Source organism: Melospiza georgiana, chromosome 9 (assembly GCF_028018845.1).
Source record: "Melospiza georgiana isolate bMelGeo1 chromosome 9, bMelGeo1.pri, whole genome shotgun sequence".
NCBI classification, from domain to species: domain Eukaryota; kingdom Metazoa; phylum Chordata; class Aves; order Passeriformes; family Passerellidae; genus Melospiza; species Melospiza georgiana.
Genome location: NC_080438.1, coordinates 10653962 through 10778064, shown reverse-complemented (window position 1 = coordinate 10778064; position 124103 = coordinate 10653962). Strand labels below are relative to the sequence as shown.

General features: G+C 40.0%; 1 protein-coding gene and 1 long non-coding RNA gene across 2 annotated transcripts; one reads left to right on the top strand and one right to left on the bottom strand.

Moving 5' to 3' along the window:
* Positions 1-3723: 3723 nt before the first annotated feature.
* NR5A2 (nuclear receptor subfamily 5 group A member 2) lies at positions 3724-88040 on the bottom strand. Its single transcript, XM_058030346.1, has 8 exons — positions 87977-88040; positions 78107-78244; positions 75635-75753; positions 74284-74425; positions 70917-71563; positions 39309-39428; positions 28293-28440; positions 3724-3971 (listed from the first exon to the last, which is right to left on the bottom strand). Exons 1-8 carry the CDS (start codon positions 88038-88040, stop codon positions 3724-3726), a joined length of 1626 nt encoding a protein of 541 aa, XP_057886329.1.
* On the top strand, positions 33734-35598 carry LOC131086999 (uncharacterized). The gene is made up of 3 exons (XR_009114826.1): positions 33734-33807; positions 34489-34577; positions 35515-35598. It is a non-coding gene; the product is annotated as an uncharacterized LOC131086999 (long non-coding RNA).
* Positions 88041-124103: the final 36063 nt, after the last annotated feature.

Sequence of the window (124103 nt, the reverse complement as noted above, 5' to 3'; positions counted from 1 at the left end):
TATTGCTACACTAAACCAGCTTTGTTTCATTCAAGTGCAGGATTTGTAAATAACTAATTATAGCCCTGTTTTTTCCCTTGAAGCATTGACATTTGGCACCTGAGAGAACAGCCCTCTTTCAACTACCAGACAGTTCAGGAGAAGCACTGGACTGGGTCTCAGAACAGGAGGGTACAGCTGACAAGCTCTCTTGGACCACTTCACCTCCTGCTCTCAGAACAGCAGTCAAATGAGCCAGAGGGCAACTTTAGGAAAATATTTTCCTCTAGTAGCAGTAACATCTGTCTCCTTGGCAGCCTGCACTGGCAGTTATGTTGGAAGCTGTGGGTTTGCCCCTGGCCCTGCCACGTATTTACATTGCTGAGAGGTTATCCTGAGCCCTGCTGGATCCTGTTACCTGATTTTCTTTTGTTCTGTCATTTTCCCTCCCTGATGCTTTGGCTGCTTAACTCTTTGTGGGCACATGTAAAGTAGTATGAGATCAAAGGTGCTAATTTGAAAGTATTAAGCAGTAAATTTCTTTCTGGTTATAGATCCAGCTTTTCTAAACTGTTTTAGCTGTATTTACTTGGCTTCAGCCTAGGCAATGTCCCAGATGCTGCCTGAGCTTTTGAAGGTGCTGTTCTCTTCACTTGTGTCTTCCACTTGTATCAAATTCTCTTTGGTGTTCATATTTGTCCTGCATTTTACTCTTTTCTTCTCAGTAACTGATTTTTGACTGATTCTTCATTTCAGTGGAATGATGGTATTATAAAGACAATTATAAAGTAATCAGCACGGGCATATCAATATTTATTGAAATACTGAAAAAAATAATTCCATTGTTGATGAGAAACTCTTGGCAAGAACTGACATGACAATATGTATTTCACTGATACAGTAAGAGAACTTCAACTTCAACAAGTAACTCACTGCACATTCTAAGAGTTGCATGGATTTAAATCCAAGGCAGCTGCAGAACATCTGTAATACAAATAATCAGACTTTACAGATTGTCTGTTTACAAACACAGAACAACTATAATAAACCAGCCAAAGCTAAACCTTTTTGAATTTTAGTCTGCTTTTACTAATATATCCTGTAATCAATAAGGCAGTCAGAAGAAAATGCTTGGTTGCAAAGTAGTTAACAATTAACGTGAGCAGGTTCTTTTCGTGGTTTGTTTTTTGTTTTGTTTTGTTCGTGTACTTCGGACAATACGATGGGATTCTTGGAACCCTGCATGGGGGCAAATATATGTTCAATTATCTGAGAGCATTTTCATGAGCCTAAATTGTTCCTTTCTTCTACATTCTTATTTTAATTCTTCTGTCCTGTATATGGATAATGGTGCTATGAATATTTAGCAATATTTTTTCAGCTTTTTCCTTAATAGTCAGTGAAGTTCACTGTAGCATTTCAACAGGAAAAAAAAAGATAATGCAAACACTTGAATTAATGCTTTGCTTTTCTTTCTGAAAGGAAAGAATGACCACACTTATCTTGTTTGTGTATTTCACAGCCACATCAATCTTTACTATTCTGTTAATTTCGTTTGTTTGAGGGAGAGCACTGGTATTTAAATAGTGTTTCTGTCTGCCTTGGGGGATGCTGAGGGGCTGTGCTCGGTTTGCTCCAGGTCTGTAGGACAGTGTGTGTGTGCTGTGGTACAAGACAGGCATGTAGGAGTTGCAGACACTTGGCTTTGCTGTGTTGGTACCCTATGCATGGACAGAATATTAGAGCTGATTAATACAGGCAGTTAAATAGTGTGCTTCGTACTAATGCAGATGTAATAACTGATGTCTTTGGTATACAATGGATGAATGGTTGGACAAAAGTGAGAGAAATGCACCTTTTCAAGTTCACATGAAACAGAAAAAGTTACAACTCACATAATTTACAATAGATTTAAATAAACTACATTTAGGATTATGAAGATTTACAGACATTTAATCAAGTGAATGATTTTAATTTGTAAAGACCCTTCTGTGTCCCTGAACTATGTTCCACTAACTTGAAGACATGCTACAGTAAACACATATATTTGGCTTCTTCATTCTGGCTATATCTTATATAAAGATGAAACCAAAGAACAATAAATTAGCATCATAATTGTCTACAGTGAAAACTATCATATACAATATAAATAAACTATTCAAAAGCCAGCAATCTTCATGAAAAAAAATTAAAGTATTAGAATTTTATACAGTTTCTACAAGTGATTGTGCAGCCAATAATCTCAAAAATTAAAGCAAAAATGAAATACCCCTATTGATTTTAGTGTCTCACGACATACAGTAATTAAGTACTGGTAAAATAATTACCAATTTAAAAGAAATAATAAGGAAATCACTGCTCTGCAATTTTATCACAGTTTTTCCCCACAGGACCTAAAGAATGTAAACACTATGTTTTTGTTAATGCTAGAGATTAATACTTTATTTTGAAATGTATGTTGATCTACACCTGCGCAGTTACCTTTACGGGTAATGAAATAAGGCAAGACTTATAAATGTGGCACTACATGTTAATACTGATATCTTCATTTGGACAAAGAGAGAAGTGTTTGTTCTTTTCTAATATTTGTTCTGCAGCAGACTTTGGCCTACATAGACACAGCAGTATCACTCTTCTTTCCTTGCGTAAAATAGGTATATTACCTAACTTTGAAAACAGGAAGTTTCGTTAGATATTGGATGTTTGAGTTGAAATTTAGTTTCCAAATGACTGGCAATTTTAAAGATAATTTCTTAATAAGCTCCCTGGCATCATCCAGTTGTACAACTCACTTGTCACTTCTTTTATTACAAAATTCTTTTAAAAATTTATTTTTAGTTTTTTAACACCAGTATTTGGTGTTCTTATTTCTGTTTTCTTGTCAAAGAAAGTGTTGTTTGGGATGGCTGAAATATCTCTATTTTCTTTATTTGGAAACAACTATGAATATATAGTGGAGCCATCTTGAGTATGCAGTTGAATTGGCTAATTTATTTTGGAATATTTCCTTAGCTGCTTAACAGCTATCTGATAAGAGCAGTAGAAGAGGGATACTGCCTGGTAGAACGACATGAACACGTGACAAAACAAACTTCAGAGCACAGTTAAGAATGCCAATCTAACTGGATCCCAGACTCCTCCTAGGAGCGGTTTGCAGGCCCCACAGGCAGGCCCAGCCTCGGAGGGTTTGGTGGCCACAGCACGTGGCCTAGGCCAGCTCTCTTTTACAGCTTGTTCAATGGATGCCACATCATTTAGCACAGAAGAAGTAAGTGTTGGGTCCCTGTAAGGATGACAGAAGATGCTGTAAGATGCAGTTTTGCATCTGTTGTAACTGTTTTATGAGTCCTTCTATGCAGTGAAGGAATTTAGTGCACTCAAATTCCCCACCATCTTAGCTCAATAATACAGATCAGGTTTTTTTTCACCTAGGTTTCTTCATGTTGGCAATCAGTAGAGTTAAATATACAACGATCATTCTGTCCTTTTTCTTGTTGACATTGGTGATGGTATCCACTTGGTAAGTTCACTCCAGTATAAAGTCCTATATAGATTCCTTTGGGGATGTGTAGCATATGATTCACAGTTTGCAATACAAATACCCTGATACATCACTTATTTACTATTAGTATTTGATTATTACACCGTTTTGCAAAGTCTTAAAACCACATTTTAATTAGTGTTGCTTGGAGCAGTTCAGAATAATTTCTTTTCCTTGAAAGCAGAAGCTCTAATGGGTATAATTTATGCTCTCTTTGCATGCAGCATCTCAATGAGAAGGTTATTACACGGCACATCCCCGTTCAGGTGTTTGTAGTAGAGGTATTCTTCGGCCTGCATACTGATGGCTCGGATTTCTGGTAGTCGCAGGAGAAGCTGCCCAAATTTGTCTGTTTGCTGTGGATAGTTACACATGGTGTAGTCCAGCAGAGCAGCATTCACTTGTTCCTGAACACCTTCCACAAGCTGGAAGTTCTCGAGGTTTTTGACATCTGAATGATAATAAAAAAAAAGACAGAAAAAAACCCAGGTAACAATTCAGTTGCATTTTAATTCGTGTTTATGAAGTCAGTGTTTTACTAAATGGATGTATTTTTTTGCCTCCTGACAAAAGCATACTTTACAAGCTGCTGAATATTCAGTGAACTCTTTTGCCAACTTTCCTGGGAAAATGATCACAAAAGAGCTTTAGTGGAGTGTCTTGTTGAAATTCTGCATATACCTCAAATCAATTAGACACCAATGGAGTCTGAGCAAGGTCAGCTCTTTTCATAGCTAACAAAAAGAAAGGTTGAGGATTCCTAAAGTAGAAGACCATAATATATTGCTAGCAAATGAGTCCCAAGAGGAAGCCCTATCTTTAACCTACTATGTTACACAATTCATATAATTCTGTATTAATTTTTCTGACCCAAGGTGAAATCTGTGTCCAGGGTATGATGTAGTTAATTCTAATAAAAAGTGACAGTGCTCTTGTTTCTGTTCGACATTTTCAAAATGATTCTGAAAGCCTTTGACTTGTCTAGCCTATGTTAATGAACCATCTGGTACACTCCAGTGACTGCCAAAATAATATTCCCTACTAGAAACTCTCTAAAATATATATTTCACTGACTAATGATCTTTATAAAATGAAATCATTGTCCTTTGGGTAGAATACTAGATAAGAATGGTGCCCTTTAACCTGCATATGGTTTCTGAAATCCAACACTGATTTTTTTTTTTCTGGTATTGGACAACGGGGCATTTACATCAGCACGGCAGGTACAGTTTGTTCACTCTGCCTCTGTTTGATCATCTTCTGTTCCTATACAGCAAGTTCAAGCTCTGGAAATGCTGGTCAGAGATAAATGCCAGTATATTATCTCCTCATTGTTTGCTCCCCTGTGTAAAAACCACTCGGATGAAATTGTCTTTTAACATGTCTGATAAATGCAGAAGTTATTATAAAGCTTGCAAATTAGAGTGCTGCTCTAATGCAGGAAGAGGGAGCTGATTAGAGAGCACTTGCTGGGAGAGCTTGTTTTGGTTGTGTTTGATCATTTTTACCATCAGTAGAGTACTGCAGCACTTTCTTGTAAGGCTAGAGCATGGTGCTACTGGGCACAACTCTGCTGCTTATTCACTTTGTATAAAGACAAATCTGTTCATCTGGGGATATTTTTGGAGCCCGGGAGACGGAGAATTTTGCAGAATTTGGTTCATTGTAAATGCCAGCCTCTGATTGTGGGGAAATGAGTGTTTTCCTTTGCAAAACAGGAACACACATTGGTCACCTGCTCCATTGGGAGCCTGGGCGCCTGTGTAAATTGGGTTTCACTGCAGCTTTTCCTAGAAGTGCTTTAAAGAGAGTAAATACTGGTTTCTGCACATAACTTTGTGCTGGAACATGAGGGAAATGGTTGGAGGAGAAAAACATTGTCTTTAGAACAAGAGAATAGGAAAGATGCCAAGGGTCCCAGTGGCAGCCGGTGGCAGCACACAGAGCCTCCCGAGCAGAGTTCCAGGCTGTGAGCAGGAGCCCCTCTGGAATGTGCTGGCTGCCAGCTGCACACTGGATTCCCTCTTGCATGAACCGGGGCCAGTGCTTCCTGCTGGGCTTGTTATTGCCTGCCTCTTTCCTGTCCCAGTTTCACTGTGAAAATGAAGCCAGTGACTCCTGGATTTGTGCTGCTTGGTTGGGAACTGGGGACATAACATCCACCAGTTAGTTGACTTAAGGAACTTGCCAGTAATACTGAAATTGTGATGGCTGTCCAGCAAGAATCATCTGAACTTTACATTATCCCAAGTGAAGAGGACTGGAAACTTCAAAGCTGCTATGCCTGGTCCCTTAGCTATTCAAACTCATTTATCCAAAGTCTTTTTGCCAGTGTCTCTGGAGATCTTTGGATAATCATGTTTTCCTGTACTACACTGGACATTTTCTCATATAAAATATAGCTGTTTATTATTTTATGTACCCACAGAAAACTCCCAAGGTATTTTATAGCTAGTGTAACCTGGTTTAAAAATTGGGTGTTCTAAGCATATTTTTATAAAGCTAAAAAAGAAACAGTATCACCTATCACAATTAGCTTAAATAGGTTGTTTCAGATGCAAAATATAGTCATGAATGAATTGCTAGAACATAAAAACTCCCACAGAAAACAGGGACTATGCTAGAGATTGAACTGTTTACTGATTAAACTGAAACAGCAAGGTAAAATGTATGATGATTTCAGAACCAGTATTTAGAACTATTTTCCTCTGTAAAAATAACTTTAAAAAGTCAGGAAGTTTTACAAACCGTTATCTTATTCAACCCCCTTTAAATTCAAAGGGTATCTTTCTGTTACTCTCTGTCTATTTTGAGCCGTACTGTGTATGAGATTGTGCTGTTTTCTTGGAAAACCAGGTTCATTATTATTTTTACCCCCTGTTTAAATGTTATTGCGTGGATTATATATTTATTGAAAAATCACAAGATAAATTTTTACAGAGATAAAGAAGAAACAAAATCTGATAATTGCAAACTTTTAATATTTTTCTACAATGCAGCAAGTTTAATATGTGTTTTAGAGACACTTATTCTTCTGTTTTTAGCTGAATTGATGCTATACTCCAAGACAAGAGGAGGCACATTTTATGTATTATATATTACCCCCAAACCCAGGATCAGTGGCTTTTGGCAGTGGGTGCACGGGTGCAGTGTGAGGTGCTCCTGGACCCCTGTCAGCTCTGTGGCCTCAGGGAGTCCCATGAGCATTGCAGAACTGCAGGGGAAGGTCTGTGCTGGTCTTTTTCCTCATCTTGGGACAGTTCCTTCAATGTGGCAAAATAAGCACCGCAGCCAAGCTTTAGAAACAAGTCCAGTTTATAATAACAGTAAACAAAAGTAGTTCTGGGCTCCTGTGCCACATTCAGCCTGGAGAAATACTTTTAATGTCTTTCCTCTAAACAAGTTCTTGCGATTTGTGGTGAGGCTCAGTGCTTGTAAACAAGATGTTATTAGTTAACCAGGGGAAATGTGTAGATTTTCTTGAATTTCTATACTGAATCAGGGACAGTCCAAGTAATTACAATTTAGGACATCACTACATAATTCATTTGTGTGTAGATGTCTTTCAGGACTGCAATTACAATAGTAGGGACATAGGGGTAACCTGATTTGGGGTGGGTCTCTGTGAAGTTGTGAAGTGACCAAGATCTCTGCATATGACTTTTGATGTCTGTTTTTATCTCATATTCAAGTGAATGCTGCAATAAAGCAAATGAGACAATCTGAACAGAGAGAAGTCAAAGGATATGTGCTGAGAGCACTGTGTAAAACTCCACTGTCATCTCTCAAGCTCTCCTGGGATACTTATATGTTGTCAGAAATAGGTTGCTGAACCCATAATTGCAATAAAAATTATGTGTTTTTTTTAGAGAGAATCATAAACTGTTGCTCTGGTTAAGATGAGTAATAACAAAGGAAAGCATGTGAATATGAAGTTATTTCCAGTACCTACAAATTATGCAGGTAGAACAAGAAATGGTACTGTGTTCGCTGATGGTACTTAGTGTTGGTTGGCAGTGATACAAATAATAATGTTGGGGTTTAAGTAGATGGTTTTCCTGTGGTTTGAGTTTGGTTTTGTGCTTGGTGTTTATTATGGAACTCTGGCCAAACAGATTTGGTTTTACAAGTATTTCCTTAGACTGCTGAGGAGTTAACTTGGTGAGACACCAAGCAATGCTGGTGTAGCTGCTGAAGGCAGTCAGTACAATGAGCATGAAATCTGCTACTGATGTGTACAGCACGGCATCCCTTATCCTTTCGCATAATTCCTCATTCCTGTTATATTTTTTTTTTAAACTGGAATGTCTCTTACTGATCTTTACATCGGTTAGTAACAATTTAAAGTACACATGTTTAAGCTTAATGCAAGAAATCATTTTCTGAAGTTTAAATGCTTGTAAATTAAATGAGTAGGAGTAGGTCCCCCCCTCCCACCCACACACCCTTTAAATCCTAGCAGCTAGAAAAAGTGTTTTGTGTTGCTACAGTAAGTATCAGTCTCTTAGCTCTTCTACTTTATTCACTCAGGGACTAATTACCAACTTTTTACATGAAACAGCCTTACTGTGAGCTCACAGTGGGGCGCGCATCTTTTTCTATCCTTATTGAAAAGTAAACCCTTAGGTCTTCTGGAATATATTATATGTTTTACAAGAAATAGCAATTGCTTTTCTGTCAGACAAAGAATTTTTGTTCTCTATAGCTTACTTTTGACGATTAAGACAAAAACGGTATTATAGTGTGTCAGGATCTGCTCTGCAGTCACAGTGAAGATCTGCCAGTATTCCCAGATATCCCCCATTTTGATTATTTTCCATATCTCCCATAAAACCGTGTGTTAAGCTGAAACTGCACACAACATTCAGCCCAGGGAGAACACTTTTGCATATTTTCCCCCAAAATGGGTCTGGTCTTTAGAGGGGAAAAATATTTAGGTTTCAGAGAGATTTTCTCCCTCTCATATTCCAGACATGAAATACTGAAAATTTGGGGATGTACTAATCTATAGAGACTTTCCTTTGGTCTGGGAATTTTAAAAAGAAAAATGAAACAGAATGAGAGATTTAACTTTGAAAAATAGTAACTCCTTGGGAGCACTAAATATTTCCCAGAGAAAGCTGGTTAAATTTTACTGCTCATGTCTTTTATTCAATGCTGTTTCTACATGAAGCAATGAAGAGGTGTGAACACAGCTCATTTGCCTCTTTGCGTTTTGCACCATTGCAAGGACAAAATAAGATTTTGGGTTTCTCCATGGGAAAGAGGATTTTTCCCTTTCACAAGGCTGCTTCCAGTCTCATGGATACTGCGGGCACTAGGGCTTGTTACCAGCCCTGGCCTGAGCTTCCTCACCCGAGGGGGCTGATGAGCCCCATCATTAAAGGGCTTTATTGAAACCCGATGCCTCTAACACTTAGCAGCTCTTTGCAAGGAGTGTTTAGCTCATTGATAAACTGTTACATCTTCCAAACTCTGCTGAGGCTGCTTTTGGCCAGAATGGCCTTCAGGGTTAGCTTCTGAGAGGTTTGCCTGGTTCTTTGCAGCCGTGCTGCACGGCTTGAGAAGCAGCATTGCCTCTGCCTAGAAACATTCTGTTTTATCAGGGAAAGCGACACTGTACCTCCTCACGTGGCCGGGGCGCTCATCAGGGCCTTTTGGGTGAGGCCAATTCCCATGTGAGCTTGAGGATGGAATATGTTAGTTCTGATGAAGATTTTTACCCCAAAATAGTTCAAAGAAGGGGAGTTAACCAGGACTGAGGTGATGTTAACAAACTCCCTCTATTTGAACAGTTTTGTACTACTTTTTCCTACTTTCTGCTAGCCCTGCAAAATCTGTGCATTATAGGACTTAAAACACAGGTAGATTTTTGACATGTGGCAAACATTTTTTTGAAGACAAGTGTACTAATGGTTGATAAAGTGCCAATCTGTGAAAATTACCCACAATTCTCCTTCACTGAAACTAAGGGCAACAGCAGCAGTTCCATATAGCACATCGGTCATGAAGGCAGATGCATGCCATTCTATAGCTAAGCCTTCTTGACAGACAAAATGCTGTAATGAAGGAAGATTTATGGTAAAGATAAGCTCCTTACTACAAAATTCCCCTCAATTTTATTGCAGCAGGACTGTGCTGAATATTATTCACTTAGAAGTCATGGGAAACAATTCTTGATAGATGTATTTTTTTCAGTGATAAGCTGCATATATTTAGCACTTTCCAAACCTTGAAAAACCTCTACAGCGTAAAACAAAAAGCACTTTTCTTAAGACTCCCAAGTCCAAACTGAATGTGTAGAATCCTGTCTTTATGATTCTTTTTTGGCAGTGGCTAAGCTGTCTGTAACAGTGCAGCAGTCGATCTCTGACTATTTATTAGGGTCATAAAGTAATTTTCATTTTCAGTTGAACGTAACATCTGATAAAGGGCACATTGTTTTGAAAATCTTAATTAAATTCTTCTATAGCAGAATGTTTCATTCATGCCCAAGTATTGGGCAAGACTGTATATATTTTTAAAGTGAGAACAAGATACTTAGGAGAACAAGCTGCAATTCCTAGTCTGGATCCTATTTCACTCCCTCAGTTTTCAATCTTGATGGACTTCTGTTTTCTTTCAGAAGAACTCAGACTCAACTGAAACATTTTCATATTGCTTTATAGTGGTAGGCTTCTTTCTAATGCTATTTAAAATATTGACACCTATTCTTCTGTTCTAAAAAGATTGTAAAATGATGGATTCTTACTGAGAAGCTCCTGATGTCTGTTAAAAACCATGCTTATTGATTTTGTGAGTAATTTTATAATTGCTTTTGGCACTGTTAGCTCTGCAATGGGAAGAGAGACATGGGGCAAAAAAGGTGGATTCCTGTCCCTGTGCGAATGTGGAAGTAGGTTACTGCATTTCAGTTGTTTCTTTTCTTACAGTACCAGTAAAGACAAAGGGCAAAGCTTAATTTGATTTATTGAATCTTTATGACTGGTGTAATTACTGAGTCATCACTCAGGAAAATAAAACAGCTTGACTTTCAGCAGCTCAGGCTGCATGTACTCTCTTGGAAGTTAAACAAACAAAACCTCCACTCACTTCTTGTCCTGACACCCCAGGAACCAACATCCTTATTACTTGCACATGAAGCATACGTGATACTGTGGCCATTGAAACACAATAAAACAAGATCCTGCTAGGGCTCTGATGGAAGAGTTGCTCACAGATCCTGTCCCAAATTCCACAGCCAGCTACACCCTTAAATACAAAGTCCAGCATTTCTCACTGCAGCTTGGGAGGAAAAAATATATCCAGGTACAGCCACAAAGCCAGGGGTGGTAGATCCACAAGCCAGGGGTATGGGGAACCAGTGGGGATGAAACTGTGCCCCAGCCCAGGAGATGTGGGGACAGAACACAACACCAAACAGTGGTTCCACTGCTGGCATTTCAGCTTTGCCATGCTTAAACTCCACTACCACCTCACTTTCTTTCACTTTCCAAAGCTCCCACCCTGCCAGCAGTCCTACCCCTGCTGGAGTCCCAGCCTGGCTCCTGCCCTGTGGGCCAGCAGTGAAACGTTTCTTGTCTCTTGCTCATCTGGGACTGAGGGCAGCTCATCCATGGCCCAAAGGTTTATTCTGTAGGTATTTTAGTCCATGCTTCAGCATTCATAAATATTATGATAGGATTATGTTCCATATAAAAGAGTAGCTGCTGCTTTCTTTGAAGACATGACAGAAGAACAGGAGTTTGGAGAGCAGTTGCTATGTTGTGTCTTCAAGGAAATCCCCAAATAACTGGAGTCTCTCACCATGCCAATGGGTGATCTCTGGTATTGCTTGCTACAGGCTGTTCTCAGTGAAAGTGTGCTTCAGTCTTTAGGTTGAAGCTCTGCTGGTGCATTGGAAAAATTAACCCTATGTGATAAAACCCAAATTTCCTGCCTGCCTTTGTAGGCTGGTGGAAAGGGAACCTGCCTGGGCTGATGTGGCTTTCTGGATCCTGCTTCTAGACTTGTTTGTGTGTTTGATCTAGTGACTGCTTAAGGTAAATGACAGATCAATTCTAGAAAAAATGTCTCAATCTAAATCTCTCTTTTCTAGGAAAAAAAATCTGTAACCACTGTCTTGTGGAGGCATGGTCATATTTGTATGTCAGCACACATTGGTAAACTAGGGCAGAAATGATTTAGTGAAGGTCTCGCAGATAAACCAAGAAAGAAGGTGAGCCAAAACTCATTCTTTTTCTGAACTCCTTGCCTCATTCCAGGGCCATAATATATGTTTGGCAATAAATTTTTTTTCTTTGAATATTCAGTTAGAATGAGCATTGGTAACAAAGCTACTGTGCTAATTATCCTATCACCAAGCTTTACATATATATATATATATATATATATATATATATATATATATATATATATGTCTACATACAGGCAAATCTGCCAGAGAAGTAGTATCACAGTATAAAATTTCATAAAGGCAGAAATTAGGTTTCTGATGAGCTAAAAAATGAGACTAAGTAGGAAATTTATTGAACCAAAGAGTTTCCCCAGTTAATTTCTGCAACATCCTTTGAATCTTCAATAGCACACAGAGTTGTTGGTGTTTTAAGGGAATTATCTGTCAATGCCTGCAATTTGTAGGGTGTGAATAGTTTAAGAAGTCATAAATATTTATGAAGTTCCTGGGAATGGTGATAGGACATCATACAAAGTCCTTGAAGTTACAAACTGAGGCAAAAAGGGTGTTATATGCAAATTGCAATAATAGTGTGGTATAGTTTTAAGAAGACGAAAAACCAGTCTGTTATTTAGGTGAGAAGAAGTGGAATATTTAGAAAATAAGGAATGAAATTTTTTGAGGGATTTGCTTTTACCTAGAAAAATTTTTCTCTGCTTTTGCCTAGACATTTGTAACTTTTCTGAATGTTTGCCTTTATTGGTCTCATGAGAAGCTGGCACATTATCTGTCTTTTCCCTTTCTATCCCTCTCTTGCTACTCAAGTACTGTTTAAAATAGGAATAATGGAACAGATTAATCTTGGAGGTACTTATGCTGCTGCCACTGGAAGTTGACCAAGGGGTGATATAGTCCAAAAAGAAGAAATATAAATATTTTCTGGAAAAATATAGTATATAAATTTCTACTGAGGTTAAAACAGAGAAATGCAGCTGCCACTGAAACCCTTTTGAGTATCAGGCTCTATCCTTTTATAAAGCCCATCTGTCTCTGCAGATTATAAAAAATGCATGATCATAAAAAGCAGTACTCCTTAGGGGAAAAATCTCTCAGTACTAATCTTGTAGTCACTTCACAAAACAGTTTTTAATCCCAAATTTGCATTAGATTTTCAGTCAGGAACTTTTGTGGTTTTTGCAAAGTTTTCCTATTCCATTAGAATAAGATATGAGGTACAGTTTGTTCAGGTGGCAAGTCCAGACTATGAATAAACCAACGTTATCATATGAAAGAGAATTAAACAGGCAGATCCAAGTGGGGATATATTAAGCCAAATTTAAGCTCCAGTAGTTGAATTTAGCCTGTACTAGATGTCTGGTTTGCCTCAGGATATATTCAGCTTTCCAGCTAATCGACTGAGGAAAACTGCCTCAGGTATGATAAAATTTACAAGAGAGCTCAGTCGAATAGCTCTTGTTATAAATACTAGCTTAAAGGCATTCTTCTGGTCTTTGGGATCAGAACTGTATTTGCATTTAATTATTATATTTCAAACTTTTTCAACTTGGTTAAAAAATATTAGATCAGCCAGTTTGGATTATATCATTATAGTGATTTCCAGATAATGGTTGAACTTCATACCAGATTTTTATTACTGGGTGAATATTGTTTGGCTTTATTCTTTTGTTAAATCTAAATTCCCACAGGAGCAAAAATTATAATAATATATTCTCGTTGAGAGAAGGAGAATTAAGCAAAGGTGTTTTAGTGATGTGCCGATCTAAGAGGTACAGCACTCTGCTATGATTTTCTGTCAACATAACTGACCAAAAATTCAGAGTTTTAAGCCTCTTGCACTATTTTCAGACAAGGCTTAGTGTGAGAACTAATTGTCTTTTAGTCATCGATTTCAAAAACCTCTTTTTACCCTTTTCTGAGACTTTTCAAGACATGGTTTTACTAGTTCTGTGTGCCAATATTTGCTCTAACAGTTTGAGGTTTTTTTCACTGAACCAAGTTGCATCAGTGGAAGCTGATTCTAGTTTAGAAAGAACATGAAAAAGATAATCACCTCTGCCTGTGTAAGATACAGGAAGTGGAAATCAGTAACAGAACTATTTTCTTTTATAATTGTGCTGAGATAACATAAAATTAAATGCTTTTATTTATTTGATCAGTACTGAAAGCACTACAGTAGAAACAAATACACGATGCCTGTTATCCAAACACTTGAATTCTGCTATTATTGAGAAGTGGACTCTCTTTTAGACAGTTACAGTTATTTTCTATGTAAATGTAGCTGCAGACAGCTCACAAGACATTGATGGTACACTGAAGCTGGTGCTGTTTCAATCCCCTATCAAATTAGTGCTGACAAAAAACCACACTGGCTTAGATGAAAAGAACCAACAAGTTTAGTAATGTCATGTATGTACAGGAATGTACCAGTCACCAGATCACTGTCACACCTGACTGCAGCAGCCCATGAATTCGCTTAAATGTGCAAAGGAGTACTGCCAGTATTGCCTTTTGGACAATGAACCCTACCAGCAGAGAGAATTTTCTGCTGCACTATTTCAGAACACATTGCTTCTGACATTTGATCTGAGAGGGAGTTGCAAATTTCACTTTTTACTGTCCCAGATGTCTGAGCTTAGTTGTGGAAATGGTTTGGCAAATGGGACGACAGAAGCCTAAATAGGGACACCTCCAACTACACTGCAAGTGTCAGTGCTGCCTGTAGGAAACACTGGAGAGGCACCCAATGTGTGGTGATTATTTTTGCAAAGATTTAGATGTGCTCTTCATCCTTATTCCTTAAACTTTTAAACATACAGATATGAAAAGAAAAGCCCACTTGAAAGTCCCTCTGGCAGCATGGTTACTCATCAATCAAACAGGGTAGGGAAGTGAGGAATAGAGCAAATACTCTTACACCTGCATTTCAAACACGTAGCTCTTAAGGGAGAGTTTTACTTTTCAGCTGCCTCTGATTTCTTGACTGGAAGTCCTGGTCAGAAAGGACTGGACACTCTCAGTGAGGGACTGCCTCAGCACATTTTTAACATTTCAATCGCTCAGTAAGAAACAGCAGCAGGAAAACTGCAGATTTGTGCTCACTGCTCAGCTCAGACTGAAATATTTTGGTCAGATATGGATGAGATGTTTCCTTGGACAACACAGTCACAGGCTTAACAGGAGGAGCATGAATTATGGGGCTCCAGATCCACACTAGCCAAGAAAATGTGCTTTCCTGTAGCCTTGGAGCTATGGCAGACAGTGAGATAAGCATTTGGCAGGATACAATTGATGTGCATACACATGTGCATCCTCATGCTTTAGTTTTATGGAAATCCACAGGCTCTCAAATCTAAGGTACTGAGCATCAACCACTGCATTTACAGCTGTAAATCACCATAGTCTCACAATGCCAAAGTTACCACTAACTCCTGCAGCTGAGCTGCCCACCTGCCCTGCAGGGGCTCCTGCCCAGTTTCTGGGGAAATGACCTGAAACGTTGAATGGCTTGGGCTCCTTCAAGCAGTCCACTCACATGCTTATTGTTCTTGCCTCTCTTAATTTACATTTGCAAATTGGAAGTTAATTTGTTCCCAGAGGTGGGCAAGTATTTTTAAAACAAAAATCACCCTATTTTTTTGAAAACCTTGTGTTGAAAAGCAACTCAGTGCTCTTCCTAGGAGCACCTCTGAGTGTGTGGTAACACTGTGTTGCCTCTTTCAACTCTATGCTATTCGTGTTTAACACAGAGATTATTGGTCTGTTCACCAGTCAGCTTGCTTTGACTAATAAGACAGACTAGTTCAACAAAGATTAACACAATTCTTACTGCTTCTGTCCAACCAAGTTAAGCACAGCCTGGCAATTTATTTTGGTATTAATTTCATCTGTCAGTTATATTAAAAAATGCGCAGATAAGAGTACAGAAAGTACAGATCAAGCCTGACACTTCAGGAAAAAAAATCACGTACTGGAAAACTTGACATAGAATCCAGTGGTGTCAAAAATCTTAGATATTTGTTGTTTTCAATTCAGACATTCTTAATTTAGACCAAAATAACAGAATCCGCAGTGCACCTTACTGCTGGTGACTATTTAAGAAGTAGGTGCTCTCACAGCATGGTACTCTTTATGTGCACAGTAATGAAAGTTCACTATTGATTTTTCTGTAGCTGCTTGTAACTATTATAGTTGATACATCAATAGAAAAGGAAAGCACAATGTTTCACAGGAGGCAGAAAATCAGAGAATACATGATGCTGTGACAGTAAATCATGGCATAATCTCAAGAATTGATAGATGGCTACTGCTAACTTGAAACCCATGGCTTTGTCTGAAAAGACTAACCTATAATCGTCCAATATGTTCTAACAGACTGACTGCCCATAATAGTGGTAAAGGACACAACACAATGTTTCATTTCCAGAATTATGGTTTCCCCAAACCAGGTGGTTGCGGTGGAATTCATTTTGTGTGTTGCCACAAAGAAGGAGAAAGAGTGGTGGGACTGCCATTTACACTAATAGTTACAGGTTGTAGGAAAAAGACTTTTTTTTTCAGAAAAGAGCACAGAAGGGTTTTGTTTAAAAAATAAAAGAGGAAGAGAAGTTGTCATTAATTTTTAACTTGCAAAAGTCTGCAGTTAGTTGAAAAGGAAATGCAAAAGAGCTGATTATTCTTGAGATCAAAATATTGGAGGTGTTTTGTCAAGAAAGGCAAATGCAGAGAAAATACGTTTACTGTAGCTGTTTCCAGTTCCACAGTATCCTGACAGGGAGCCAAAGGCACGTAAGTAATGAAAGCTCTTTTAAGTGTCTGCTTCTCTCTGCTGCACTTTTGAGGGGCATAACAATCTCTGAATTTTACAGTGTGCCTAGTGAATTTTTAACAGGAAAGTTCTTAATTGCTTTGTTCCCTCTTTACTCCCTGGCTCATCTCTGTAGCTTCATCTATGGTTTTAATTAATCGTGAGGCTCTTTTTTCCTGTCTCAAAACAGAACGTGAGGAAGTGCCACCTGTAAGAGGTGGCCAGCTGGAGCACAGTGTGCAGTCTGGATGACACTGCTCCCACAGTCACCTCTCACAACGTTCCTCTCTGGAAGATATTTTCATTGTGCAGTATTGTTTTCCAGCACTTTTTTAGGGCATGTGAGTTTGATACCTGCCCTTTTCACCTTTGCTGGTGACTCCATTCTCTAAAGAAAAATGTGTCCCAAATTGGATGGTCCTAGACCAGAGGAAAGAACTTTCTCAAGCGGCCACCCATCCAACCTGCCTCAACCAGCCTTTAAGGACACCTGTCCTGCTTAGGCTGTAGGTTTTTCCCTGGTGAAAGACTGGACAGTGTTGTCTATCTTGTCCCAAGCAGTTTGCTGATCTCTGTTATAATTTTTGGCCTTGGGGAGGAAAGATGCTGTTGTAATCTCCTTCCCCACTCTGTTGTTGAAATCTTTCTCTTTGCTGAGATGAGACTTTCCTTCACCTGGCAAGCAGAGATGTTGTGTAATATATTTATAATACTCATCAAACCCTCCCAGTACTGAAGATGATTTAAATGTAGGATTTTCCTTAATAATTTTTGAATAAACCTATAAAGAAGACTCTTAAAATGTTCTTAGAATGATGTGTAAATTAAATTTTTTCATGCCACATGGACTGTTTTGAGGTTTACTCTTTCAGTTGGTCCCATGCTAAATGGCTCTGCACAGGACCAGGGCAATACTAGGAGCTCCTCCTCTAAAAGGTTCATCCAGTCTTGATAGCAGCATTGCCTGAACCTGAGGAATTGCAGTTTTCATTCCCCACCCCTTTCCTGCCAGCAGAAATCATCTGGGACAGACTCCAAGCCACAAGCTTGTGAAAGTGTTTCTGCACAGTCCCCTTCTGTCTCCCAATTCAACATTCCAGCTGTGTTCAAGGCTGGGCCATAAAGTTTGTTTCTCAATTTTCCTTCATTGTTTCATTCCTGTTTGCTTCTGTTTCCTCCCTTTCCACCTCTGACTTGGCTTTGATCACAGTTCTGTGGTTTCTCCTTCCTTCCTGGCCTTTTCCCCCTATTTTCATGACTCCTATCTCAAGCCCTCCAGTCTCTCTCTGTTCCTCTGGTCCGCATCGCTGCTGTCCCTTGTTTTCATCAATCACTCCTGGTTCCTGATCTGCCTAGATATCCTCTTCTCTTCCACTCTTCTTCCATCCCTCTTGCAGAACCTTTTTCTCACCTGTGATTTCTTTTCATTGTTGCTTTGCACAGCATTTCCCCTCTCTATTTTAATTCCCTTGTTTCTTTAGAGTATTTCACCTCTCTATTTTAATTCCCTCAGACATAGACTTTGCTTTTGTTTCTCATTCAGTGCTCAATCTTGCACAAGCAGCAAAGGGGCAAGACAAAGAGGGAAATTTGCTATAGTCTACAGTGCCTCTCCAGTAAATGGCCAACATTACCCATGTATAAACTCAGGTAAGAGCCTCTGCAATGTATTTTTTAAACTATAAATACACGAGGCAGTTTTCAGTCTATGTATTCTGGTTTTAAAAGTATTTAAAACCAGAATTTGTTTGTTGTCTGTTACTACTGCAAAGTTAATCTCATTCAGTGAAACATTTAAGCTTATGTTCAAATTAAGACTATAGGGTAGTATTACTGGCTCCAAGATTTAGGATATTCATTCACTTATCTGTATTTTAATATGTAACCATTTATTCCCATGTTATGCTAATTGCTTGACTAAGAAAAGTAGTCACTGATGTTAAGGATTTCTGCCAACAGCAGCTGAAAAGGTTCTATGTAAATACTGTATTTCCTTTGTTACCTATATAGTACATCTAAACTTGCAACTTAAATATCTAAAAATGGTAAGGAAGTGTAAAAGTATTCCAAAAGTAGAGACACCTATAAATGTGGGTTACATGCAGGTAATTTTCTTCCTTAGAGGAGGTGTTTAAAAGCCATCCTTACTATTATTCTATAAATGTAATGGGGAAAAATTGCAGAGCACACTGATTGGGCTATTCTGAAATCCCCACTGTCTCCACACAAAGGCAACCGTACAGAATACAAATATTGCTTGATACCCATGTTTCTAATTACTTGCAAGATTTGTATCTAACAAATATATGACCTAATTTTCTCTCAAGCATCTAATCCTATTGTTATTTCAAAACCTTGTTAAATATGCATTTTAGAAAAAAAGGACATGAAAAGAAAAAGTACTTGCGGAAGATGGTTAATCTTTTTTCCATGGCTTGCAGCTGTCAGACAAGCAGACAACATAACCAAGTAATGAACAGATTGAATCAAATTCATGCCTCAAATAATGCCATTGTACTCAACAGTTACATGAGGTATGAATTTGCAGCATTCATTGCATTTAATGAAATAAAATCAGGAACAAATCAACAGCAATTATTAACTTTCCTCTATAATTTAGTGCAGTTTATTCAAAAAGCTCAATCAGCCATGAAACAGAAGGCTTTCTCTGGGATTCCTGGAAGAATTTTATCATTCACTACTCCTACATGCAGGGCTGAGATGAATGATTAAAATTTTATTTATTAAAAAATATTGGTTTAATTTTTAATTGTTCCTCATAACTCCAGAATTTGTATTTTATTCCTTTTATATTACATGCTTTTTTTTCCCAAAACCATTGATTGTAGATTTCATTAAGACAGGCAGCTGGAAGATAGACACTGTCCTAATTTCTTTCATACTGCCTGCACTTGTGTGCAACCTGCATAGAAGGATGGACTAAAACCTGCCAGCTCACTGAAATAATGTTCTTAGGAGCAAAACATTGTTTGTCAAAGTCATCACTCTATATATCATTTAACATCTTAAAGAAATTTAGGGACTGATTTTTAATTGTTTGGCTTTGCTATGGGTTTTGACAGGTAAGAGAAATGAATATGTCATTCTTTTTGGTTTTTTCCATAAAGAAATAAAAGCCAGGGAAAATAAAAACCCAAAAAAAACCCCAAACCTCACAACACTTTTTCTTACATGTACTAAATACACTTCTAAAATAGGCCCTCAAAAGATGAATTGTCAAAGTTTTAGACCCTGAAAATGCAGTAAGGAACTACTTTCATGCTAAGTGATTTCTAAAGGAAAGGATCCAATTTTCTCAAAATTTCATCAAGATATTTTAAATCAGATTAATTTTAAAATGTTGTTTGTTATAAAATCTGTAGAGATTTCAAACTGTATTGTTCCAGTCTGCATCTAGTCTACCAAGTATCTTTAATACTCTGGATTTCACCACTGTTTACAAAGATAGATAACTATTGCTTTTGTTTACCAGATTGCATAGTTGAGATATTATTTTAGAGACTTCAAAGTAATGGAGTGAGGAGCAGAATTAAAGAGAAAAGGGTTGATTTCTCTGTTGAGCAATGCTGTATCCATGAAAGGAGAACATCCCTCATGAGATTATTCTGAAATGAGGTTTTGTCCATATTCATTTGCTTTACTTTCCCAGTGGGTTAAAGTAGAAAAGTGGAATAGCTCTTCTAGTGCCAGAGTGGAGTAGCCTGGCTGCTTTGCCTGAGATCCAGAGAAGAGTTAAATGTTCAGGAGCAGGCTGCCTGTTTAACTGTTCTGCTGGCCCTCATCGTCTCTAGCAAGAAACAGATCCCTGGTTTCCAAGGCAGTGTGGAGCACACAGCAGGGAGGGACCATGTAAGATTGCTGGCAACTGTTCACATTAAAAGCTACCAGATTTGAATTTTTCAAATGCAGAAATATTTGTAAAACCTGAAATTAGAAGGCATGATAAATTTCAACTGCTTGACTATTTAGGGACCCCTATAATCATCATTATTACCTCTTTCAATCTTCTGCTCACTGCAATGGTTGAGCATCAAGTCTGTAACTTTTGACTGAGCTCTGTCGTAATAATTTAGAGAAGCACCATCTTGACTTCAGATTTAAAGAAGCAGAGCTTTCCTATATCCAGAGATTATATCTTCCAAAAGACAGTGATCCTCACCTTGAAATTTGTGTATTACTAATTCAATTTATCCCAAACTGATATTACAGAGCTAATCCTTCAAATGTATTCTCACTGATTTCCGTGGGATGTGCACAGGGGACATTGTTTAGCTGATTAATTTTTTAACAGACACATGTTGCTTCAGCAGATCACATCTCAGTGCCCCAGCATTTCATCCTTTGGCAGTGGCAAACAGTGCTGCCAAGGCACCCTTCCTATCTCATTGCTTCCCTGTCTTGGCAACTTTCCTTTCCCTGCCACATTCACTTTGAAGGCCTTGTGGCTGTTCCTGCCTTACCTGTCATCAGTCATTCAGTGTCACAAGGTCACCTCCTGCCCTGGACTTGCCTGGAATGCCACCTCCATTTCCCACCCACCACCTTTCCAGACCAAGTCCTTTTCCACTTTCTCTTTTCTGCCTCTCAGGCTTAATATGCCAGATCTATTTATTCACCTTCTTCATTCTCTTTCAAAACTTTTTGTAGTGACATCTGAGGGAAGCCCGGGCTGGCTGTGCTGGGACTGTGCCTGTGATCCCTGCATTGTGTGCCAGTCAACACCTGTTCATCAGCACATATGGAGACTGTGTACTTTAAAGGAGCATTTAAAAATGTCACCTGCCATTAAGGATTCCTCATCATAAAATTAGGAAGTGTTCCTATTGCTAAGTTTGCCACAGTGAAAGGATCATCCTAGCAAGATGTCTCGTTCTCCATTTTTTGGGTTCACTCCCAGGCAGTCTGCGTGTAAGAGAATAATTTTAAAAAGTCTATTTGAAATGATGCAAAAAACCCAATCAGAATCCAAGGGAGCAATTTTTTTGTCAGAAATTGGTATGTGGGAAAAGGTACTTAAATAAAACTTGATTTTATCTATTAGTTAGTTGTCAGCTAATAATAAATTATGTTTAGTTCTTCCCTTGTTATAAATACATATTGATTAGCTTTAAACTCTGAAGTTCAGAATGAGTTATATCTGGTCATTTCTAAACTGCTTTCTTCACTAAGAAAAATACCCCCAACACCTATTATACTGCACTTAATTAAGACAAGCATCAGCTTTATGTACCTTTATTTGCTTCTGCCAAGTCTCTCTGGTATAAATATTGAGCAGGTGCAACTCTGGAATACTAATCGGTCCTTCCTGAATTCCAAATGATTCCATAAAGTTTAGGAAGTGTTTCTCTGCCAGTATTAGCCACCAGTACATACTCTGGGTGGACATGAGGGTTGAGACAGCCTGAATCAGACAGGTATGCAGTAAGTATTTTTCTAAATGCAGATGTAATGTGGGGAAGCCTGAAAGCTGTGCCAGAGTGCTCTCCAGACCCCCTCAACTGCTGGTTTCTTGGTATTTACCAGGCATTCTGTTTGGGTAGCAGAATGGGTGAATCTAAGAAAACTTCCAATGGTTAAAATAAAACCGCCTCATTATTACAGCCCAACTAAACACGAGTTTTATAAACAGCACATATATAACAAGACCTATGGAGGTCTAACAAGACCTAACTATTTAACTAAAAATAGTTGTGTATTTACAAACTCCCAAAGTAAAAAGAGCGAGAGTGACCACTTTGGAGAAGGCATTAAACCCTACTGTTTGTCCCTGTGAGAGAGGAGTCATCTGTAATGACAAGTCCATGCCTGGATAAGCTCTCCATTAGTGACTTGTACTGGCTTGCCAAGGAAGACTGTCATGTAATGCTTCCCACTTCAAATTCACAACACCTACTTCATCTTTAATTCAATCAATATCTAAATGCAAAATTTACCAGGTTATATCTTTATATCTGTAGCACACTTAGTTATCTATAATTCTGCATTAATTGATTCTTATCTAAGTTTTTGGTCTTCTTTCCTGTTTTCCTTTTGGTTTGATAAAACCCCTGTCTCACTAATTCCTTCATTTCATCCTCCTATTATATTTGTTTGTGTGTTCTTAACTATTGTAATTAGTAGAAAAATTTAGTCCATATTCCCTGTTATATTACCTCCAGCTGATGCTTATCCTCTTATTTTCCTGTCTGCATAAGTATGATATTAAACCTTCAGCAAGAGTTATGGAGTAAAAGTATTGACAACCTCATGTTTCATCTTAGTTTGCTGCTGTATTTTTTTAATCTTTTCTGTGTATTTAGACTGGAAGCTCCCTGAGGCAGAGATTCTGCTGGTCTGTAAATCTAATAGAACAATGACTAGAAAAATGATGTTACATAAAGTACATTAAAAAGTGCAACAGTTATTTTTTTCAGTTGCAGATTGCTGTGTAACTGCATTGATGTGAGTTGCTGCACCAGGTGGAATGGAGCACAGGCAGGCTTTGTGCTGCTGCTCCCCAAGTGTGTGTTTGAAGGGAGCACCCTCTAGACTTGTGAGTGCTGGGGGTAGAGTCTGCCTTGAATATGCTTCATTTCAGCCTTTTTCATCTGCATTAGGATCTTAACAGGCACATTTATTTTCCATATGTACAAATGTTGGGGCCTAGGACTTCAAATACCTCCTCCCATCTCAGCTCTGACACTTTACAGAGACTAAAAGCAAGGAAAGAGTCCTTTCCTAATATTCCTCTTAACTTGCTAATATTCCTCTCATTTAAACAGAAATGAGAACAGAGTGTTGCAGATCTAGATGAACTTCTGCTGAATTTTCTGACTAAGTAAGAGTGTGGTTTGTTAAAAAACTGAGTTCTTTTTTTGCTAGGTTTTTTTCTGTTGCTTAAGCAAGAGCCCATTGTTTGATGTCCACTACAATTAAATGTTTATCATTTGTACTGGACCCTCTTGTCTCATGTTAAGTGGGATGTAAGATCAATAGTGGCTCTGCAATTTGTCCATTGATAAAGCCTTCATTTCTCAAATGAAGTACATTTGTCTGTGTCCTGACAGTGATAAGGGAGCAGTACCAGTCAGCTGCTGCCTAGTCCAGCATTGAGCTCTACAACCAACAGGTGCCTAGACATGGGTCAAACTATGTCTGACTTTTTCTTACTGACATTTCACTTTACAAACTGCTCTGATGAGAGTTTGAAAAATCATCCTTGCTGAGTTCACATAATAAAAACTAGCAGGACAAATGGGAAGTTTTGCTAAAGAGAAAACAATTTTAGGTTAAATGACTAATCCATAAAGCTACTGGACGGTAGAATGAAGATGACGGAAAACATTCCATTTAAGGTACTAATTTGGTTCTTCAAGCATCATTTAAATTTAGTAATTTGACAAATTTAATTGATGAAAATTTCTTTTGAATATTTTTTTGTGATAGGAAGCAAATTTCGACTCCAATTAAAAAAGAGTGAAATTCTCTTGGCTTTAATAAGGTCAAAATTGCATCTTCCAGTGGAACATATGAATCTATTTCAGCCCCAGAATTAGGCAATTCAACAGCTCATGTGGGGTGATTTGTATGCTTTTTAAAATTTGTTTTATTTCTAATTCTGATTTATAACAAGGAAAGAAAGGCATTTCCCAACTAATGTCAAATTGGTAATGAAAATTCAAAGAGCTTGATAAACTGACACATTTGCTTTTGTTATCCATAATGTGTCTTGATTCAAGCCAGCAGTTATTAAAGACAAATAATTCGTATTTAGTTTGTCGTCTACTTATTGATAATGTGTACAGTGGGCTGTACTGGTTATATGCTATAGGAAAATTAGGTGTATTTTTACTCGGGATTAGGATAAACAATTCACATTATCCTCAGTTTAGCCAACTTTCAGAAAGCTAGAAATGTTTATTGTATTTGGTAGTAAATCTGATAAACAGAACTGTGTGATCAGCATCTTTCTCAGCTGTTTGTATTCCATGTGTTGGACATGACCTCATCAGGTAGTGTTAAAAGTAGATTTAACACTCAAGTCAGTCAAAGATTTCCTTATTTTTTCTGATTTTAGTAATTTCTTCCTGGCCACTAACTTCCTATCAATGGTGTGACTACAGTTGCTGCATTATCGTATCCATGTTGGTTCTTCTTCTTTGGAGGAAACCTGTCCAATGCAACTAAGAAGTCAAGAAATCCATACTTGTATATCTCTTGAGAGTTAAATTGTGGTTTAACATATTGATTACTTCACTACCTAAGGTGGAATTAAGGGGAGAATATATGTGAAATCACAGAGATGATGCCCCAGAAAACAGACTTTCTTTGGAGTTTGCAAATATAGTGTCAACATCATTCAAAGAAGTGTTGACAAGGGGAACTGCTATCAAAGACTTTTATGTACACAGAGGTAAGAACTAGCTACCTGTAAAGACATTTGCTTTTTACAGCTGAGAGAGGGAATTTAAAAATTATGTAGCTCTTCATATTTAACTGTTCTATAGCACTGAACTAAAGAGACATCACACTTAAGAGACTATTTACCAAACTATTCTGGCATATTGAATAATTGCTGAGTGAACTGTACCATTCTGTAGCTGGCAGTATTGCTCAGAGGGTCCCAGCCAGAGCAGGTGGCCCTGGAGGAGGGACCGGAGCTCCCGTGCCTGGGGTCCCACGCAGTGAGTTGGGGCTGTGACTGCAGGAGGAGTTGTGTGCTGCCAGCCACAACTGCTACATATCATAAGCATCTGGCTAAGCCTCAGCAGTGTCTTCTTTAATGCTGCTAAAAATCAGAAGGATTTTCCTGTATAAACCCATTGCAAATCCTTATGAGTAGATAACGAACAATTACCTCTTTAAAATCTTGCAAGCAAAACTGATATAGTTTAATTCTATTTTGAAAAATTATTCTAAGTACTTTGGGTTTTAAACATGGCTTTACTGTTAGTATGCTAAGATAATCACTTCTGAACTGTTAAGAAAAAAGGCAGAACCAAATTCTTTGCCCTAAAGGAGATGGCTGTCTTTTGGATAGACAGACAGGATGGTACAGCCACGAATAACAAACAGCTTTATAAGGCAGTCTCATATCTATACAGTTATAAAAAATGAAAGAACTTCTTCTCAATAAATTAATTCTGTGGATTATTGACTTCATATTGCCTTTGAGAGGCTTTATAGCAAACATTTATTTTCCAATCAAGCACTGGCCTAAAGAACAACAGTAAAAGGTTTCATTGGCTTGGTTAACACTCCTATGAACATTCTCAGAAATGTAAAAAGGCTATGTCTTGAAGCACTTTTATTCCATTAAACATTACAGGGCCAGATTTTCAACAGCTGAGGTTTTTGAATTTTTTTTTTATTAAGTGATACATTATTGGCATTAGGACCAGTTTTCTGTAGAGATGCCTAAGAGATGTAGATATGTGCTAAATGTACCTAGATACTTAGGTAAAATAATTGCTCCCAGTTATTTATGTAGAATTTGATGCTTAGGTACTTTTGACAGCCCTGCTGAATGCCTACCAGCATTTTTAGACTCTTCAATGTCTTCTAAACCTGACTTGCTCTTAGGCTGTGAGGTGTCTTTTTAATTTCAGCTACATGATTCATTTGTTCTTTTGGGCAGAAACTTAAGTGCTAAGCTGGAAAAGGTATCTGTGTTTTTCATTTCAATCCTGTCATCATTCTCGTTAAGTATTTGCCTCTGTCCTGTGGGTCGAGTGATAAAACCTTTACATTTTACTCTTTGCAGAGTAACATTTAGCTGTGACTATTAGCAAATGGAATTTGCAGTATGCTAAATAATGAACTAGTGGATTTCAAAGGTGTAACTAAGACCTGTCTTAGCTACATGACTTTTACATGCAAGTAATGTGAATACAAGATTCCTATTAGCAGCAAAATTAGCTTCTTTTATAGTAGCAGAAATGAGAGAAAAACTGGCTAACCTGGCTTGGTACAAATTTGCAGGGTATTCCTGCCCAAGTGCTTCAGAAGTGGAGCACAGTACCTGGCAGAAATAGAAGAGCTAGAGGTGTGAGAATGATTCCTAAATCAGTGAAAAGTAACAGAACAGCTGATGAAAATCATTAAATAAAAACACTCCTGAATGTGAGAATTTTCCAAATGCACTTCATTTATTCAGCTAATTTAAAATGTTTCTGAACTGACATGAATTCTCTAAATATTTTATAAGAAGAAAGCTACAGGCTTTATTTGGGCCACTGTATAATGACTGAAAAACCTACTTATGAGGAATTAGGAAATATGAATTCTTGTTATCCATCATATTAATTCATGAAACATAATTTCTGCAACAGATGGTTTGCTTTTGCTTCTCTGAATCTAAGATATTCAAGCAATGAAGCCCTGAGTACAAAATGTTAATAGTTACCCAGGAAATCCATCATCTCTTCCTAGGATTCAAAATGCACATACCTCAGAATGATCCATTCCTGTTAGCATCATTCTAATTTCATTATAATCTGTAAAATATTTTCCATCTTCTGCATGATCTGTCCCCTGTACCTCTGAAGGAACTGATCTTTTATCTTCCCTACATTTAAAGGGAACTTTATCTAAATTTTTTTCAAGCAGGTTCAAATTCTGTAACACCTAGGAGGGACATATTTCAGACTGTAATTGAGATCTACAGTGTGATCAAAAGTCCCTCTTTTAGTCTACTTGCAATTGTATCACAATAGTTTATTTTTAGAATTTGATTCATTTACAGAATTTTTTAAAAACTGAAAAATGAAAGGAAGGCATTATTAAATGTCATCACTGCTGATATCTTTCATTGTGTCCTTGGCTCACTTACTCTCTTTGTAGACAAAAACACCTTTTCAGTAAAACAGGAGGTTTTGCTATGGAGGAATGGCTGGGCCTGACCTTATTTATGTTTTTAAGTTTCTCCTTTCAACTCTCTGCCAGGAAAAAAGCCACTCACTTGGGCAAAGTTCATTCACACCAGCTTTACAACAAAGTGCAAACCTGAGACAGAGGACAGGCAGAAAAATCTCTTCCCATGAAGTCAATAGGAATCCATCTCCCTAAGATCTTTTTTATTCTTGGCACCAGTGATTTTTCTCAACTGATTTATTGGAGGGCACTGGTTTAACTAATTTGTCTTGCATAGGTATCTTTCCCATTCTGTCCTCTCCACTAGTACAAAACAATCTTCCCTTAAAGGTTATTTCCTAGCCAGATCTCTCCTAAAGCTATTATCATTAATTTGCACTTTAGGAGTTCCTTTCACTTTTAAAAAACTATGAGATACATTCCTGATTTATGGGTTACAGTGTGACAGCCATCATATGCAAAGAAGATTGTTTATACTTACCACAGACATCCTTGAATAAGAGGGAAATTTCAACCATATCCCCAGTCCATGTGCTTTACATAACTGTATTCAATATCATAGAAGAACATGGCAATCTGTATTTTCCATTGTTCTCTAGGATGTCTAATAGAATTTTATCCTTGTTCTGGAAAATTCAGTATTCAAATACCAAAATACAGAAGGTTTATAATACTCCACAAAATTCCATAGGTTTTAGGAGTAATTTCCATGGAAACACACTTTTAATCCTTATACATAATTTCCCTGCAACTGATAATTAAAAAATTATCCTCAGATTACTGTGAACCTCATTAAACATATTTCATAATCATGTGTTTCATGAAAAATTGAAGAAAAGCAAAACATTTTCAATGTTTTTTAGAAAAAACAGTAAGTATGAAGATTAGAGTGTACCTACCTAAACTAAACAGCACCAGGAATTTGAGACAGACAAATTCTCGTAGGTCAAACTGCAGAGAACGAAGCTTTGCTACCAGTTCTTGTGCATGGCTCATAAGATTGTTGAGGGTGGCTCCAGCTTGGGATGCTATTACAGAATAATCCACCTGTAAAAGAGAATTATATTCCTATCTGGTTGTCCTGCCCACACTTCAGGATGTTTCAAGCAATAATATGCAACCAGGATACTCCTGGACATAGAAATCACTCTTAATTTAATGATGTTACCAAATCAAGATGATTTTATATATAAACCAATTTTAACCCAATGGTATATATTGCAAATAACATTAAACCATATATCTTAATGGTACATGATATCACTGTGAGTACTGGTTTGCCTGTATTAGCTTTTTTAGAAGCTTTAAATACCTGCCTATGACACAGGTAGCTGTCCACATCTCAGTTTTGTTCCCTTGGTGTCTCCTGTTCTCATTGTAATAGTATGATCCTGCAGAGAACAACTGATGGAGTGAGCTTTGTGCCTACCCTGGCTGTATTGCTCCAGAGGGACACAATGATATTCATGGGAAACAGTCCTGTGTCCAAACTTGGCCAGAAACATCTATTCAGGCCCAGAAATGTCGGTGTATTCCCACAGGAAACAGGTATTGTGTGGGTGGTTGCTGTTCTCCCCAGCTACACAAAATCCCTGTATTTATTGGAATTGATTGGAACTCACTTGTTCTGGCAAGTGCTGCCCTGCAGGGGAAGGAGGGGTGGCAGGTGTGTGACAGCCCAGCTGCCCTCACACTGTCCCCAGCAGTGACCTCAGTGCATAGAGCTCCTTCCCCTGGGCTGGGGACACAAGTGGTGCTGGCCTCTGCTGCCCTGGTCATGCTGTCCCTTGTTCTCAGGGCAGGCTCAGCTGCCTGGGAGCTTTCATTGTATGCAGAGATCCAATGGAGGCCTGGAGTTAATACATTTATTCAAAAAGGGAAAATTCACAAGCACAAGATGCTTAAGGTCTCCCATTGCTGACTCAGCCTTGGGTGATCCTCGAACCTTGGGCAACCTCTCCAAGCCCAGCATGCTGAAACTGTTCTGGCTGATGCCAGTCCCATTGTGGGGATGTTTCCATGCAGAGACTGCCCTACCCCTGCCACTCTGAAGGTGTGCCTGCTTGTCACAGGATGGTGACCAGTGGGGAAGGGCACAGCCTCTGGGAATGGTGTGATGGGAAGGAGAAGGGAGGGGCTGGGTTGGGCTGGCTCCAGGACAGGGCAATGGTTGGTGTGGAGCAGGGTTTAACTGCTGTATCAGAACTGGGGTGACCTGAGCAGCAGCTTCAGCTTCAGAGCTCAGCTCACTTCTCATCAGAGTGCTCCACGTCCCCTGCAAGTGCCACTGTCCCATGGCCATGGCCTGCTGTGCTGCTGCTCCACACAGAATCACTCCTGGCCAACTGGCTGAGACCTAAACGGGTCAGTGGTACAATTCCAAAACACTCTAGTATTACCTTCACCTTTCTCTTGTAGGAGCCTCCAGAACAACAGGGAAATTGCTAATCATACTTCATCTAAGTGAAGTCTGGCTATAAATTACAACTAAGCACAATGGTAAGTGCTTGCTTTGGGTCAGTCATTTGTTTAATGGAATCAGTGCTCTCAACCCATCTCTAAGGTTTCCCATAATAAAGTAGTTAATAAAGAATGGAGCAGTATCACCACAAGAAACAAACCAATACTGCAAAATTTTGTTTTTCCAGGCTCTGATCCCTTAAAATCTGTTTTTTAAAAAAAACATGTTAAGCAACATGTATTTTGATTTTTTTATTTTTTAAAAAATTATTTTATTTTAAAACTGCTGAATTGATTTTGCTGAAGCATAAACAGCAGTAAAACTTGGAATACTCCTAGCCTGACAAAATTGCAGAATGGAACGATAAAAAGAAGACTGAAAGAAACTAAAATTAACTTTTCCTGGTAATGACCTTAATATAATCAATAAGTTATTGACTTTTAATAAGAGATTTCATTTATATACTCTTATTGCACTCTATAAACTGATTGGAGGTAACTGCACAAGAAAATGAGGTTACACTTCTTGAACGGAGGTTAAGAATAACAATACTTTGCAGTGTTAGAGCAGTTTGAGTTGAGTTCATGCTTCAATTAAATCAGCGGATTAGGCTGAAGAATCCTGTGAGGTAGGTTATTGCTCTCTTTTACACCTGGGAAAACTTGAAGTAGTGACAATAAATTGTTTACTCAGGGCCAAAGAAATCTGTGGCTGCACTACGATCTGATCTTTGGAAACCCTAGCCTATCCATCTTTCAAAAACTACTTGCTAGTTCATCTCTTACTTATCACTCTTTCTATAGATGCATTTGTACGTATTTCTTTATGTATATATACCTATATAAATAATAAGAAAATATTAAGTAAAATTCCTCAAATAATTTTTACTTAAAAATCAGTTTAATGTAGTGACTTGGTTCAACTACATTGTATTGAGAAACTGGTCACATATAAATATGAAATTTCATAACTTAATAGCTCTTTTGTAATTGTTAAGAGTGGGGGAAAAAAGCTTCAAATCCCTTACTGAGCTTCCAATTTGTGGCGAAAATATGCTGCTCACTTCATAAGAGGAAGTTAAGATGTCTGAATGTCAAGAATATCAGTGGCCTTAGTGCAGCGATTATGCCATAATGGAAAAACCCAGTAGATGCCTGGATCTCCCAGCATCCCTCTACTGGAGAGCTCTCAGGCAGCCTGCTCCTCTTTCAGGTGCATTTAATATTTGCAGCACCAGCAAATTTGTCTGGGAGGCAAGTCCTCATCTGCCACTCACCAGGAACAGGCTGTATTAAATTTTTATATTTATTGACATTTCATTACCATAATTGACTGCAGTTGGTTCTCTAGTAGAAGGCACAGGGCTGCCTCCTAAGCAGGAGAATTGGTCCCTTGAGTAGGATTTGCAATTAAAAACAACGCAGAATGGATTTTTTTTTTAATTGTGTAAATATGATGAGTTGAATTTTCAGCTTTAACTAGAGAATAGTAGGTGTGCAGAAGGCTTTTTTCAAGAGTGAGCAAAATTATGAGTCAGTGGAAAGACGACCCCCAAAGGTGTCAATCAGTTTATACAAAAGCAACTGTGCATGAAAAAGCCTCAGTTAATGTCTATTCTGAAAAAGTGGTCACATTAAAGACTACACTGTTCTGCTTGCTTGGTCCTTTATGCAGAAATTGATACGAAAATTTGTATTAATTCTTTTACCTTCCAACGTTATTAAAAGCATTTTTAAAAGACAAAGATTAAACCAGCTTGGATTTTGTGCAAAATGCTTAATTGCATAATGAAGTCAGAGCACTTACTTTGTATTGGGCATTGTACTTCATATTGTGCATTGATTTAATTTAGTAAAATCAAATCCATTACTAAAATATTCTTGCATCCCAATCAATACTACTACTTTTCACATTGCTTTTGATGTTGAGGATGTTATTTGGCATTTTTGAAAACAGCAGCTTTGTCAGAGCTTCCACATAGCCTAATTTGGAAGTACAACAATGAGCTGAAGTTATGGCTGCACAAACAGAAGTGTGAATTCCTCCTGTACCCTGTGCTAAAAAAATGCTGTGGCTGAAGGCCACAAATAAAGGGAACACCTGTTTGTGTTTTTTTTTTTTTTTGTTTTGCAAATGGTGTTTCATGGTAATTCAAAAGATTTTTGAAGAAAAATTACTGGGCTCAGATAGTAATTTTTCTGGTGGAATCAGGTGGTGGCTTCTGGTATCACCTTCTCTATGCCCACAAAACAGTCTAACACTTAATGGTGGAATTAAGTTCACTTTTTCTTCTAAAATTAAGGAGTGTTTGATTATTCTAGAGTATGAATGTGGTATCATGGGTAAATATTGTGTGGAACTGCACCATCCCTTTCAATGCTTCAGCAAGCTTGAAATTGTCTCCAGAATATGATTAGAGTGATTTTACTTGTTGATGGTGTTGCCAGGTGCTGACTGTCCCTGAATGCCATTCCTTTCATCCAGACAGGAATTGCACAAGTAATGAATAAAGCCCCTGCTGTAGCTCTGTTCAGTATAGTCTAGTAGACTAAGGCAGTCCAAATTAATAAAAGATTGATTTCATATTGGATTTAGTAAATTACACTACTGTGAGCTAGGGGTCTGAAGGCAGAGGCAGTGAGTGCCTGGGTGCAGCAAAGGGAGCATCGTGCTCCTCCTGCTCTATGGGGTGCAACCCTGGCCAGCACCTCTGGCTGCTGGGGGCTGCTCCCCAGCACCCCCTCCTAGGCTTCAAACAGCACTGAAAGCCTGGCTGGCCATCACTGACCTGCCCTGGGTCTCTGAGCCCTGACCCTGCTCGAGTGGATGCTCGGTGGGTGGATGAGCCTCATCTCAAAAGCATGCATTCAGTATAGAGCAAACAAGCTCATTTACTATTGCAACCTTTCCACTGTTTCCTGAGATACAGCTTTCACTGGAAACTGCAGTGGTTATTAAATTCATTTTGAGCTTTTAATATAATTCTTTTATTAAAAACAGTGCTTCTGTTACATTTCTAAGCAAATAAACATGGAAAACACTTTGAAGAGGCGCCTACATACAAAATTTGAGGAGGTTTCAGAATGGAAAAACCCCACAAATATCCTTGTATCTGCTGGTTATCAGGTTTGGATATATTAATTAAAATTTTGTTGACTTATGCAGCATAAGATGCTTGTCATTTTAATGTGAGACACAATAATAGAAGATAATGAATTAAGTTGCCAGTGGCCCTTTCCCCTAGGATGATATGGTGCTTGATAATTAACTATAATATGCAAATAGTAACACTCCAAAGTACTGCATAGTACAATAGAATCCATTTCTTTACGAAGTGCTATAATGTACTTCTGTTGTTTTTGTAATATTGAGATGAGATTATACAAAATCACTGCTGTGTTTGATATTCAGTAAAGCTGATCAGAAGACAGAGAGTCCCTGGAAAAAATGTTGTGAATGTCTGGGTAACATCTCACAAGGCTGCGTTAACTCAAACTGCTTCTTCAGGAGGTATGAACCATATAAGTTCATTCCACCTTAAGACCCTCTTATTTTAGCCAAATTTCTGCTCTACTGTTTAAATCCTTTCCCACAATGGGAAGTCAAGACTGGCTGTACTCACCTTGGATGCCATCACTATCACTACTCCAACAGGCAGTTGGGACAGACTCGCATGGTGCTTTCTTCAAACTGAGTTTCTGAACAACTTTGTTTTTCCTGCTGGGCAAGCTTAAAATCAGCTAAGGGATTTTTCCTGAGTTTGTGTTGACAGATTAGTTCACTAGCATGGGACTGGTTTGGAGAAATACTGCCAGACTCCAGGCAAATAACTTTTGTTTTCTTTCTTACACACAGGAGCCATGAGTAAGAACTACAAAAGAAATGTTTCCCATGAAGACAACACAGTCAGCATGTGGAAAATGAAAGTACTGGTGTTCAAGGATTCATGTCAGGTGCTCTCTCCATGAAACTTTACTGGTACAGGGATTTTAGACTTAAAAATGTAGTGCTATGATGGTTTAATGGCTACACAGCAAAGCACATGTGAATTAGGATCAGGTTGTTCATAGGTATGTCCATAGCTACATGAAAGGCTCAAAATATGTAACAAATATTTTAAAAACCTGAATTCAGGGCACTTCATGGTTATAACTGTATTTTGATGTGTTTTACCCAGTTTAACTGAGCACATTTAGTTCATCCCCAAGGAGCAGCCAGCATAATATTTTCATATCTTCATAAGGCCCTTTTAAGAACTACCACAACCTTACTTTCCTTTAGGCAGAAACCACTAGAGTAAGGAACTGTGCAAAAAAACTAATATGATACAGAATAGTGAAATAATGATTGCTTGACCTCATTTGTATCCTCCTTGAATCAAATCCTGTGTTTATTTGCTGATGTAAGGACTTCCAGATTTGGCCCTCAAATGCCAGTACTTCTTTTGTGCCCACCACAACTGTGAAGCCTCACTGACTATAACACAAATTGAATGAGAAAAATATACTTGCTAATTTCCAAAAACATTAGAAGTAAAAGGTTTCCACTAGATATCCCTGAGCTTTCTATACCTATGACTTGTGGGTGTCCTTTACAGCCACTCCTCTTAACATTCTTGTGCTTTTGTATTTCAGTGATACTTCTGCAAGGGTGGTCTTTCTCAACAACACCATCAAGATCTCATGCTCTTTCTCTGGTGCTTTGCTTTAGAATAGAAATCCAGGTATAAAGATGCATTTGCGTGGTGATTGCAACTAAATCAGTAGTTTCAACAATCTCAAAAAAATCTGAGATTTAGGCACATTTTTGGATGGCCTTTTTAATTGGAAAGGCTTTGCAGAGGGAATATTTGGAAGTAGAGTGAAGGTATGAATAAAAGGAGCAGATGAAGCTACAATTCACATGTTGTGCATTAACTGTTGCAGGAAAATGCACAAGTAACAATATTCTGTGCAGAGCTTTAGCATCTACCTTATATGTGCTGGGTCTTGGAAGCCGGCAGTGTATTGGTCTTGTAGAAGATACAAGAGGAAAGTGCTGAGGTTGGAGGAATTAAAATTCTATAATTAGAAATGGTCTGTTAAAATTACATGGCACATGGCAAGTCTACAAAACTCAGCTTGTGGAGAGCATATTGGCAATGATTTACAATTAACCACCACATTGCAAATCACTCCTTAGCTGTTTTCTATTATGAAATTTTGAGAGTTGTAAAATGCATTTGTGCTACTTTATTTCCTTTTGAAATGGTAATTGCTACTGCTGAGGGGCAGTACTTAGTGCAGAAAATGAAGTGTGCAGCACAGGGAGGAACTTGTTTCTGAGGAACTGCTGAGGAATTGTAATGATCTGAAAAAAGTGCTTTCTTGAAACACATACACACAAAAGAGTTTCATTTATGAAACCCCAAATAAATAACAAAATAAAATAAAACACAGTTCTTTTTATACAAGGGCCAGAGCTTACTAGTTTGTTGCTGACTGCACTTTTTCCCCATCAAAGTGGGAACAGTGGATTGACACTGAGTAAAACCCATAAGTCAGTGGCTTGAGGGAAATGCAGATATATGGAAATGTGATAGGAGTGCCCTAAAGTAATGGGTTTTGAGCCAGTGTGTTTGAAAATTATCAAGTGTTCTTCTAACTACTATCCCCTTTTAGATACCTAGTGCAGCACTGACAGTGGTACCGCCCTGGGGACCTGGATAAAGTTTGGCTTTTGTGTCTGAGGAACAGAGGCTGTGCACTCTAAGTGGAGTGAGCAGGTATGTTCTAATTAAGGATGCTAAGTTCCCCCCTTACAGCTTCCACCTTGATGGTGATTTCTAAAAAGGGCAGTGTTTATGAGTAGCTTTTATGGAGGGATATATTAAGGAAAGCGAGGAGTGAGGCTTCTCAGGTCCTAAATTTGCTAACTTGTGACAATAAGCTTGATCTCTCAGGGTAATAAAGTTGGCAGTCTAGCTCAGGTCCTCAGTTTAAAGTTATTATCTTTGAAAGCCAGATGATTGACTGTAATTTTGCTCATAGTGCTTTGTTGGTAGTAGAAATAAAAACATCTACAGCACTTTTCATCAGAAGTGTCAGAGTGCTTTCCACACCTTAATCAACTAATTTTTATGAAATGGTGGCATGGTTTTTCCCTGTCTCTTCTGTGGGAACTGAAAAGATCAGGACAGGAATCAGAAAGCATGCAGGAATGGTGCACTAGCAAAGACTCATAATGCCCAGGTCTAGAAGTGTGGCTTCCCAGAATTATTTTACAGTTTTTACAGAGGATACAGACACAGTTTAATTGTCCTTTCATAAATACATTTCAACAGATGTTGTGTCTAGGAGTGCAACAGCCTGAGTTAATGCTTCCAAGATGGTTTACCTTGACAGGTTGGAAAAGAGGCAGTTGTATTGGATCAACTTGTCTAAAAAAGTAACTCACTACTGAACAGGGATGTGCAAAAGCAGTGCACAGCAGCTGAAGCCAGGAGTGGCTCAGGATGGGTGATGCAGAAACACCATCCATGTCCATGTCCACTGCCATGGAGTGATAATGTTAAAAAAGGGTTCAGCTGTATTGAAACATGCAAGGGATGTTGAATTGCTAGTCTGGGATAAACCAGGAAGATGTGGGACTGCAGCTGGATTCAGATGGTGATTTTGTGGCAGCAAGCACAGACCAGGCTGAGGTTCTCAGTGCTACCTTTGCATCAGTCTGTCCTTACAAGATGTCCTGGGCTCTGTGCATTGCATCAGGGCTCAAGGAGGAGGAGAATTATGAGCACTAGGTGTAAGTTGGAAAAAAAAAAAAAAAAAGACTTCATAGGACAACCAAGGAAAAACTTTCTCCGCATGGAGATTGTCAGGCAGTGGTACTGGCTGCACACGAAGTTTTGCAGTTTTCATTCTTGGATGTATTCAAAGCCCAACTGGACAAAGCTCTGAGAAATCTGGTTTGAGCAGGGGTTTGGACAGGTCCTTAAAATTCTATCCTGTGATTTTAAGATTTGTAGCTCTGACAATTCTAGATATTTTAAAACTTCTGCTTAGCTCACCCAGCCTTGTCCATCTAAACAAAAGTGTTTCTTCCAAGAATTATTTTTACCCATGAAAATAGTTTGAAAAGATGCTGGTTCAAAGTAAATGCTTTTGATGCAGAAATTGCCTACAAGCCATGTAGTGGCACAGCACTGGCACTGCTGCAGCACCTCGACCAGCAGCAGCCTTAGTGAGAAACGTGTGCCGCGCACAGCCTGGCGGGGCAGGCACCTGCTCCTGGAAGCAATCTGGCTTTTCACTGAGGAGCCACTGGGGCCAGAGCTGAATGAAACTGGGACAAAGCAGAGGCAATAGGGGAGATTTCAGAAACAGCAGCCAGAGACTCTGTAGTTCAGGTCTAGTGTCTCCCTGTTTCTCAAAGAGAATCTGTGACACAGCCATGGGAGTATGTTTTGCAGCTATTAGGAACTGTGAAATGGGAAAAAGGACTGGCTGTAGAGTTCTTGTTGCTGATGTAGTGATATCGCTCCTGCTCTTAGCCTAAGTGCAAAGAGGAAAGTAAAGAAGGTGATGGAGACTCTAGGGGTGCTTGCACCGACTTCAAAATGACAAATTTTGACGTAGGAAAGGGAAATTGGACTTAAAGAAGGATGTATTAAAAACTACTTTACAAACATGGGCAAAAATGAATGCAGTCATTCCAACATAGCCAGGTTTTAACCTAGTTGGAGACTGCCTGCAAATGCACAGCTTCCCAGTCCAGCTGCTGATTTGCAAGCAGTACATTTAATAAGCATCCTTGCTACCTGTTGTCCAGCAGTGAAGAAAAGCTCTGCTTTGCCTTGAGATCATGTACAGCTGGCGTTTTTATTTTCAAGAAAAGATAAAAGTGGCTAATGAGGTAAGAATAACTACTGTGTGAAAATGGGGACAATGGCTAGAATTTAAGGGTAGTTAGATGCCTCTAATGATTTCAGTGGGACTTAGGTACTCAGTACCTTTAAAACAGTGCTAATCACATAACAAAGGAGACACTAATTTAGCAGTTCTCTCAGGAACAGAAACCTGTCAATGTACTTTTAGCTTGATAAACAAGCATCCTGTGTGGTAAATGAAATCGTTTCCAGTGAAATTGTCTATCTTGCAGAGCATGAAATGGAAAGGGAATCAGTCATTTTCTCAATTGCACCAATATAAATAAAGAGTAATGCAACTGAACTAACTTTTGCTAATGCAATTAGGGAGTAGAACGATATCTGAGAGGTTAGTGACTTTCCATGAACTGCAGGAGTCAGTTCTATGGATAGAATTTGAGTTTTCCCAATTCCTTTCTTGAACAAGTCAATAATTTCTCCTTTCTATTGTAGACCTCTTAATCATAAATGTAAACAGGAGAATCAGAATCCTTCTGATTCTTGCAAACATTTATTCTAAGTGTTAAGAAATGGCTGCATCTTTAAAATTACAGCTAAAGCTGTCAGCAGATTCCACAACTTGCAGACACAAATGGTGTAGCACAGGAAAAGGAGCTCTTTCCCATGTGTGTCTAAATTGAGGCAGTTCAATTCAGTTTGCAGCTACTTAAATACCAAAGAGCCATCATTTGTTTTCACTTCAAGACAGAAACATAATGTACAGGCACACCTTGCTTTTCTTTGATACTGTCTCTTTTTTTTTTTTTTTTTCATTCTGTTAAAAGCAGAATAACAATCTTAGGAATAAGGTTCTTGATTTACTGTCAAGATCGTTGTGCTTTGGAAAGCATAGTGGAGACAAAACTTTTTATTTCTTTTGTGTTTTCTCACAGTTTTCCTAATATTTACTACATTATAGCTCTTGCATTTTGGGAGATCCTTTTATCTGACACATGAAGAAAATTACCCCTGGATAGCCAGGCAGAAACTGCAGGGTGCATACCCTGAGACAGTTTCTGAGACACTATCTGCTTTTATAGCCTATGGACAGAATAATTTTCCTGTGATTAGATGTCTCAGCTGCCCAGTTTCTCACACATGTGCATATGTCTCTAAAAGCAAGGTATTTCTGAGGTAGTAAGCAGCAGGTTCTCTAGATTTCTGATCCAGCCACTGCTTCTTTTCAGTAAATCACAATTCTGAAGGGAAGAAAACTATACATGCTTAAACCTAAACATTAGGTTTGGGAGTGTTGTTGTTAGAAACCATTAAGCCCCAAGGAAATACTACTTCTTGACAAACAGTTCTCATCTGCTGCTTTTCAATTAATGAAGTATTTGAAAAGCAAAGTGCTTATGATTATATCTGCTTTTTTAGGTTTATCTGTAATCAGCAGACTAGAAACAGAGTGCACAAGTGATTTTACCTACACTACTTGTGAAGGACCTCTGAGAACACAGTGGTGCTTCTGACCTAGTTAAACTCCTGGTATTTTGAAAATTATTATAAAAACAAGAGATGACTCTTTCTCTCAGACCACATACTCACTTGTTGCCCAGTAACCAGAAGGATGGAGCCTTCTTTCCCATGTACCACTTGCCGGTAAATGTGATCCAGAATTAAGAGTTCGCTCCAGCAGTTCTGAAGCAACTTCATTTGGTCATCAACCTGTAAAGGAAACACAAACATTGGTGACATCACTCTGGGAGTAAGTCTGGCATCACACTAGGGAGGCAGCCCTCCTTCACACAGCTGGCTGACAGGAGAACAGAGGTGCTGTGTAGAAATATTCATGCCCAAAATTGCTGTTTGCAGTTGAATAAACAGAACACTGCTGCAGCCTTTATCTGTAAAATGTTCTCAATATTTACTCCTGATTAGATTCTAGGAAAGCAGAACTAGGAATTAGATTCTAAGAAAGCAGACCTTTGCACTGTTATGCTAAGTAGTAATAATTGTATATTTGTGGCAATGGGATTTTATTTTTACCCAAAACAAGAAGAGCAGGAAATTAAGCTGATGTGAACTTTCTCCTATTCCCCATCTTAAACCTTAGCTTCTGGAAATGAGAAGGAATCTGCAGATTCCACAAGCGTTATTGCTTCAACAGGCCCAAGTCAGATACAGGTCCCTTGCAAATTAAAAAGTGAAGAGATGTTAAAAAACTCTCTAAAAATGGCTGTGGTGCCATGAAAAGAGAACACTTCTTAATAAGCAGAAGGTGAGCAGCTTTGAGTATCACTGGTAGGGCAAGAAAGGGCAATGCACAAGTCAGTGGTGAGCAGTGAGACACATCCATGAGTGGATTGGAGAACAGAAGGAACATAATGGGCACCCAGAACAAGGAACCTACTTTAAGATTTTCTGAAGTTATTTGGGATCTATGTCTTAGAGGACAAAGAAATGTATCTGTAAAGTGACTGTAAATGCAACTAGATTGTATTCAGTCTTCTTCACTTAAAGACTGAAAAAAATTAGGATTTCCATGGAAATGGGGGAAAAATTATCACAAATTAGTGGAAGGTAGACTATGAAATTAAGTAATGGTAAGCATCAATATCCTCTGAACCTATTCTTACTGAGCTTCCTGATTTCTTTTTAAAATCAAAGTCTTTGACTTTAAATGGGTGCCCTGAAAGAATTGAGAGGTGCATAAATTAGTCTTGCTACAATTCAGGGTAGTAATAGCACCTATGTAATTGAAAGGACTCTTAAGAACCTGCATAGACAGCAATTGCTGAACAAATTAAAAATGCTATAAATGCTATAAATCTAGTTTCAATTGCTTTAGAACTAGATTTTGTAATACACAGGAAACCACACTACAAAGAGTAATCCTGCATGAGCTGAATTAGATAATGCAGTAGGTGTTTTCAAGCTTTATCAAATATGACCTAATGAATTTTAGAACTTTGTTCTTTCAGGCTTGCTTTCTAGTTGTGTAGTAGAGAAGGCAGTAACATTTCTTATGAGTAGATTTTTGTAATGTCACCTATGAAAGTTGCCTACTATTGCCTCTCTCTTTCCAATCACTTGCCACATAGCTCAGACTTCAACATCTGAAACAGTGAAATCTTTGCCTCTTCCATTTGTCTTAACTTCCTTTCAAAGGCACAAGAGGCTCTGTGCTGCTGTTCGTGTTTTCCCATACAGATACAGAGCAAGGCTGATTTGGTATTAAAAATCTCTTGCTCTGCCCACAACATGTATGTGACTACAAAACTGTTCTGTTTCAACCAATTGATTTGTTGGCTCAAGAGAGGACTGTAAATCACCACATTGATACACTTGGGCCAGGTTTAATTAATTATTTGAAAACGATATTTGAAATACACAGATTCTGTTACTCTTGTTTTTTACATGAAACTATTCTTTGATAATTTTTTCCTCTGAACAGAAAGGGGTTGAAAAAAATCACAAAAATCAGAGACATCATGTTAACAGGATAACGTGACCCGAATTTCACAAAAAGCTATCACAGCTTACATCCAAAGAAAACAAATTTTGAGAGAGTTAAACCTTCAGCATCCATGTCATAACACCTGTTACCTGAATAAGGTGTCAAGCATTTGACTGGACTATAAATGATTATATATTTCCAGTGTAAGCCAGCTGTCTCAGCCACAGGCTTTTGAAAACAAACCACACTTTAGAGGTCTGGCTTTCTGAAGATCCCGACAGCAGCTACTCCACAATCAAAGCTTACCTCCCAAGCTCTATCCTGTCATTACTGAGCCAGTGCTGTGAGAACAGTGCAAGATGGAAAAATCACAAAAAATGGTTCTGCACATAGTCTGTTCCTGCTGTTTTACAAGCCTGACAAAACTAGCACAGTGAACATCTGCTAGTGGTTCACAAAATCTACTCCTCTGTGTTCGCTCTAATTTAACTAGTGAAAGCCCATAAAATGGATAGCATAACCAGCTCTATACACATCCCAAACACTGTATTGCCTGCAGAAGATTATTAGATCCAGCTGCTTTTGCCATTTTAAGAAAGATGGTGGGGCAGCAGATGCCTCCAGTTTGCCCTAGGAAGGAAGAAAGAAACATGACTTTAATGAGGATTGTGTATTACTAAAAGGTAGCACAAATGACCAGTTCCAGCCTACTTCTGAAAGACATGTAGATGAGGAAAAGCATTTAGATCACATTGAACAAAACCAGTAGTGCACCACTTCTTATGTTAGGACAAGCTGGTAAAGTTTATGAAGTGTGTAAGTGCAGCAGAACACAAACACCATTGTGTTTCTGTGGCATGTCGATAAATGTGTTGCAGAAGCATGTTATCTGTCAAAATGACAAAATCAGCCTTTGACCAAAACAATTATGTGCCTTAAACTGAATGTGCCTGAAACTGATCCTGAAGGCAAAGAGACTCAAGTTTGCTTCTGAAGAGGAAGGTCCTCTGAAGGAAAATCCTCTTGTGGACTTCAGTCTTCTGACTCCAAAGCTGGAGAAGGCTGCTCTGCCATTAGCAGTGTAAGCAGGAGAAGAGGTAAGATTCTGTCTCCAAGACAGCTACATAGAGTGTTTCCAGGAGTGGAGGAAATGGATTCTCAGTTTGAAGAGGAAAGGTCTAACCCTGAGCACTTTGGTGACAACACTATCTCTTGGCAGGACAAGAAGATAGGAATGAGAGTGTCACATCTGCCTGCTAAACCCTGACCTCCCCTCAGCTGGGCCCTGAGCTTTTATATGGAATTCAGAGGAAGTTTGTAAGTCTCACTGAGACCTCTATTGACACTGAAATACACAATCACCCCTTATCAATTATAGTTAAAGGGAAGACTTATCTCAGAAATGCTGGTTACTCATCTGAAAAACTATTTGTGCTGATGTTATAGATGAGGAAGGCTAGTGTGACACAAGAGTAGTATTGTTGTAGAGTGTATGCTTCCCACAGCACAGAACGTTAATCATTATAAACTTTTGTTTTTTCTGAAGAACAACACTGAAATTGCCAAACAGTAAAATGAAGAATAATGTGTATGCTTTGCTGAAATTCACCTTAATCTTATCAAAACCACACTGTGTCTTTCTTTTAGGAAAGTATTTCACAATATTTTGTGCTGTAACCAACAACTGCAGATTTATTGCAATTTTTCTTCTGAAGAGGTATTTTCAGCCTGAAACTTGATGAATTACCTGTTAAAAATTTCAGGGTCATGGTTTTTTTTTTGTTGTTCTAAGTTAAATATTTTCCTTATAATTATTGCTGCAGATTCAGTTAAACAATGTGTTCACCTTTTACCCAGTTTACACCTACTTTTCTCAGAAGCTGGAGACTCCTTTTTCATCTCTGTTCATTTACATCAACTTGCCACAGTAGCTTTGGGCTTTTCTGCTACTAAAAATTTAAAAGGGTATCTAATGATTTAAAGAAAGCACAATAATTGAAATTTATGTGATAAGACTGTGTTGGATTCAGCTGAATTATTTTTACTTATGATTCTAATAGGAATGCAAATATGGAATAACATGAAGCATTCATCTCATAGTGCCACTTTTAAATTCTATGGCCATTGAATATCCATTTCCTAGTGAATATGAAGTGATTAAACATCTGTCTGAACTGCTCAGCCTGAAGCACATCGGTTCAAGGAATGGTTGAACTTTCTTTCAAATGCAGTTAGGAGATCACTCACAAGCCATTGCAGACATATAATTTGAGTTGTTACTCCATTTTCTTATGCTATAGTGGTGCAAATCACCCCAAATCAAAGTTTTATAAGACAAGTGCACTCCAGAGACTATTTTTGACTCCTGAATGCATGCATGGTTTCCAAATCATTATATAGGTAGGGAAGGATTTGGGCTCTCCAGATGGCTTGCTGCTAACAGGGGGAAACCTCCTGTGCAAGGCTGCTGTCAAAAGGCAGCACGTAACAGCCAATGTGATTTCAGAAGTGAATGCACATAACTTTCAGAATCAGTGAATGCCCTAATAAAATGTGATTACTACCTATAATCTCAGTAATAAAATGCTACAAAGTTCAAGAAGAAATGATTTAATATTAACTATGATTGTTCCAGCTCTTTACTAGAAACCTGTGGGTTATAAAAATTTCTAGGTGAAGGCAGGGAGTGATCTTTACAAGTCTGTGTTTGGTTAAATGACTGTCCTGTTTCCATCTAGCTCTACCATGAAGGGAGTATAAATCTTTTCAACTTTGGTAGTGCTTTACACTTATCTTGATTTAAAAATGAAAAGAAATAGAGAAATACTTCAGTGTGTGCCTTTTCCTGCTCCTTTGCAGACTGTACAGAGGCTTTTACACAAGCGCAGTTGTACTTGGAATGTGCCTCTGTGTGTAACTCTTTCTCTAGTAACTCCTGAATCCACCAGTCAGACCCAGAATATTTCCACAGGAAGTTTTTCTATCCAAGATAAGTTTCTATATGCTTTGTTTGAATCAGTGTCCACACAGAGGAAAGTAACTGCTGAATACCACGCTGAAAGAAAGGTTAATGTACTCATCCTTTATTCAACAGCAGGGAAGTAAGAAAGAGGAAGAGAGAAGGGCTAAAATGCTTCATTAGTTCCTTGCTTATGGAACCATTATTATTTGGAATATCAAATTACTTTGGAATTTTTTAAAGGACATACACAAAGAATTTATAGCACAAAATAACATTTGAAAAGTCCCACACTGTTTTACCCTTCCAAGCTGTGGAGGGGTGCATGTGTGGTGCCCATGCTCTGAAAGGTGTGCAGTGTTTCCTGCTTAGGAAATGTGGGCAGGGAGAGCAATGGCTTTGCCACAGCTTCTCCACTCACATGGCCCTGGACAGCTCCCTGTAAGATCACTGGGAAAGAGGGGACCAAAGCAGCACTGCCCAGACATTTCCCAGTTTCATTGCTGATCCTCCAGAGAGTCAAAATTCTTTAACAGAGCAGCCTTGAGCATCAGCTCACACTCATCCTGTTTTCTTGCAGGAGTGGAACACAAGGTGCCTGAGTCTGGGGGCCTCAGATTGCTGAAGGAGTAGGGGAGGGCAGCAGATGGTCATCCTACTAAAGAATAAGATCCCTCTTATGGATCTCTGGACTCCATTTAGAAAGTATTCCCATCTATTAAGGAGAAGGTAAATGACCAATCTCACTTCTACAAGCATCAGGTGAAAGGGCTGTTACAATAAGTTTTCTGTGTATATAAATCTATTATATAGGGCATCAAATGCAACGCATAGCACTCCTATTTCTTGTCCTTTTCCTCACATTTATCTCTGTGCAAACTGCATGAAAATGACTTGGTATTTCATAGTCAGCATTATTTCTGATGAATTATGAATGTGTTTTTCTTAGGTTCTTTTTTGGGTGGTTGTGGGTTTGTGTTTTTTATTTTATTTAACTGAAAATAAGAGAAGTATTTCTTTTTAGTCCCAACTGAAAATTTTGCTTACAATGCAGTGTTTCTTGCCTCTCAAAGTGAATAGAAAGATAAGGAAAAGGCAAAATTAATTATTTTTGCCATCTGTTTCACAGAGTAGATGTACCTTCTTTAGCACTGAACCAATAGAATTTACCTTCAGAATCTTACTCCTGTGGATATTTCTGCAGATGTTAGTGCAGCCTAAGCTTATGCATAGTTGGGTCTAGTATTTTATAAGAATTACATAAAGCTATGCAGTTTATGTAGCAATTTTGGTACTAGTGCTGTGTTGATCCCTTAAATTTCTCTGGAAATACACCTGTTTTTTTCTGATGTCAACAAACCAACTATAAAATTGTGTTGGACCCTATTCTTAACTTGCATGGATATCAGTTCATTGACTTGCAATAAAATCTAAATTAATCCCACCTGATGAATTATTAGCCTTGTGGGTCTGATCTGCTTTTTAGGCTGCACAGTGATTCCCTTGGGGAATCAGAAGACAAAACTGAGTCCAGTAAACTTTATGATGGTGAATGTATTCTTAATATATTCAGTCAGCAATTTCACTCTATTGTAGAGCAGCCTGTGATTAAAGTCTCTGTGGTCTTCTCCATGTCACATATATTTTAGCATTACCTCAGAGGATCTCTAATGTCTATATAGTGTTCCATGTCTAATTTCTATATAATGTTCCTTTCCTGTTTGGTGATTAATTGGTTAAATTATGTTTTCATTTTTCTTACTATTAGTGTATTGCTCCAGCTGAAACTTATTTTAAGAGTCTACAGGTAAACTCCAATATTAGCTCTCATTTTTAAATATTGTTTAGATATCAGCAACATCAAATTTTAACAGAGATCAATACAATATATGGGGTACATTATTAATGTTAAAAGACAAAGTTCTGGTAAGAACTAATATTTTTTTGGACAAAATAAATACTCTATTAAAACTCAATCAAGTAGGCATTGTATAGAAAATATTTTTAACTTGTGACAAAAGACACATGCTAATTTCAGAAAGCAATCTCTAATATGATAACAGGCAACCAGAGTAATTTCTCAACACACTTATGGTCCCATTCTTTCAAGTGTTGCATGCCTCAGAACACTGTTTTTTGCATGAGTTTTAAACAATAGTTACTTAAATCAGCTCTCATTTAAATTACACTATGTGGTTACTCTTCTGTTTAACAAGGTTAGTGTTTATTTCCAGTACAGCTGTTAAGTGGGTGTGGAGTATGGGAAAAAGGCAAGTCATAAGTGAAGAGTAATCTTACTCCCTTTTAACAGGTGACACCTACACTGTTGGTTTGTGTACACAGTGATGGACTGTATTTACGATCACACCAATGGGAATTGCAAATAATTTTCTGAAGTCATGACTAAAAAGAAATTAACTTTAGAGCACCATAAGTAAGAGAAGAACAATTTGCAGGGTGAGTATTAGTGACAGTCAGGGTTGGACACTGACAAACCACACAAAGAATCCAGTACATTTAATGTTTCATACCATTTGTAGTTATCAGCAAATCAGTAGTTTTTTATTTAAATGTTCTTATCTTTTGATTGAATAGCACTGTGATATTTTTCAGGAATTAAAATGTGTTAGTTTATATTTTACGTTTCATAGTCCTCTTAAAACTTTTGATGGACATCCAGCTATGGAAAGGCAAGTATTTCCTTCTGCCCATACTTGAACGAGGGAAACATAAGGATGTAGGGTATCCAGACTGAGGGCTGGACACAGAGTCACCTGTAATACACTTTGGCAGTAGAGGCTGGTGTTACTGTGGAACACTGCACTTGCCATACAAATGTATTCCACTGTGTTCTCCTCTGATTTGTAGTAGAACAGCCAGAAAAAGCCACAGCAAAAGCAGTAAGAAATCATGAGAAATGGTATTTTCATTCAAGATGTGAGAGGAGATGGTATACTGATGAAGAAAAAATACAGAAATGTTGTCTTACATCCTGAGGGCTGCAGCAGTAACAGTAAGTCACTGGGGCAGAGATTAAATGAGAAAGAAGACCCAATGCTAACGGAGAAAATGAAAGAAAAATCAGCCTTATGAATGGGTGTTGTCATGTATTAAACCAGTATCCATCTGACTAGATAGAAAAAATTGCTTAAAAACACGGAGGAAGCTGAAGTCATCCAAGAAGGTTGTGGAGGTGTAGTGATGCATGATCCAACAAGGTACACAGGAATGATCTGAAACACTTACTACCTCTCTTTTTATCTTAGAAGCATTGCAGGAGGCTCTCAGCACGCAGCTGCTACCATCTAGCTAAATCCTTTCAACTAGGAACATTGCCTTCAAAATATTGCCTCCTTACCCAACAGAGCCAAGTGTGAAAGAGCAGACAGAGCCATGTTATTAAAAATCACAGGAAGTCCTGATTGAATGAATGTTTAAGGAACAGGCAAGTGTGTATTAAAATATTGTTTTTTTCCATTCATCCTTTCATTTGGCTTTGTTTCATTTATTCCTACTTCCTGTTTCCTGTAGTCTAATTTGGAAATCTCTGAAGTATCATTAAAATACAATTGTCACAGCTCTGCTCAGGTCCCATATTGTCATTAGCTCTGCAATTAGGATTAATATTAATTTTTAAAAATATCTTTGAAGATACTGGTTTTACTTGGGTTGTTTGGTATGTTGATGAGAGGAACTTTTGCAGTACAGAGCACGGAAGGAGTAGGAACCTTATAAGCAAAAATGATAGTAGACTGTGACACAAATGAGTCAGCCTGACTTTCTCTGCTGTCACAGCCAGGCACAGGTATACAAACTGTGAGTCTCTAAATTGGGTTCCTACATGTCTGCATGCAATAGAAGATTAGCTGATTAGTGTGTTTGGAAAAATTGAGAGAGTATGTACATCTAACTTACTGGGTTTTTCTTAGCTTGTTTCTGAATGGCAGCAGGGATGATGAACAACAAAATGCGGCTGCTCTAATTACTTCCTCTTCTCCCATGAGTGCACTACACACCTCTGCTGCAGGAGTTAAGTTTCAGACTGGGAGAGGCTTGGCCAATGGGCAACAGCTTCCAATACAATGGAGACATTTTCTTCAAAAAATCTTTTTTTGCATTGCTTATGTGCAAGTATCTGACAATCTGCTATTAATCAATTAATTTGGTTTGTAATTAGGTTTAATATGAATTTTATTAGTGAAGGTTTGACATGACTAAAAGATTACCATAACACCCAAATGTAAGAAGTTTTGTTGTTTATTCCCAGGTTTAGCCCAATTTTACCAAAGTAGAGTGCATGATGACTCTGCCTCTAATAAGTTTTTCTGAGCTGTATTAGAACTTTTTAAAATATGGCTACTTAAACCTATATCAGGGCAATTTTCCTGGTACATGGAATAGCTTGAATGATTTAAAAGTATAAATGAATGCAAGATTATACAAATATTCAGCATTATGTCACTGACAGGTAATGGACTGAATTCTGTCTTTGGCTAATCTGCCTGAGGGTCTGTTTCTTTTAGAGTATAAGGTCTTTGGGGACGGGCTGCCTATTACTGTCTTTGGGCAGTATCTGTCTATGTTACCATAAATCAAATAGCAGAAAAGGGTTGCCTGACTGCATGGAACATACATGGACACTTCTCTGTAAATAAAATTATCAATCTTTCAATCTAAACTGCCAGCTTCCAAAACAAACACACAATGTCCAGTTATATAATGCAACAAGATATTATTAGTGAAACTCACTGACTCCTTACATAAATATGACCATCAGCTTAACAACACCCTGAGAATATTTTGCTCAGTAATTTTTGCACTGTGGCATAATCATATAACCTGACATCCTATCTAACCATGAAATACCAATAGTTGTGGCATTATACAGAATCCTGAGCGTGGATGATTCACAAGAAATTCTTACATTATGAACATCTTCAATATTGATTCTACAATTCATATGCAGACAGAAATACAAAAATGCCTGGGTTTCAACAAAGGGCTTCAAGGAGCCAGTCCTAACTTTTATTGCTTTGTATCTGTAAAGCCTTTGATAATGCACACATTTTTAAAGTACACCCTAACATAAGCCAACTTCTATGTTCAGCTTCATAAGACAGCTCCTTTTGTATTTCCTCTTGCATGAGCACACACCGCACCAAAATCCAATATACTGTATCAAATTTATGCATTTTGCAAATATATGACTATTTGATAAATGGAGTTGAAAATGGTTTTTTTTTGTTACTTTTAGCAAATGAAGAATGTGCACAGTTTAGTTTGTAGCTCACATGTTGCATTCAAATTGCCTCTTTCTACAGTGCAATGTGCATATGAAGTTCTCTGAGATGTCTGAACTAGATTCACTGTAAGTACTTATCCAGAATATGCGATTAAAATGTAATTAATTTCTAGATATCATCAATATTCTGTCATTGCATAAGGGGAATGGACTAGGTGACCCATGAAGTCTATTCCTACCCTCATATCTATTATGATTACTTTATATTAGTAAAATTACTTTTTAAGGTCACTTTTATGTCATGGTTCCCCTTACACAAATATTTGGTACGTTTGGCCATTTATGTGCATTTTTTCCTGTTCTGCTTAGCATGGATTCAGTACAGGCAGAGCACCAAATGAAGGAAAAACGTGATATTTTGTTGTAAATAATTCATAAAACAATGTTATGACCCTTATTCCCCATGAGGCACCCAGATAATGAGCCACCCAAATGAAGCAGCGAAAACATGCACTTCCCCTGCCATGGGTGTGCCCCTGACAGACTCCTCAGGGTCACAAACCCATCAATCTCTTTTCACACATGAGCTAATCAATTCAAAGAGGGAAGTGCCAATGAGCTATTAGATCAATATGGTGAAGTATGGAGATTGATCTTATCCCAGAGTGACTACATTAACAGACTCGTCAGTGTGACCTCTGCCCTGCAGCGCACATTATACAGGATTGCAAGTCTGAGATCTGAATGAAGACCTCAGGTCATTGCTTTTAATAATCTGCTTTGCTGAAAGAATTAAAAGTAAATCTGTAAAGGGATGACTAATGAAAATATGAAGTGCTTTCTGTTTCCCTAGTCTTGGTATGCTTGCAGAAATCACAGCAGCCGGCAGCATTGGCCGTGTCCCACAGGCACCTGCTCAGCCAGGCTGGGCTGTCGGCGTTTGGGAGAACAGTTCAGTACAGCCTCTGAGAGTGTGCTCTCCAGAAATCAAATACAACAGGATAACAAGTACTAGCTCTGTCAAAATCACTTAAAGTCTTGGCTGACCTGCCAGACTGAGAGGTGGACTGGAGTCCTGGTGGTCTGAATTATTTAGCTGGTGTAAGTGGGATGGCAGGAGCCGCCACTGCTGTGGAAGTTGCTCATAGTGCTGCTATGCACTGAGTGTTCCTTCACCAAGCAAAATGTTCCCTGTACTTGCATTAACTCGAGGTCCAGCCCTGGGAGTCAGTCTGCTTTCAGTAAGGCCAGAGGCCAGTGACTTTGGGGAGAATTGATCTGATCAGAGGAGCCTGGTTCACAAAATTCGTGAGCAATATGTGCATACATTCTATAATGCTCTGCTGTTCCCCAATCAACCTGTGCTGGTAAACATCAGCAGCTCTGCAGGAAGTCTGTACATGAAGTGATCACATGTAATACTATAAGCAACCATTTTGGGCATCTCATTTTAAAGACTCATTCTTTTCATATATAATTTCAGAGATCCTGAAAAAGAAGTACACTTCTTTTTCTCAGAGCATGATATTAATATTGTTAATATTTTTAAACTCTGAATAATTTCATTGCAATGAAACATTTATGTATATAACACACTTTTAATACTGTATTTTTATTATACCAAACATTTTTATTGTTCATTGTATAATTGAATCAATGAATTAGGAAAAGGTTACTAAAAAAGGATTAATGCATTTTTAATGAAACTAAATGATATAACTTCTGTTAGTCACTGAGAATAATGGCAGATCTATCAGGTTTATACAGATAAGAGCTTTGTGAGTTTATCTGAAAGCCCACATAATGGCCCTCATTTAGTGTAACCTAGAGAAACAGCCCTAGCAATCCTATTCAGGATTTTAATTCATTGTTTATGTATATGATCTCTCTTCCGCCTTGTGATCAGAACACCTGTCTAATGATGCAAATATGAATCTCTTTAGCAGACACATCTCTTTCCACTTGTAAAACACTTACTGAAAACAATGCTCTTTCAAAGTCTAAATGGAAGAACCAAGCAATGCAATACCACTGGGAAATGTTTCTGGACTCAGGCTAACAGATAGAGAAACCAATGAGAACTCTGCACATTAATAGTGAGAATGTGAACATTTCAATACTCGCATAGCTCAAATCCTTAATGAGCACACCAGCCTAAATTCTAAACACTTTTCAGGTAGAAACTACTATGCTTAAAGATATCTCAGTAGAAAATCCTCATATTGGTATAACACTGATTGAAATGTGAATGCTGTACAAATGTCATGTAGAAAACTGTATGGCAGTTGCAAACTTGGTTCTGAATCCCACAGAGGCACTAAATATGTGATCTTTGCAACGTAGCATTTATATTCTGATTATTTGGGAATGGATATAAAAATAGGTAACAGAAGGTTATATTAGTACAGGATATACTGGAGAGGAGGGACTTTATAATGGCGCCCTTAGAAACATATTTGCATTTTTTCAATTGGAGGTATGCTACCAAACTTCAACAGAATGATTCTGGTACTTTTCCTACCTTCCAGTAGTAACTGAGAGTATGCAGAACATGTGTGGTGCACAAGATGCTGCTCAAGAACTTGTCTGAATTCTGTGAGACCACATAATTCATAGTGGTGAGCCACAGTTACATAAATCTCACCACCAAAATGGGCATAATTTTTCCTACCACTAAATTGTGGTTTTTATATCATGTCCTTTCCAAACAAACTAAAAAGCTATTCTATAATAGAAGGGTTTTAGATCTAGAAGGAGTTTAAAGTCCTGATATTATATTTGTATCTTTCCACTTATAAAGCAAGGAAGCTAATACACACCCAACAGTACAAGTCTCAAAAGGACTTTGATGCAGGAAAGCTCTTGTCCTTTACTCACTGATGGAAAGCTGGTGATTAAATATTTTCACTAAAATGAAAGCAATTCTCCTGAGCAGGGCCAAGGGTAAGTAAGTTTATAGCATATACAGAACCAAAACACCTTTTCCAGAAATAATATTAACACTATCTTTTTAAGATTCAGTGCCTCACATTCAACAAGTGCTAGAAGTAAATGCTGCCTCCCAATGGAAACATAAAGTTTGTTTCCCAATAAAACAACTATGGAATTTCTAGTCCAATTGTTTTAACCTACCTCTCGTAAGAAAAGAACAATTTTCATTCTGGATTTCACAATCAAATATTTTGGTTTATGAATTTCATTCCAGTGGGCTCATAATGTACGTCTTGAGTAAGGCAGTTATCTTTTCCCATTAAAAACAACCACTTGAAAACTGGTCAGAAATACAAGGAAGCAAAACTGGAATAGTGCTAGAGTTCAAACAAGGTCGTGAAGTTAATGAGAAATACAATTTATCTTACGATTCTGCAATTTACCATACAATCTCACAACTCATAATTGCAATGTCACTGTCACACATGTGCTATCAACAGATGCATCTGCCTGGTCACAGAATCTGTGGCTGCATTAGGGGTATCTGCTAGTGGCATCTATTTAGGTGCTTGTTATGTATCTGAGTGCAAATAAGTAATACACATTATAGTCAGTAAGACATGTTACTAAGTTCTTTGTAACACAGGAATGGATTGAAAAAAATCCACTCCAATTTCCACTGCAAGCAAGAGCTTATATGCAGAGAACATTTCTGAAAACATTCAGAACAGAAAAATAATCTTCTGGGAAAGTTACAATAGATTCAAAATACATGTCTAGAATCTAAATGCTTCCTCAGCCTTGATAGAATAAATAATGCTTTCTAGGTAAGTACTGCAGGTCTTTTGATAACATATATATTAATAAATTAAAAATGCCTGTAGATTGACAAGTGCTTTGTGGGCTTATACTGGAAAGCCAATAGCTAATTATGAAAGCCTGACTTGACTAATCAATTATTCAGATGAACATTAGGTGCCTATTATATGCGTAAACATGGGAATTATATTTCCCCCAAGTAACTTTCTAAAATAACAAACCCAAAACATGTAAATTTGAAACAGACAGAAATGGCACTATTATGCCCTTATTGCACATGCAGAACTCCCACTGAATTATTCAGGGAACAGTGAATCGGGAGCCTCGATCTTCTGACTCTGAGCAGCACAGCAATAGCAGCACATGCCATGTAGTATTTGTTATGCATGTAATATTGATTTAGCTCGTTCTTGCTGGTCATGTTTCAAATTCATTTCATGTTTGGGAGATAGGGAAAAGGAGTAGTATCTCTGGATTGATATTTGCAATATATTTTTATGCCTGTTGAACACAAGATTATCTGATAAATTAGTAACACCGTGTCTTTTGATTGCAGGAGGAATAAGCCTTTGAAAATGAGCACCAGTGAGGTAATGAATTGTGTTTTGAAAAGGTTTGTACTTGCTACCCACCTCCTGTATGTAAAGCCTGGGAGAGCGCTGGTATTACAGAACGGATTCACTTATGTTTCTTTAAGGCACAGACCACAACAAAATAAGGCATAATTGTCCTTTGCATTTAAAAAAGACCACGCTCTTAAACAGCATACAGCAACAGGGAAACCAGAAATAGATGTGACCAGACACCTGCTGACAAACAGTGACAAATCCCAATGACACTGCAGTGACCCCCAGTTAGTCAAGATTTAATTAAGGAGTATAATTAAGTCAGTGGAACAGAACACTAATGAGTAGTGTTTTTTATATGGGTAATTACACATAAGAATACAAAGTGAGCCAGACCCCTACATATATCATTAAAATGAACAGTATAGAAGGACAACTAGGGCTTAAATATTTTTGTTTTTTCTCTGCAATAAGGCAGGTTGAAACACCCCATCTTGTCAAGCATATGTAACATGCTTACAAATGCCCCTGGCCCAGCCAAGCATGTGTCTAAGCATGTTGGTAACATGACCTTGGTGGCACAATGCACATCACCACAGCTATGCATGGATGGGGCTGCCAGGCTCTGTCTGTCACTGTGTTTGCCTGTGTTTGTACTGGGCAGGGGTCATTCAGGCTCCTTTTCTAACAAATGACATTCTGTTGCTATTCTCTTACAAGTAACACAGCCTCTGGATTTCATTTATCACAAGTGTTGATTACGAGGAAGACATAGGTTACAAATTGTTCCTATGATTATCTGCATGTTGGGCACAGTATACCTTTACAATCAAATGACAGAGATTTCTTACAGCACATCCAGATCCAGTTCTCTGGAATTTATTCTGGGAATCTTCGGGCAGTTGAATGAAATAGCTGAAATATTTCTGACTACGTGGTTTTTGCATATATTTGCTTGTAATTCCAACATAAAAGTATTGTAAGGTAGATTTACTAGACCAACATTTTAAACTAGGGTGGAAAACATCATAATGAATAATGATGACAATGGAAGAGGAAAAACAACTTTCCTATGGTCTTGAAGATTTAAAAGAATGCCTGTGTAGTTTGGGGCCAACCCTCTGTGGGATTACTCTATCTGCTCCCAGCTGGTAGCCTGCAGTTCATGACAGCCTTTTATCCGTTATCAAAGCAACAAGTGGAAAAGCAGATCCTCCTGCCTGCTAACACTCTGTTCTGTTCTCTCTGTAGAATTTCTGCTTCTAAATCTTTCCTTTTAACAAGTCCTCAGATTTCCTTCCTACGGCTGCAGGAGACACTAAATATCTCTCAAGTTTCTAGCTCACTTGTCTAACTTAAACTCTGCAGAACACTAAAGGAAGAAAGAATAATTGCACTGCACCAGCACATTTTCTACAGGAACTGACTGAAATGCAGAATGAGCCTTATCTTGCTCACACTGGAGTGCTGAGAGTTTAGCAACTGAGTTCAGCGACAGCAAAAGAAGAACCTAATTACTCAAACAACATGGTACCAATACAATGCTTTTACAAATTATGTAAGTACAAGTTTTACTGTTGCAAAAACAAAGCAAACAAACTGCATTGACACTTACATCATATATCCTGCATTTACTTTGCTTTTTTAGTAGCATAGGAAAAAATAAAACCAGGTAGAACTAGGAGATATTTAAGTATAATTAATGCAAATTATTTCAAGCAAATTCTGTCTACTGAAATGGAACAGTTATTTTTTATTAAAACAAATATTAATGAATATATTTTGTGTAGTAAAAGTATATATCCCAATTTTGCTACAATCGTGCTGTCATGGAGTAATAGGCCTTAGATACACAATCCTGTAACAGTAACAATCAGATAAAAATTAAGAGAATTTAACAAGTTTTTATATAGGCTATGTTAAACAAAAATATATGTTAAGATTTTGGGGATTTTTGTCAAGAACTTTGGTTTTTAAACAGATTTTCCACAATTTATGGCAGTCACACAATGACAGAAGATGCCATGGGAATGCCGTTGTGGCAGTGAATCTGGGACTTGCTCTCTCTCTGGATGCAGGCCTTTGCCACCAGGCTTCTCTGTGCATACCAAGGTGCCCCTCTGAGCTGGCCACAAGAGATGGGGCAGGGCCAGGTCCTGCCAGCACCGTGCCCTGCCCACAGCACAGTCCTGTCACACTGAGCACAACCACCTCTGGGGCCTCTGGTGTTCTGCTGAGACATGGGCAGTAGCATTGCATTTTCATGAGATGCCCGAGGTAAACATTCCAGAAAGGACACAAAAATTTCAAGATATGAAGTTTGTATCTTAATTTTTTCCCATAAGCTGCAGCACATGCAAAAACCCTAGCAGAACTTTAATGCAGTAAACCAAGGGAGGTCATAAAAATGATGCAAGTTATTTCCCCATTTTCATTTTTCTGCAGGCATGTGCCAGGATGAAATGCAGGGTTAGCAGGAGGGGCTTCTGCATGGGCTGCAGACACAGGAGTGCATTAGGGTCCCTGACGTCTTCTCCTGCCCCATGTTTGTCTCCGCGAGGCTGCCCCTGCCCGGCCGTGTATGAATGAACAGAAGTGCCTTTCATCCCCCACTTGCCTGGCGCTTCAAAAGGAATTACAAAAATAGCAGCCACAAAAATCCAGCTGCCTGCCAAAAGGCCCGCACACGTCCCATTCTCACAGGCATGCAAAAGGTTGGAGAGCTCAGCAGAATTTTTATGTACGGGAGCAGGCCCAAGGAAAACTCACACGCCATAACCAATTGTGGACAGAGGATCATCTATCAGCAGACAAATGCAGGAACTCCAGAATGTCTCTCCTCAAATGAAATAATATATCTTTGAAAGCCAATGCCCGTTTTAGGCCTGAGGCCCATATATCAAGCCTGAGAGGCTTGTGGATACGCTCCAGGGCCATTAACCTTCCACCTGTTTCCCCTTGTCCTTCAGGATGAGACCCTGCCCTTGATTTTACTCCCTTCCCCTGTTCATCTTCCGACAGAGTGTAAATGTAAAGCAGAGGGCCTGCGAAATAATTCAAAGGCAATGGACCAGGGACATGGTTACAAATCTCTGCCACTGGCACTGTGACTTATGCAGGCAGTTTGTCACACATGAGCCAGGTGACCTCTGTGACATAACAGAGAAAAATATCGCCCGAGATCAAAAGATGAGATTCAGAGCACTCTAAGTAACTCTGGTGTACACAGCCACGCTGTGCGGTGGCCAAGGGTTTCCTCTCCTCCCAGTGCTGCTCGCTCCCTCACTAGTGAGCGAGACACACTGCTGCTAATTTCAGTAATCTCTTTTTCTCTCATCTCTTTGGAAATCTTTCCTGTAACCTGAACATCAACATTTGTCTCCTTCTGAAGCCCCTCTTTTTCAAAAAAGATAGTTAAATTGACAAGGAGGGACAGCAAAGTGTCATTCAGCGGATAAAAATTAATGAAAAAAATGTGTCATAATTGAAAAGAGTGGATTAGTCACCTTTGTAAATAGGTCTGTTTTAATCAAGTAATTTTTGAAATTTTAAGTAGTACTGAAACTTTATATGAGCAATGATGTCCCTAGTATTGCAATAAAAAGTGTTCAAAGTTCAAACATTTATTGGGATTTGACTCTCATGACAGTAAAAATGAGAGTAGAGTTAGTATTTAAAATTATGTAATAGACCCAGATAGCACACTTCAGCACCTATTAATATTTTACAAAGAGATATACTACAGAATCAGAATAATAGTCACTTGAAATAAACCAAATCAGAGTAATTTAAAAAAAAAATCTTGAATTCATTTTTCAAGCTGTGTTCTACATAGGAAGTCTCCCAGCTGGTTTGTACATTCAGGACTCTGCTGGGTGCAGACAAAAGAGTAAGGCCTAATGCAGTGTTTCTCTTTCACTCCCTGAAACCTAATGGTATGTCTGGTATGGACATTTAATTTTGTCTATTTCATAAATTAAAGAAAACCCACAACTGTCACAGTATCCCTGGCATGATGATGAAATGAGAAATACAACTGTAACTAAATCAGCCTAAATCCCATTCTAATCCTAAATCACTTTGGCACTTGCCAACATCTACTTGATGAAAAACTCAGTTTAACCCGTGAATGTATATAAAAATATACAGACACACAGAGAAATTCAGTACATTGATTACAAGTGTGCCAAGTGTTACCTTATCAGCTATTTCATCCTGCTTCATCTCATGCCGACTTGGAAAATTTTGCAATGTTCACACTCTTTCTCAAAATCACCTTGCATTCCACTATTGAAATATATCTAAATTCACTACATCTAAAAGCATAGAAAAGTTGGACAATGGACAGGTTTTGAGGCTAAATCGTGCAGCAGTTACAAAGAAACACACAGCTGAAAATCATTTCACATTTCCCGTTGACTAAAACCTGATGTACAGCAGTAAACCACTCTGTGCAGAATGCTGCAACAGTAAACACAGTAAATGCAAAATTAGTATTACAAAAAGATTACTCTGAAGTGTTGCCACATGCATTTGTAAAAATAAGACAGCTGTTTGATTTTATAATGCTACAATCTTTTGCTCTGGTTCAGGCCATATGATTAAACACACATTTTCTTCTTTTTAATATCTCTAAAGAAAGTCTGTCAGAGACACAACAGTCAGCAATTACAGGTCAGTTTTGTCACCAGTTTCACTGAACTCCAAGTCAAATTCCAGATGTCTTCATTTTTGAAAATACCTAGTGTTACTTTTTGTGTAAAACAGAGGTGTTATAATTAAATTTTCTGGCAGTCAAATCTTTAGCTCTTTTACACTTCTACTGAATATATTAATTTTTATTTAATTTTGGTTTCACTTAGGCTTTCTGCATTTTTTAATATATTTGATGTATCCCTGAAAAAATTAATATTTCATTTCAAAAGCACCTAACCCAATCCATTTCCTTTTACAGTAAGTATGATCTAGTGCATCTGCTTTTGTAATATTCATGAAATCTGGAAATCAAGGCTAGGCATCATATACTACCATCATATGCTAATAGAGGGTTTTGCTCATTTGAGTGTTTGATCTGTTTTGAATGCCCAAATGGCCTATTAGAATTTCCAAGACATAAACTACTGTAAATGTTATTATATGTATAAAAATACTATTATATGGATATAGTAAATTTTAATTTTTATAGATACACACTCAGATTCACATGAAATAATTTGTCTCATTTACCTCCTGCCATGTGTTTTTTGTGTAAATAGCTGCTGAGCTATTTTATAAAACTGAAGGTTAAATTATGCTGATTCTGAAGAAGAGAATTTGAGTCTTGGTTATAATATAACAGAATATCTTGTCTTGAGGAAAAAAGCCTTAAAATAATTGGTTTACATAGTACATGCATGCTAGCAGCCCAGTTAATTGTATTTTTGAGTGGCTATGCCTCTCTGATTCAGGCATTTGAAACAAAGTAAAGCAAGAAGTATTTAACATTAACAGTAATATAAATAATAATAATTTGGGGCATGAATCATTCCTTACATTCCTTTCCAGCTAGAGGCAATTTCTGTTGGGAAAAGTGCCATATAGTATCGACAGTGACAACAAATTGTATTGTGCGCTGAACATCTGTTTCCGACTCCCACACTGATATTGCAGGTTGGCTACTTCTGATTTAGTCTTCACAGGCTGCCCAACCACAGAGGAACTGGAAATTGCTGGTACGTTCAACTTTTATTATTGGAACACAGGAAAACTTTATCATCATGCTGGGAAGGTCTGTGTCTTTTGAAATATTGGAAGGAGGATTATGTGAGCGCAGAAAGCCACATGCGACAGTTCTTAGGAAGAAGGGGAAAAGTGGCTCCTGTTCATTGTGTGTGCCCATACACATGGGTATGAATGTCTGAGATTAAAATCTCAAAATGGATCAGTATTTCAGTTTTCAAGATGTGATGTTTGATGGCGAGGGTTTGGTGAGGGGTGTTTATTCTTAATAAAACCAGCAGCACTGCAAAAAAGGACTGGATTCTCCCAGTCTTGCTCAATAGGTACCAGTGTCCCTATACAGAATATCTCTGGAGTTCAAAGCAGTTCCTATAGGGTAGAGCAGACTGAGGTTTAGTTTGAATTGCAGGCTCTAGCCCCAGAGAACTGAGCTGTTCTAACTCGTATTTATGGCACCAATTTACTATGGTAGCAATTGAAACAGTAAGGCTGTGTTAACTAGCTGAAATTACACCTGTTAAAAAAATCAAAGCCAAAACTAAGCATTTTTTTTTGAAACTAAGGGCTTGTTAGAATGATCAATGTAATTTTTCTCATAGTTACACCACCATTGTTAGAAAAAGGTTAAGTTCCACTTTGGCTGGGAAAAAGAAAAGAAGATACATTCTTGATAGGCACCATGGACCAGTTTGATAAAGCTCCAACTCCTGATCTGTAAACTTTTTTACAGAGAAAGGAGAGCAAGAAATTCCACTGAACTCCTGTTAACACTAATTAGAGTTGCCAGCATGCAGTGGAATCAAAGGCAAAACATGTGGAGCTCCCACTGAAGTCAAGAGGAGAAGGGTATGACTTAAAGGAGAGGCATGCAAATTAAAAATAAATGTGGTTCAACTTTACCAAATGAGCTACTCATGTAAATACACACTTTGAGGTCTAACCCTTCCTACTGGGAACACTCTCCCTGCAAGTTCATTCCTAGTCAGGAGACAGCATTGTCCTTGACCACACTTGCCAAATGAGAACCTATCTTGGAAATGATAGTTCCAAGCCATGGACAATGTAAAGGAATTGCCATGTGTTTATTTCTAGTTAAAGTTGTTACTATTGTTGCTGTTGTTAAAATTTTTATTGTTTATTCACTGTTCTATAAGCAAGAACCATTATTTTCCAAGTCCTGCCATCAGAAAGGCAGTGGTACTTACAGCAATTTTGGGTTTCTCAAAGACTTGAAATTCTAGGTAAAATCTTAGCATATCTAGCAATATGGCAAATATTCCAAATAGTGTTAGGACAACGCACATATTGGCCTCAGATGCAGAAAATTGCCTATTCTTGTTTTTCATGAGTATGATATGTACTAACCCAAACAATACTCAGTAGAATTTGTTTGTAAGCAGCCGGCTTTCTATGTCCTGCTCTTCTCTCCATGTTTAGATTAAAGGTACCTCAGTGACTGTGGAGTTGTCAAAAAAGAAACTGAAACTATTTTATGCTATAGTGACCTGGTTGCGAGCTACACACATCAATTTTGGCTTCCACTTGCTCACTGGATTATTTGCACCACCACCTAATTTAGTCTCACGTCTCCTAGCAGCCAGTCTAATACATCCCTGCCATTCCCACAATTCTAAGGATTGTGGGACAGGGTTGTTATTGCCCTAAAAGCACTGCACAGACAAACAGGAGCAGAAACAGAAACTTTGGGCAATGATTATTCTTTCTACATGTTTTAGCTGTTACATGAAGTTAATACTTAGAATTAAATAACTTTGTAGTTTTATTGTGATTTTTACTGAGCTCTAGAAATATCAATATGATGACTGCTGGCCCTTATGATCCACATACCATGAAACTTTTTCTCAAATATTTCCACCTTTTCCAGAAATGGTGCACAAAGATTTTGAGGGCTTGTTGCTGACACCACTGACTGATTGAGAAAAAAGTCAGTGGACCCCAAAGCCACAAATGATTGCAGCCTATGTAGTGGGCATGGCACTAGCACAATTCCCAAGAAAGGGAAAGGAAAAGAAGATAAAGTAGATAACAAATAAGGAATTTAGAATAATGTGGCAAATGAAACTTAAATGCTTGGCATAAGCAGCTTTACAGAAGAAAACAGAAAACTGGCAAATGCTATGATGAAAATGGAAATACAGTATTCAAGATCTTAACTTGCACTTCTTACTTGGACAAAATTTTTATTGGTTACAGTAAAGCTTTTTCTGATATTCAATATAAGACTGGGTCCATAAGCACAGCCTGACTTAGACTGAAAAATTCTATATACAAGGCTGATTTGTTCAGCTCTCTATTTAGGAGAGCAAGCAGTTATAGGTACATATTTATTTCCTTGCACAGTGAATTCTGGCCATAGCATGGAGATGAGGAAGGTTCCTATCTTGTTAGTCTTTTCTGCTCATACCTTGAAGAGGGATGAAGCAGATGTGACCAGACAGCCCTGTCTCTGCCTCCCCTAAAATGCTGGATCATCTCTCAGACAGTTGCACAAGAGATGCAGAAAGCTGATTCTTGAGTGGTGAGGGATTATGACTCAGCACCACCAGTGTGCTCATTACTCAGGACAAACTGGGAGACTGCAGTAAGCATTCCCCAATAAATACCAAAAGGTATCCAGATGAAACAAAGGGATGGTGTTGACTGTAACACCAGAATAAAGAAACAATTCTTCCTCACATTCAGTGTCACTTAGTCAGGGTGATGTTTCCTGTACTCAGCAAACATGCCAGTAAAAGAATTTCCTTGGCATCGAGACAACATGGAAATGTCCTTTTAAAATCAGTTAATGCCAATAGAACTCATGAGCTAGCTGGAACCATTTCCTATGCTATGGAAAGAACACTCAAATAAGGTTAACCAAGACATTTCACCCTCCCAGCCTCCCCCCTCCCCATCTATTTCTGGATGTCTTCTTTTGTTCACCCTTTGCTAATTATAGTGGCCTTGCTTAGGTGATATTTATAGTCTTAAAAGAGTTGCCTGACTTTTAGAACACTTTATTCATGTATATTTCCTGTGTTTATTGTTGCCTTAACTAATTTTTTAAAATTAATTTTACTTGATCCAAGATTTTATTTAGCAACAAAAATCAAAGTAACTTTTCTTTCAACAAATGCAAGAGCTGTATTTAGATGGAAAAAGCATTTTTCTATTTCTGAATTTCCGAACACAGATTTTAGTTTCTTTCCCTCTCCAAGTCATAAGTATGACAGAAAACTCTGGAATCAGACAAAATGAAACTTCTTTTTTCACTGCAGTATGGTTACTTGGTATTTTATTTTACTAATTTGTCCTTTTTTTTCAGTAATGAGTAATTTTGTCAGTAATGGTTGCTTTAATGAGTGGGGTGTTTCTGAGACACAGTGTTAAATATTTTTTTTCCAGACTACCCTGATGTTTTCCTAACCACCTATAACTGAAATTCCACAGGTTGCAGAAGTGGAAAAAAGACACTGAGAACATCTACAGAAAATTACATCTTCACTTTTCCACCTGCACCATATTTCATCACTTTCTTAGTTTTTCTTCATTCCTTCTTAAATCTGCCCTTTTGTTCCTTGTGCGGTTGCACTGAAAATGTGCCTGTAGTGATGCCAGTAGCAACAGCTTTCAGTCCCTATTTCAAAATGGCAAATAAAGAACATTTTAGGGAAAAATCTGATGCATGCTTTTCAACTTCCTTGACAGCAGTTGGAAATGTTAGAGCAAGACTGGCTGGTGTTTCACCTTTCAGCAGCAAGGCTTTCCCCGTCCCTGGAAGCGGCCGCAGTCAGGCGCGCACAGCTCAGGTAAGGGACGGCACCTGGCGGCTCCGGGCCGCCGCCGTGTGCGGTTCTCGCCTCACACAGGGGCCCCTGACTGGGCTGGCCAAGGGCACGGTGCCCGCCGCAGCCGCTCCAGGGGGGACGCAGGGAAGTGAGCGGCTCCTTCTCTGGGGGAGCCGCTGGAGCCCCTCAGCCTCTCGAGGCTGGAGCCCGGCGCTGGGTCCGGACCCCGCCACACGCCCTGCCCGGCCCTGCCCTGCCCGCGCTGCAGCGGCGCTGGGGCGCAGACCTGCGGGCGGCACCTCGGGCTGCCAGCCCCGACCCCTTCACTCGGTCCTGAGGCAGCCTCAGAGGACCAGAGCCGTGGCTCGAGTTAGCCGCTTTTTTCAGCTTTTCTCCCGTGTTATTTGCTGATGCCTGCGCTGGGCACAGCCCTTCCCTCACCTGCCAGCCCCAACACCCCCTCACGGCCCCACCTGGGCCCCACCCACGGCGGCATTCAAGCTCCAGCCAGGGCCCTGGGCTCCCTCACTGCCGGTATGTGTCCGTGTCTGGTCCCTTCCAGTCCTGCCATGTCCTTTTGGCTCCCAAGGCTCTCTGTGAGGGAGGGAGGGAGGTGGGGTGGGATGGGATGGGATGGGATGGGATGGGATGGGATGGGATGGGATGGGATGGGATGGGATGGGATGGGATGGTCCTGTGGGAAGACGGCGGCTCTGCCCCTCAGTGAGGCTGAGGCCATGGTGCTGCTGTGCCCAGCGGTTTCTGTGGCACATGGAGAGAAAACGTTTCAAATCCATTTTGTAATGGGCTAAGATGGTGTGTTGTGATTTAGGTGGCATTAGCTCTGAATAAAACTGTGCTGGAATGGAAAATACTTTTAAGTCCTTCAGTACGTTCCTGTGTTTATACAGCTGTATAAGGTGTCCAACCTGCTCTGAGTGATCCTGTGATCTGCAGCACAGTTTGAAAGCTCTTGGCTTTAGGCCTTCTCTCCAATAATGAGTCTGACGGCTCAGTGCTGTGGAAAACATATTTGTGGTGCTACTAGAGGCAGCACCAACAACATTTATGGTGAGGAACTACACAGTTTCCCGCTCTCCTGGGTATGTTTTGTTCAGATGTTGTGCTTCTACAAGGCTTTCATATGGCTATGTAGAAGAGCATCCATTGATATGATGCAGCTTCAGCAGGGCTTAGTAGAAAGTCTGTAAGTGACTTCAGTATGGCTGGGATGTCATCCTTACTGCAAGTGATCCTAAAGGCTACAGGTTGACAGAAGAACATACTTAAATCTGACCAGCTTTGATAAATTTATAGAGGCAAACTTCCACTGTAACTGGGAGCCATCTCATAGATTAGAAATATGATAGAGATATTGTATACAAGTGCTGGTTCTGAATGATACAGATACCATGCAAAAATTCTGGATCGGACTGGAACAAGTTCTCTTCCTGCTTTAAGATCTACAGCCTGGTTATATAAAATATCATAATTTGCAGATGAAAAAACAGCTCTTTTTGGGATTTTTTTTGGGGCAAATCTTACAAAAACTGGAGATCTTTACAAGTGAAGCTCTGTCATTCTGACAATAAAAATGTGACCGTACTAGGTGAAATGAGGCAATGTATCTGATTTTTCCAAGAGATTGGAATTGTTTAATTTTCAATGTGTAAAGCTCTCCATCTTTTGGCAAAATTATCAGGCCTTCACAGCAGAAAGTAACAGCTAAAAATTGCCTGAAAATACAACAATCTGTCAACATGGCTGAGCATTCCCTGTTCAGTTTCTTAGTACAGGAGTTATTGTTGGAGTTAACTCTAACATCCCTTTGGACTACTCAGCATGCAAGATCTAAAGAGCACTGGTTTTTCATCTCGCCCTACAGCAATGTGATATACATTTGCTAACACACCCAAGTAATCTTTCTGTGTCACTGCTGGCAATTGTCAAACTTTAATTGGAAGCTTAAAATTTGAAGGAAAACAATTAAACTGTAATATTAAACTTCTGTTTTGTGTAACCAATACCTCAAACTCAGATTAACTCAGTGTCTGCTTCAGGATTTGTAGCAGGAGTGGCTGTAGCTATGTAATTTGTGGTGTCCATATGTTAGGCTGTTACATCTCTACTTAGGGGCTGGCAGCTTTTTGAACGGTTTCTCGCTCAAATTTTCTCTGTAAGTAACAAACTTTAGTTACTGCACCACGGCTGTTCACGGTAACTTTGCTGGTGATGTGCTGGGGGCAGGTGCACTCAGGTGCAGAAGTGGCAGTGCTTCCAAAAACACCTACATGGAACGTGTTTCTTACTCACAGCATGATGCCTAACTGGCTAATAGATAGAAAATTACTGAATCCAGAGAGACTAAACTCAGTCTCCTGCTATCAGGGGTGATGGCATCCGACATCAGAATGAAACTAAAGTACCAGCTCTGACATGGAAGGGCATAAGAGAATGTCATCTTTTTCTTTATGCCTAAAAAATGTGCCAGCACTGAACAACCTGTTTAGAAAGGCTACAAAATCACATGCCCTCATGCTGAAATACAATGTTTAATTTGCCTTTTTCCAGAGAAGAGCCAGATCATCATGAAGTTTATGCTAACAGTGTGTTCCTCTATATTTTTTAGTGTTCGAGGAACATTTTTCTTAGATCCAGACACACTGATGCCAGAGTACAAATCAGCAGTTACACAGGCCGACATATTAACGAGTCTGATTACTGGAATCAAGTGTATTCCTGCACCTCAGTTTCTAGCAGCTTCCGTAACTGAAAGAACACAGCAGAAATTTTATTTCATCAGCTATGTGAGTTGCATTTCCTGTCCTGATAAACACACACTACAAAGTCCAAAAGCACTTCAAGTTATCAAATTGCCCTTGATTACTTAAGTCTTAATAATGTATCAACCTTTCATCATCCTGAAAATTTTTAAGGTATTTCAGTGCTGATCTTTTTCTCAAAAAAACAAAACCCCAACAGAACCCAAAACTATTTTTTGCTATTCTGTGGTAATTCCATGTAATTGTTGGATTTCCATTGTATAATTCCTTACTTTCTATGCATTCCTTGGTACTCAACTACATATGGACTGAAATTTGAAATTAAAGCTGGTATATAAGAATTACATTATTACATCTATGTAAATTGATTTCACAGAAGAAACTAAGAGCCTCCAGGAGTTCTGTTAATCCTATTCACATTAAGTTTGCACTTACAGAAATAAATTGAAACTCTGATAATATAGTTTCACTTCTGGGGAATATGTAAGACAAAGCTAGGCCTTTGTTAGTTAATGACCTGCCAAAATATCTGTGGTGCCATGTACAGTGCAAGTTCTATACACAGGGTCCTTTGGAGATATGTGATAAACCACTGTTTGAAGGCTACAGCTAATGTAAGCATGAGCAAATTTATACTTACAGCAAGAAATCTGGCTTGGGACTGACACAGTCTGACATCAGTGAATGGTCTAGATTTGCAAACTCAGTGAATAATTGTAGGATGAGCTTCTTTACCATGAAGTGCACTGGTTCTTCCTGCAATCATTCACTACAAGGTTTGCTCACATGGTACTTTGACCTATGACATCCTCACTAAAACAGCCAAATAAGGAAAGGTAGTTTTTTTGTGAGTCACCATTCTTTTAGTGCCTTTTGTAGCTATTAACACTCAGTTGATTTTTTCTGATCTTCAGCCAGAAGAAAGTGTCCTGAGGACTGTTTTTCAATGCAGGTCCTGTTTTTCTCCTGCTCCAGGCAGAGACTGCTTTCTTTTATGGGTTCAGTAATAGTTAGCTCTGGAAGCAGTCTTGGAATTTTCCCTGATGTGGGCTGATGAGGAAAGACCAGTCCAGAGAAGCTGCCTGCATCATTCCTTGGGGCCAGGCAGCCTTTGGACTCTAGAAACTCTTGCAATATTTTCTTTTTAGCTTTGTACAAAGGCCTTTCACCTGACTAAGACAGCTGGCGACAAATCTAGCATCCCGAGGGCATTCATGAGTTTTCTTAGCTGAGGATTAGATGGATATATCTTACTTTTATATTTACTGAGCTTTCAAAAACTCCAGAATAGCAAACAAAAGCCTTCTTTACTATTACTATTAATTACTATTACTATTACTACCACTATTATTACTATAACTATTATCCCGAGTCTTTTGGGATGTAACCTCTGTATTATTTTGTCTGTGTATAAAGAAACAAACAGAAATATACCTCCTTATGGATAAAAAAAGTAATATGTAACATTAACCCCCAGAATTTATGTCTTAATTATTCCTTACAAAGTATTCTGACTTCACATGACATGTAAGGATGTTTGAGATTTTAGCAGGTGTTAAATTCAAATTTACTGGATTGCAATTGGCTGATTTGAATGATTATTAATCCTGACTAGTTGGCTTCTTCAATTTTTCCATTAGTTTCTGATATCCTACATGAAGATGAGAGGTTCTGCTCCTCAGCAAGTGTGAAAATTACCCCTAAATTGTATACTCAAATCCATACATAGGTGATATTCCAATGAAGTACATGCTGTGGGTAGTTCTACACAGTCCATATTTTTCCCTTTTACATCCTCAAATTGTAACATATTCCAAAAGAGGCAATGAAAATTTGTAGATCAACAAGTGAGAAGATTATGATGAGCTTAAACTGGTCAAAGCTTCAGAAAAAAAAAGTTTTAAAATAGATTTTTTTTTTCATTTGAGATTTCTTTAAAAAAACCCAAATCTGCAGTAAAAGGGAAGAAAGAAGGGAACGTTAAAAGCTGCAGCTCAGTGGTGGGTTTTTGTTATTATCTCTAGGGTAATTGTGGCCTAAAGCACTGACGGACTGGGACAGCATTTTTTATCATATCCACCCCCTGAATTCTGCTAACCACAAATCTCTACAGTTAGCAGAAAGGAAAATGATTGCTCCTTTATATTAATAGAAGAGATGAGGGTGTAAGACAAAATTTATAATGAAAAGATACAGTAAATAATTGTAGACATGCTCCTAGTAACTAACAGCCAGTTGTGCGAGGCATCACTCACCATGACAAAGCCAAGATGAATTGCACACAAGCCACATTTACAATTTTGTACTGTTTAATTATTTGAGTAATTTAAATTTTTAATCCCAGAAATCTGCTGATGCACCTGTCTTATCTGAAAGACATCTCAATATTCCATTGTTTAGACAGGTAGGAATAAGAGTAAAATATAGTTCTGAGCAAACACCTACTTCTCAGCTGTAAATAGATGGGGAACAAAGTTAGCTGTTCTGAAAATATAATTGCATTTTTACCACAATTGTCTCCTCATCCTTCTGCATTTAAAATATGTCATAGTCTTAGGTGACTTTTTTTTTACCCACAGGTATTCATGTCCTGTGGAGAAATCTGAAATAGCTGCTTTTGCTACTTTGATCTGAAGAACCTGAAAGATGGATAGAAGATAACTGCATTCAAGAAAGGTTTGGAAATCTTTTGTTTAATATTGTTCTTGTCCTCTCAACTCAAAAGAGAGATTTTGTTACTCAGTGCTGTTAAAAAAGTAGGGTCCGATCTAAACATGCTTTTGAAACTGAAAAGCTTAAAGTTCTTAGCATTGTGTATAGTCTGGTCCCTAAATTTTGGATGTGGATGGATTTCTTAATGAATTGTTATTGTTCTGGAATGCTGTGCAATTTTGTTGATCTTGTCCAGCTGAAAAAAATAATCAGGATATGCCAGAAGGTATGAGACTGTCTGACTTCAAAGCTTCCAAATTACAAAGGGTACCAACGCTAAGGTGAAAGCAATGCCTTCTACAAATGTGTGAAAATCAGTTCATAAGCCAAAGGCTCTGTATAGCAAATTTTTATAATATGTGTATTTTCACAACCTTGTGTTTACATGGTAATGTGTAATACATCCAGAACCAGGAGAAGTTGGTCAGCATTTTCATAAACAAATTTCTGCATCTTTTGTGTCTATGCTCGTAAACATAGGTTGGTTGAAGAACATAATCCAGGCTGAAGTTGGAGGTGAAGGTCATATTTAAAACTGTTCCCAGTATAGCATGTTGAATGCTTGTAAAAAATTTGTCACTTTAATCATAAATGAAATTTTAGGGTAGATTGTAACTTAAAAGTTTGTACACTGAAAGGTATATAGAAGACAGTCACTTTTAACTCTAGGGTACCTTACTCTAGGCTAAAATACTCCCCAGTGTATGGACAGAAAGATCTGGTCTCAGATATTTGCCACATAGTCTACTGGAAATATAACATGTTCTTAATTTCAACTTTTAAATTATTTAAAATGAGTAGCATGGCTTATAGCTGACTACAAAATTGTATACAACTGAGATAGCAAACATGTGAGAGCCTTTTACTGTCTTTAATGCATTTTGGTTTTCCTCTCTAGGTAAACTTCCTCTCTTCTTTCTCTTTGAATAGACTGAGCTTTTGGTGATTCCTGCAATCATTCTCACAAAAAAATGGCAAGAGCTGGAGTTACATATGCAGGATATACAGCTTGCTTTTCTTGCAATCTGGTTTTATGTCATGTGTCCATGTCCTTATGGTCATGACAGACATGCTAGTGTGGCAAGCTCTCTGAGTGCAGCCTTTCAATGGATCTCCCTTTTGTGCTCTTAACTCAAGTAGATTCAATTCACAGTGAAATCCTACAGTAATTGTTACATTTGGAAGCTGAGTTATTTTCTCTTAGTTTGAAAGTAGTCAGAAATCACAGGCAGTCACAAAACTTTACAGATATCATAGCAAATATGGCAAAAATATCTCTCTGTAGCAGACAGACACAGTAACTAGTAATGTAACACGGAATCTCAGATGTGAGTTTAGTTCACCATCTTGAGGGTGTTTTTGAGACTGAAGATTATTCTTTCCAGAGCTGATTTTTGTATCGAAACAGTGGTTAAAACTGTAGTTCATACCTATTGTCTGATCTCAAATTTCTGGCTTAAAATTTCTGACTTGAATTTTCAGACCACAAAGCTGCTTTAACAATAAACCTGAAAAATGTAAATGGGGGAATTTCTGTCCACCAGAAAGCTGTGCAGAAGGATTTCCTGGGTGCTCCAGCAAAAATAAGAGCATTGTAGCAGCCTAGACTAAAGGAATCCCCCATGTATCAGTGGTGATGAGAATCAAAAGGAGTCCTTGAGGTATCTGCTTCCTCATTGCTTTCTGTTCCGTGTGTATCCTGCTTAGGTTTCAGCCTGCGCAGTTAATAAGATACGCGGGAATGCATAAAATAATATCCCATTGAGAAACTGAATAGTCCAAATATGGACTTATATAAAGTGAATGGAGGTGGACAGAAATGGCATTCCCCCATATGTTAAATAAGGTAATTAAATAATTACACAAATCAATGTGGAATGGTGGAACAGGTGTGCTTACAACCCTGAGTTCAAGCCAGACAGTGAGTGATGCTGACAGGGAGGGAGTAGGATTATGTGAGGCCCTGTGGATGTTAACAATAGTTGTGATAAATATTGAAGTACAGAAAAGCTGAACTGAGTATTGAATCTCTTTGCTACAGCTAATTACAGGCTCAGGTGGAAGTCAGCAACAAGTTTCCCTTCTAATAGCCTGCCTACTTCAAGCCAAATAAATGAAGAATGAGATGCTTGGGGGGGGGGGAGAAAACAAAATTCATGCTTTCCTGCTTGAAGTACAAGATTGTAAGAAATAGTATTTTTTTCTTGACTGATAATATAATGTAAAATTATTACCTACCTTAAGTTCTCTAAAGAAGATGCTACTCCTCGCCCACTCAACAATGGAGAAGAGGGTTTGGTCAGCCATTTTGCACATAAGCCCGAATGTGTTGAGCTTCTCATGTTTGCTTCTGTTGGCTTGCTCTTGCTGCAGATATGCCATGATTTTAGCTTGGACTTGTGGCTCATCAGGCTCACATTTCAGGAGTTCCAATATCAGATGTGGGATACTGGCTGGTGAGCTTGTTTGATAACTATCCATGTATGAGTAGCCCATTATTGACTCTGGTGAGCTGGTGTAAGGGTCAGGGTACTCGGACTTGATAGCACGGCTTGGAAAGTGGCCATAGGTTTGGTAGCCTTGCAAACTGCCGTGGGGTGGCATTGTCATGCTGATGGGAGAGGTCACAAAGGGACTCCTGTCATAGTCTGTAGGAGGCAAGGCAGTATGGTTCAGAGGTAGGCCTTTAGAAGCTGAATGGATGTTCTGGATTGCAGAGGATATTGTCAGGTCAGTTGGCATTGCTTGGATCACCTGAGTCATGGCTTCCAGTTTCAGTCCATTGGCTCGGATAAGAGCTTTCTTCTGCTGCTTCAATGCCCTGTCTCTCTTGTACATTGGTCCAAACTTGTTTCGACCGCCACGCATTCGGTCAGCTCGCACAGCTGTCAGGGGAAAAGAGGAAGTAAATCATTACTAACACTTGGAATTGACATTTGTAATCAAACAGATATTAGGAAGGAGCAGAAATGTAAAAATTTAACTCTTTTTTTTTTTCCAAATTCAGAGTTGCACTTTTGTTCCTAAGGAAAAGGATTTATTTCGACTTAACAAATGTCACTTTTTTCTAGTGATTTAAATGTCACATGCATATATTACTAACAAAGAAGGACTTCTCTGTACATTGATTAGGACACAGGGACAAACACAATGGATGGCTACAGGAATTTCACACCTGCTATGGGATCATGTGGAAATCTCAATGTACATTTGGGTTTATATCAAGCTACTATGTCATTAAGAAACAAGGGCTGAAGTCCAGAATTTGCCTGAGACGTATCCAGCAGACCACATTGTCTCATTATAATCATTCCATTACTGCCTTCCACCGCAGCAAAACATCTGAAATGTAAATTGTGAAATGTTCAGTAGTCACAAAGAGGAATACATTTCTCTTGGCAAAAGGGAAGCACTTCCTTTTGATTATTCTGTCCAGGTTGGTGTAAAACTTTGAGATTTCTAGTTAGCTGAGCTCTGTGGAAATGTTTAGCTGCAGTTGGAATGTGCAGAGAGAAAGCTGTCAGCTTGCTGCCTTCTACGTGAAGATAGAATTGAAACAGAAACTATTGACACTGTTCTGGCTTATAATATCTCTGGAATTAGAAATAATTAAAACAAATCCTACTTAACAGCTGCCTTGGGAGTCATACTGGTGGTCTCTGTCACCACAGTCTCTGTCACCATGGGATATATGTGATGGACTAGTGAGGAGCTTTCACCAAGCCCACCTAGCCCAACGGCAATTAGATTGAAAGAGGAACCTTTGACAGTCTGGTGACATGTTGAGACTGCTGAGATTGCTGGAGGTTAAGTTCTTGAGCTTTTTATCTTAGGGATTAGTAGGACATTAAAAATTTATTATGAATGCTAGATAGGCATAATACTGTACCTTATCACGTAAGGACTTTAACGCTTAATGATTTTTTTGGTCCATGGTAATTTATGAACTCGACTTTTAAGGCTTTATATATCACTATCAGGGAAATACACATATAAATGTCACAAGTATTTACAATTAAGAGAACACATGTTCTTCCAATTTTCTAAACAGCGGAAAAGAAGTTGTATGGATGTGTAGATAAGAAAGCTAAAGTACATTTTCTGCAGTACCTTTAAAACTACAGGTGTTTTGTTTGAATTTGTAGGAAAAATTAGCTGCCAATACTACTTCTGAATACTGACTGTTAACAAAATGCATTAAATGAATTTTATCACTAGTAAATGTAGTTAATTTTAAATCTGTATACACAGTATCCCCACGGGTACTCTGCAATTAAAAGCTGTGAGCCAAATAGGATTAGGAAGTGCTTTTGTATACATCCCTCTTAAATTTAAGGTGAACTTTGTGTAATGACAGAAGACAAAGTTTAGTCTTGTGTCATTGTCAGCAAGTGAGAGGAGTTGAAAGTAGGAGTAGACAAATGTATTTTATCCTTCTTCTTAATGCCAACAATGACAAAAGGATTCCACATGTCCTGTAATTGTACTGTTTGAATTTGGAAGCACATGCAATGATTCAGGATGTTTAGTGCAGTGTGTCAGTGCTAGCTCAGTCTTGTGGGCAAATACAACACTATTGAATCAATCAAACTGCAAGAGGCTGATTTTTCTGTTTATCTTCAGTTGTATCAACAGCTTCCCTTTGCCAGAGCCTGGTGACTGCCTCTTGTCCTTTCAGGTTCCCTTCATGGCTTACAGTTTTCCTCCTTGGCCTGATTTTTTTCTGGCTAAGTGTCTAGGGTGAATGTCACTTCATACAGTTGTAACAGTAAGGAATTTAAGAAATTGTCCTTGGTCAAGGAAAAATGCCATCTACTGTGAAATCTGAATTTTAATATTTTATATATCAAAGTTAGAATGAACCATGCATGATTCACAACTTCATGTTGATGATATTTTTGCATTTGGTTATCTGAAAGGGTATTGTACACTTTTCATTGTTCTCTGTAGATGACAAAGTGAAATGAAGTCAAAAAGTATACTTCAGAATGCCTTATCCTCTTTCAATCACAACAGCCTCGCAGGTGCAGCATCACAAAAATATAGGACACAACTTTAGAGATTATTTGGCTCCTTAATCTCAAAGGCAAGTCAGTCTGAGAAAAACCCTTATTTTATCTGTTTCTTTGTGTTCTGCCTTTGGTGTTTTTACATATGAAGAACATATGTAAAAAAACCAAAACAACCCAACCCTAGATAAAATGCAAATAAAATCAGATCACTCTCCGTAGCAAATGAATAATTTTATTTCTAATCTGGACAATTGTTTTATATTTAATCTAAATTAAGTCTTTTTGAAAAGCTGCAAAATTATTCAATCTACATCCATGAATTCACGAACTTGAAAAGCCTGAAATATCAAAATATATACTTATATGAAAAAATGGATTATGGTTTTGACTGCTTCCTTAATGGTAGTAATCTCCCATTTACTTATTAGATTTTTTTTATAAAGCAACAATTTCACTGACCATACAAAGTAACCTTTTGTTAACATTTCAAAGCCATAACTATATAACTTTTTAATATAAAATACAATGCATTAACATCTTATCCTATAATTTTATAGTATAGTTGAAGATATCAACAAGACTATAGCTCTTACCTTCCAATTTCATTCCAACACTTAGACATTTTTGAAATCGACAGTAAGGACATCGTTTTCGCTGTGTTTTGTCAATCTGGCAATTCTGATTTTCTATACATGTGTACCTTTTGTTATTCTGGACTGTTCGCTTAAAGAATCCCTGTATGATAGACACAAAAATTAGCCTGTTTTGCTTGAACGTGTGTTTCATTCAGCATTTCATGGAATTCATTGTAAGATAATTTTCAGAAGCCATTCAAGCACTTACAAAGTTACATAGTTTATTTTAAATTAGCCAGCTGAGCCCAGGAGATAGCCACCAGATTGCAAAGCAGGTTTTCTTGTGTTAGTGCTATGTTTTATAGACTTAATGTCAAAGCTTGGTGAGACCTTCAGGAGGCTGTAGCCTTCCATGCCTCTAACACCAGTGGCAGAAATAGTGACACTGACTGCTTCCTTTCGCATTCTTAAATCATTGCAGAATTATTAAAGTCTTCATTTTCAAGTAGTTTTACATGAAATAAGTAGCTGCAAAGATAAGAGTAGTACAGAGTACCTCTGGCTATTTTACATCCCAGTGGGGCATGCTGGAGGGATAGTACGTGCTTGTCATTCACTTCTCATTGATTGTTTTTTTAGTGAAAATATAGTGGGCTTAGTTAATTTTTCCATGCAACCGAGTGTTTTAAATTGCATTGTTCTGGCAAAGGAACTTCACTTACATTGCACTGCTTAAGTAACTGTAAATACCCTTTAAAAATTTTTACATGAAAAATCTGACATAAATTCACAATTATTTAAACCTTATAGCACAATAGACCAACACAGGTACATTCATCTTAATTGGTTACTTGACTTTGTGTGTCAAAGTGACAGTTAGAGTTTGCATGAAAAAAGTGCATAGTCATTATAATCACAGAGATCGACATTGCAATAGTGAAGAATGAAAATAAAAATCTTAAGAAAGCTCCATTAGATTTTGCAAAGCTGATCTGCATGAAGGATAGTCTTCCTACTTTATCTTCCAGAAAAAGAAATATAAATCAACTAAAACCAGTATTTAGCAGAGTTAGCAATGAAAGTTGTTTTAGAACTACATCACGAAAGCAAAATACTAAAAAACAGTGACAAAAGTACAATGCAAAACAGTCCCAGTTATTTGCATTTGTGCAGAGGTCTCTCTCAAAGAGACTTCTGCATCCTAAAGCTTTTTGGTGGTTAATTATTTAACGTCAATGTATTAAGAAACATATAAAAAAAACCCCAAAATATTATACATCTGGTTTATTTATTATCCTTTTTTTTTTCTGCTTGTTCTTTGAAACAGTTTTGCTATACTTGTGTTTTTATGGACTGATTAGTACAGAACCTTGCAGCTTTCACAGGTGAGAAGTCCATAATGGTACCCAGAGACTTTGTCTCCACAGACTGGACACAGCTCTTCAAGGTCTTCATCATAAGAGTAATTCACCATTTTAAACTGAGACACTGGGGGAAAGGAGAAATAGCATATTCAATTAGAATTTACATTACTAACTCAAATATTCTGCAACTTCTTATCTAGAGACAAAGCTTACTTAAACAAGCACACCACTGAAAAGAGGGAGAAAAAAGTTTTATTTAAAAAAAACAAATTGCATGGAGACATTCAACTTCCCATCATCAGCAAATCTGCATGGTACTTAGCAAGTGTAGTAAAATGCATCAACTTCTAAGTTTTATGTTCTAAGTATTTATACTTATAGAGTGCCTTTAGTGCCTAGTCCTTATTTTATGGAATCACAAACTGAAAGAATTCATTTAAATCCGAAAATGATCAGGTGTAAGCTTTAAAAAAGCAGAACGAAAAGATTGTCACTTGTATATTGAAAGTAATTATTTTCCGTTAAAGTTTTCTTTCAACATCAGCCCGCAAATTTTTAGCTAGACTAAAGCTGTATCTCACGGCCCCAGCACTTTTGCCCCGTGTGAAATCCCGGTTAGTTACTCGCGAAACCAGGTTAAAACCACCTCCTCCGCGCCTCCCAAGCCCGTAGTCTCGGGATGACCGCCACCCCTGCGGGCCAGGACAAGCGCTGCGCGCTGCAGCCCCGGCTGTGGCAGCCGGCAGCTCCGCGGCCCGGGGGGAACGCTTCTTAGCTGTTCCCGTGTGGGCAGAGAGACACGAGCCGGGGCCGCCGTGCTCGGGGGATGCGCTCAGGCTCTGCCCGGCCGGCGGACCCGGCTTCCCCCCGCTACCGGGGAATGCCGTGAAACCTGCACGCCGGCGCCGCCTGAAGTTTCTGCCGCTCGGGAAGAAGCCGGCGGTCAGGAGGGAACGGGGGGCTAAAATATGCGGAATGAATGCCCGGAGCGTGCCCACTCGAGCCAGGCTAATTCTCACAAGGAGCCCAGTCAGCCGCTCCGGTTACTTCTAAGAAAAAACCTTGCTGGTCAGTGCACGGCCGGTTTCCTTCCCCTTCCCTGCCGCTAAACCTCCGACCTTTTCGACAAGCACTGTGGCAGCGGAAGACTCCTGAACACGGCGAGAGGCGCTGGGCATCGCCGCTGGACCGCTTAGGATGTCGCCTCTTTGTCTTTAACTCCGCGGCTGCCACAGTTCGGGGGCAGCGGGGCGGTCAGACTCGGCCCGAAGCCCCCGGCGCGGCTTGCCAAGGCAAGGAGCTGCACCCGGCGCTCGAGGGAGCTCCCGGAGCTCCCGGGAGCATTATCCCGCCGTCACACTGCCGGCAAAACGTTTCCTGAGCCACCTCGGCACGGCCGGGGATCGCCTCCTGTCAGCGGCATGGGGCGGACACGGGGCGGCCACGGGCGGAGGAGGAGGAGGGCCCGGCCCTCCCCTCTGCTCCCGCGGTCGCGGCTCCAGGGTCTGGGACGAGGTTGCCCTCCCCGTAGGAAAGAGTGGGAAAGCAGGGGTTTTCCGAGCGCCGCGCCCTTGCACGGAGCATCCTCCACAGGAGAGAAAAGGGGCGGTCGGGTCGCTCCCAGCACCTCCAAAACCCCCGGCCCACCCTGCCTCTCCTTGCCAGCAGGCTCCCAAGAGGAGAGGGGACAGTTTCTAAAGAGCAGCCGGGACGGGAGCTTCTGCCCCGGGAGAGTCGCGTGGGGCGGGGCGGCCATACCGGGCTCCAAGGCAGGGAGCCGACCCTCGGCGGGGTCTGCGCCCCCTCCCTCCGCGCACTGCTCCGGCCCCGAGCACGGCACCGGGAACAGCCCGGTCCCGCCGCCCGACATAGACATTGCCAGCACCATCCCAGCTTGGGCATCCCTCTGCCTTCCTGGGTACCCCGCAAATCCGCCACAGAGCTCCTGCGAAGTTTCGCTACACCGCCGCTACCACCTGCACGGTGCCTGTGGGCGCCTCACCCGCGGGACAGAGCCCTCGGGTCCCGTTTCGGGACGGCGTGTGACACGCAGGGTGCTCGCCAGAACTTCCACGCGTACCTCCACCTGCCATAAACTTCGAGGCCGTTTTGCGCGGAATGGGGATTAGACCGAGATCCCCTGGATCTGCAGCGGGGCCGGGCAGCGTCCGACGGGACGTCTGCACCCCAGGATAGGCTCTCGCCGGCCAGACGCTTGGCAGTTTCTCGGCCCCGTTTGCACCTTCTGAGCAGGGCTTTGTCGTCGCCTCGGCCCTGGCACCCCGGCCCCCTGTCCTCGATCGAGCCGCCCTGAAAGCCGGCCCGGGAAGGCAGGGGCTCGGCGGGGCGCGGAGCGGGCGGTGACGGGGTAGCTCGCAAGCAACTGCCGCAAACTTTTTTGGCAGGACGAAGGGGCGCTTTGCCGAGGGAAACCCGAGCGTGCGCGGAGGGGGAGCGCCCTGCGTCTCCCCCCTTACCTTGCATGTTTTCCGGCATCTGCCCCTGTTCCCCATTCGACCGGGCGAGTCCCAGGGCCTCCGTTTCCACTTTGGGTAGCATGACAAGGCGGCTGCGGGCCGGGCTGGGGGCTCCGTGTCCGTCCGCGACACCAGCACCTGGACACGGCAGCACAGATTTAGCTGGAGCAAGGGGCGCTCGGCGGCTGCTGCCTCTTCCCCCTCTTCCTGTTTTTCCCTCCCTCTGCTCCACGCCAGCCCTTGCCCAGTTGCAGCGGGAGTACCGAGCGGCCCCGGCCGCCGGGAGGAGCCGCCGGGTGCCCGCGGCTAAGGGAGCCGCGGAGTGGTAGTCGAGCTGCAGGCGGCGGGAGGCGGAGGAGAGAGAAGGAGGAGGAGGAAGACCGGGGGTGCTGGGGAGGAAGGAGGAACCCCGGGAGCCCGCAGCAGCTCCGCCCGGAGCTCAGCACGGCGGCAGCCCGGCGCCCCGATCCATGCGGAGCGGCACAGTGCACAGGAGCACTCTGCCGCCGCTGGTGCTGCTGGCCAGGGTTCCCACCCCCGTCCCCCTCCTCCCTTCCTCCCTCCCTCCTCCTTCTCCTTCCCCTCCCCCTCCTCCTCCCCCTTTTCCCCCCGGTACAAGTGCGGAGGTGCCGAGTCGGGACCTCTAGCCCCGGGCCCGCGGGGAGGCGCTCCGGGAGCCCGGGGGCTGTGGGGAGCGAGGACTCCGGCGGAGGGGGGCCCCGGCACCGCCGCTGCAGCCAATAAGGCAGAGGCGGGATGAGCAACACCCCCAGCGCACACAGTGCAGAGCGCACACGGTGGCCCAGTGCAGTCACCCCTACCCGGTTCTTAAACGGGGCTGTGAGGGTCTGGCCTGTTGCCTCCCCTTCCAGCCCCAGCGGAGCCCGACGGGCTACCAGCCTTGCCAAGCCGGGCTACGCCTGCACTGCCTTCAGCGGCCGTGCCTCTTTGCCAGTGGGCAGCCACGCTCAATCTCTCTTGGGGCCGGTGGGGCAATGCCTCCGCCCGGCCAGCGCCGGCTGCGGAGACCCCGGCCCTCGCCCTCCCTCTGGGCGGTCGGGGGTGGACAGCGGAAACCTCTGCCCTTGCGGACACGTTGCCGCCGCGCAGCCCTGGAGTCTGAAACAAGCAAGCGGGAACCGTGTTGGAGCTCGCTGTGCTTATTCAGGCTTTTTGGGTCTCCCTTCCCTAAGCGTCGTGCGAAATCGGTCAGTGCCAGTCTCTTGCACAGAAGCCAAAGCCCTGGCAGAGCCATCGCTTGAGCCCCCCTTCCCCGGCTCACAGTGCAGCAAGCGGCACTATTTTCCAAGTTGTCCTAAAGAACTCGTTTCTCGCAAGTGTGTGCCTCAGCGGCGAGAGCCGAGCGGTCCCGCGGCGCGGCGTTGCGGGGGCTCCGGGGGCAACTGGGTGCCGACCGCCCGGCGAGCCGGGCCGGAGATCTGCCTGCCCTCGCTGGCCTTTCCGCCCCGCTCTCCGGGAGGGCCCGGGGGGTTCCGCGCCGTTCCTACTGCGCCGCATAGGTTTGATGGTGTGGGATGAGCGATATTTGCACCTTGGAAAGCATCCGAGCCCTTCGTCCGAGCGCTCGGTTGCCCGTTCTCCTCTGACTCTTTAATCTGTATAAAGTGTTGGAGAAGCTGAAAATATTTGGCGGTGAAAACTGCTTCCGATGGAAAGTGAGGCGCGGAAGTGTCTCCATAGCGGAGTATGGCATTTCCCATCGGCTGGGAGAGCGATAGGGAAAACTGGCGGCTGTTGTAACTTATTCAGCAGTACTGATGATCGCAGGGTGAACCCGCGCTTGGGACAGGCGCTCCAATGCAGAGAGCGAGCTCGGCTGTGCTCTTAACTTTTTGCAACCAGTAGCTGAGACACCTTTGCTAACTCAACGCAAATTCCTAGCCAACCCAACATCAGCACCACCGGCGTAGAAGAAGTTTTTTTCCCTTCTCTGTGCAGCGTTTGATATTTGGGGGATGGATCCAACGCTCAGAGAGGCCCGGACCTCTCTGTCTCCTTCCACTCTCACCTTCTGCCATTCGCCTTCGGGCGGGAGCACGAGCGGGCGAACGATACCAACACGTTATTTCTCAAGTCATAATTTCACAATTAAACAGATCCTCTGCGAATAAGTGTTAGGACAGCAACATGGCGAGATGCGGGACCGAGCAGTTCGACGGCTAAGACGGGTTGGCTGAAAACCATCTAGAGAGAATGACCCCGTTTCTGGGCAGAAGTAGCTCGTGTTGAGACCCTCCTTCGGCCCTTGGGAAGTTATTCCCAGGTGCACTAGTTGCAAACATTCCCTCTGTCAGGCGCCACCGTGTAGCATCGCCTTGCGCTGATCCCGGGCGGCTCAGCACTGGCGGCGACAGCCGCGCAGCGCCGATTCCGCTCCCTCCCTCGGGCGCCCGCCGAGAGGGCTGCGGGTCGGGGGCCTCCGCTTCGCGGCGGGGCCGCGGCCCTCCGGCCTTCCGAGCTGCGGCCGGGCCGCCTGGGCCCGACGGGCGGCCGGAGCGCTCCGGGGGCGGCTCGCAGAGGAGCGGCATCTCCTCGCAGCCCTGCCCCGCAGGAGAAGTCATCAGGGCACAGTTCCAAGCGCATTTATAGCAGACCGTCAGGACACCTGCGGACCCGGGTCCTGCAGCCCGCTGGGCTCCATCGGGGACAACCGGTCCCTTCCCTCTCGCTCGCCGCCGGGTGCGTCACGCCGCTTGGCGATTCCCCGACGGGGCGCTCCGTGCTGCCGCTCTCGTTATTGCTGCTCCAGGAAGGCAGCTGCGTTTTGGGGAAAAGCCGGGGAAGGAAACGCCGCATCCGGGACAGGGCAGGCGAAACCAGCCCAAGTGCTGCGGGGCTCAGGCGGGCTGCGGCCCCCGCGGGCACCGCGGCTAAGTGCCCCAGCGGGCAACACTGCCCCGCGGGCGCGGCCCTAGCACCGGTCCCCGGGCTCTTCCCTCCTACTCAGGGGCTTAGTGCCATTCTGCCAGGGAATTGTTTGGAGGGAGCTCCAACTGTACATGGCAAAGTGACTCTCTGAGCTATCGCTATGGATGAAAATACTTTGGAGTGGTTATTACACATCCACATTTCTCCGAAGTAACAGTTTAGGGCAGTACATATTATAAATGATACCTGGTCCCTTGTGGCCACATTTAATTTAACATGGAGTTCTAGCTCTCACGATTGCCTTGAGCAACCTTAATTACCCTTTCTTCTAATCTCTTCTCCATTCCTTACCAAGTTCTCCAAACTTTTTTTTTTTTTTTTTTTTTTTTTAATGCGATTTCTCTCCTGAGTTTGCCTGCCTTGTTCTGACTTTGCCTGAAGGTCTTGATTGACGCGTGTAATTATAATTATAAAAGATGATAGTTCGGGGAGCTTCCAGCAGCCTTGATTAGTACAAGGAGCAAGACCTGGAATACTTTATACTTCCCTATTTAAATGTATGTACATTTACATTTTAAAACCCCCATTCTCTAATGTTAAGTAATCTGCAGCTTTTCCACCTCTTTGTTTCCAAGGCAGAGGTTTCTGTGTGATGATATTTCAAGGCAAGCTCCGATTGCTTACAGCTTCCAAGAAGGCACAGAACCTCAGCAAATTTCCAAGTCTTTTTCCCTAAGCAGAGACATCTCCAGCTTGGAGTGATCTCGATGAGAAACAAATAGCATGATCTCTTCCAGCTTTGTGTCGGGAGGTGTCCCGGAGAAGGTTTCATTTACCTTCCCAGCAAAGTAGCGAAAGAGAGCATTTGTGGGGTGGGATGAGCGGGGGAGGCGGGGAGGTGGATGTTCAAGAAAAACTTCCCAGAAACAAATGAAATAGATAAATAAGCGGAGGACTGAAACTCTTCCGCTGGGAAGTCTAAATCCAAAACCAATCAAAAAGACTTAAAGGGAAGTATTTAAGGAGGGAAATCCTCATCCTGTCTCCCTTTCTCTCCCGCTGAACATTCCCGTTTGCCGCCGGTGCAGAGCCGCTCTGAGCCATTACTCAGTGAAAACAGTGACTTCAGCCAAGCTCGGGGAAGGAGTCAGCATCACTCGGCATAGACACGCAGCCTCGGGCACAGGCTGTCACTGCCACGGGCACGCAGTGGCGCTGCCTCGAGAAGCGCCCCGGCGAAGGCAGCGTGCGGCAGCGCGGCCGGCACGGGATCTCTGTGCAGCTGCGAAAGTTCAGAACGCGGTTTTGCTGCTTGACCTCACACACCTGTCACGCCCAACTTTACGAGACTATTTACATCAGGAAAAGCATGGCAAATAAAGTTCCTCTCCTCTCCTCTCCTCTCCTCTCCTCTCCTCTCCTCTCCTCTCCTCTCCTCTCCTCTCCTCTCCTCTCCTCTCCTCTCCTCTCCTCTCCTCTCCTCTCCTCTCCTCTCCTCTCCTCTCCTCTCCTCTCCTCTCCTCTCCTCTCCTCTCCTCTCCTCTCCTCTCCTCTCCTCTCCTCTCCTCTCCTCTCCTCTCCTCTCCTCCTGTCATAAGCAGATCATCCCTACATATGATCAGAGCAGACTACCTCAAAACCTTCCAAACCCTGTAGCCAACGGTCTCCTTTCATCATTTTGCCCAGGCGATATTGCATTCAGTTTCTTGGGATTCATTAAATGCCTCCAACTCAGGTTTTGGGAAAGGAACTGTCCCTTCTAGAAAAAAACAAAACAACAAACAACCCAGAAAAAAAGATCCCTAACTTATTAAATCAACCCACTCCAAACACAAAAATACACTTTCCACTTCCCCCTCATTTTTTCAGTTTCCTCTTCTTTTTTTGTTTTGTTTGTTTGTTTGTTTAGTTTGGTTTGGTTTTGATCACTCTCAGCAAAACAGAGTGAATGCCTCAGACTGAAATACTTTTGTAGTAAAACGCACGCCACAGAGGACCACGTCTGTGCCTGTTGCCTTCATTTTATACAGCTAATCATTCATTTCTGCTTTACAGAGACGTCGTTCCGCTCTGGTCCGGCATAGAGAGCCATTTCCAAACGGTCAATTATTGACCGAAAAGCCATTTTTCAAGCTCGGCCAAGCTCCTGCTGCCCGTCGGAATGCACTGCTTGTATGAGCACCTGGCAGCAGCGTGCTGCAGAATGACAGGAGACTTCGGAGAGAGGAGCGAGCAGGGCCAAGTGGGTGGTAAAGCATCGCTCTGATTGCCTTTCTTTTATTGGTAAGTGAGTCATCAGTGAGGTGGCGTAACACTTCACCGCGTCCTGCCGCCGTCTGCTCCGTCCCGCCCGGCTCGGGGCGCGGGCCCCGCCGTGGCCCGGTGAGCATCGCCCGCCCGGGGCGCGCTCCCTCCCGCGGGGCGGCCCGCACGCCTGGGGCACGGGCTGCCGGCACTTGTTGCTGCAAGGCAGTTTCCGACCGACATTCTGCTGAACTAACTGCAAGGCGTGGAAGGGCTAAGGCATGCCCGGGCGCCCTTGGGGACGGGGTGAGCCGTGCTCAGGGCTGGCGGCACGGCTTCCCTGGATCGATCCCATCATCAGGTCTCTTTCATTCAACACTTAAAGATCCAGTTTTGCAAGCAGGGAGTCTATTAGAAATTCCCCCCTCCTCTTCCCGCCCCTAAATGACATGAATTCTGTACGGAAAACGCCTTTAGTTCCGCACTGCCCGGGCAATGGTGTTGCCGCTAAGGGTGCGACGGGGAAACGCGCTCGCTGATCGCCGCTGTCTGCCGCGGGGGCGGCGGCTTCCCCGCAGCCGGAGGCGGGGAGGCGAATCCATCAGCGGGGCTCCTTTCCGCGCCCAGGAGCGGAGCCGCTGCCCCGCGGCGGCCGAGGGGCTGCCCGGACCATCCCCATGCTGCCCTCCGCCGCCATCCCATCGCCCCTTCCCAGCGCTGATCATTACGGTTCTGATGAGGCGATTCTGTTTCTGTCTGCGCTACCCTTTTGGAGCCGAGTGTGGAACCTCTAGTTAAAAAGCTAGAGCTTAGTCTGGGAATAGAACTCCAAATATATTTGTATATACCGCAAGGCTCCCGTCAGGGCTGAGCGCCGGTCTCTGTATCATAAGAGATAATTGATTTCTATCCTGCACAGACAGGCTTAAAAATGAAATTTCTTTTGCTGAGGCAATTGACCTTGATCTGCTGGTGGAAAAAAGAGATGGTTTAGGTCTGCTTCTTCCCTCCCCCTCCCTCCATGTTTCAAAGCTTGGAAAACTTTATTTAAAAATATTTTTTATAGCTGATCTTTATAATGAAAAAGTTTAAGCTCATACATAGCTATTTGTCCCAAGATTTATCCACACATAATGTAAAATAATAACTATGAGAAGATAAACTAGGCATAGTTTACACTGAGAAATCTTGATAAGGATTGTGTACATTTGCATGTCTGCTCATTGCACATAAGGATGTACTAATATATATTAATATATAAGGTTATATATATATATATATATATGTATTCATGTAATATGTGAGTAAACTCTAGACATTAATAATGATCTATCATGAGAAGTTTTAATGGGTTTCCCCACAAGACAGATGCACACAAATCCTCCTGCAGACACTTCTTCATTTTCACCCTATATATATAAGACAAGTTTGAGAGCTGACCTTTAAATTACCCTCACAGACAAGAAGCTTGAGGCTTTTGTCAGTAGTGGAGCGATCCCTCACACAGGCATCATCTTTGCCTCATGTACTGTGGTATTTAAAATCAGACTAACAGAAAAAAATTGGATGTAAATGTAAATACTGCTCCTTTTAGATAGCTCATTTGCAGTATAAGCAAATGAGGACAGGAAAAGTGGGAAGAAAATTGATAAGAGTAACAGCAAAAGTCCAATGACATAAGAAAATAACCTATGGCATATCTTACAGTCCTCACGCAGCTCAAACTGTTCACGGCTGTGAAAGCTTTGCCTGCATAAATGCTGGCCAAAATCTTGATCTAAACTTTAAAAGATAGTATATACTGTCTTTGTTAATCACATGAAAATGCTACTATTCCTATTACTACTAAACATAAAAACTAACTTTGCCAGACTCATGAGCCCTAATTTGAATACTATTAATTGCCTGAGGACATACATTAAAATGAAGACGGCAGTAAGTATTCTACAAGCTGAAAAATATCACAGTTGTAAACTACAAGTAGATTATTTTTCCTCTTATATAACCGTTTTTAAAAGTAAATTAAACAGTTATTTCTGTTAAATAATCATAGCTAATGCTTATAAAAATTGCATAATGTCCCTGATTATGCTAAGACAAGAGGCTGATTTGAGGAAAAATAAAACTAGTCAACTATCTTTGTATTGCCTCAGAATCTGGTAGAAGAGAAAAAATCATGGCACTTCCATAAAACCATTTATGAGTCCATATGGTGTTTGTCATCTGGAAGATAGGATGTACTATTAAGATTTTGTGAATTCTGGTTGCCTTTTTGATTGTGTGACTATAAAGCTAAAAGCAGGTATCAACAACCAGTAGTGCCCACTCACACTCCAGCTCCAGGTCGGTTGTGTTTGCCCTCCAAGGGAGAGGTCCACTGCTATTTATACCAGTGGAGTCTGATTTGCATTCATGGGAGCTGGAAGGTGCCCTCCTTGCTGGGAGGAAGCTGTGACATGTCAGTGGTTTATAACAAAAACTAACTTATTGCCAGATGGGGAAATGCACAGAGTGCTCCCTGACAAGGGCAACTCAGCCCCTGTGGTGGGAAGCAGCAAGTGTCCCTGCCCTGAGGGGCTGGTGGGATGAGGGTGCAGAGGCTGTGGCAGCCTCTCAGAAATCCATCCACTCTGCCTTGGTTAGAAAGGGAAAAGTGAAGGAGAATGCCAGAAAGGACTGGACAAAAGCAAAAGCCTGGGGATAGGATTTACTCTTACGAGTATGTGACCCTGCTGCTGATTGTACTTCTAACCTGGGAGGACAGCTTTTTTTTTCTAAAGAACTACTCTCCAGTGCAAATAAGAACAGAATCTGGCTACTTCCTATTTGGTTCCCCCAGCTCCAAGCAGAGGCCCTCTGTAAGGGTTAAATGGAACCCAACCCTTGGTGTGGGTTCCATTTAACCCTTATAGGTACATGGTGATCAGTTCACAAGGCTGAGTTACGTGAGTTTTTCAGGGATGCTACCATGGGTTCTGGCTCAGCAGTGTCATGGAAGGACAGAATCCTTCCCCTGAATCAGAGTACACAGGATTTTTGAAAGTTTCCCAAGATTTAGGCCTGCTTGTTTCTGGGCCATGCTTTATGAATCTGTCCTGGTATTTTTGTGACACAGCACATGTATAAGTGATATGGTGACAAGAGTCTCTGCTACTCCCTGTAGCAATGTCATTTGTCATATCCACATGATTTTGGGAACTAAGACCTGCCAGTCTTCTGGAAACCATGAAAATGACATTTAATTGGTCTAAATATCACAAGTGAGTGTCCTATTTTCCCTTCTCCTAGGGTTTTATCCTTTCACCTTAAGAAACCTTATCTCAGTAACCACTCTTCAGATAAATGAGATGTATAATTATTTTACTATTCCTCAGGAAAGAGAGCCAGAGGGTCCCTCTGTGGCAACCAGAAAGAGGAAAAGTTAGAGAAAGACCTGGAGGGGAAGCTGGACTTGCCACCTTTTCCGTGTGTTTCTGGGGCAGAGCTGTGCAGAGGAGTACCCCACACCTGTAGGGAGGCACAGGGACTCTGAGGGGACATCTGGCTGAAACATGCTTCGGTCCAAGGCGGGAGCCCTTCTCTGGGAGAAGCATCAGCTCTACCCAGAAGACAAAGATCAGTTATGTTTGAGGCTATTTCCTGCAGCTGTTGCTGTGCCCTTCATCCCCACGGTCCCAAAGCCTCCCTTGATGGCAAGGTGCCCACATCACACCCAGCATCAGGGTGAACTCCTCACCTGCCCTGTGATGACGCACTTTGGGGCAAGAGGAGGAAAGCGTGCCCTGATTCCGCTTGTGGGCCAAAGATCCCTTCTTTCATCCCTGCCAGGAAATGCTGTGCTGAGGCACAGCCTTGCAAAACCCTGGGCTGTGGAACCTGCAGCACTGCTAGGTTGGCTTGTGAAGCGCCTTCTGCTCCATGAAGGAGAATTTTCCTCTGGTAAGCCTTCTGCAGGCCTGCTGGCCCCAATTTCAGCCTGGGCACAGCCTGGCGGGACAGGGAAAGGCACCTCGCTCCAGGTGTGTGGTGAGAGACAGAGTGGCCTGAGACAGGAAATGTGTGCAGAAGGGCAGGGAGGTAGTGGGGACATGCACCCATTGGGGCTCGGCCACAGCCACCGCAGCCTGGGACAGCCTGGGACATCTGGCTGTGCAATGCCCCTTGTGCCTGCAAGCCAGAGCAACCTGTGCCTGATGGCTTTCTGACAAGGAGCGGGTGCTGTTTCCATATGCTACTGAAAGTATTCACTTTGCTGCTCTGAAGTCTTAACTGACTTCTATTACCCAGCCCACTCCCACTGAATGACATTTTCAGCTATAAGAAAGAATCCACATTTGACAGAAACCACAGTATCACTGAAAAGACAAAACCATTCCTGTGATTTTCTTCAATATGAATTATCAGGCCAGAAGCAATTTAAATCTGATTTTTGCAAATGTTTCTACATGCACACGCACAATTTCACAGTTATTATCAATCATAATGGATAAAAATACTGTTAATTATCAAATTATATGTATTTGACAATTGCATTATCTCTAGAGAAAATTGTTACTCTATGGCTCATCATCTGTTTTCTTATATTTTTACATGATTTGGTAATATTCTCTCTAGCCTAAGTATATGTGCAAATTAATCATAGGCTCACCCAACGGTAGTGATTTTTTCAGTTTGGATACCCAGAAATCTAATATATTTACACAGAATCTTCAAAACAGTTAGAAAACTGTTACTTACCAGCTGATGTAAGTCCATGTTTTATAGATTCCTGTATGGTGGCTGCGTGAGAACCAGAAGACATTATTAGGTGTAAATATACCGTACCCTTGGGTACAAGGGGTACAGCATTGAGTACAGGAGAGGTGCAGCCTGTAAACTTTTCTGGCCTTGAGACTCAGGCTATGATAGCCTTCAGTGAAAGTCGGCGTGATGAACAACAACAAAAAAAATATCCAAGAATTCAGAAAGTAACAAGCATGTCTTTGAGTGGACTCTGTACTTTTTCCAGCATTAGTGACCTGCTGTAAACCATGTATCCCATTTCATGATAGTCTCTAATCAGAAGAATTGCAACTTGTGATAGGTTTGGCACCATCACGTGATTTAGTACAGCTTGATAAGAGACCCTGTTATAAAGTGACAGCAAAAGAGATAAGAACTGTTGGCAGATAATGGCAGAGAAATGATTAACCTAGAGTGGAGAGGTGCTAGGAAGCCCAGAGAGGGGAAGGTTGTAAAGTTGTGGGGTCATAAGATCATACTGAGTGGATGAAAAGCCATACCAACATGAGTGTAATGTCTATAAACTCAGACTTGTGACCTGTCTTCTTGATGTCATCACCTCTTTGCACAGTGGACAGCAAGCATGGTTGTTTTGGCTTCTGTAAACACTCTTTGGATGGCAAAACAATCAAACATTAGTTCCTTAGGGGAGGCTTCTGAATGCACTGGGGATTCTACACTCTGACTAACAGCACCAGCAAATCTCTCCTGATAGTTTGTCACACAAAACCATTTTATTGCCCCAGTCCTCAGGCTGGAGAGTAGCTCCAGGTTGTAGCCATTTAGTTGAAAGCATATACTACTTTCTCACTAAAGAGCTTTACAACATGGTTAAACATTGATATCCCAGGATTATGATACGTAGAGTATTGCACTCACCTCTAAGGCTGTGAGGCACAAACCCTACCCACAGCATGTCAAATGGCTGTCAAGTGTTTGGCTTTAAACAATTTTTATGAAAGTGAGCATCTATGCAGATGACTGGGTGATGCTTCAGCTCAGCTGGGAGTGGGTCAGGTTCTGCTTTCCTGTCGAGAGGAAGGGCAGGGCATGCCAGCTCCCAGCCTGAGCACAGTGTGCCTTGCTCTGCAGTGCCACCGACAGCCTCTGCAGCTCCAGCCCAATAGATTGTCTGCATACTCTTTGTGAGATCAGACTCAAGCCTGAATAATCAGATAATATTTTACATTTCATTTCTCTTGAAAAACAGAGTGAAGCTGTTCCACTGTGGGCTAGATCTGAAGCCTCTTGAAGTCAGTGAGAGATTTTTTCTCTTTAAACTTGCAGAGGGCTGCAAAGCAGCATGTGCCTTTTTATATACTTTGTCATGGTGGTTAGATTTTGGTGATACAGTGGCAAACAGATTAGCTCCTATGCAAACTGAACTGCTTCTCTAGGCCAGGATGAGAGCTTGAGAGCTGGTCTGAAAATGGGGCTGGTGTGGCAAACCAAGCAGTGACTGGGCCTTACAGCCAGGAACCCTGAATTATCACTTGGTCTGTGCAGTACTGCCCTCCTGTAGAGGCCCTGTTAGTAAGGAGGACAGGCTGTACAGGGAAGGTCTGATATCTCAAATTCTTACCTTCATATTTGTCACTGGAAAAAAAAATAAACTTACAAATCTGCTTAAACAGGTACTGTGTTTTTTAAGCATCACTGATTTTTTTATCTTTTGGACTGAGTAAAAGCTGGGAGCCAGCTTTTAAAACAGATTTCATATAGACCTAAGTAATTGGACTCTGTCTCTTTTAATTCATTTGGTTATCAAATAGATTTTCAATTCTATTCATAAAAAGTGGAAAGAAACATTTATTCTATCAGAAAAGACATGTCTTTGGGGACTGGGGATAAAATAAATGAGAAATGCTGCAAATGATACTGTGGTTGGAAACTTTCCATTGTATCATCAGAGACATTGCTGGAGCACTGTTGGCCCATCTTCAAGAGCTTCTATAAAGGAATCTGCCGTATGTGGGGGAGAGAGATATTAAATCATAGGAAATATAGAGAAACTTCATGCTTTTGGCTTCAAACACTGTAATTCCTTTCCTTTTTTGCATCAGTATCAAATGTCAGGGTCACTGAAAAATGTTCTATTTTTCCCTTTCTGATACTTTGTCTCCGCGGACAGAGGAATGTATGCCAGGTGCATAACCAGACAGACTTTCTTTGCCTTTCTTTATACCTAGTCCAATAGGGGAAAAGAAACTCCTAAGGAAACTCCAGGACAGCCTATATCAGCCTGTGATCCAGCAGCTCGATGTGTTTAGCAGGTATCCATTTGGAGTCCAAGTGAAACGAATCCATAATGAGGCTTAGGAGTTGTGCCACCAAAGTACCTGAGTTCACGGCTCATTACTTTGCTTGGTCAGGAATTTGGAACTGTAACTTTTCACGAGTAAGTCCCTGCTAAGGCAGCCACCAACCTCACCCAGAACAGCTTTTCCTAGCTGTGGCTGGAGCATTATAGACTCACCTTGTATTTCCCTGTTTTTCAGTACTCCCTCTGCCTTTCTTTCTTTCCCCCTTTTCATCCTGAGAAGATGAGATGAGTTAATTTTATTTCAAATATGCTTTTCTGTCTCAGATCTTTCAGGAAGATAATTAATTGATAAACTTTTAGTTTCTTTCTTGTTTAGCCAATTCTTGTGTGATGAAATTGTCCCTTGTTTGTCCCTCTAACAAATGTCCCTCAAAGAAACTGTTTCTGATTTCAAAAGCTTGGCAACAATCCCTCCTTTGACTCTTGCACATCAAATTATTTTGCAACCATTTACCACAAAAATGTAGTCAAAAGGAGTTTCTCTTCTCATGGGCATTTCCATAGGTGGCATTTCATTTGGGCACATGAGAATATTAAGAAATAAGCCTTGAAAATGGACTGACTGAAATTAAAAATTACCTTTTCAAAGAGCTTTATTCCCCGACTTGTATAACTTAGTGTAAGTTTAGTGAGCTCAGTCATGATTTTGTAATTTTCCTGTAACATTTTGGATATTGCTTATCTGAATTCAGCATGTTCCTTGTTATTTTCTACGCCATGTCAATGTATTGTTGTTTTTATTATCCATAGAACTCAGATATATATGTGCTCAGCACAGCACTCATCAAAAGAGGGACATGATTCTCATTCTACTTAAAGTGCAGGGCAAACGTGGCATTGATCTTGGCATGGTGCCCTCCAGGCGTGAGCTCTCTGGTCCTGAGAGTAGTCCAGTTGGTTTCAGCTGAAGCTTTGCATAGGTGGGAAGAGATTTGCAAACTCTGTTCTTTGATCTAGAAATCACTCTTTTAAAACTTTTCTCTATTTCAGTTGTTCCAGTGTTCCTCCATATCTATCGCAAACATTTAAAATTCTTTTGGATGCTTCAGTGTATTTTCTCTGCCTTCATGAATTTTATTTCACATATGCAAGGCGAAGTCATTAAAATACAGGTTTATGCCTTTTTCTTAGTAGTTCTGTAAAAGAAATTGTGAGAATCTGATATATTTGATGCTCTTTACCCTTTGCATTTTTCAGTGGTTACAGTACTGAAATAGAATGTTTAATTTATTAAGGCATTTTCATCAGCTGATCCTTAATTCCTGTTTGGTCTTATGGTGGAACTGCACTATTAAAATATCTTGGTAGTTTTGTTTTTTTACTTGTATGTATTTCACACACGATGTTTATTATCTGAGTAGAATGCAACTGCATTAAAATACATTTCAGTGTCTGCTACTCCTTTACTCAGGATTTTCAGCTTATTGGAAAGGAGCTCTGGAGAAACTTCTGCATGTTGCCTTCTTTATGGGTGTCTGAATATGAACTTTTTTCCTCGATTATATTTATCAGTATATATTAGTCTCTCATGTTTCTGTTCTCTGTTTAGATTAATACAATTTATTATAAACCATATTTGGAGATGAATAATGAAATGTAGGAATTATAAAATTCCTTCCTGTGATTTTTTCTTACTAATTACAAAATTTATTTCAGTGAATATTTCTGATGATAAATTAGTCTAGAGGAGGAGGTAAGTACAGACATTTGTAAACATTTTTTTTAGGTTAATTGAGCAATCAGGTAACCTCCAAGATTGCTTAGAAAGAAAACTCAATTCTGAGCAGATGGAAGTACACAGTTGTGGATCACAAAAGTTTTCTTTTAGCCTTAATTATAGGAATAGCATGAGCTTTGTTAGGACTCACATTTAGTGCTAATTCTCTGCACTGAAGGATAAAACTTTTTCATGGCATGAGGAGTTTCATCTGCAGGTCTGTCTATCTGTGTGAATAGCTTCAATTTAAATTTCTTGTACACCTTTTTTTTTTCCACTAATCTATCTTGTTGGTGTACAAAGAGAAAGTTATTAAATAGTTATGGACCTTTACAAAGCTTATCTAGGAGATATTTACTGGTAATGGGAGCAGAGTGTTTGTGAGAAAAGAACAGATTTCAGTGAAAAGGCAGGGGGAAATGACTTCCACGTATGTAGCAGTAACAGGTGTTGTGAACTCATCCATCATCTCACACAGCACTCAGGAACAGACAACAGTTTCTTAAAACACTATTAATAAAATATCGGGAATTTATTACTTTGAAAGGAGGAGAGAAGAAAGAGGTGAGAGGGAGTCTTAAAGTGAATCTGAAGTGGAACTTAAAACCTACTGAACTTGGTATCTAGATAATTATTTTTTTTAAGATATATATAGAGGATGTAGGGATAACTCTGTTTCCACCCCTGTTCCCACACCACAAAAACCTTCCAAAACCTTAGTTGGAGGTGGGATGGAAATACTGAGTCTTACATCAGGAAACTAATTTGTGAAAAACCCTGAGTGCTCTGATGAGTTTCTGAAAAATTTCTGCTCCTCAAGGAAGCTGCATGAATGCTTCACCACACAGACTGGATTTGCTTGAGACCATGAAGTAAGTGCAAGCTGAATGCTACTGAAAGGTTAAAGACTGGCAGAGGAGAGCAGTTCAGTGGCATTTCATGTCTAAGCAGAGGGGGTGTCCTTGCTGAAACTCATTTATTGCACCAGGAACAGAAGGATGTCAGGAGGCTGATGAACTGCAGAACCACATGTAACACAGTTGACAGGTCATTCCAGCCAGAGGGAGGAGAAATCAAGGCTTGAGTGGCTCCTCAGATTTGGTGTACAGGATCACTCCCACTTCTTTCTGTCTTCCCAGTGAGCACGTGCAGAATTTGTTCCAGTTTCCAAGCTGACTTTCATCAGGAAGGACACTGGGCAGGAGAGAAAAGTAGGGTAAAGGCCATTCAGAAATAAAGATTTCTGATCATTTTATTAATAACTGTGAGAATTGTAGCAACTGGCAGGGGAGATAAGTGGATTTTCCTAAGCTCTGTTATAGGCAGGTAAATATTGTTCTGGTTTATGGCACTAATAATTAAACAGAGCACTAGTCTGTCTCTTGGCAATTTGAAACATAAGGTGGTTGGTTTCTGGAGGCATGTGTTGAAATCTGAGCAAAAACTACTTTACATGTAAACTTCATAATAGAAGGCTGTATATATTCTGTCCAGTGGATATATTTCAGGAGCATATATAGCACTGAAATAACATGGTTTTTTTCATTGTCTTCCAAGTCATCTAGGCACCACTTTTGGTAAATATTGCAGTTCTTACAAAACAGACCAAGTAGACTTAAGATCTGAGAAATACTAATTCCTTCAAGAACATTGTCTCCCTAGTGCAGTTAAATGAATAATAGATTAATATAACATTAATTTTTTTGTATCTTTTATATAATATGCTCACAGTTTGTTGGACAGTATACTTATTTCATGTGCTTAGATCACAGTAAAAAAAAATGCAGATGGCTCTGGAATTGGAGTACCTATAATCCTGGGGAAAGCAGTAGCACCTGGGACTTCTGACAAGTCCTGACTTTCAGAAACCAGCTTTAAATTAGACTGTTCATGCATTTGCAGTGGCATGCAAATCTTGTTTGTGTAGTGCCTACACCAAGTTCTGTGTCTCAGACTGGGGCTTCTGGGTACTTCTATCTCAGAAAGAAAAATGAAGAGATGTTCAGGTACCCTTACTAACCACAAACTTACATCATTGTCATCCTAAAATTGTTACTCTTTCCTATGGTCACTGCTGCCAACAGTCCAATGAGACTGAAATCCTTTTCAGTGGCCCAGACAACAGGGTGTATGGCTAAGAGGGAGAACTGCTCACAGCCTCTGGAAAATACTGTTTTACAAAGATGTGCGTGCACTTGAGAGATCTTTACTAAAGCAACATTAGGGTGCTAAAAAAAGGGAAGATTTGTCAGAGCCCCAGGTCACTAATGGGCCCTGATGACCCTGATCGCTTTCACCTGTGTTCCCCTCACAGCTCCTGCCCACGGGGCCACCTGCTCATTTCAGCTCCAGCTGGGAACGCAGCTCCTTCTCTGAGCTGTGCTGGCTGAGGACATGTTCTCAAAATTATTCTGTGGATTTTCTGGGATGACTTCAGACCTTGGCTGCTTTTATTGCTTCTGCATAATGACCACAGGAGCACTGATAGGAGTTGGTGCTGCTCTGCTTTCTGCCTCTCCTGCTGCAGGACTGTGCTCCATTGGTGAGTTCCCTGCCCAGTCTATGTTCTTGTTGCCTTTAGCTCCAAGTTTGCCAGTTTGCCTCCTCTTAGGATGCAACTGCCTCTTGCTTTCCCCTGAAGCTTTTTGTAGGTGCTCTTCTCATCTCTTCCTACAATCTGGCAATAAGTAGTCCTATAAGGAAGCACAGGGACTTGTTGGGGGCTTTCAGTTAGAATGTGGAGGCTTTTCAGAGCAGTTGGATTTTCTTAGGCTTCTTCCTATAGATATATAGTTATATGGGGTTTTTTCTGTTTAATTCATTGTTTTTCTTTTCTGAGGGGGAAAGTTTTTGCTCTGATAGCTCACAATGAGAGGCAGTTAAGATGGCTGCGCTCTTTCCCTCTAGCGAAGCCTGGACAGGACACCCACTGACCCTCACAAGATCTTGCCTATGAAAAGCTGGCAGTAGCTCCAAGCCAGGTGGTGGCTGTGTGGATGCATAGCCCATCCTAGCTGCTCACTCGTGTCCCAAGAGGGGACAGGGCACTTGATAGGTGAGAAGCTAGGGCCAGGACATTTGTAATGTGCAGCTCAATTGAGCTTCTGAAAAGCAACTTCTGTGCCTTGTTTTACCATTAACCCACTGCCATGTCTGACATGGGCATCAGTTGATGGGAGATAGTGGCTGAACAATAGCTATTGATTTTTCATTTCATATTAACGGCATGGCAAGCTCTGAGTCTGATAGTGAGGGTAGGATGCTTGTGTAGACATTCCTGCTTGGCTGTGGAGGGAGTCTCCTTGCCTTCCCTGGACCCTTACCTTGTATAGGATTCTCTCATTAAAGCACCAAACTATAATATATGTGTATGTTTCTGCTGGCTTTTGTCTTGGAGCAAGAATCTGTTAAGCTTAAAATAATAAATTTTTATCAATTTTTTGACCAAAACATGCTGAGGAAAATGGCAAAGAATGAATAACAGAAGAGGGCTGGAATAGAGTGGAAGCTCTTTCTGATTGGAGATGAGTATTTAGGCGAGTACAGAAAGACACTGGCTTCATTTGTGGAGAGTTCAACAAGCTCTGTGGTTTTCTTTATAAGAAGAAATATTGACCTAGAATCCTTTTCTAACTTATCCTGGTAAGATCTGTTTTAGTCAAGTCACTGGCACTATAATTGTATAAAATATTGAGAAGAGATGAGATATTGTTTTGAAATTTCAGAAGTTTGCAAAATTATTGTAGTTTTGCAACAGATCCTAGGACTTTGGAAGCAAGTTAAGTGGAATGCTAATATAATTTCTCCTGTAGTATCAGCAAACTTAAGAAACTTGCAGAATTCAAGTGAAATAGTTCTAGCTAACAATGTTTCCACAGCATGAATAAAAAGCACAGGTTGTTACTTCAAACACAAACATTTTAATCCTTTGCTTTTCTTATTCTGTTGCTGTTTGATTTTATTCCCCCTCCCTTTTGGCTGTAGATGTTATTTTTCTCCCTTTGCCTGGCCTGTCACTATCTCTGCTTGTGGACAGCTTTGCTCTGGCTGCTGCTTCCCATATGTCTGAAATCTTGGTACCTGCACAGAGAACCTTCTGCTATACAGATGTTGAGGATTTTCTGTGTTGGACTTTTTTGCTGTTTGCAGTGATAGCCACTGCTGCTGTTACTAGAAATGATTATATTAAAAAGGGTACAGTAAATAGTCTATATATGCAATACTACAATAGGCAGTACTAGCAGTCTTAGTCTGAGCTCTTGCACTGTAGTCTGGAAAAGTAAGAATTGCTTTTAACCTTTGAATTTATAGTACATTCCTTTACCTCCTGTGGTTCCCTGATTGCAATATGGCATTTGGTTCTGCTGGAAAGATGAAATCCACAATGTTTTGGTTTTCAAGTCCTCCTGACTACTTTGGGTGTTGAGGGTACTGGGACCCCATTCCTGGTCTGGGCTATTTGAGCAGAACAGTGTTTGACACTACAGCCTGAGTGGTTTGCAATGTAGAAAGACCCTGGCCTGCTTTAAAAAAACCTCTACAATAACCAACAACTTTTTGGTTGGTAAAAACCTCAAGCTCCACAGCAATGCTAGAAAGCTTTAGCTCTCTATCCTATATAAAAATATTATATTTTTATAGGATTTGAAACTAATCCTGATCCTTTAGCAAAAGGTTGTTGAGGAAGTCTTCAACTCAATACAACCATGTCAATACATCTAATGGCCTGGATGGCAGTTTGAGTAACCTGTACAAAAGCTAAGCACCCCACAAGTACCACAGCTGTTTTTGATTCTGCCAAATCATCTTTGAGATGAGCTAATTAGAAAATACAAGTTACACATGTTAAAATGAAACCTTCAAGAAAATGGAGTCTTCCATGCAAGGCCTCTGCATATACAGGGGAGTCTAAGACCTGGCAGAGTTTCACAGGCTGGACCTGAAAGCCTGCAGCTTTCTGCTTGTGGGAGGTAAAAAGAGCCATCCATAAAGCAGACAGACCCAGGTGGCTGGCTAGTGAGAGAGGTGATCCTCACTTTATCTTATTTGATTTCAGTGCTCACAATGTTGAAAGCCATCTGCAGTGTGTGGTACTTTGTGCTTCTCCTTAAGCCTCAAATGGTTTTCTGCCATTGTTCTGAGAAGCCATTTAGAGAGTTTTGAACCACTGTGATGATATGATTCAGCCCTAGAGTCACTCTGAAGCACAAAGGCCCTATTGTCCTACCATATTACTGAAGTGTTGTAAAGGATAGCTTGCTACTTGTAGTTTTGGAATGGTTTCTCACATTTCAAGCATGCTAGCCAAGAGGAGAATCCTTATTAACTCTATGATTTTGAGATGCAGCTCCTCAGGACCCTCTCCACACAGTGTGCACGTGCCTTTGGGTAAGGCAGCACCAGTACATGCTGCATTTCTTCACAGCCAAGTGTCTCATTTCCAGGGCTGTCCTTCTGCTAGAGAAGTGGGTACATGCATTCACTAATAAGGAACTGGGTTTTATTAAATGGTTTATTTAGGGTTTAATGGTCCTCAGAATTTAACACCAGTTTCACAAAAGAGTGGTGTTAAATTTGGGCTATAGTGAATTGTTGTCCTCCCAGCTAACCTAATTGGAAGTATTATTGTGGAATTATACTGATTTGTCAACATTTACCAAATGCTTTAGCAACATCATCAGCTTAAGTTGTATCCATCCTAAAACTGCATTTAAACAGGACAGTTACTATAACAGAAGGGGAAATTCACTGAAATATAACACAGATCTTCATAATCAGAACAATGTTTTAGAGGCTAATAGAATTGGTCTAGCTAAATTAGTTTCTGCTGGACTTATGAATGTCTTATTTCCTCATTTTAAATGGAATAAAATGTTAGCTGAAATTCAGCAGATATCTACTTCGAGTGAAGTTGTGGTGGTTTGTGGGAGAATATAAAACCCCTTCCTTCTTCCCTTAGGAAACTGAACATCAGCAGGGCACAACTGCCTCGTGCTTCCTGGCTAACTGGGCAGAGATCCCTTGAGTACCTAAGGAAGCAGTCATATTCTTACAGTGTTTTGTGTTTTTACAGGCAATTACATTGCATTCTCTGGACTCTTACATTTCTTATCCTTAACTTTCTGTGAACTTTCTTTTTACCTTGCATTGCTTTATTTCTCCTTTTTTTTTAATCAGCAAATGAATTCTATCAAGTCTTTATTGATGTTCAGGAAAGACAATAGTGTGAGGCAGTGGTGTTTTCATTAATATAAACAATTTCTATACAAAAAGGATTCAGCTCTGTTAATAGGAGCTATTCTGTAGCAGGGTTTCCTGTACATCTGTGCTAGAGTGGAGTACATCTCATTCCACCGAAGTGAGTGCAACATGTGAAGCTATTAGCGAGAACCTATAATATGGAATAGAAAAGATGGCCAGATGAATGCATAACAATCCCTTTATTGTGCTGGAATTTGTGTTGAAGCAAATAATTTTACAACCTGGCCTGCCCTATCCGGAATGAAGAAAATGAGAAGGCAGAGTAGTTTGTTGGTCTGTCTTTATTATGTAGTGTATATATAGAATGCAGTGGAGTTAATTTGAAAAGGGCCAAAAGTGCATTTTTAACTGTGTGACATAATTTGATTTAATGGAAAACACCCCATACGTTATAGTCTATAAAATCCACAAAGTTGTTAAATACTTCTGGTGAACTTTAATCAGTTTTAAAGTTCTAAAAGTTTTAAGTTTTAAAGTTTTAAGCTTTAAAATTGCAATTCAACAGGATGTTTTTATAAAATATTCGTAACCTCATGCCTGAGATCTGCTGCTTGAATGTCATGCTATTGTGACATGTCCCTTCTCTGTCTACAGGAGGGTGCAACATCACTTAATCACTCTACAGGTAGCATGATTTAAAACACTTTTATGAAATTCAGTATTGAGCTATGGTGATTCACACTTGCTGAAGATCTAGTCCAATGTTCGTAAAGTACATTGAAATAAGGGATAGCAGGTATCACAAAAATGCAAAGTATTCCATCAGTGAGATAAATGGAAGAAAATTGTCTTCAGTTTTTAACAATGGAAACCACGGAAGTCTGAAAGAAAATACTGTGTACATCATCAATATGGAATGACTTCTGTTTGTGTGGTATCAGTTCTGTAATTTGTTATACACAGTAAATTATCCTGCTTAAATTTAATCTGGTTCCTCCACTCCAGATTAACAATAGACAAACTTGTCCTCTTGGAATTGATGTTACTAGATTTTGGGCATGAATAGAGGTTTTTAAAATTATTTTGCCTCAATCTAATAATTAGAAGTATTTCTGTTGAAAAGTGAAAAACTATTTGAAATGCTATTTGTACTTTCCAAATGCTTGGTCAGAAAAGCTGTTTACTTCATGCTTGGTTTTCCTGGGGAAAATTAACCTCATGTTGTAAATTGTATTGATCTCTCTACATGCTCTCATGACACGAATCATTGAGAAGAGGAAGGTGTCTCAGTGTCACTCGTAGTGAGTTCTGTCGGTCTTGAAACTTGGCTATTCTATTTGCTTTTGCCCCAGAGAGGTACCTGGGAATTTAATTTGGGAACCTTGGCCAGGGGTCTTGGGACCCAAATCAGGAATGGTGTCTATTTAAACTGGCAGAGATTGAATGACTGATGTTGAGCTTAAGTGAAACTTTAGGGTGCTGTCAGTTTTGAAACAGTACTTACTGTCAGTACTGCTGAAATACTAACTTTTGAGACATAGAGGTCTGTCGTTTTGAATATTCTTGAATAAAGCATAAGGTAATCCCTCTTGTAGGCATTATGCATGTGCATCCCATGGTAAAAAATGTGTGTCCTTGGATCTGGTGGGACAAATTCTTCCCTTGGTTACCTGAGAGAAAATGCAGAGTAAGGTCATAGCTGTTGCTGATTTCTCCAGTGCTTGGTGATGCAAATGAGGGCTGAATTCATCCCACTGCCTGTATCTGTTATTTTGCATAGAAGCGCTCACTGTGCTGAAGCGTACTCACATTTGCAAGAATGTGTCTGTGTAGTTTACATTTCCAATTTTAATTTTTGAGTCATGTGTAAGAGACTCCAGGGAACAGTGTGTACTGTCAGCAGAAGTTATCTTTTTGATGAATCAGGCACATTGTTTGTAACCGTGCATTTGATAGACATGTTGTAATAAGGTCCTGAACTGCTTACTGTGTCTTTATGTACCTTCCCCCTCAGCAGTTGTAACTATTGTGCTGCTTGACCTATATTAATGGTACTACAAACAACAAGTTTAACCATTAACTTGTGGGCCCTGTTTAAATGGATTTTACCAAGAGATGAGAACTGAAGATTTAAGGAGGTAAAAATTAAAAAAAGGGCTACCCAATATGATGTTTTTTAGTGCTTACTAATCTGACAAATAGGGTGGGAAGGAGTTCAAAGGCCCAGGAATAAAAGCTAACATCATATTATTATGGTCTGAATGACTAGTGCCATTAAAGGTATGGAAAAGCCTTCCTTGAATGTTTTGTTTGTTAAATAACTTGTGAATTTATCTGTGTGGTTGTTCCAATGAGGTTTGCTTGCTGTATTTGCTAGTCTATACACACTGGAGCAAGAAGAGGCTGAGAGGGTTACACTGATGAGGGGTAAAAATTGCCTGCTTGTGCTGTCTGGGAAAAGGAAAACTGGCTCTTGAGTAACATGTGAGGAGACAGTGAAAGCTAGAAAGAGTCCAAGTGGAAGGAGCCAGTGTCAGAATAATGCCTTAGGTATGGAAAGAGCTGAGCAATTTTGCTTGATTTACGTGGACTGCATCTCAGGAGCTTAAGTTCACTGTGCAGAACTTGTATTTGAGACCATTAAATGAAAGCCAAAACTTTGATTTCTGACATATATGACTCCATAACCTCAGGAAAAAGCAAACTGTAACAGCTGATCTGTGGTAAGTGACTTATGTGTGCACAAAGCCAACAGCAAACCTGTGGTGGTTCAATATCTGATGTGATTTGATCCTTCATGGAAAAGTAATTCTCTGTTTCTGATTTATTGACATCAGTGATCTTTGACTGAGGTCCTTAAAGGGTAGGCATGCAGAAGTTAAACTGGGGAATGAGGGGTTGGGAAGTGCTGTGCTCTGGGATGTCCTGGCAAAAGCTCAGTTTTCCCTGATAAAGCTGCCTCATCGTATGCAGGCAGGGCTTTAAATGTGCTACTGTTTCCATTGGGTGGTTATCTCTGTCTGCTGGGATTTCACCATTCTGGCTCCACAGGGCATGTGCAGGTGTCTTGTGCAATCCAAGTGTGTGTCCTGCTGGGTCCTGCTGATTGGCAGGGCAGAAATGTGTGCTCTAGCTAAAAGTAGCAGCTGATACTCAAAGGTGCAAATGTCTGTGGCTCATTGCACCTAAGCTGTTGTTAGGCGTTGTTAGAGCGTGGAACAAGCATTAGGTAACCCTGTGCATACAGACAGAACAGAATCTGAGTGAAAATCCCTCACATGGATTTGAGGCTCTTGCAGAAATGTAGAATTGCTCGTTTTACATAAGGTGCACCAAAACCTGCAGTTAGAAACATGCTCTGGAAATGTTTCATTTGCATATAGTATCATAAATGGTATTTATGTATATGATCCTTATCTCAATGTTTGCTCAAGGTGAGTGGAAATGTACCTGTCTTGTCACTGATGTAGATTTTATTGAAAGAGGCAAGATGAAACAAATCCTTGTCAACCCTGACCATTAAGAGTTGTTAACTGACATCTTTGGGCCTTGATTTGAAGACTGTAAACAGCTTGGTGAACACTTAATTAAATCACTGAAAACTTCATAATAGGAAGGGAAGCAGTGAACAAGACTGTCAAACATTAAGTGATGTATAAGACAAGCTGGGGAAGGAAGCCCATGATTTTAACTGCCAGGCTTCTTTAACCAGGGACTTCCTTGTCTTTTTTGGATTCCTAAAGACAAAGAGGCACCAAGTCACCCTTACAAGGAAGTGATTTCAATTAGAGTCAAAGGGGAAAAGCCAGAAATATTGGGGAAAACTTTCTGTGAGCAAACAAAAAGGCAACTGTGCCAAAATAATTTTTCTTGCCCCTAAGTTTCTGTAATTGCACTTTTCTCTCATGCCAACATTTCCCAAGGTTTCTGTTTAAGTAAATTAAACTGATAAAAGCTGGTATATATGCAGTTTCTGAGGATTACTTCTGCTTGCAATAGCTATTCCTAAAATTCTACAGGAATAAGTTTAGCTGAGGAAAATCTGTTTTCAGGTTTGTCCATATGTGTAGTGGCATTGATTTCTTTAATCTGGATTAGTAGGCACAGTTTTGCTTCACCCAGAGAAGAGGTGGGAGCAGGGCAGTCCCCTATGGCTACTCTTGACTTTTTTTTTTTGTCTATCTATTCCTTCAATTTGGAAAGGGCCATGTTCAGAATGAGGTCACAGCACGGTGATTTTGTTCTGAACATTAACTTTTGTTCTAGCAGCTGTGCTGGCTGGCACCCATGCAAGGAAATTTAGCATTTCCCACTGTATTGGTACAACAGTATGATTTTTATTTTGCTCTAATGGGCACGTTCCGGCTCGTAATCATGAGAGGGCCTGGCAGATGAGCTTTTGAGATGCTTGTGAACAACCCTGGTGAGAAGCTTCCCCCAGTTTTGTGTGTTTAAACTAGCTTGCAAGTCTTAAGATTTTTCTCCTGATGACTCCAGATGGGAATGTTTGTTTACTTACCAGTTTAAAGCACCTTGCATAGGTTCTCACATGTTACCCTGATGGGAAGAAAGGGAAAAATCTAATTTAATAAACTGGTTGTTTTTTGCCAGTTCTCAGTATGAGAAGGGAAAAAAAGAGCAATTTAGTCACAGAATGTAACCTGTGCAAATATGGGCAAGACAGGTTAAATGAAAGCAGTAGTTTTGACTTCTTGTCTTCTTATAGCTTGCAAAACAGTTGTCAGCCAAGAAGAATATTGTGACCTGGTGACAATAAACCGACACAACAGTGTCACAGCTCAGTTACTTTTTGCTCATTTATTCAGTCTCTCTACCTTGTGGTAAGTCAGGCCCTCTATCTTTCAGCAGCTATCATGGTAAGACTGCATCTTTTAATGTCTTGATATTTCTGTGCTAAAAGTTTAGTGTGAGCTGTTTGAGAGAATTTTGTCTTGTATCAGAGCTATAAACCTTATCTCAGTAAATAGAATAAAGCTGGCTAATGATCACCAACTCTTTCAGGGGATAGGTTTGAAAAGGTCGTAATTTCTTTTGACAATGCAGAAAGCTTCATAGAGAAAATACTCTTCATTACATATCAGTAAAGATAAGCAGCCTTTTCCAGGCTGTGTTTTCCTGTAAGAGTACAGGAATGGTGTGTGTGTAACTCGCTTGATGCTCTCTGTTCCTGAGAATCTGAATCTCAAGCCATACTCTTACACAGAACAGGTTGGAGATCAGTGGAATTTGTGCATGTCTAAGGACTGTGTGATTTTATTTATTGTTATATATTTTTGATTTTTAATTGAAGACATCTCAAAGATTAACTCATTAGAACCATCAGGGGGAAATGGAAATAACTTGTTTGATTGTGTGGCTCTTCTGAAATGGAGGGTTGCCAGCTGGAGGCAGCCATATGTATGTACAAGATTGCAGCTGGGAGTGCAATAAAAATTCCTTAAAAAGCAACTAGATGGTGCTTGCATTTATTGCAAATTGTGTAAGGTAAAGCTCAGGAGCAGGGAAGTACATTGTGGAATGATGAAAAAGAATCATGCTTGCAAACATCTTCATTAAAAGTTAGTAGTAGGACAAAGTGAGATCTCATGAGACACCTTGGGATCCCCATATGCATGTTAAGCACAGTTGGATAGAACAAAGCCATACAGGACAACAATGTCTCAATTTGTGTCCAAAAGCTGAGGTGTAATGTTAATTATCTAGCAAACATAGGGTTTTCTCTAGCTCTGTGTATTTGGACTTCTAATGATATTTGAGTTGACATACAGAAGCAGGTCTTTTAGCCCAAAAATCTTTTCTTTCTTAGTCTCATTTAATTGCTTTCACTCTGGACTTCTCAGTGCTTGCTTTCCTCATTTTATCGCTTGCTTTGTCAGAGTAAGTTAAATCTATGCTGTTCCTTCCAGTGACCTTATTTGGAGGTATTCCAAAGGATGTGCTGGTTTCTAAATGAAATAATTCTGCTTCATTTCTTTCCTTGTGCTCATATCTGTTACCTTATGAACTCTACAGTACTACACACAGGTTATCAAAAGTTGTTCTATTAAATTATGCATTAACCAGCGCTATGTGTTTACACTGTGCATGTTTAATGGCATATTACTACAAATAATGCACAGTATAAGGACAGCAGCTTAGTAAAAAGTATATTATGAGGTGAAAACCAGAACTAATCAGGGTTTGAAACTCTGTGTGAAATGAGAAGTTTGGATAGACCAGCTCTGGGAGTGTACAGACTATAAAATGTACTCAGTGCAGATTGTTTCCCCTGTCTTTATGAGGGGAAGCACCTTCAGCTCTGCAGGAGCTTTTCCAGTGTGAGGATTGTAGGGCTGGAGCTCAGGGGCAGCAGTATGGAATTTTACCTGTGCCAAATTATGTATTTTGGAATGGTTTGAACATATTTATAATGGTTGATGTTTGAAGAATATTTTGGTGCTTTTCAGAGCAAGCCCATCTACCAGCATCACAATAAAGGGGTACTGAAAGAGATGATGTCTGTTATGACTGAATATTACAAACCTCTGAGAAACACAACTAAACTGTTCTTGATAGCAGATAGATGAGGATGTTCATAAGAAAATAATGCATTTATTTGCAAGCTGCATCAGGAAATAGAGATGTATGTCTGCCTCTGGTGTCCTGTTGGTTTTGGTTGCACAGAACTGACATCCAGGCATGCAAGCCAATCTGTCCCTGTTCTGATAGCTGTTAGTGTGTAAGGGGAATATTAGTATTTTCTTAGGTTTTTGTGATCCTAGGACACAAAGGTAAAAGGAAGCACTATAATGCTGTAGATTTTGGATAGGTCTAGGTACAAAGTGATGAAGTAATTTGCCAAGACCATATGAGATGGGAAGCTGATTTGTTTGTTTCTATGTTTTCATCTTCATAAAAAAGGGCACACTGCTTTGTAGCTGAAGTATTTTTTGCCTTTTAAATAAGATTCTTGCTAGATATCATAAATTTTGTCACAAACATTGGTTTTTGTCACAGCTGGTCTACCTGGTACCAGGTATATATCACCCAAACCTCCTAGTTTTGGCCAAACACTGGCTTGCTTCCTGGCCAATCCTGTATTCCTATAAAATATATACCCCGTAATATTCACATTACAAGACTTAATACTTTGAGAGTAAAGATAAGAATTTAAATGCTGTCAGTGTGATGGCTTCACTGTACACAGAGGACATTGGTGAATTCTGCATTAGAGTACTGTGGATCCTGAATATCTCTCATGTATTGGCAAATATAAATTTGTTGATACGTTCTGGTCAGAGGCTCTGGTCCAGGGCTGCTTGTGGCTGTTCTTGAGTTGCCAGCTGTGGTGTCTTCCAGTGCAGTGCTCCTCAGCATGCAGTGTGGGAAGCAGGCACCAAACCTCATGCAGTTCTGCTGTGGTGCTCTTTTCTTTCCTTATTTCAGTCAAATTGAATTTGCCATTTGGGTGACTGCAGCTGGGCCAAGTTTTGGGGGACTGAGGATTTGGATTTTTCTCATTGCCAAAAGAGGTCTTAGTATCTTTGACATTGCATGGGACTGACATCCCAAGACCCTTGTGTTATCCAAACCCATTGGAAAAAAGTCTTTTTGGAGACACAGGAGGACTAGAAAGACAAATTTTACTGGATAATAATCCTGAGTTGCCCCTGTGGTCCAGATATTTGGGATGTGCTAGAAATACCCTTTAAGCTCACTTGTTTTTGGCAGATATTGTTTCACTACTTCCATGCAAAAGTCTTTAATTCAGAGTCAGGCCAGCTACTCTTTCATGATCCTCACTTAAAACAAAAGTGCCATCTCTTATTATGAAAGACTCACTGGTGCTTTTAATAATCTTTAATACTTTAGCTTTTGGAAAGTAGCCTGGACATGTTGCATATTATGAAATGAGCCAAATGGCTCTTCACAATAGCTGTGGTAAATGCACAAGTGATTTTGCTGCTTTGAAAACAGGAAAAAACCTCGTGTTGCATCATTCTGGCTGGGAAGTGCTCAAAGTTATTGTGACAGGACTGTATTTTGAGCAATTGTTGGTGATTTGTTTTTTAGCACACAAAGAAAGTAATAAATCTGTCACCCTGAAAAATCAGGTTGTGACCTAAAGGAAGGAGAAAATTGTGGCTTTAGGTAAAAAAGAGTGACCTGTCTATGAGGGTCATTTATCATTATAACAAAATTGCTGGTGCTCTCCTAGCTGACCAGGAAGAAAGGCTGTGGTAAGCAGAATTGAGGGATGCAAGCGTCCGAATATTTTTACCTGATCAATATTTTCAGGATTTACAAGCAGCCAAAAACCTGTCAGCATGCAGAGTAAGTTCACTGTGCATCTGTTCTAAGAAAGAAAACAAGGGAGAAAGAGTTTATTTTGGCCATTAAAAACTAAATGCATTTTAGATTTGGCATCAATAGTTCCATTCACAACTGTACCTTAGTACAGATGCCTTCAGCAGCCTGTATGTCTTGTGATACAGAAAATATGTATGACACTTAACTCCCAAGGACATTGAAACAATAAATAACATAAATTCAGGGTGGAGTTAGCTGTATGAAGTGTCTCAGAACTCATTTGGAGTATGTGGTTTTGTTGTTTGAAAGTAACAGGACCAAAGTGGTTTTCATTAAAAAAAACCAATCCCCAAACTTTCATTCTTAGCTCACTCTCACTTATTCTGCACTATCCTATATATAAATAAATTTGCATGTATCTTATTAATAAAAAAAGGCAAATTGGGAGCCCCAAGTGAGGTTTGTAGAGATTGGATTCATTGCAAAGGGTATGTTCAAAGAGTTCATGTGACTTGCATGGAACAACAGCTGAACATATTTTGAAATACAAGATTGAAGAAGAATTATTTTTATGTCATTATTCTTAGGTATCAAACCTATCTCAAAATTTAAAATACTTCTGGTTAATTCTGGAAAATATTTTCCTACTGTTCCATCAGTCCTAGTTGTGAATCTTCACTTTAATCTGTTTTTATAGAGTTCACAAAGGCATAATGAGAGTGCAGGGAGAAAAACCCAATGCAATTTCTTGTACAGTAATTTTCATGCCAGTTGCTAATTTCCACTGATTGCCTTAGTGTAGGAGTGTCTTATCAGACCAGAACATCCAATGCTAAAAACCAATTCTAACATATTTAGAAAAGCATTTATGATTCAGGCTATCACTTATCATTTGGCATTACCAGCATTATATGGTACTAGGAATGCCTAACAAACCTATTTTAATACAATTTATGAGGACATTTTAGTGTATCAAAGCTGGTAAAGTACTGTACACTTTACAGGTACTATGAAGACATTAAGATAAAAATCACATAGAAGGTAAAATAGGAATTTACAATAAGAACTTTTTAAAAATGCACTTTGATCATACCGCTTTTATTAAGGAAATTACTTTAGCATAATTATTTTTAAAATATAAATTCTATTGATTGATACACTGTTGACTACATGGCAGTGCCAAACTCTGGTGTAATTCTGTACCAAAGTGGCCTGTCAGATTTTACTACTGTGGCGGATGAGGCTCGACTAGAGGCACTTAACTGAAATCTCACCACTTCATAACTGAGGTTTTCATGCTCTAAAAAGATTAGGGTCTTTTTAAACAGTTCTTCTTCCACTTGGAGGAGTCAACAAAGTTAGTCTGGAAAAAAGGTTCCCTTAACTTGTCATGAGATAGCAACATTTTTGAATGAGAAGGTTCTCTCACCAGTATGTCTCAGATATACTTTATTCAAATTTGGCTTGAAAATTTCATACAAAATTTTGTGAATCTGTGCTCAGACATGTTTTTTGTTATTTATATATATATATGTGTATATACATATATATACATGTATGTGTGTGTGTATTATTGACTGAGGTCAGACTTCCAGAAAAGCCTTTGCCTATTATTTTTATTTACTATATTATATATTCTGGTTTGGGTTTTTTGCTTCCATTAAGTCTATATTTACGAAGTCATGTAGTGATAGGACAAGAGTGAATGGGACTGTGCGTAACATTGATCCAGCTTCAGAACTATTGGGATTCTAGATTATTATCAAATGTGTGGATAATCCTTCATTTCCAATATATAGACATTGATACTATTATTATATATACTATACTATATACTATTATCTGTGAAACTTCCAGTCAGAAATCTGTTTTTGCTTCAGCAGATAAAATGAGGATGTGTTAAGTGTTCTGATTTCTTAATGTCCTGTTAGTACAGAAACCATTGAATGGTGTCTGGAACGACCCCATTGTTGTTTTGCTCCTATTTATTAATCAAATTCTAAATTGCAATGCAAGAAGTCATAGCTGTTGCTAGAGAATTCTTTTTATCCTATTATTTTTGGAGAACTTCCTGATTCAGATGTGAAGTGTTATTAGGACAAAGGTGCCAGGTTTTATCTGGGCAAATTTTCTTGCTGTTTTTAGGAACAAATATGATTGTACTGGGTACCACAGATTGGCACTTAGATGAGGCTGGAGCAAGCAGCTAATCAATCATATCTGGGTAATACACATCAGTGATATTGCTTTGCAAGGTTTACCCTCTTTGATTTATACTAGAGGATTGTTTTTTATGGGACTTTTAGAATATTTGTCACTGAGTAATGTTTTCATGACCAAGCCACAAACACAAAGCCAATATTTCTTTTAAAGCTGTCAATCAAGAGTTTGATTAAATTTGTACATATTTTGAGAGCAGTCAGACTGGATGCCATCAAGTGCGATGAACAGAAGATGCTTCTAAAGCAATAGTGATGCTCGGCCTGAATTGCTATTGACCATCACCTTGTAGAGTCATTTACAACAGGAGGATGTGAAAATACAACTCAGTCAAAATGCCAGCCCTTTACAGGCAGCCTGTGCTCCTCTTTTGTTGATGAAAAGCTCTGCAGAAACATAAGCACCATGGAGTCTTGAGCCATTGTCCATTAGGTGTCACAAAATATTCGGCTAAAACACTTTGGCCCGTTTCATTGATTCCGAAGGGTTTAAAATCTTTACTATAACTCAATGCAAAGAAATAGCAGCTATGACTATGAGGTCCTCATTATTTCATCTATTTTTGGGCCCCACCCAGTAGAGGAAAGAAGGGATTGAACTGGGGTGTGTTCAGAGGAGGCCATCAAGCTTTCTGGCTGCTGGAGCAGTGGCCCTGAGAAGAAAGGATGAATAACTGGGACTGGCTCAGCCTGGAGAGAAGGCAGGATGGAAGCAGGGAGAAACCCAGCAGCAGAAGATGAACCCAGGCTCTCACTGAACTACATGGCAAGAAAGCAAAAGAAATTGAATCTGGATGTGTGGTGTGAGGAAAAAGAAGTCAACAGGAGTGTAATAAAGCAGCGGAACAAGTGCAATCAGTCCTGGAGATTTTCTGGAAAGGCCCTGAGAAATTGCTCTGGATTCAGTGCTGAAGCTGCTCTGAGTGGGAGGCTGGACAGAGATGCTCTGAGATTCCAGTTGGAATGATTTAGTGTTTTTGTTTTTTCCTCACAGGACTTTTGGAGTGGTCCAGGGCATCTGGAACCTCCAGAGGACTTATCAGATGCATGCAAAAAGATTTGAAGCCTAAGTGGGCTGTCTTTCCAGAGGTGAATGGGTAGAGAGGGCTGCACCCTTGGGAATCTGTTCTTATCTCCACCTTCATTTATCTGAAAGGTTTTAGTGATTCATGTGAACTCACTGAAGTATGCACAGAGCAAGTACTCTGCCATGTGATGGCAGTGTAGAACGTTAAGTCACTAGTGAGGCAGTTAAGGTGAAAGCTGTCAAAATCTGCAGGATAGGTGATTAGGGAAAAATGTATTTGGGCATTAGGGAGATGTGATCAAGTTCTCTTTAAATCACTGTCTGAGACCTGGCTACACTGATAAGATAAAACTAAGACATTACAAATGAAGCAGCGGAGACTTAGGTTGTAGCTTACAGTCAAAATTAAATACTGTTTTAACTGTGTCCTTGAGGGAAATTACAATGTAAAATGATGAGAACTTCATGTTCCTCAATGCTATGCAGAGGAGGCATCACAATGAACAAATCTTATCTCCCTGTTTGTAAACTAGTATTTTCTCTTTAATCTACCAGTGGACAAAGCTATTCTGATGCCCTTCTGTAGCTCATTATGGTCACTCTGATCCCCATGTGCTCAGCTTGATTCAGCTCCAAAGCATCCTTTCTAACCAAGACATTCTTATTAGAAGACAACGTATTTCTGATATTTTGTTAAGAAAGACTGATAATATTCAGCAATTTTACAGCACTTTTACAGTGCTTGGCTCTGATCAAATACATTTGCAGCAGAGTATGGCCAGTCAGGGTAGGGGAGAGGAACAGCATCCTCATTCCCCAAAGCTGACTCTATCAGAAATGCCACATGCTTCCTCTTCAAAATATTTGCATTTTAACACATGAGCCAGTATTTTCTCCTGATGTCTCAGACTCTGTATCCCTGGGCTTAGGACTCCTCAGTACAAGAGCTATATTGGGATAGAGCTTGTTTAGGATGGTAAAGTGACCCTATGATACAGCCAAAAACCCCCTCAAGTACCGATTCCTGGTTCTGTGACCTATTCCCTGGAACGTTTCTGCTGTAGTCTCAATAGTAAAATAAAATGCCTTTATTAAACATGGAAGATGTACAGACTTTTGACAAGATGTATAAAGACAAAAGTGTCATTGCCAGACAGTGCCTCTCTGATATCCATTTTTAGCCTCAGTTCAAAGTTCATTTTGGCACAAGTCTGTTAGCCTATACTGATAGCAGTTAGCTCACTTTGGATATTTGTGGAAAAAAAAAATTCAGAAAGGTACAGTCTTCTGTATCCAGAGCAATTTACTGAGAGGGAATGCTGTCTGGCACAAAAGAGATGTGATCCCCCAGCACACAGCCTGGGGTGCAAACTTCTGGACCAAACTGAATAGAATAGTTTGGGATTGATTAACCCTGGTGTGGTGCCTGAGCTCTGCCACAGATCTAGAACTGGCCTTTAAGACAGCATTTAAGATAGATCTCCAGCACTTAAGGTAATGGACCATATTGAGGCAATGAAGCCTGTGGTGCTGGCTTACAGACATAACTGTGGGTAGCAAACTATCAAGGAAGAAGAAAAGTGTGAAATTAAATTAATCTGTGTAAATATATTTAGTCATATATATTTGTCTGTATTAATCCACAGAATATTTGGAACACTTTTTGGGGGTTGGTGATGGTTTTTGGTGGGGTTTTTTTGGCAATATGAGAATTAGGGAATTTTGAGAAGGAAGGAATAAGTCAGAGTATCCTAGACAGTGTGGTTGTCATGGAGCACTGTCCTGTTTGGCGTTTCCCTGCATACTCCTTCCGTGTTGAATACCAACTTGAGAGAGACAGATCTGAGAGTACACATGTATGAGGTTAGATGCCAGCTGCATACCAGACACTTAAGACATAAAAGAAAACCCCTGACTCAGACAATGCTTTTAAAGCTGTTGAGATAAGAAACTGAAATTCCTAAAATGCAGGATGTCCTGCTGCAGGAGGGGCCATTGAGAAGGAAGTGGAAGGAAGCTGGACAATCCCAAAGAGAACCATTCACACAAACTTATTTTCAAGACCAAATCCAAAACCCAGCCATGCAAGTAAACTTACACAGGAGAAATGATTGCAGCAAACAAACTCTCTGCCACCTGTTGTCTTAAAGGGATATCAGCAGTGTTGGCAGCTTTAATGAAAGAGCTGAACTTGTTCTTAGTCATTTGATAAGTTTTAATAAAATGAAGGTATGTAATTTATCTCCCCAAACAGAGAGACATAGCTCTTCCCATATATTTTAATTAGGTTTACTGTGGTGTATAAATATACACTAACTTTAGCTATACAAAGCAGTCTACAAAGAAGCTTAGGACCTGTTCCTAATCCCTCTCACTCATTCAGTAGGTTTTGGAAATGTGCTTTAGGTCGAGTCTTAACATTCAGGAATTTGGTTTTACTTATTAAGCTGTTTACTTGTTTCACTTTTGCTAATTGTCTTATAGCCATGGAACAAGTGAAACAAAATTTTATTAACAAAATTCTGTGCTAAATATAGACACTAAATACAAATACATAGCAGTAATTGCTCTTTACATGTTTCTAGAGAAATGAAAATGAATTCAATATATACGGAGGTCAGTATTGATATATGTAAACATGTGCATGGATATGAAAATAAATGTACAAAAATGTAAAAATGCTATAGCTACTTGCTCTTGGTAGTTATTTGTTGAGAGAAAAGAGGTATGGAAACAATTAAAGGATCCATCCAATAAAATTGAATTACTTCATTTAGTTAGGTGGAGATTTTTGCAAGAATTAGGAGAACACATGGGATGCTACACATACCTGACAACAGAAAACAGTATCAGAAAACTATGGTTTGTCATGGAACACAGAACCAATTTTTTTAATTCATTAAGATACACAAGAAAATGTAAGAGAATATTTTTGGGGGCTTTTATTTTCATTTTAATTAATATTCACGCACTTTAAGTGTTCTCCCCTGTTATATTTTCAATTATGTTGGGGAGATGTGCAATGTAGATTTTCCCTTCTCAGATGAAGTGTAATATTATGGAAATCTATTAAACTAAAGAAAAAAATAATCCTGGAATGTTCCCACTGGCATCCACCAGTGTGGTTCTCAAATATCAAATGGATGTACATGACAATTAGCTCAGGCTTTGCCTTAGAGAAGCACAGAACAGGATGCCAAAGTTCCTATCCTATGATGCAATAAGTTCTCTTTTTATTAGCAGAGCTTCAGTTTTCAGTTAAAAACAACCTAAAATTGCACTATGTACTTTATTCTCTGTGATGTGACTCGATGCTCCTTCATGGAGTAACTGATCCAACTCTTCACAGCAATTCCTTACAAGAGAACTGTTAACAAAAACTGACTGGAAATTCAAATACTTTGAGTGCAGTTAAGATTGATTTTTACTTGCAAGAAAATATTTCAAACTATCATATTGCTGGTTACATTTTTTCCTATGTATTCTACACACACGGAAAAGTAATATCATCTGTGGAACATCAGTCATTCAATAGACCCTGCCTCTTTGTGAATGCTACTTCTCTTCTTAGATTTTTCCACAAAACTGCACTTAAGGCAGATAATAGTATTTAATGCATTTGCTCATTAAGCCAGAAGTAGCAATAATTTTGTAGTTGTATTCCCTCAACATATGGAATATTCTCCCATGTTTTGGAAAGTGTAATGAACACCTGTGGCATACAAAGGCATGTTCTTTAGGCAGATAAATGTTTTGGAGGATTAGGACACTTCCCCTAATCAGGTAAAATGTCAAATCATTGCCCATCGGGGCAAAATGAACTATGGACACTCTTACAAAATTGAACTGTGTCTATCAGTCTCAGAAATTATTAGTCTTTAACTAGACCTGACACAAGAGACACAAGAGCTGATGGCAGAACTTGGATTCTGCTAAGGTTCTATTTTGCTGGTACTATAGAAGAGTTTGTTAATGATCACAAAATTTTCAAGTCATTCCCATTGTGGAAACATACCTATTTAGTGTGTTTATACTGCATAAGCAATTACACATGGTTTCCCTGATTTGCCTTGAGATTACTGAGGATGAGAATTTAGCCTTAAACTCTGACTGCACTTCAAAATGTGCTTACATACTGTCTACATGAGCAGGCTATGTCTCATTTTAATGCAGTTCTTGGAGAATTTTTTTTCAGTTCAAATTCACTAAAACCTGTGGCTTTTCATCCCTGAAGCACCATCTCTTCTGTTTAGAAATGTGTCCTATTTCAACTGTCCTGGCACCAGTTTGGGGTAATACATCCCTAGCAAGGAAATCTAGCTTTAGGTCACACTTTTTCCTGTGGCTACTTTAGTCATGTGCCATGGTTTCTAATATGGAAAGTTACCTTTATCCATGTCTCTGTAGTGACTGATACAGCAAAATACCTAAGTTTGTGCTGAACCTTAAAAGTCACAAGAAGTCCTAAGTACAGGGAGCCCATGTTTTAAATTCAAAACAATTAAAATCAATGAAAACATTGTGCCAGTGTAATGCTTTGGCTCTATTGTTGACATGACTTCAGTTTCAGCATGTTTTGTTGCCTTGTCATCTTTATTGGGTAAAAGATTAATTTTGTCTGACAATTCATGGAGCAGGGTTTTCCAGTCCTTCATGAAAGAGCTGAATGCCTCCACTGATGGATAAAAATACACAGGTGTTGGTAGTGTGGGGACTATCTGACAGTGGTGCATGCTGAAAAATCTTGTCTGCATATTCTGTATATCCCATGTGAGCTCTGAAGGAGAAAAAACCATTTTCCTTACAAGACAGACTTTATTTTTCCTGTAGGGCCTGTAAGTTGTCAAAGACTGATAGCTTTTTTTATTTCTGTTTCAGATCAGCTTCCTCACCACCTCTCATCAGGTGTCAGGGGAGACTGCACATCAGGCTGATGTGTCTGTCATGGCTTGGTCATGTCTCTGTTCTACCCCCACACGTTTGAAATGCCAAGCTTACCAGAACTCTTTCCTTCAATGTTGCAGGTGGGTTGTGATTTCCCCTCTCTATGAGAATGAGTAACTGATAAAAGAGCTGTTGGGTCAGTCTTCAGTCTGGGCCAGTGCCTCTCTCAGGCTGTGGTCAGTACCTGCTGCTCCCCAAAGGAGTGCAGCAAACTCTACCTTGGCTAGTTCCTGGTTTCTACTCCTAAAGCTGAAGGTTTTCCTGAGGACCACTGGAGATTTGCATATGCTCCTGGCCTACAGGGTGACTGCTACCATCAGTCACATCAGAATAATCTGCACTCTGGTGTGCTAGAGATGAAAAATATATACTGATATTACAGAATTAGTGTACAGAAGAAGCTAGGAATTATTATACTGCCCCAGGGCAGTTGAGGGTTGCAGAGTCATTACTGAGCTGTACCAATATTTTTTCAACTGAATAAGAATCCTGGTAGCATCATCAAGATTATAATGATTTTCTGAAGTTATACAATAATTTTTGGTAGGGGAGAGGAGAGGGGAAGGCACATGGTGGGACAGTGCTCAGGCTTGCTGGGTGTAGATGTTTCTTGCAGACCTGCCAGCAGGTTTCTGCAAGTGCTTTTGTGTAACACTGCTGGACAAAACCACTTGTAGGTGGACAAGTCCCAGTTATTTTAAACCTTAAAGTACTGCCTGCTCTTTTCTGCATGTCTTTGGAAAGGCTCATAAATTTATCTATTACTTTGGTTTATTCAGTGCAAGAATTTTGCTATAACTTTTTCTTTGCTAGCTCAGCTTCACACCCATGTGGCTGTACTTGGCAGTCAAGCTGTGCAGTGTGCAGGCATTTTATAAATTGACCAATAATGAAAAAGGAATAATAAAAAATGAGTGAAAGAATGAGCTTGGGAGAGTTTTTTTCCCTGGAAATTCGAACTCAAATGTGAGGTTAATATAGAAACATGTCACAGCTTTTGTACTTTTTACTGCTGGAAGCTGCATGTTTGGGGATCAACTTGCACACAATGCAGGCTGTACAGCTGTGGGTAGCCTGACTGCAGCCTTGGTTGAGTTTTCTTGGGAGCCATGTAGCATTTCAGAGGATGGTAGGAGATGAAAAGTTGTCCTGCCTCTGTAAGCAGCAAATGACTTCTGTTGTCTTATCTGTATTGGTAAAGCCCTTTGTGAGGTAAAACAACTCAAATTACAGACCTGAAGGAGAATCCAGTAAACTGGTGAAAGCTTGTATGTCCTTCCTTTCAAGCAGCTGTAGGACACTGACAATTTTTTTTCCTGAAATAAAACACTAAACCATTTTACACCATTTTGTGTATTCTGAGGCATATGTATGGAAAAGAGAATTTTAAAAGGAAAATCAATGTGAGCTTTGGTGTTAAATTTAAATACTTGCTTTCATTCCAACCTCTTATACTTGCTATTACCTGATAATTTTGGTTTTTATTTATATGTGCTGATGTGTTCAAAAGTAGATGCTTATGCTGCCACCTGCATACAATAATCAGCTTGTGCAACCTCAGGGATGAACTCAGCTGGTGGCATAAGCAGAAGTGCTTCAATCAGGACATGTGCTGATACATAATCTCCTATGTCTTGATAAAAGTAGATTTGAGGCATCATAGGCATTGGGAGACATACAAAGCGTGGCTGAAACTTGATGGGAAATCACCTCTGCTTGGGAGAATCAGAGTTAGGCCAAGAATGAGCTGGGAAATAGTCAAATGCTTTGAATTTCTAATGCAGCAAAGAGCAGCACAGGCTGCCTGACACCAGTCTAGTGCCACTTAGGTCTTCTGCTGCCTCCTTGTGCTGGGCTGGGTGCCTCTCTTGCACTTTCCAGTCCTCTGGCAGCAAAAAGGGGAGGTTTTCCTGTAGGAAATCTGCCTTAGCTTCAGAATAAAAAGCTTCCAGCAGGTCAGAGAACATATTAAAGTTTCAGGGTGGTGTGTATGAGAAGCAGAAGAGAACCTTTAGTTTAATAAAGGATCACTGTGAGTCCCATGTGAATGATTGCTAGATAAGGAAAAACACAGTCCAGGGAACACCATAATGTTACTGGAAGCTATTCAGTGCAGCACAGTACATGGCCATAAATATCATATGAAGGTTATAACAGTTTTCTCCTCAACAATTACACACTGAATGACTCTGAAAATGATAGTGGGCTCATCTGACATGTCTTTATAATAAAATATTTTTAAAAAGGGGAAAATTGGAATGAGAAAAACAAGGAGTATATTTGTATTTTGCCTTCTCCTGGAGTATCAGATAGCTATATGCAAGGGTGTTCTATAAAGTCATATGGCAGACAATGATGGGGAGAAGTGAGGATTTTGTTTCTCATGGCCACACAAAGTCAGAGACTGGCACTTCTGTCTGATGTCTGTGCCAGGAGGAGCAGAATACAGCAGAAATCTGGAGATTAATACTCTCCATTACGTGGGTATTCTAGAGTGCCTTTCTCCCTGCACTCTGCACAGGGGTGTTTCAATAGCAGCATGTTCCTGCTGTGGAGTCTCACTTTTCTGTTCTGATTCCTGTCCCCTACCCTCAAGGGTCTCCTTCGGCACTTAAAGGTTCTGGGTACCAGCTGCTCCAGGATCAGAACCATCTCTCCTAGGTAAAGGCAGTAGCTTCAGCAGCATCTGACAGGACTCAAGTTCCTGTTCCTTTCCTTGTTCTCTCCTAATCTCATTTATTGATGGAAAGCTCTACTTCAGAATGTATTTCTCTTTTTTCTTTCCTATTCTTAGTAAATAGTTTTATCTGCATTTTCATCAATTCAACACATCAGACAAAATCCTGAATCAGTTTTGACCCAGGAATCTTATGAAATCAGTTGAGAATGTTTTTAATTTGAATATATAAATATTTTATTTATAGATCACATTTAATAACATGAGCAAAACTATGTTTTTGGTGTGCCAAGAGCTGGAGTTGTTATACTGAATAATATTCCCATGCAGCCTGATGACTGAGTGGTGCTCCAGGGATAGGCAGTATTCTACAGCACTATGGAAAATACTGATGTTAAATGTTGGTGCAGTTTTACTGTAAACATTGTTGAGAAAATAAAAGAAGCTGCAATCTGCCTTTGGTGGAAGTGAATTAACTGGCAGCATCTTCACTGGCAGTTTGTCACTTTTACACCAAAGCCTAATCTGGTTCTATAAGAACAATCTCAACACAAAGATACTGTAGGAGGAAGCTGCAAACAATGACTTCTCCTTAAGTTCTTCAATCCCTTAAACTTTTACCAGGGGTGATTTGGCCAGGTTTCATGTAGTGTAGTTAAACTTCCTTCTTTGGTATTGCACTTTTTTCCCCCTTTCAAACACGTGTTTTTTCTCTCCCTCTCAGACTAGCAGATGGTCTCCAGTTATATGCAGGAGCTTCTGTTCCCTGGGTTGCTATGCAACAAAATGCATCCTATCTGCATCCTTTCTGCACTGTATCCCGTTTCCGTTCAACAACTCAAAATAACCAGCTTAGTGCTTCAACATGCTGCTTCCTCTTTTCTACAGAGTTGAATATCTATCAAGTATCTTCCTGGGCTTCCTATCTCTTCCTGTTACAGCCTTTAAAAAAATGTGTTTGCCCTGAATTGATTTTCCTCATCACTTCCTATTTACATCAGTCCACTTAGTGCTAAGGCAGGCAAAACATACATAAATGAGTCATGCAGCTGCTAGCCCATAAAAAAAATAGTGTCAGCCAATTGTGTGATGTTTGAAAGCAAGATTCTTCATTGTTGTCAGGTGTGGAGTTCCTGTTTGTCCTTTTTATCGTGGCTTTGTTTCCCTACTGATACCAGAAAGTTGAAAACAAACTTTTTCTTTTTCTTTTTATTTTTTCTGCTGGACTGGTGAAAAGGAAAATATTAATCTCCAGCGCAGCAAGGGAGAAGATGTGACAGAATTAGTAGCATGGTTTTCCCTGGCTGATAATGAGGAAAACTTTTTGATGGGGTTCATTTTGTGTTACTGGACCACTATGTTTGCAGTTGCAATGTTATGAAGCACTTGTTTAATATTGACTGCCAACACTTAGTTTTGTGTGTTCTAAAGAATTTACACTGCTTTTTAATACTCATCAGGCTAAGTGCAATTACTTTGCACTTCTAATACTTTATAGATGAACTTAATTCCAATTTTGATCATGTGTTGACTTTCTCTACAGCAGGGAATTTAACCTCTGGAAAACCTTTTGTTGCTTGCTCTATAGATAATTTAGTGGGTTAAAAGATAGAGATTTCTTTTTTGTAACTTGAGCAGTCTAAAGTTGGGCATGTGGTGTGTCCTCAGCACCTACACTCTCCCTCTAGTCAATGGAGAAAGAGGCACCTTCAGTAAATGAATTACTGTAATTCAGTCATTCACTAAGATAGGTGGGATGAATCATTGAGACACAGGATTTGTCTCTTTAACAATAGTCAAAAGAATTTGGCTGATAGCTTGAAATGTCTGATATGCAAATTGCTGAAGTGGATGTTAACAGTCTGTTTTTGTATAATTACAGAATATTTTTCTGTTTCTCAAAAATAATTTCCATTTGTTGGTATCCCGTGCCATCATTTCTTGGTACGAATAATTTGATCAGTGTTAAAACTACAAACGTGAGTAACCACTCTGCCAGTTTGGCTTTTTCTAATTGTTCTTCAGGGATAATGTATATAACTCAATATCTGGGTTTTTTGTAGTCTGAGCTCAGCCTATGCTACACAAAATCCAGCCTTACATTTCTGGAGCAGAAATGCCTAAAACCCCTGTTGTTGCCAATAGCAGTGCCCATGCTCAGATAAGGACTAGGTTAAGACTAGCTGAGTTTCAGTGCCTGAATCTGTCCAGACTGCAGTTGAAATAAAGCTTTTGGTGAGAGATTATTCAAGGCAGAGTTAGATGATGCTTATCCAGAGCACTGTTTTAAACTATGGAGAACAATTTTCCACATTGCCTGGAATCTGACAAGCTATTTTATTAGATATCATTAGTTTTCTACTGATCAAGTGGACTTTGGAAGTCTATGCTTCCTGCATGGTTATTGACTTCTTATTTTATTTTTCCTAGAGCTATCCATCAGTCATTCTGGTTTTGACTCCCTGGCATGACCCTCTTCCAGGAGCTGGAGGTGCAGGGCAAGGCTTGTGCTTCTGGGGTTGCTGGGCTCCTGTTCTCCACACTGCCAGTGCCTCTCTCAGCCCTCTGGCCATGGTTCTTGGCTTTCCTTCCCTCCCACAGTGCAGGACAGGCTTTGGCAGGGACAGACAGATTTCTGCAGCTTGTGAGGGTTGCCTCTGCACTGCCTCTCTCCTTGGAACCTTCTTGGCTGGCACGAGGAAGGAGAGCAATTCAATTCAAAGCATTCCAAGTGGAGATACAGCATCTTGGAGTACAGCATTTATTGGGGCTGGGGGTTCTCTGCTCACTCTATTGCCCTGCAGAGTGCAACAAAAGCTGGGCACTGCCAGAGGATGTCTTGGGAGCAGCTTTTCCTTCAGGAAGCTCAACCCATCACTGCTACTTCCTTACTCTGTGGTGGCAGCCTGTGCATGGGTTTATCCCTGTCAGAGCCCAGTCTCAGGGCTTCTCCTCCACCTCCCCAATGTGCTGTAAAGTTGAGGATTCCCACTTTTGCTGCTCCCCCTCTCCTCTGCACCATGGTCTCAATTTAGAGGCTCCCTCTCTGCCTTCAGGAGCAACACAACTGATCCTGGCCACCAGGTTAAAGTTGTCCTCATTCTGAGACAAACTAGGTGTACTTCAACTTGTAGAGTAGATAATAAATAGTACATTTATTTAGAAAGTGCCAGTTTCAAACTGACAATAATATAATAAAATTAATGCACAGAGGTATTTTCCCCTGTTGGATATTCAGAAAACCTTTACATTAATGCAGGAGGAGAATGAGTTCTGTAGTTCAGCAAGGTGTGGGAGTTGTTGCATGTTATCTGAAGAACTCTGTGTGTGGAAAGGCAGCCTTGAGTGTTCATGCTTTGCTCTAGCTTTAGTGTTTTTGAAGCTGTGCATTCAAAGGATAAGCTGTGAAGGAGGGTGGCTATGGAGAGGCTGTCAGTGATCATCCTTTTAAGTAATGTGAGCCGTTTTCTAATGTCATGAGAAAGGAGAGGAATTAATTACAGGAGGGGTGAGGGAGTTCCACCCAGTAGGAGCTTTCACAGCAAAGGATAAGATGGGTTTTGCTCTGAGAAATGATGGAAGGATCCCTCTAGATGGATGGTGTCTCTTAATGAGACAGGATGGGAACTGGAATTTGGATTATAGCCCACAAAATTTCAGAAAAAGAAAGGCAAGGCTAACCTGTACTTTATTCCTTCATTCTGATTAGCATCCCCACAGCCAAACATCTCTGATGTCCCAGGACCTGTGCACACAGGGACATTTGAAAGCTTAGGCCCCACATTCAGCATATGCTAAACACAGAAATGTGGCAGGTGTGCTGTGATTGGTGTTGCTTATTTTATCCATATGCATTGAAAAGTGCACCACTGTTTAAAGTCCATATTAAGATTTCTGGACTCAAGGCTTACTTTTGCTAGCATGGGATATGTATAAATTAAAGCACAATTGTTTCTTTTTGTAGATATTTTGTAGCTCTTTCCTTTCAATAAAGCAAATGTCACCATAACCAGAGAATTATAGGAAATGGTAGCTGTGGCCAAGTTATTTCACAATCAATTTTTTATTGTGAAAATGATACTACCTTTTAAATGAACTCAATGCTTATTGCTTATGAGTATAGAATTTAAAGTAATGTATAAGAAAAATATGCCCTCAAGGCATTGTTGCTAATTAGGAGATGTAGAGAATACATATATTGGATTATGACTTGGTAAACTTCTCTTTAAAAGGGAGCACTGTGCCCTGTTGATGTCTGTTTTAGAAACATGAACTAGAAAGACACAGAAAAACCCACACAGGCTAACACATCTTCAGTTCTTTTAAAGCAAGAAGTCCAGTTTTCATAGAGTTAAAAAGTTTGCTTGCAGTTTTTTCCTATTTGAACTTTGAATTTAGCAGGTGCTTTTCCTGAGTGTTGGCATGGGTTTTTTTAATTGTAGTAAGAGGTAGGTTTAGTTCTTTTTAAAACACACTCTGTCACTCATAGGGTGGTAAGGTCTTTTCTAGCTCTGGCTAGTAGCAATATAATGATGGAGTCAGAGAAACAGATGAATTCATATTTCATACAACAAAAATTTGAAGAAAAATATTAGGAAAAATCTCAACTGGGCCAAATCTTTGTATTGTCTTTGTTTCATCATCCAATAACAAGCAGGAACTCCTGGAAGAAATTGTCTTCACTATGATTTTTGTTTATTTGTTTTAAAAATTTAATAGGGCTAATCCCTGAGAATTAGAGGCTAGTCAGTGTGAGGTCAGAGTGGGAGGCAGAAGTGTAAAGCTGCAACTCATTTAACATGAGATGAAGTTATGTCCATGTGTTTCTCTAATAAGCAATTTGCATTAATTACTTTCTGGTAGCTTCACTAGTGTGTGTCCATGGAGGCATGTTCTTTCCCAAGCACGGATTGCCATTGTACATTGGGGTTACTTTCAATGTATTTTCTGATTATATTCAGTATGCATGTAGAAGGGTTTGCAACAGGAATATTGTAAACATGATTTTAACAAAAATGACAATTATAGCAAAATGTTTCAACACCAGCTCTTTGTTATTGACACAGTAACACAAGAGAGGCAAGCACAGTAATTAACAAAACAATCAATTCCAGTGTTATGCAGTTTTTCTGCAAAAAAAGAAAGAGACTGTTCTGTTCACACATCATGGATTCTTTGCTTTTTGCTGCCTTATTTCTTTATGTAGCCTGGTCATTAGGACCCATTTAAGAAAGTCTGGGAATTCATACTGAGTTTACAATCTGACTATATGAAATCAATAATATATCAATAAACAACATTTGTTATATGTAAGTAAGCTATGTGCAGTATATTGAAAGGGTTAGGCCAAGTTCTAGCTTTCTCTACTGGAATCTGTATCTGAAATTCGTGCTGAGAATGAGCCCCGTTTAAAAAAAAATTAAGAAATGGTATTCTCATGCCTCTCCAGAGAGAGGAGGGGTAGCATTGTGCTGCAGATTTAGATTTCACATGTAAGTAACGTGTTACAGCAAGTGTCCTTGCAGGCTCCTGCTGCTAACCTGCTCCTGGCAGTGGTGGAGCTGCATCCTTCATCCCATGCAGTTACTGTCACTTGAGGACTGGGAATTCCCCTGGCAGTAGCTGTGTGGGCAGGTTGTGTCGAACTCATCAGCAGTGTCAGGGTCCAGGCAGGGCCACTGCGGCCTCTGAAAGCTGTAAGGGAGCTTCAGACTCTGGGTGGAGGAGATGTACATGGTATATCCCATGGTATGATACCTTTACAGCATCGTGGATGTCCTTGAATATATTGTTTTAATGAAATAGAATTGCTTTGATTGTCTAGCTTTGATTAAAAGTGAATCATTGTCCCATTGCTGAGTTATTTCTTTTTTAAAGCAGACTCAGTAACTAAACTAAAAAATTCAGAAACAGTTTGGTTATATAAGTATGTTACCTCTGAGCCCAGAGTGGTCCTTCTCAGTATGTTAAGCTTAAAAATATTTCTAATCCTAACTCTGTAGAACGTGCTCACAAGGGACAAATAGCTTAATATTGACATAGCCTTAAATATATTGAAAATACATAAATCAGAATAATGAGATTCATAAATATGTTAATATTAATGGGGAAACCTTTTGGGAAATGTAGTCTAAAATCAAAGAAAAAGATGAACTTGAGATGTAAGCAATGATTCTAGTTAAATGAATAAAAGATTGGATATTTTGTTCCTCAAGTCAGAAAAAGACATTACATCCTTTTCAAATTGTGCTTATGTCTTTAATACTGTCATAAACAGACCACAAAAAACAGTAAGGGAAAAACCTAAAGGTAACTGTAAAAGCCTGATAGTAAATTAAACCACTGGAATGATTTGTTTTTCGCATCATGGAAGGAGGAAAGCACCATGAAGCCTTTCTTTCAAAAATTCTCTCTAGAATCGATGGACTAATTCTACACTGAATTTCAAGGCTATAAAACTTTATTAGCAAGAAGAATATGTATATTGTTATTCATTTGTTCACACTGCAATGGTTAAGGTCCTGTCAGCATTTCCATTAAAACCCCTATAATTTAACAGGAAACTCCAACACACATAAAAATACATTCAGGCTGCATTTGACAAAAGGGCTGCTCTAACCAGATTCTCAAAATTAATTCTATTAAGATGTTTTATAGCTTGAAA

What these genes read in the sequence shown, in the direction of transcription:
- NR5A2 (XM_058030346.1), bottom strand. Translation starts at nt 88,040, where the DNA reads ATGTCTTCTGGTTCTCACGCAGCCACCATACAGGAATCTATAAAACAT. An exon ending in ACATGGACTTACATCAGCTG is followed by an intron (nt 78,245 to 87,976) that starts GTAAGTAACAGT and finishes TGCCGTGTCCAG; the next exon opens with GTGCTGGTGTCGCGGACGGA. An exon ending in TTCTGGTTACTGGGCAACAA is followed by an intron (nt 28,441 to 39,308) that starts GTGAGTATGTGG and finishes TCTCTTTTACAG; the next exon opens with GTGGATTATTCTGTAATAGC.